Here is a 143134-nt window from a genome sequence, read left to right as displayed (position 1 = left end):
TGCTTCACATCACACTTACAAAGGCTTCGCCAATTGAGGGAAGAGGTTGACTTAGAATCAGTTCATGTACCTTGTCAAGTTCCTTCCGCTCAATTGAGTTTGACTATGTTATGTTAGTTTGTTTATCTTTCTGAGTTAAAAAAATGTTTTAGCTTGTTCATTAAAGCTTGAACTTTGATTTTATCAACTTCAACTAGAGATAAAGTTGTTCTTATAATTTAATTAAAACGTCAAACTAATAAATGAACCTTACAATATTTTTTTTACTTATAACATATTATAGATAAATTGAGAATATAAAAATGGCATGGCATCAATATAACAAACATAAATTCTATTATCAAGATATGTAAGCATTATATTCTTTATATATTTGAATAAAATGCTAAAGGAATTATATATTTGAACCTTAAATTTTCAAATAAATTAGTCTTCATATTTATTTATTTATATATATTTTAATTAAATGAACACAAATATCAATGTTAATCATGAAAATTCAATGACATATTATCAAAAGATGCACCTAAAGATTGATATTGAGTAAAGGGCATATCACACATTGGAATATATCAGAGTGCACGTCATTCCTAAAGCCACCATGTAGTTGTCTAAATACTTCTAAAATTTTTAAAAATATTTTGATAATTTTCTAATGGTCAAAATAGGAAGAGCACAAATTGATTTTAGGGAGCATGACTAAGATCATTTGACCTCTAAAAGGCTATTAAAGTATCTTGGTCAAAGCATCTTAATGGTCAGAATTGAAAAGTAAGGGCATGACTGAAGTACCATCAGTATAATGGTCAAAATTAAAAAGTAAGGGTATGAATGAACGAACTTGGACAGCACCATGGTAATGAACTTCTATTCTATTTGACCATTAGAAAGCCCATCGAGGTGAGTATGCTAAACCATTTTAATGGGCTTTTAAGGATCAAAATTAAAGGGTATAAATGTATTTTTGGGAGTACCATAAGCACAGCCATAGTCTTATATTACTATTTTGACCACTAGAAAGGATAAGGTGTCTTGATCAAAAGACCTTCTAGTGGTTAAAATTAAAATGTAAGGACATGATAGACAAAAACATCATGAATGTAATTATGGTGTCATATTTCCATTATGACCATTATGAGACCATTAAAATTAGCCAAAATCAAAATGTAAGGATATAAATGGACTTATAGGAACACAATGAATGCAAATATGATCTTATATTGCCATTTTGATTACTAGAAAACCATTAATATATATTCTTGTGCAGAAAGTCGTCAAGATGATTTGGTATTATCAAGGTGTTTCAAAACAGCTTAATGACCCTTGAAGTAGCCAAAATGATAATATGATACCATCGTTGCATTTATAATGGTCTAGAAATTCATTCACACAATTATGTTTTTTATTTAGACCACTAGAAAACCTTCTAGTTAATTAATGATTTTTTTTTAAAAAACATCTTGACGACCTTATCTGGTTAAAATGATGATATAAGACCACTATCACATTCATGTTCCTCTTAGGAGACTGTCATTGTCATTATTTTTGGATTTTGTGTCCAAAATGCTTTAGAAACCCTCTAGTGGTAAAAAATGACAAAAATAAGACCACCATTGGAGTCATGGTCTCATAAATTGATTCCCTTATTGATATTTCGACTACTCGAAGAATATCAAAATGTGTTTAGAAAAGTCTTGGGAGGAGTTTGGACATCTGCAGAGCTATTTTGAAAATAGGATGTGCCCTTTGGTAAATTTGGAACTATGTGTGTAGTTTAGTAATTATCAAACTTCAAGTACACCATTTGGCAAAATACCAAAAGTTCTATTTATTAATTGCCTAGTAGTGTCTAAGAAGCTTGACGATGTAACACAGACTTGATTTCTATGCTGTTCACAATTGAACTTGAGTAGATATCTTCGAAAGGAAGATCTTAAGTGATGAGATATCCGATCAACCAACAAAATAGGTGAAGGATTCACTTATTTCTAGAAAATTCTCAATGCCTTGTGGTTCTACAATGTTAGAACTTGTGGGCGGAGTCTTTGTTCTACCTCCACAATTGATGAAAAAGGGATGGCTCACCTCTTTTGCCCTTCCCTTATCGGAAAGGGGAGACATGAAAGCCTAGTGGAAGTAGTAGATTCTGGTTTTTGAGTAATAGATTGATGCCACTGGAGGAAAATAACAAATATTCTCTTCTTTGTTTGTTGGTGGAAATCAGCAGATATTTTAGCTTCTGCAGTGGAGAGTAGCAAGCAGGTGGGAAAGTGATGACTGCTTGAGACCTTGCTTCCCTGATATAGTACTGCAGTGAGTTACTATGGGCTGCAATAATGGGCTAATGTGGGCTATTGGTGGGTTTGGATGGGACATCAAACTTGAAGTTGGAGACTTAAGAGGATTTTAGCTTATTCGAGCATCCATGACAATTTTGACTAAGTACTTAATGTGGGACTAAACCTATTCAACATCTGATTAGCTGCTTAATAAATCTAACAGCAGCAGATATTTCAGAAGTTATCAAACTTAAAATTAAAGAGAATATCCCACTAATTCTTTTCATTCTTTCCATGTATCAAATCTTCAGATGCTTTCTGAAATGCGTGTCTTTACATCTTTGAACTTTCTCTGCTAAGATACTAATGCTATCAAATGCTTTCTGAAATGCATGCCCCTAAGTTATTAATGCTATCTTATATATATATACACACATATCTATTTGGATGCGACAGCTGCTGGAGCTGGATTGACAGGAAGCAAAATGGCAAGAAGAATTGGGGGTATTGAAGAATTTGAATTTAAGAATGTTGGAGAAAATCATAATCAGGGCGTAAGTTGCTCTACCTTTTACAGTTTTTAACTTTTTGCATATTGTAAAGAAAAAATCATAATATTTTATGATGCTTCATAATATTGAGCCCAAAAGACATCTCTACTATGTCTTGCTCAACAAATTGCAAATCCTATACAATGACATATTGAATAATAATCAGTCCCTTCTTATCAGCGCCTTGCAGTGGGAATATTCACCTCTGGTTTTGCTTTTGAAGAAGTAGATTTTATTAGGCCTTGGGAAGGGCTGCAAGATAATTTGGAGAGGTACATTGATACCCTTTACTCTTTAGAGTTGTATCTTCTAGAAATTTATTTATTTTTTTAAAGTGGCATTCTCTCCAGGACTACCTCACTTATTGCAGTTACTATTTGTCAACTTTCATTAACTGCAAGTCTTTCATTTCACTGCATATGTACCTCACCATGCACATAGTTTATTTTTCTTAATAATTGGTCAGTCCCTTAGTAGAACAACATAAACCACCATCCCCATGCTACTACTGCAATTTACTGCTGCATCTTAACCTCATTACAATGGTGACTTTAAGATAAATAAATTATTTTACAGCATGAACTTCAGGCCTGCAGATGCAAAGTACTGCACATCAATTTACATTACATGGCTATCCAACATAGGCTTGGTAGTTAATAAGACAACCTCCAGGATGAACTAATTTCAGCATCTAGTTGAATTTTAATGAGATTTCATTTTGTATTCTGATTTGTGAAAAAAGTGTAAAATTGATGCTCATTTTCTACTTTGTCTTGATAGTGTATTACATAATAAAGTTTGTCTATGATTCCCATTTTTGTTATTTGGTGGATTCATTGTCATCGTCAATTTATAACCAAAAATTGTAACTTAATGTCATTTATTGACGTTGAAGTCGATATTAAGAGCTGTACATTCAGAATTATCCATCAATCTTGTTTTCTTTAACTCAAAATGAGATTTCATGACCAAGAGAAAAATTGATGAGGGTGTGCTAAATCTTGATTGCTTACTTTTGGATTTTTGGAAGTTTGACTATTAGAAAAGTTTATATGGTCATTTGATTTTGTTGGTGCAAACAGATCAGGTGATCAAAGCATGTTTTGATGTATGACAAAGAGTTTAAAATTAACTATTGTGTAATCTAATACGAGTGTCAAGTGTGCAGGTGTAAGAAAACTTGATGGGTACAAGCAATGGGAAAGACCAACAAGAGTTGGCAAGGGAAAAAACTAAATGGGTCAAGTGGACCATACTTTTGGCAGACCAGGTGGAGTACAAATAGAGGTAGACTGGGCATTTGACAAGAACAGAAAGTCCTAGTAGGATAGGGGAGACCACATTCTAGTAAGCAGGAAGTTTCGGTAGGTTAAGAAAGACCGGATACTAAGTAGGTAAGAAGTCTCGGTAGGTCAAACATGATTGGATACTTGACATAGGAAAGAAGTCTAGAAAAAGACCTTCTGATAGAGAAGGCTATGAGGGAGTATCTTTTAATCTCGGGACGAGGGTAGTCTCTTGGAACCTATGCGGTTAACTTGACCAAGAAACTAATAAGAGTTTTAAAGTTAAAGTAAAAAAGCAGTTGACTAGAATCAACTGAGCTTGAATAGTTGCTCCATCGGATTTGGCTTCTCAAGCCATAATCAAGATTGATCAACATTATCATTATTTAATTACTATTCACTGCTATTTTATTTACTTCAAATATTCTATATTTACTTGTTAATATTTCAAAAAATAGAATATTGGTCGACCAAACTGCAGGACTTAGTTGACCATAGTGAAAGTCTGTTCAGTTTAGTTCTCTAGAAGAAATCAAGTAAACTTATTGAGAGTTGGTCGATCAGATAGTGATATGTGATCGACCAGAAGTCAAAGTTAGTACAGACCAATCAAAGAATAGAAGACGCACTGATTTGGTCGATCACATGAACAATACTATTTGTCCACATGCTCGGTCAGCAAATGATATGGCATAGAGGCATAGTTAGTGATAAGGATCACAACTCAAAGTTTATCCGAGTTGGTCAACTACATGAACAATATTGGTTGACTGAGTGCCCATTCAACAGCTAACGAAGCAAGTAGATAAAATTTGGCCAAAGAAGTCTATCTAGGTTGGTCGAGCAGAATCTACAAGGCGGTTGACTATATTATATAGCTGACAACTAAACCAAATGAAGTGACATATGTGGCAGCTGATATAGTTGACTAGAACATAGAATGTGATCGACAGATGGGTTGGTCGACCAGAATGATAAAGTTCATCGACAGGGTCAAGACAATTGTTGTTGCCGCGATAATGACTACGATTAAATATCTCGGTTTGGTCAACCAGGATGGCCAAGTTGGTCGACCAGAGCATGTCAAACTAAGACTATAAATAGAGACCTTTGCTGCATATGTGAGATATCCAAGAAACTAAGAATTATAACAATCACTCTGAAAAAGCTTGCATTCCAATGCAACATTCAGACAACTCGGGATTATTCTTTTTTGTCTTATTACTTGCTTGATGCTTTTGTTTTTCAAAAAGAAGAAAGCATGGTGGGATGTTGACGAAAAGTGACAGTCTGTAGTGTCGTTCCATTACAACCCTCGGGGCATCAAGAGATGCATACTTCTAAATTGAGTTTACATCAAGTGTGAATCTCAGTAACTCCCCATAGGAGGCATGCCAAAAGGTGGCATGGGTGGCATTCCCATGCCGGGAATGCCACCCATTGGCGGGACTGGTGGAGGTCCAAAACCCCCTCCCATAGGACCTCCCATGCCAGGTGGAGCTGGTAATGCAAGGGGCAGCAACTGGGCGTACATATTCTGCAGAGAATCAAACCTAGTTAAAATCAAGACTTGCAAGACATAAACCAGGAAAAACTAGGAAAACATTGGGTACCTGTTGTGCAACCAAATCTTTTTCTTCCTTTTCTTTCGTTTTCTCCTCATTTTGTGATTCAATTTTACACTTTACAAGCTCATCAACTTTACTAGTGTACTCACGAATAAACTGTGAATAGAACACATGACATGATTACACTTATTTGAAGGGATAATTTCCAAAACATAGTGAAGTGAAATATATTAAAAACTTGGAAGGTCAAAACAGATCACCTGCAGTAAGTATGGGAAAGCAAAATCAATCATATTGTTGATCCAGGCAAGTTCAAGGGCAACATCAGGACGGATCAAATCATAACAGATGAAGAGACAAGCAGCAAAGCATTCTTTCTTTCCCTGTAATACAAAACCAAGCCATGCATAAGCTACAACTTCTAAAGAATAAATGCAAATGACCTCATATGTTTTATTCCCTACTAGATATGAAGATACAGACTATTCAGTAGCTGCACGAGTAAAATCACTAGACTTAATATACCCAGAAGAAACCATAAACCAAATTTTGCTGTAAAAATACACCACTAAAGCAGCTTTTGTGGTCACTGGTCATACTTGATACATCATAGAACAATGAGAAAAAAAGGGCATTTATGAAATTTTGTTCAAGTATAACTGTATTTAGTAATGTTGACTACCTTGCAACACTCATTCTGAGTACGAGGAACTGCAATTTGTTAAGTTGAAATTGTATTTCCTATAAAGTAAAAAACTAGCATCACAAGGTTGGGTATGGCACTTCCAATAACCAAGATGTGCACATATCACCAACATTGGACAATATATTAGCTACTCAAGATGTGGAAATAGTTAATTCAAACTGCTAAATCAAGTGTTATGAAACCAATCTAACTAATGAAGAAATAGAATATAGAAAAACTTCAAAAGAAAATCCATCTTTTTAATGGTAACTTCACGGATCAAATAATCATGACTAGTTTTTGATATACTAATAAAAAATTATTTTAGAAATGAAGCATTCTTTCAGAGCCTTTTTGCTTGAAATGATCTATTTTACCTGTTCAATGAAATAAACAAGCAATTCTTCTGAAACTTCATGATCACCAGACTGAGAACAAGTCTCCATTGCATCTTTGTAAAGTTTGTCTTTCTTGGACAATGCGATGGATTGCTTCCACCTTCCAGCTTTCTTATAGATATAAGCAGCAATTCTTCGCATCTCAAGAAGCTCATGTTTTTCAATCTAGATTTGGAAAAGACAATTTTAAGGAGAACATCCATGGTTATAGAATGTTGACAACAACAATTTACCCTTTGTGCAAGGCCAATCTGATCAAAATTGTCATGCAAGTCAACTGATTCACGTAATCTGTCATAGTCTTCCTCCTCGACGTAAATTCCATTTAAGGCCTCATTAACAGCAGACACATTGTTACTTTGAACAGCTATCATATATGGCTTGACAAGATGCAAGTGACCAGCCTGAAGTAATAAAGTATTAGAGAAACAACTCCTGCCTAACCTTATTTAAACTAAAATGTTTTTCTAAACAAACAGCCTGATTTAAAGTTGTTTGCAAAAACCAAACAGTCTGATTTAAAAGAAAAGAAGTGCACCCACAAAAAATTAGGAAAAAATTGCACCTTTCGCATGATATCTACAACCCGAGTGTGGTCCACACGGAGTGCCAGCACATGCAAAACATCATTAATAAGGTCAGGATGTTCTTGCAAGTAGAAATGTACAGCCTTGTAATAGAGCTCAACATTTGCAACTTTAACAATAACATCTTTGAACTGCATGTGATCCCATGCATCTGGAGAATGATTCATAATAGTTGTGGCTGCATTGTCGAATTCGTCATATTGTATATACAAATAGGTTAGCTCTTTCCAGTGCTGTTGCTCATCACAAGCACGGATAAGCTTGGGAATATTCAAACGGGTTGAGAAAAGTTTAATGTGCTCCATAAGTTTCTCTGGTCTATATCTAGCATACAAGACTCCCAATTCTGTAAATATGCCCATGTGTGCACGTTCCAGACCAAGTCCACTCTCCATAAGGGAAATTAATTCATTGAAACAACCTCTGTTCTGATAATATTCACTGACCTCTTCCAGGTCATCAACCTAAAAAGTACACCAGCAAATAAAGTGAGCTACCACTTAGAATACAGTAACATCTCAATAGCCTAGGAAATGTAGTAGAGGGGAGTGGTGATAAAGGAAAGACTACCTGGATAATTATATTTAGACCGCATATTTGTGCCAAGCGGAACTCCTCAGCGTCAACACAAGCAAAACAAACTTCCTTCCAGGTCTTTGAGCTATTCGCTTTGCGAGCAGCATCAACAGCACCCTGGAACTGTTTCAGCTTAACAAGTGTGCAAGCCAATTTGGCCCAGTTGGAAATAAAAGCAAAAATTATCTTAGCAGCTTCATAAAGAGCATCATCGAACAATCTGTCTCCGACGGTTTGAAGGTTAGCAACATTTGGCATTAGAATGAACTCCTCAATGTCACCTAGCCTATCAATCTTAGCATAAGCGAATATAAGCTCACCATCCACTTTTGGTTCTCTAAGCTTCTGCCTAACCATCAGCAAGTACTTCACAAGATCATGATAAACATTGGCACCTTCAGCAGCCCGAATGACATCATGGAATTGGGTTTCATCGTCAGCACGAATGAAAGACTCAATAGCATCACTTACTAAGCCTTCCCGTAATTGAGCTTTGGCAACCTGGCTCCATACAGCATCTTCCTCAACACGGAAAGCAAACTCTACAGCTCTCTCTATGCTTTGGATGTTGTCCAAAAGGACATTGACAGCCTGAACATTTAGGTTGAATTTCTTGAAGATGGCAAAGGCCTCCTCATATAGTTGTGCTTCAACAGCTACCTCACCAACTGCAGGGCCATCAAAATTATCTAATCTGTTAATGTAATCCATGACCCTAGGTGGATCTGCTTTGATAGCTGTTAAAATCAGCAGGTTCTGCAAATTGAAGTTTCCACTAAAGGCAGAATTCTGTAGCACAATTTTCTCAAGTAGTTCAATAAGTTCGTGTGGAAGATCAGCAGTCATGAAAGCTTTAACAGCTGCAGAGACTTGCTCGGGGCTCTTGCTCTCAGGCAATGCAGTAGAAACAACTTGATCAATAAGCTGTCTTCTATATTCATTTTCAGGCTGAAGAACGTTCTCCCACAGGTCAGCATCCATCCTTTCAACTACATATCTGTCACCAAAGAATATAGTGAATCATAACCATAAAGAGAGCTAACAAGGTAATTTTTAAACAAACACCAAATCCTACCTGGCTTGAAGCTTGAACAATGAATTTTTGTTAGTGACATTTATTAGTTCATCATCACATTGACCTCGTCTGTATGCAACAACAGCAAGAGTAGGATCCCGTTTCTCACAATATTTGCCAACAACACGTGAATCATAGTAGGGGTTAGTGGTAAGAAAATGCTCTGGGTTGTTGTTGCTGTCTATAATAATTTTTCCCAGAGCATTATGCACGTGCACATCTTGGCTCCCCTCACTTACAAGATGTTCCAGAAATTGTGTGAGCAATCGCAAACGGTTCCTGCTTTCCATTTGATGATGAGTAGAATTCAATTTGCAAAAAGAGTATTTCTCAGGGCATATAATGTATAAATCGCATACCTCTTCTCACACTCAGCTACAAGAGGCTCAACTGGAAGAAGAGACCGAACAGAAAGAATCAAACCTTTGATGAAATCTTCAGGACATTCATCATCCAGCAGCTGCCCCACGACCATGGGGGCATTTCCTGGGTTTACCTATGAATATTGTGAAAGAATAAATGATAAATGACCTTATTAATAAATGTCTAGACCTGTAATAACTGCAGCTAGATGATCAATGCAAATTATAACACAAGAATGCAGCTTAAAGGAATATCTTACTTTCTGAACATAACCTTCAATATAACGAAGCATGTTGTTTGTGTATAAATAATGAGTCAAATCAGGCACAAAACCAAAACGATCGCAGACATTGATCAAAGGCCTTGCATCTGGAAGTTTGGCTTCCATCAGAAAATTCTTTGTTTTCTCAGGGTCATAGAAGTTGGATTCTCTTGTCACACGTTCGACCTCTTTTAACTGTCCAGTTTTTGCCGCTGACTCAATATATTTGAAGTGTATATCTGGATCTTCACTATTCAAATAAAAATAATTTAAAAACTCAGCTTTTCCTTTCATGTTCACAAAATACAATCCCTTAACACTTCTCATCTCAAGAAGTACCTGGAGCTCAAATAAGATCCCAAGAAAAAGTAAAGGCCTTCATATGACTTAAATTGCTCGAATAGTTTTATGCAGGCATCAACACCTAACTGCTCTGAATATTCCTTAGCAGCCTGCAAAAATGAAGGATGTTATGAAACTAGAAAAACAACAACATAAACATCTACTGAATACAAGAGGGCACCTGCACAATTATCTGAAGGTTCCCTCTCAAATTAACAAGTAAAAGGTCTTTCATGCACTCTAGAGCCCACTCCTTTGACAGTGTTCCAAAGAACTCAACAAGTGCCTGTAGTGAGATAATTATTGACTTAATATTTCAAACATATATGTCGCTAGCAAATAAAATTATGTAAGCAAAAGAACCTGTGGCTCAATGGCATGAGTATTAACAATGACACGTTTTATATCAGGTAACTCAGAGTAGTGCTGCAGCCAAAAATACATTTGATTACTAATTTATAACTCGGAAAATTAGCCAACAAATATAATCTCTGTAATTAATTTAACCTGAAGGGCTCGGATATATAAGCCAGCTTTTTCACAAAGTTGAGCAATTCGAGGACGATCATAATGACTAAACATTCCATTGGCCAATATAGCATCCGCAACATTTGGATATGTCACCAAATTAATCTCTAAAACCTGCAATAGTCTAGACATCAGTAAAAATGATTTTAAAATAATACTACACATTTTTGAACTTTAGTGTTACCTTGGTTTGAAGAAAAGCATGCTCAGGTAAATTTGGCTTCAAGACGTCTAAAAGGAAAGCTGTTGCCTCACGGATCAGATTTCTCTAATAGAAGCAAAACAACCGTCTGAGCAAATTAATGGATTCTAAAAGGGAAAATTAACCAACAAAGTTTGACTATTATATCCTGCTAGATCTCTGATATCTTAATAAATAACTTATAAAATTTTTGCAGAAAACCATAATTAGAAAGAGAAGCATATGAACCTGGAGAAAAAGATCTGTGATTGTGTTGTAATCAACTGGACAACCTCCCTCCATTTGAGACATCATGAGGGCAAAATTGACAGCTCCCTGAAAGAAAATTGGGTTGAATAATTAAATATGGTGACAGGAGATAATAGAAAATTAGAAATGTTATGGTCAAACTATAACAAACATAGAAGTTTACTAGTAGCTCAGACACCAGTTGGGAAGAGTTCACTATAGGAGATAGGATGGGAGAAATACAGCCAGGGGCCGTGGAGGGAGGTGCAATTCAGCCAAAACAATTTGGAGCTCACTTAAAGCAAGCGGAGGGTTAGGATTGGTCAAACTGCTTGGAGTTCGATCAATATGAATTTTGTTGAGGCGAGTAGCGCGCTGGAGATGAATGGTGCCGAATTGGTCCTAGATATAAGGGTTGAGATAAAGTTGGGCTATAGACCGAAGCAAAATGGTTTTTGAGGTTGAGTGGGTTGAGGTGGAGATGTTGTAAGTGGGTTAGACTGAAATGGAGATTGCATGTCCAAAGTGATGGGAAGTCATCTGCCTACAGCTTTGTTGAGCACTATAACAGGTCATGACAGGACACATGCCATTTTCTCAAGATAGGTTCAGTGAATGCATGCAGATTAGCCTTATTCTCACTGTTGTCCATCTTCATCTACATATATCACCCATCCAAACCTCTAGGATTGATGGCTGTGTTTTCCACATCAAGAAAATATTATACAAATTACTACAGCAATATTCTGAATTATTATGACACAATAGAGCCATCTATACAATTTATTTACAAAGTCGCATTTGAACAAGCTCTTACCTGAGGATCTGTCCTGAGAATTGTCTGGAGGAGGAAAAGATAATCTGGTGTGTAACCAACCTGCAATTGGTGACAATATTAGTTAAGTCGAACTATTACCTGGAATCAAACCAAGGTTTTATTTATATAAAGCAAGGGGTACAAGAATGAAATCAATTCCTGATTAATATGAACCAGAAAAAATAATAAAAAATAATCCTCTAGTCTAACAGATATCTTTTAGGATAATTTGCAAGAGCAAAATTTTACCTGCTTCGAATAAATAAGAATCTTATCGAATTCCCGCCGTTCAGCAAAAGCAGCAACAACTTTTGGTGTGACCCTTGCTTTTATATAAATTTTCAGTGCAAGATCGTTATCCACAGTCTACAGCAAACCATCATTACTATTCAAACAACATGAATACATCTGTGTATATTGCTACAAAATTGCATCACATTTTTGCAGTAATTGCCACTCCTTGTAATGCCTCTATAAATAATAACAATTACCTTGACAAGATCCCCAAGTTCTTCACTACACTCAAGCTTGTCTTCAGCCAACCAATTCTCCAATAGGTTCTTTTTGTTCTGGTTGACAACGAGACGAGATAACTCCAAAGATTCAAAGGCATTAAGCTTTCCTCTTGTTAACAATGTCCCAAAATACTGCAACAATGGTGGTGTCTGCCCAGGTTGGACTGGAACGCTCTGCCAAGCATATAGAAACGCCAGTATTATTGCCAAACTAAAAGGCACATGACAAATATATTGACAAGAGGAAAATATTTGTTTTTTCCACAGAAAAGTACCCAAACATTAACTAACATATGAATTCAAGAGCATTCTTCAACTATAAAACATCCACTGATTACTTTAAAAAAATCCAATAACAGAAGCCAATAAAAAGTGTGACCTGAAACTTCGCAACGGTCTCAGGAGTTCGAAGAATTCCTTGTGGAGATTCTGCAGCAAGTTCAGCAGCCTCCTTATATTTTGTCTGAGAAAAAAGTTCTTGAAACCTCTGTACAACCTGGAAACACAACCGTATATAATTATAGAAACTTATCACAGTGCTTGGAGTGAATGCATGCTAAAAGAAAACACTGTGGTGATAAAAACAGAAGGTAGCCATCAATCATCATTACAGTTATCTCCAATTGTAGACAAGAACAAATACAAGGAGAAAATATTCCTAATAATCATATACCTGCAATACATGAGAATTGAAAAGTCAAATCTTTTTATAAATTCAAGTAATAACAAAAACACCAAACAGCTTGGCATTCCACAGAAGTTCTAAATGCAACATCTGTGAGAACAGTTTATAGGAAAAAATTCACCTCGTGCTTAATGATAGAAGAAACATTAACCCTACATATATTCTGAGCAAAGTAGATAGAATCATGTGATTCCCAATTCATATTATACAATATGATTTATACAATTCTTACGTACGAATCAAAAAAAAAAAAAAACCATGATGATTCAGTTAGAATATTATTTTATACTATTCTAAAAATAAGAATGAAAATCATTAAAAGTTAGCTATAACCAACTAAAAATAAATCCAACCCATTAAAAATTAAATTAACTCAAATATGCTAGAAAAAAATAAAATTTATTATAAAATAACAATGAATATACGATAGAGCTATAATGGCCAATCAGAGTAAAATGTCAAAGTTAACCATGACATGAAGAATCCTTATCAAGTGAGACATAGAGTTGGCAATAGCCAATTTGAATGTGAACAAAAATACTTAAGAAAAAGTAAAACATTAAGCTTCACTAGTCTATATTGAAAAAAAATAGAATGTTAAAATCGCTTTTTAACAAAAAAGAAATAAAAATTTTGCATAAGTATTGAGCAAATTCACTCAACATGAATCATAACAATCCTAATATTTCTCATTTAAAAAAAAAACCTTAGACAGCTAACATGACCTAAATCCATATATTTCTTTCCTCTAGCTTTTAGCAATCCACTTAAATACCTTTCTACTTATCTCTCATACTAACGCATAGAACTTACAAAATGTTTTAAACTGTACCTATAACTTTCTTGGTACCCATTTTATTTTTTTTAAAGTTTTCCTTGTTTATATAATTTTAGCTATTTTAACTCCATCAATCAAACGTCTTTTTTATTTTTTTAAATAGACTTCAGTGGATGATGGTGATGATGAGTCTTGAGTGGAGTCGGTACTCGGTACTTCAAGTTTTCTGATAAAGTCAAAACTTGACCTAAAGCATAATTACCTAGCAAAATTCCCAAATCCTGATTTAACCTTAATAAAAGAAGATTGAATTTAGGGTTGAATCAGGTTTCCAAGATTTTTTCTAAAATTTATCAGTTATACCTATTGAAATCAAATTAATGTTCTGCTCAGACATACATCAATGCAATATTCCTAATAAATTTTGGAAAAAAAAAAATATTACAGTACAAAAGCTGCAATGCAGGATTGCCATTATCACATGTAATCATAGTGATGGTAATCTGTACTCTGTTATTTGTTAATGCACAAATGCTGTTCAAGATTCTTTGATTTCAAGATTTCAGTGCAACCAGTAAACCAAAGTCCATCAGAAGTTCTTTGGTTTATATGAAATTACTATGTTTATGGATGTGTTTCAACTTTTTTGTAGTAGCACAAAGGCAATTAAAAAAATATCTAAAGGAAACATGAAGAATAATGATAGCACATCCATGATGAATTTAAGAAATTGATTATTTAAAAAAGTTGGTAATTCATGGATGCCACAAGACAACTAAGATAAAGCAAGATAAAAAGGATGCCCAGTATTTATACAAAAGAGGTTCAGTATTGATATAAATTTAACAGTCTAATCAGGACTAAGCAAAATTCATGAAAGTGAAATGGGCAAGAAATATATATTGGTGTGTTTGCAGTAATTGCAAATCATAAATATATAAACAAGTACAGAACTAAAAATTTGAGATTACCAAATTCTCTGCCCCAGGAAGGTTTCCGCGTTTTGCAAGGTTAACAGCAAGCTCCAGATTGTTTAACTAATAAGTAAAGAGTCATAATGTTAATAATAATATATCAAAATTTAAAAAATAAATCAAAGAAAATGCAGATAGGTTGACATACTTGGCCACTGATAAATGGAATAATAGTTGCTTCATTTACAGTCGCCTGGAGAACCTGGCCCTTCCTATTTATTGCATAAAAACCACCAATACTTGCAGCCTCTGAGGTGAGGAATATAGGATCTGGGCTGATTCGATTTCTGTAAACTGCCGATGCAGTTTCTAGATCATAAACAAACAACAAACCAAGCTTTGTAATAACATATATCAAGCTGTATTTTTGAGAGATCTGCAAAAAATGTACAACAATTTGAAACACTGAGATACAAAAAAATAAAAACAGAAACAATAACAAAACAGAAAAGAAACACTTAATTAGAGTTGTAAGATATTGGAGATTGCTTCATCCTCACCTGCATTGCTACTGGAAAATCATCTGCAAAATCTGGTGGGAAGAACAGATCTGCTTGTTTCTTGGTAAATCCTGGCTTTCCTGATAGAGATTATATTTCACAAGGAAGAAGAATCAAAACAAAAGCTGGTAAAAATTCCAAATGAAAATGTGTCATCATTCAGATATGTTATTTGAGTTAGTTTCTTGGTTTTCTAAAGACAAAGTTTGACCAATAATTATTCTACTGTTTCTGTTTCTCTTAACGGCTTCCCATAGCAAAAAAATCATTCATCATTGTATTTGTAGAGATTTCTTAAATATTAAGCTCCAAAACAAAACAATTAGATGATTTTTAACCACATAAGCATAACAAAAAAAGACAATATCTTAAAATAATGGTCTCTGAATTCCAAATTAAAAAATCAAAATAGAGATATTTTTCTACTTGTACTGTATGCTATAAGTTCTTCATGCAAATGATATATTACTATTTAACAATGTTTTTAATGAAAATGATTTTCAATCCAATTAGTCAGGGAAAATATTTAGAAAGATGTCCTCTTCAATATGTAACACTCTTGCCAAAATCTCAAACTATAGAAACTAATCTCAACGATTATAGATAATCAAGGTACCTTGTTGGGCTCCAAGTTCTATGACGTGTAACTTTGAAGTAATTTGTCCAGCATTACTAGTCTTTGAGGCAAATGAAATAAGAATGGAGGGATTCTCATTCCCAACCACCTACAGCAAAAAAAAAATCACAAAGTCAAGAACAGATTAAAAAAATGAAATAAATGAATATTATCAGGGACCAGTGAGAAGATCATGGAGAAACTGAAAAGTAGAAAAATACCTTAAATGTGGTAAATGATGCAGCATGTGCTTCAAGTGCTTGACTACGCTGCTGATCTACTGAATAGAGCTGCATATTTCCTTTCACCAGCTGTGGTTTCTGCAACCAACATTAATTCATTACATAAAGAAAGTGCATTACTGAATCCAAATTATTTCTGCAAACAGTAAAAGCATTAATTTACTGCACATTAATGAAGAACAACAAAAAAGTTGAAAAGGGCAAACAAAGAGTAAATATACAGGATTTCAGAATAAAACAAAGAATGGTGGCAATGCTCTCTGATCGATTATTTTTCATCATCCTTGAAGAAAGCAAGTGTTTCCAAAATTTAATGAATAGAGCATAAAAACAGATGTAATATCAGGCTACTTGTTTCTATTCAAAAAGAAAAGGTTGAATAACATAAGAGCAACTTGTATTTTTTTTATTATATCCTACCCCATCTTTACTAGGTTTTCCTTTTGAACCCTATTTGTAGTTGTCCTGCAATAGGTGGATGCTGTACAGATATGAGATCATTATATTTTCTACTCAATTGTAAGAAGTGAATTAAAGATCTTACCCATCATAGAGTGGACCATGAAGTTATCAATTATATTACTCTTTCTTCTTTTCCTTCTCTCCATTTTCTCCGGTCATTATTTTTTTATCATCTATTCTCTCCTCTCTATGTTATATAACACTTTCTTCAACGGGACCCCATGAAGAAGGAGAATCCCTATCATAACTGCACAATCTGTAATATCATATTTTGCCTTTAAGTTAAAAGTACCATCCAGTTTCTGTGAAGACCAAATAATCAATTGAAACTTTAGTAATTACCAGTGCACCCCCACCTGTAATATAAAAGTTCATATTATCTCCCATACTTTAAATTCTTATTCAAAATGCCTCTATAGTTCTACTATTGCCATTTTACACCCCCTACACACTTCTATTTGTTGTCAAAATGCCCTCTATAAATTCATTATTATTGTTTTACCTTCCACACTTTCATAGGTGCTGTTGAACCCCCTATTCATATGGTCATTTCTTCATACAACAAAGAGGTTGAGTGAGTGTCTATGTAGACATAAAATGACGGCAGTGAATTGTAGAGATATTTCTGCAACTCTTATGAAAGTGTGGGAGTAAACCAACAGGGAAAAAAACTATAGTGTGCATTTTAAAAAAATAAAGTACAGGGGTAAAATGAAATTTTCTCTAATTGTAAATACCATGCTTTTAAAATAATAATGATAATAGTTATATAGGTCAACATGCTATCCCATGTATGCCCGCTTATAATCCTTCAAAATTAACAAAGCAAATTCACACACACATGCAGCCGCTTACACACTCATACAAGCACTATAAGCATTAATCACCATAAACTACCAACAAGCTTACAAAGTAAAATCACCAAAAAAAATTTCCAACAAGCTTACAAATTAAGAAGTTTCACAAACCACATAAGCATCAGAACAATCAAAAGGAAGAATACCTCTGGAGCACCAGGAGCAATTCCAATAAGAACTAGCCATTTCTCTGAGGGATCACATTTATAGTTAATTATCTGATTGTTTGTTAAATTAGCTGCCCGATCAAACATCTTAACAGGCTCTGATTCACCTGCAATGCACTCATGGTGATAGCTCAAAAATCACCTTCAGGAACTACAATGCAACCCTTAGGTTAACATAAGAAACAAATTAAGTAATCAACAGTTAACCTTCTATTGACCAATGATACACAGAAGTTTGTGTAATGAGACCTAACATCTTTGGGCTGATCCACTTCCAAAAAGCAACCTGAAAAGTTTTTCAAATTAGTAAAGTATTAGCATTGAACACCAGAAACAGAAGAATCAAAAGCCAGATTAAAAAAACTTCAAATTCATTAAATGTTTACCTGTTCAGGCATCTGATGAGATTTGATCTTAGTCTTTGCCTCAATGTTGAACACCTGCAAGTGATCCTGAGTGGTTCCAGGGATTTGTGCTGCAAGTTAAACAGATTACATGTTATCAGTCCACAGCCAGAAAAAACACTTGCGGGAGCAGTCTAATGAATGTTTGGCAAACTTAGGAGAAGAACCATGTGACCTCTATGTTTGAACAAATTAAAACATTAGAAAGCTCATTTTCCAAAGATCTAACTTAACAATGTTCATATTAGGAAATAAACAAGGAAAAATTAAAAAGAAACTTATTTGTATATAATGATGCCAACCCAGAAGAAAAATTTTCACAAGATATATAGCTAGTTAAGGAATATATATTTAACACTTTACACATCCAGCGTCTGTATATGAAAATAGCAGAGTCATTGGAAATAGAAATACATTCTTAAATTATTAAACGCCATATTCAAAGCATTTTATGAAGGTTACATAGATTGAAAACTGCTACTGAGCACCATCAGGATAACATTATTTCTTTTATGCTGGAATGCTAATTTCTTACTACTGTATCTAAATCACTAGGGTCATTTTACTTCCACAAGATATGAGATATGATATAGAGGCACTCTTTAAAGGAAAAAAAATGCCACAAATCCTGAATAAGTTTAGAAAGAGATAGAAAGCTTGTTCATAAGTTGAGGTTCACACAGCCTACTGTTAGTTTCTAATTTCAACCTTGGGGAGTTAACTGCGGTATTCAATCAAGGCCCGATCAAAAAGCTATGAAAATTAGCTGATCTAACAAGGGTTGAGCGATAGCAGATTTTCCTGTCAAAAGTTGCCATATTTTGCCTTGGTAACCAAGCAGATTTAAATGTCTTATTTAGACAACCTGTTCAGATTGTACATGAGAAAACAGCATTTTAATTAACTCAAATAAGCTGAAACTTCAACTAGATCAACGGAAATTAGGAACGGAAACCACTGAAACTCTCATTTAGTGAGAACCAAAGGAAAAAGTAGATCATTTCCAACAGCTTAGAGCAGAGTCTAAAATTTTCCTTGTTATTCAATTGTTTACTTAATGAAGTAATTAAAATGGCTTGGAGTACAGATAACAGATCCAATGAGTAAGTCAATACTAAACTAGTTTACAGATTCTCTAAAGTGATCAAATTGATAGACCTAAAAGTACATAAGAAGAAATCACTCATAAACGATTTGTCAACATAAATACCTTTAAGAGCGAGAATTCTGCTGTTGGGATTCATCAAAGCACTGTCTGCAGTGATCGGTCTCCTCAAAGGCTGCATAGGCATGTTCATGTCAACAATAACGACGCTATTCTGCGGTGACGTTTCCCTGACGCATATGTACTTGTCCGATTCCATTGTGACATGCGTGAACGTGATGAACTGAGGATTGATCCCAATGCTCGGAAGCTGAAGAGCACCATAAACTTAAGAACTCGAAATATAAGAATTACAAAATGCATAGAAATTCCAACAGATCAATATCTAGTCTTATTGGATCCGGAAGTGTCTAAGTTATACTCCACGAATTCGCCAGAATCATTGACCTAACTTCTCAGATCAGCGCCACAGCGGCGAATAAGAGAAGACTCACCGTCAAGACCTCCTGCATCACGATTGGCGCGTTGGCCGCAGCCATGGAGGCTGGATTTGAGCTTGGTTAGGTCGGCCGGCCGGTGGAGACAGAGAATGGATCTGAAGGAGCGCACTTAGATCTGGCCGAGCGGAAACCTATAAGCGAGAGAGAGAGAGAGGAGGAAGAAATGGAGTGGGAAAAATGGAACATGGGAGTAGCAAAATGATTCACCGATTTTTTTAATAAAGAATACTAATAATAATAAAAAGATGCCTGAGCTATTTTTTAAAAAAACCCCTTGAATTTTTTCTATGTTTTTGCCCTTGTAATTTATATAGTACATTTTACATAGTTTATAAAAGAAAAAGAAAAAAAAAAACCTTATGAATAACTTTTTATAATTTAAATATCCAAATTTTATCGGAAGTAATCTCAAAGATAGACCGTCTTCCTTTTTTTTAATTCATCTATGGGATAAATTAAGATCACAATCTAAATACATTTAGAGGTTAATTTTTAAAATATTTATTCTTAGTAAAATTTTATATTCTTACTAGGAGTAATTTATTAGCGTTTAAATTATACGGATGTCAGTACAGTATATTGGGTAAATTCTTTTCCTAAACAATATGAATGCTAGAATAATATGAACTCGTATATTAGAAAATAAAACAAGTAAGATGTAGTTATGTCCACATTTATAGTAGAAAATAAATATAAAAAGAAGATTATGAATTTGATTACAATGAAAAAATCATCATCTTTTAATTTGTGTCGTTTAAAAATTTGAGAATCTTGTGAAAAAAGAGAGAGAGCAAATGGATGGCCTTCTAAAGGAGTTAGGTTGACGATATCATAATCTCTTTATCGATGCGGAGCAAAGAGATTTGTCAGAATATCTAGTCCACTAGAAATCATATGCTATATATATGGCATAATCCGTTATCAGGTCATTAATGATAACGGTTCAAGTTAATGGATTCTACATATGTAAATCCTCCACGTCTAATAACTCAAACCTTTATATTGGTTAGATCACTTAACGAGTTTGATTTTCTTAATGACACATATCTGTATTGTTATGGGCGATTGTGGGTATGGATCGACGGAGCTGATCGAGCAGCTTGGCACCCGATCCGACTCTCATGTCAATCCATATCTATCGACACTAAGTTTGGCCCGAGTTAGTCCTCGATTCAGGACCCTTGTTACTCGGGAGCCGAGTCTCTCTTCATCTGAAAGCGGTTTGGATAGGGAACGTGGAGTCTACTCCTAGGTGTCTGAGGCACAACCCCAAGCCGAATCCTCCCGCGAGCCGAATCCTTATTCAAGTCGCACAACGGGTCGAATCTTCCCTCGAGCCCAGTCCCTCCCGCGAGTCGAATCCTTATTTGAATCGCACGACGAGCCGAATCCTCCCTCGAGTCGTGTCCCTCCCTCGGTCGAATCCTCCCTTGAGCCGAATCCTTATGTGAGTCTCATCCGGGTGTCAGCCCGAACGTTAGCAGTCGACTCGGCGCCCTTGCTCGCATCCGGCTCACACCGAATAGTCATCACGGCGCCCGACTCCATCGCTCTCATCATTTCTTCTGACAGTCTCATACTCTGTAATTATGATCGTTGCCCTGACACCCACATGCGAAATGACCTTATGAACGCAGGTCAGCGATGGGACTTACAATCTAATTATTCCATATCTTCCTGACAATGTAATAACTAATGATGAGACACATTCCTTAATTAGGACATGACATTACGCCCCTCTCCTGTATATAATACGGCCACTCCCCTCTGCCCTTTGGTACACGCGCACACGCGATAATCACTTTTTCTTCTCTTCTTCTTCTTCCGTTGATTTGGCCGGCTCGCTGACTTAAGCTTCGGAGTGGTCGCCAGGGCACCCTTGGCCTTCCCTCTCATGCTTGCTTTGTTTGCAGGACCCAGCGATTCAGCCCCTTCAATCCTGTTCCTTGCTGGTGAGGAGACCCAGTCGGTGATATGTCCCGGAGCGTTCTCAACCGAACATATATGTCACAAATAACATATAAGCCCACCAAACGGGATAAAATCTTACAATCTTTCATTTGAGCTATATGTAATTTGTATATGACATACGATTAAATTTTAATTGACGTCAACAATAATGTCAAACTTTATGAGTATAAATATCCTTAAAATAATCTGGTCCATTAACTTCATTGGTGTATAATTAAAAAGGTCATAATTATTAGAATATGACTGTAACAAACATAAATAATCATAATATCAATGTAATTAATGATATAAATCAAAATATGGATGTGTAATATAGAAATTATATGAAATCTATACATATCAATTTCCAATTTATCCTCCTGATACTTTAAAAGAGTCTTAATCATATGTACAATCACTTTATGTTAAACTGCAGTAATAAATTATGATATAATCCTCATGATTTCAAAAGAAATCTCATATATATTTACAAGCACCATATGTTAAATAATAATAATAAATTTATTTCTAAGTGTCAAAAACAAATAAAATACCCATGAATATTTTAAACTTAAGTACATATAATATAATAAAATATTTATGTTTATCAACAAATATAGAGCATCAAAGATAAATACAAACTCCCACTAAACGAGTACTTCCTCCAATTGAATAACTCTCATATTCATGATATACGCATGAAGGCATCAAGCCCTTTGCTCTACAGTGCTAGCACTGGTCAGGGTGTAGGGCAATCGTGTCTCAATACATAGTTCAAATCTATGCAATCTAATAAATAACATATTCTTTCTAATATGCAAGTTTGATCCAGTTAGGGATATTACTCATGCTAGCAGTTATAGATTGCATTGAAAAATGAAAAGAAAAATATACTATAAGTTCACGATCAAAACCAAGAACATTCAAAGAAATGTAAGAAATTATGCAATAAAAGAAAAACATGCATATGAATCGACTCTTGATGAGATATCAAATACAATACTATATTTTAATCTTTTGATTAAAATATAATTTGTTAGTGGTACTCTCTATTATAGTTCAAATCTTAATTGGTTACACAATATGTAAGAAATTATGCACATAATTGACATTTTACATGAGTTATTTACAAGTTCATAGCTCATAGCAACTTTAATGATTTCCAAGTGATCCTAAATGGAAACTCAAGCAGTGGAGAGATAGACAACCAGACCATCAACACCTAACACGACTGTGTTGGGTACTCATATATAGAGCTTGATAGAGCATGACCGCGATGGGCAGCACGATTGTGGCTGGCCAAAACCCTAACCCATATCTAGCATAGAAATAACGAAATTGATGAAACCCCAACTTGATTACTATAACATCGAGTTTTCCAACGAACAAAAATTATTTTGCGTTAGGAAAATCGAATCTAGTATAGAAACAATGAAATCAATGAAAATCTCAACTTTGTTGCTATCTAAGCAAAATTTTCAATGAACAAAAATTATTTTGCGCTAGGAAAATCAAATCTAACATAGAAACAATGAAATGGGTGAAAAATCTCAATATTGCTATAGAAAATGATAAAATAACTATGACTCTGATACTATTTATTGGGTAATTTATTTTCCTAAATCACATGAATTCTAGAACAATACGAACTCATATATTGAAAAACAAAATAAGTAAGATCTAGCTACGTATGTTCATATCTATAGTAGAAAATAAATACAACAAGGAGACGATGAACTTAATTGTAACGGAAAAGGCATCATCTTTGTGTGCCATCCACGAATCTGAGAATCTTGTGGAAGAAAAGAGAGAGCAAGGGCATGATCTTCTGGAGGAGTTAAGTTGACGGCGTTGTAATCTCTTCATCGTCTGGGAGCAAAGATATCTATCACAATATCTAATCCAATGGAGATCATGCCCTATATATGACATAATCCGATATTAATCCATGATAATGATTCAGATTCTATACATATAAATCCTCCATATCAATTAAACCACTTAATATATTTAATTTTCTTAATAGCACATATCAACATATCATAAATAACATATAAGTTCACTCAACCCAAGATAAAACCCAACACAGTAAACAAAGTTATATTCAATAAATTAAATTTAAATGTTTGAGTGAATTATAAATAAATTAAAATTTTATTTTTATTTTTATTTTATCAAATGTTTTATATTACTTTACTATATATTATAAGGTAACGAAGTGCTTACAACTATGATATTTTGAGTGTGAGGAATATATTTTTTAAGATCCAAGATAAGTTCAAAAGAGATACATCATATTGAGGTCTGAATAAAATATTCTCTGTTGTTAAGATCACAGGACGCTTAATTTTAATTATTATAAAAGAGGTATTTTTATACTTTCTGTTTTAATTTATCAAAAAGTGAATCATTTAGTTGGGATTGTTAATGATAATACATGTGAATTTCACTTTATATGCTTATCGTTTAATTATTATGAAAGAGGTATTTTTATACTTTCTATTTTAATTTATCAAAAAGTGAATCATTTAGTTGGGATTGTTAATGATAATACATGTGAATTTCATTTTATATGTTTATCGTTCATCGAAAATTTAATAGTTTATTACTATGAACCGACCGTCAAAATGGGTGCAAAATTCTAAATTTTAAAAAATGAATAAACAACAAATGTCTTTTCAATTATATGGAAAAAAAAATACAATTTTCTGAATGAAAATAGCTTTGAAAATAGCTATCACTTCTAATCTGATTTCGCCTGATTATTATAGACGATGTTTCCTAATAAATCTAAACTCCAATATATCCATGCCATTTGAGTCTTGATTTTTTTTTTTTTTAATTCGGATATTTGGACTTTGAACTCAATTAATCTGGAAGCAATCGCCTTTCTTAGTTTGTCAACAGATAAATTTGGAAGCGTGAGTAACTCCTCGCCCAAAACAATCAACTATGATTATAAATGAGTTAAATCGAATCAAATTTTATAATATTCAAACTTATTTAATAAAATAATCGAGCTAAGTTAAATCATGTCAAGTCTTAAATGAATCAAACTATTAAAATAATTATTCAAATTTGACTTAATTTTTTTTATGAGCTTGAAATTATATTAAGTTTGGTTTGAGCCTAATTAGTTAGATGTTATCGAATTTTCAATTCAATTTTATTTTATTTGATTGTTTAAAATTTTTACATTTAAAATTTATTTAGTTGGTTATTGAGCTTGATAATATAAAATTTATTTTAAAATTTTCTTGATAAAAATTTTATTGATGCACATGATTTATAAATATTATTCAGTAATATTATTTATAAATATTATTCATAAATATTAATGAATTGAACACTTGTATATTTAAATTTATTTATTTAATTAAATATAATAGATTATTCAAATTTATTTATTAATATATATTAAATAAATATAAATAAATTTTTATTAAAATAAATATTATTTAGTTAGACTTATCTACAACTCTACGACTAACCTCTAATTTTTATTCCAACGGAGGAAAATACGCCGTTGGGAGTAAAACCGTGGGTGGTTTCAACCGTGAGTGGTTGGTAGCGAACGTCAGTAAAAGAAGTCTAATCCGTTATCAGCCTAAAACGGCATGTCACGGCGATATATCATGTCATGGCGATATATCGACAAGAGTTATATAGTGGTTAGCGCATGGTATCAGCTGCACCAGGGCCGGCGACTGCGGCGTCGATCGGTGACAGCGATCGGACTCGAAAGGCGACGCGATGGCGGAGGAGGTCATAGAGCGCCGGGCGTACGCCCGTATTGGCCTCTTGGGGAACCCCAGCGATGTCTACTTCGGCCGCACCATTTCCTTATCCATTGCCAACTTCTCCGCCACCGTCCGCCTCGAGCCCTCCGAAGATCTCGTTATCCGCCCTCATCCTTTCCACGACCTTGTATCTTTCTCTTCCATTCAGCATCTGGTACGATCCTTTCTCCCCCCTTTCTCTCCTAATCGACTCAAATTTCACGGTTTGATGAAATGCTGAGTTTCCATGTGCTGTTCAGTGGGGAGAAAGACTGCTGACTGTTCTGGGAATTCCTCTCTTATTCTGCCCAAATAATCTACGGACTTTAAGTAAATTTGTTGCTGGAGAGTTCTGGATTAATGCAATCGCTTTCTTGAATTTTATGTACCTTTTTAAATTCTATAAAAAAAATCCTACCGTTTTGTAAAGCGTACGGTCTTCATCTTTTGGAACGATGGCGCCCTTTTGTGATATTGTTGTACAAATTCTTGAAGAATTTTCTTTTTATACTCCTTGATCTTAACGCACTTTGTAAGTGAGAACATTTTCTATGTTGTCTTCACAATGTAAGAAATATGCATCATGGGATTGAGTAATTTTGGGTTTCTTCAACCAGAACCTTGTTTACGCATGCATCTAAATTTATTATTATCATGAATAGCGGTCAAACCCCCTTTGCAGGTGAATCGTTTGCAAAGTGAAGGCTACTACGGCGGGGTGAGATTGCTCATGGCTACTTGCAAAATTTTCTACAACTACTGCTCTGATCAAAATATTAAGCTAAAAGAAGGAAATTTCACTCTGTCTTATGATACCAATATCCCCCGTCAGGTCTGTATTTTTTTTTTGTCAGCCATGCATAACGGAATTCTAGGTCTTTCAAAATATTTGGATTCCTAGTGTTCTTTTTCTTGCAGCTTATATATGAATACACTACTCTTGTCCTTTTATCTTGTTTTGAACAAAAAGGGAAGTTAAAAATCTAGTATCTTAGTCAAAATTTGTTTGGGTTTGTTTAAAAATTCCTATGAATTCTTAGGACTAGTGAACTCTATGATATTATACCAATAACAAACTATTCCAAACATAAGAACTGAAATTCAAATTCTCACTTGTTTGCTTTCATCCAAATGAATTCAATATGGAATTTAAATTCTTTTCCAACAGGACTTGGTTCCAAACATGATTATGTTTGGGTATTTTCTTGCTTTATTCTTCCATTTTGTAGATAAACAGGATTTAGTAACATACTTGTTGGCTCCCTATTTTCTCTTCCTAAGCATGCCTTTTTCTCTTCCTATTTTCTAGGTGACATGGTAACATACTTGTTGGCTCCCTTTGCAGAAAGTGTGGGCATTGTATATTTTCTGTCCACATGTTCAGTTTTTCATAAATCTGATCCAAAAAAGTGTGTCCATGATCTTTGCATTAGTTTAAACCTACGAAATCTGAAATTAATGTGGTTTCCTAATTTGAAACTAACAAATACTGGCAGTAGTGCATTGTTAAATTAAAGGAAATCTCATGCTTTGTTGTCTTTTCAGACTGGGCTTTCAGGTTCAAGTGCAATTACTACTGTTGTTAAATTAAAGGAAATCTCATTCTTTGTTGTCTTTTCAGACTGGGCTTTCGGGTTCAAGTGCAATTGTTTGTGCTGCCTTCAATTGTCTCCTTGACTTCTACAAAGTTAGACATCTTGTTAAAGTAGAAATCCGGCCTGACTTAATTCTCAATGCTGAGAAGGAACTTGGCATAGTTGCTGGTCTTCAAGATCGGGTTGCACAGGTCTATGGAGGTCTTGTCTACATGGTACTGCATATATAGGAGCTTTTTTGTGTAATCATCATTAATAAAAATGCATATTATTTATTATTTATTAATAATATTCATGCATGTTTTTTCTCTACATTTTTTGGCATTTTGGATGCCACATGAGCATGTTTTTGGACGCCGCTAATTTTCTTTGCATATCTTTAATCATCGAACTTAATTGGCTAATTGGCAGGACTTCAGCAAGGAACATATGGACAAACTTGGGCATGGTCTATACTCTCCCATGGATATCAGTCTTCTTCCTCCCCTCTATCTCATATATGCTGAGAATCCAAGTGACTCTGGGAAGGTTGGTCTTTCTAATTAAACATGCTTCATACATTACTATAAGCTGGTCTTTTATTTTTATTTATGCAAAGAAAATTTGGATGAAAAGAAAGGAAAAAATTACTAAGGTTCACATCTGATTTGTCCCATAAATCCAATTGAAAATTTATAATTACTCATTCCTATGCAAGTGCAATTTGCAACCTGTTCAATTAAGCTAGTGCATATAGTTGATTTTTCCCAATTTCATTCAAAGAGAAGACATGATGAATAAGACTGGAAGAAGACTTAGAGGAACCAAAGGCTCACCTTGTGATGTGTTTGCTAGAGAGGAGCAATCGATCAGAACATAAAAATTATATATAAAGTTTCTTATGCTACTAGCAACAAGTAAAAGGTGACATGGACAACATAGAAAGAGCTTCAACTATAGATATTAGAAAATCAAAAAGTTTGAGATGCCCGAACACTCTGCAAAGTGTCCTTAAAGCACTGTCAGATCTTAAGCTACTCAAATTTAAATTAACTTCTTGTAGTCCTGGAATGACAAGGGATGAAAGTCAACACGGAAAATTGAGTAACTCAAGCAATATGAAGTATGATAATAAGGTAAACACCAAAAATAAATAACTACTAACTACAAGAACTAGCCACGTTCTGAACTGATTTTTACACGCCTTTTATTTAAAAAAAATGAATTTAACAGTTAAATTTGTTTACCATGTTATATTAGATTTTCCTTTCACTAATTTCACAAGCATTGATATTATGGTCATTGTATGTAGTTTGCATGGGAATCTTTTTTCTTTGCAGGGGGGGTTTGTTTATTATTCTCGTTTACTATGGATGTTATGCATTCATTTCTCTTCCAGTGTCACTCATAAGCTTATCAACAAACAGTTTAATTTTTCAAGGTTTTATTAACGTTGTGAAAGCCAATTTAACTTCGCTCATACTGAAGTTGCCATTTGTTGAAGAAATAATGCCATAATATTCAGTTTGATTGCTAAAATGTTACAGTATATAAAAGTGATTATACTTCAACAACATATATAGGTGCACAATTCTGTTCGGCAAAGGTGGCTAGCTGGTGATCCGTACATAAGATCCTCAATGGAAGAAGTAGCAAACCTTGCCTTAGAGGGTCACAGAGTTCTACTTGAAAAGAATTACACTGAGCTTGTGTCCTTAATAAACCACAACTTTGATCTTCGGAGGTATGCAATGTTTTAAGAACTTGTTTTGCTAGTGGCTCATTTTTCCTTTTTTTTTAAAATCAATTCTTGCTCTGCAGTTTTTTCGGATTTGTAAATTACGTACACAGAATATGAATCAAATGAACATAAAATCTAATTACTCAAAAGTGAAGGGTGAAAACCTGCAAAAGCCTATTTAAATCAAATGCACTACTGCAATTAAAAATAATAATAATGAATATTGCATTTGACCATGTCTCGCCTCTCCTTTTTTATTGTTCTTTGTAACAGGCAAATGTTCGGAGACGATGCACTCGGTTCTCTCAACATTAAGATGATTGAGGTGGCTAGGAGCGTTGGGGCAGCTTGTAAGTTTACAGGCAGTGGAGGAGCTGCTGTTGCTTTCTGTCCTGAAGGGCCTGCTCAAGCTCAAATTCTCGAGGCCGCCTGCAACAAAGCTGGTTTTACAATTGAAAAGGTAATAGTCGTCCCTTCTGTTCTCGGTGAGGAAGATTTGAAAACAGTATCAGTGGTAGAGACATAGAGCTTCAATCTTATAGATTTTTATCATACCTTATTTGCTTTAGGAGGTTGTATAGAGTCAAAAAATTTGATTACCCTTCAGATGTTGCATAGGCTAGCTTTCGGTGGAATCATTTGTGTCCATGCGAATTAGCTTCGCTGATAACTTAATTTTCTTTCATAAAGGTAGAGGCATGTTGCCTTGGGTATTTGGTTAGTTTCCTGTGTAGTGTACTACATTTATCTTCCAGTTTCAAGTTATAAAAATGTTCTATTATCTTCATCGAGCTTGATCTTCATAGTGTAAAACAAACAATATACCCAGATTAATCAAACAAAACTAGGATGATACACCAGCTTTAAAGTCTTTCAGACATAGCATGTGTCTTGGTGTCCTTTTTACTAGTACAATGTGCAGTCAGAAATCAGAGAAATAAATTTAGACAAAAGCAGCTTGCACTCCCAAATGATGTCTTAACTAAGTAGAATACTTCCTACTCTATAGAGATACAGACATCTAAGAAAGGATAAATGTGACATAAAATCTTAAACATTACAAAGATTTGAGCATAGATAGATATACCATTAGACTAATAATATATAAGCTTATAGAGTTCCACCACGTCTCCATAGAAGATTTTTATTGCTCTTATACAATCTTCATAAAAGCTTTGGATGTGCTTCCTTTCCCTGCCTAAAATAAGTTCTTTAAAGTCTTTCATAAAACTATATCATGGTTAAATGATGGCTAACCTCATTAAAGTTTCCCACCGACCACCAGGATAAATCGGGAAGCGCATACGACGGCCAATCTAGATGCCCAGCATCCTTTGATTGTGTTTCCCATTTGGAAGAAAATTTCTGCAAATACGCCGTAGCTGAGGATCGAACCGCGGGTCCCTAGGTCACAACTCGGATGTTTGCACCATTGTCCCGGGGACTCTTTAAAGTCGTTCATAAAACTATATCATGGTTAAATGATGGCCAACCTCATTAAAGTTTAGCTACATCATCAGGACACCACTTCTATCAGAGACAAAAGATGAATAGGCAATCGAGATGGTTGTGAGGTAACATTTATGGATTGCATGTTGATCTTGAAAGTTAACGATTCCTGAGATAAACCGATTAATTTCAAATCAAAACTTGGAAAGATAACTCTCGAATCGTGAAAAATCTTACCCTGCCAAGGTCATTAGATTCCGGACAGTAATATTATATTACTCAATAAATCGGAATCCATAACCTTTTAATTTCAAATAAAGTTATCATTGATAACATTAAATAGATAATCAAAGTTATCTAAGATAACCCTTATTAGTCTCAAATACCCCGTAAGATTAATTTTGGATTAATTTATGCTAACATTATTAGTTACTCCCAGAAAGAAGTTGCAGTTTTTTCTGGCAACTTCAATTAGTATAAATCCCATGAGGTTTTCCATTAGTATTAATAGATGCTCTTGCCCAAATTTTTTATGCACTTTTTTTTTACTTGGATTGAATTAAAAGGAAAGAAAAAAATATATACTAATTTCTATTGTTTACTTAAAATGAAGTACTTAATTCCATTTGATTTTAATATTTTCATGCCATCTCAAATCAGTTGAAGAAATTTAAGTTTAGAGACAACAAACACAATACTGCTTCCTTATTCCAACCCTCCTTCCAATGAAACAAGCACACAAGACGGTAAGAAATCCACTCCGACTCAAACAGAGACAGAATCGACGGTCTTCGTCGCCTCGGGTCCGAGAGGTTCCTTGAGAACTTCCGAAATCGGCAGTGCCAGGCTCCCCTTTTCCGATGGCGACACGCCATGCTCGCCGATGATCGACTCCACGGTCTTCGTCTCCTCGGGTCCGAGAGGTTCCTTGAGAACTTCCGAAATCCGCAGTGCCAGGCTCCTCTTTGCCGCCGGCGACACGCCATGCTCGCCGATGATCGACTCCAAGATCGCCTCGCTCAGAGCCTTGTTCTCGATCACCGCGCGCTCCGCCTCGCCGAACGCAATCTGAACCACCACCGCGTGCGCGCTCGTAAGAGGATGAAGGGGAGAATCAAACAGAGTTCGGTTCGCGTTTACTTACAGCGAGAGAGCCGGAGGATGCGTGGGTGAAGACGATGGAAGAGCCGGGAGGGAAAGTCTCGGGCTTGAACACCTCCTTGAACTTGCCGACGGCCGCCGTCTCCGCGTCGGTTAGGATTCCGGCCGCTTGCCACTGGGCGAGGCAGTTCTCCCCCACCTTGTCCGAGTACTGCTGCCCGGTGAGCGGCTTCAGCATCGTGATCCTCGTGAACTTGTCGAACGCGCCGGCGAATATGTCCCGGAAGAAATCAGGGGAGGCGGCGAGCTCGTCGGCGGATCTTCCCGTCCACCGGGCGGCGAGCGCCTTCACCGCCTCCTCGTCGAGGTAGATGCCGATGGCGGTGAAGGTGACGAAGGTGCCGGCGATCTCCAGTCCCCGCACTCCGGCGCCGGCTAGGAAGAAGGCCTTTGAGGAACCGGGCAGCGTGGCCAGGGAGGGGAAGTCCACGCCCTCGACCTGGAGCTTAGGTAGCGAAGTCGCCACTTGGATCAGCTTCTCCATCGCTAGCAATCTTCCAGATGATAAACCGGGCGTCGGGGAGGCGCAAATAAATAGAAAACATTCGGTGCGTGTTTACTTAGAGGGAAAAAAAACAAGGAAAAGGATTATTTTTTTACCCTCCATCTTTTGATCTCATTATCATCCTATCTATATCTCCTGCCTAAATTCTAAATTGAAAAATATTATAATAATTATAAAACTATAATTATTACATAGTTTGTAACAATTATAAAATTATAATTGTTATTGATTGGGATCGTCTCAAGATTAATCATCATACAGTTGACTTCTATTGATAGAGTGGCTCGAAATCCACATACAATGGAGCTAACGGGAGGTCCTACAAAGCTGCAAAGGAAGAATGAGGGTTAGAATGAAGGTCAGGGGATCTCTGACTCAGCTACTCTGACGCTCAAGTCAGTTCGTCAGTCAGAGATGAGGAAGAAGAACAGGCGATGAGAAAGAAATAAAATGCGGAGAGTGGTGTGTGCATATGCGTAAATGAATTCCTTTTAATAGGATGGAGGAGTCACATCTGGTATCTCATCGTTGTGCATGCTACAGGAAGACCATGTATTAATAATGCGTTAGACCACTTGTTGTTTTGCGTACTGTGTCATCCCACGTATTGTTCCAATCGACATGTCATTCAGGTGGCTGTCAAGCGAGCCGAGTGAGGGATGTCGTGTTGGCGTCGAGCTAACTTGGTGAGAGTATTGAGTTGGTGAGGCTAAGTCGACTAGGGAGTTGACCTTCATCTCGAAGACTGAGAAGTCAGTCGAGCATGGAGTCATTTGGACATAGAGTCAGTCGGCCATGGATTCAATTGGGCTTGGAGTTAGTTTGGCATGGAGTCAGTCAGGCATGGAGCCAGTCAGGTGATAGCTCCCACTTCCTTCGTCCGACGTGTTACTTCCACTTAGACTGGACCTTGACTTTCTTGATCGGGGTAGATCGGTCCATAACAGTTACAATATTTTTTTAAAGACAATTATAAATCTCTGAATAAGCTTTGATTTGATATATTATGCGTTGTGTAGTTTAATCTAAATAAAAAATTATGACTTTTCAAAATTTAGAATTTAACATTTACATTGTAGCAGATACAAAACCATAGCTACTATAACTATATAACAGCTACATAATCGTAGCTACTATAATTGTGTGAACAGTTCAATTATAACAGCTACGAAATCGTAACTGCTATAATGTGAATGTTTAATCAAACTTGGGTTGGGTTGAATCAAGGGACGCACAATATATCAAATTGAAATTCATTTACAATCTACAGCTAGTTACGGGGTGAAATTCATAATAGTCCGATTTCAGACTCAAAAAATATCGTTTAAATCTATTTTAGAAGCTTCGAATAATTTTAGTCTTAAATTTTTTTCTTTTATATTGTAGCAACTACAAAATCGTAGCTCCTATAACTTTGTAGCAGTTACGATTTTGTAACTGCTCTAATGCGTCTGATTTAAGTGAAAAATAGGATAATAATGAGAACAATATTAAAAGATAATTGTGTTATTTTTTAGGGAATTTGACATCCTTATGATAAAAAATCAACATAGAACGTCTCTTTCACGATTCGGTAAAAAATAAAGTATCATTTTGAATTTTACCTTAATTGTTATGCTTTCATTTCTCATCCTTTCTTCCCACAAGCATGCAATCTTAATTTCTTTTCTTTTCAATCAAGTTATCAAATCTCACAAGAATTCATGATCTATTATTCATTCCATCATATATTTTTTTATCTATATATTTAAATTTACCTCCTTTGGTACCTATCAAAATCGGCTCTAAACGGTTGTTGAGGTGTATAAAGGGAAAAAAAGACATGCTCACAGTATTTGTATGGTTAATTCGTGTGCTGCCATTGGCTGCACTCTCTTGTGCTTTCCTCTACAGCCAAACTATTGCGTCATAAAAAAATTACATTATTCAGATTAATATAAGAAAAACTATATAAAATAATATTAACTATTTATTCATTAAAAATAAATTTGTAAGGTGCAAAATTAATTATACTTTAATTATCCAGCCAGTTAAAGTTACTCTAAATGGGCTAGCGCAGATGCAAATTCAGGGGTTAGTTGAGGAACGTGTGCCAAAAAGAGAAGGTCATTGAAGGAGTAGGTGGCTGACTAACAGCTGGGAGAGTAAAGTGGCTGACCAGATAGGTAGGTAGGATATGTGGTTGGAATGTGATCACTGTACAACAACCTGATCGAGATAAGTTAACTGGAGTTTAAAATAGACTAATTTATTAAAACAGATATTCAAAATTATTTATTTATTTTTTATTTTGAGTTTAATTTGAGGTTGACTTAAGTTTGATTCTTATACAAGGATGGTAATTGAATCAAATGTGCATAAACAAATTTGATATTAGACTTGATAAGAATTTATTTATATTTATTTAATACATATAAGATTAATTAATTAAATAAATTTAAATAATTTATTAAATTAAATGAATATGCTTGAATATATATCTGTTCAATTCAATAATATGTTATTAAGATTCATTAATAATGTTCGTGAATACGATTCGTTAAGCCTCGGGGCATAGTTAAGTTGGTTACGATGGAGCAAACTTGCAGAAGAGGGTAAGGGTTTGAATCTCGATAAAGCCAAGCAATACCCTCTTCCGTCGTGATCAATTGCACTTTTTCGATTTACCTCCTCATAGATGGTCGTGGGACCGACTTTGTGGGGTCGTTGATGTCGCAGATTCTACTTTTTACAGAAAAAATGAATACGATTCGTTAAGTGATGTTCGTGAATAATATTCATGAAAAATATTTGTCAATAAAACTTTCATCAACACCATGATAAATAAATAAATAAATTTTTAAAATAAATAAATAAGTTTATATTATTAAACTCGATAATAAATTAAATAAATTTAAAATATAAAAACTTTAAATAATTTTGAATTGAGAGCTCGATAATAATAGTCAAATTTAAATTAAAATTGTGCTCATAACAAATAAATCAAGTCAAATTTAAATAATTATTTCAATAATTTAATTCATTTTAGATTCAGTCGATTATTTTATTAAATAAATTTGAACATCATACAAAATTTAACTCATTTACTGCTCTATTTATTTAGATGATTTTAAATTTTTAATTTAAGTTTATTTGATTATTTAGTTTTTTTATATTTTTAAAACTTTTTGATTGACCAATAAATTTAATATTATAAACTTATTTTGTTAGTTCATAGAGAATCTATATTTATTTATGCATTTAATAAATTAAACGCATATGTGTTACATCTTTGGGTAATAGATATGCACCTATACTATACTGTCCCTAGGTATAGCTGAGTTAGTTATGACAGAACAGATTTATAAAAGAGGACAAGAGTTCGAATCTCGACAAAATTGAGCAATACTCTCTTCCGTTATGACCAATAGTTTCTCGATTTACCTCCTCACAGATGGTCATGAGACCGTTGGGGTGACGGATACCTTTTTACAGAAGATATGCACCTATAAATTAAACCTATAAATAGTAGTATCATTATTTATTATTATTATTAATTACTGATTTAATTATGTCCATATTACTATAAATTTTGAGTGTAAGTAAGATTTTAAAGCTGATTTTTTTTAGAAGAAGAGAGAGAAAGTAAAGGATGACTTAGGTGATTTAAATTTAAAAAAAAACAATTTTATAGGCATGAATGAATGAGGTGAAAATACACAAATTTGAGGGGTGTATGTGTATCTTTGATTTTAAAAATAGTTAATTGCTTTAATTATTTTAATTAAAGGAAAGCACACTAGCGAGGATTGTTCCGGATGCGCGTTTGTTCGATTCGGAGCAGCTGTTCGCTGTGTGTGCATGGCATCTAGGCTTCTCGATGGGAGATCACTGTGTCCCCTGTTTGGAGCTCTCAGCCGAGAGAAGGGTGAAGGAGTCTCTCCTATCACCATCAGCAAGAGGATGACAGCAAATCCTAATTTCCATTTTTTATAATTCAAAAATGTAATTCTTATTAAATATCAAATATTTTTTAAAGCACATATTCTCTGAGATAGATTAAGAGGGATATAAAATTTTCATGACACAATCAATAATTCACTTTATTTTTGTATAACAGAGGAGTGAAATTGCTACGCAATTGTAGACTTCGTGACTAATCAACACCATAACCAACATCTCATATTTTTCATCTCATTAAAAAAAATTATTATATAATTAAGATTCGATTTGTAAATATTTATAAAAATTATTGAGTATTTTACCACTACGTCATTACTCCGAGAGGCAAATCCTAATTTTCTAATTATGACGGATTCCACCTTAAGCATTATTATTTTGCAAAAAATATTTCTGAATAAATTTGTCTGATTTTAATCGTACTAATTCCTTATAACTTGAATAAGTTTTAAATAATAAAATTTTATTTACTTGATAAATTAATTTACAATGATCTATTCACAAAATGAATAGGTTTTCTTGTAATTAATTATTCTACTTATTAGTTAAAAAAATAAGTTTTATCAAACTTATTTATTTAAATGATCTCACACATATTAAACTATATAAATAATATCAATTGGCTGGGATTTTGATTATGTGATTGGTGTTTCAATGGGTGAGGCAGGTTAAGGGTGAGCATAGTAGTGCTGAGGTTGTTAGTGTATGGGTATGTTGGGGTTGAAGTGGGGGAAGTATTGGCAAATTGGCTGAAGTGAAGTTGATGTTCAAGGTAGTGAAGATCTTGCCACCTTGTGCTTGGTTGAGAACTATAATTATCCTCTCCATCGTGATCAACTGCAGCTTCTCGATTTACCTCCTCATAGCTGATCATGAGACTGACCATGTGGAGCCGTTGAAGTAAAGGATTCCACCTTTTGCTGAAATGGCCAACACTCTCAAGCTTGCGACTCACTGTCCACAACAATCATGCTGCTAGCCTGCTACTATAGTTTGCAATCAAAATTGTCAGCAACTTGTCGTTCCTACTTTCTATCACACGTTTTCCACTTCTTTGCTTTCTTGCAATCCTGAAGATAAGCTCATTGAATCTTTCTGGGCATCTTTGCTCAGATCAGGCCAATGTGTCTGCAAAACAGACCAGATCGCTCTCTTTTGTGACACACATGGCATGGCATTCAGATTGTGCAATGCCAGACCTTGAAGTGATCACACCAGCACCATGGGACCTACACATCATGCACATGGCTGATATCGATCTGGATCGTTCGAGTTGGAATGGTATCAACAAAAGGTCAATGATCTGCTCTTTTTCAAGAAATAGGTAATCTCACATTGATCAATTGAGAAGTTTCAAAAAGCAGAGATTCAGATAAATAATGTAGAAATGAGTTTGGGTCACTTAAAGATATATTAAAACAATAGAAATTAGGTTAGCATGAAGAAAGAATGGAATCAATTAAAATTTTATCAAATTAGATTGATATAGAAAATCAATTGATCAAACCAATTTTTTCATTGATTGCAATTTGACTTGTGGCAAACACACATAGGAGGGAGAGGTAGTCTCTATTGCTCACTTGAATCCAACTTAAATTGCTCAATCTTGTTGACTGCTCTACTATTGTTGCTTGCAATGTGCCACTAACTAGATCAAGCACCTCATCCATTTCACTTGCTTAATATTGATTGACTTGATCCACAGAGAATATTGTATCTCTCTCAATCTAAATATCTTCTCTATTCTAAAATACTTATAGGTAGGAGTGACCTGGGTTTTTTTTATTTTATTTTCCCTGTTATTTAACACTCTCCTTAGAGGATGATGCCAAATTACCTAGCATTTAACTTTGTCAGATAAAGAAAGTTTCACATGCAAAAGCAGACAGTCAATTAGTGTTTGGAGCTAACCTTTCTATGTCACCTATTCATTTTAGATCTATTATGCTCTTGAATTTTCTCTCATTCATTCTCTTGCTTAATTAGTATGGTTCATCACCTCTCCATCTTCTATGTCTCCCCTCTCCTCTAAACTTCTCATTTCCTTTTATCCAAAGAGTCTCTGGAACCACACTAGCACTAGGAGGAAATTGGGAAGTTCTGGTCATTGTTTTTGGTGAAAAACATTTTGCAGTGAACTGCTTAAAGTTGGGATTTGACATCCAATGTTAAGCTAAGACTTGTATGAATAATTTGCTTGATTTTTCTGAATTTTATTTTGTTACTCTCATGGATCAGGTGAGAATCCCCGAATGGGGTATCTTTAGTTTAGAATCTTTATTGGAGTTGGAGGAGTTGCAAGATAAGGAGTTGGAAAAGGCACAGGAGTTTGAGGACATTTTGTAAGAGTGATGGCATGAGCAGTGTTCCATGCGAAGTTGATCAAGCAGTTGTCAAAAATGAAACGAGATCCAATACTTCTGCCAATCAGCAAATCCAGCAGCAGATGATCATTCAAAACTCTAATTCTGAAGGTATTTTATTGCTATTTTCTTAAGCATTTGTATGCCATTTAGCCTTGAAGATCTCTTATTTATATTCTCTTAAGAATTTTTAATAGTTGAGGAAATCATTTGCCTGGCCCACTCAAATTGTGCAAGAGTTATGCTTTACTTTATTCACCTTTTGATTAGTTAATGTTCAGTTTCAATAGGATGCCCTTTCTTCTGAAGTGGATGATACACAATGATTTATCAATTTTAATACTTTATAAATTATCCTAATTTTCTTAATAACTTCAGAATTTAAATTTTTGTCTAGCTTATGGTTCTTTCATAAGACAAATAAACTTAGATTTACAGTTTTTCATCTTCCATCCTAAGACAATGAACTCATGAGGATAACTCTCAATACGAGAGAAAATAGCATATGTAGTTTCAACCTTTTTACTTTAATAATCATTTGATGTTCTTTTACTTCAAGATAGATATACAAAAATGATAAAAAATCCAGTTAGCTTCATTGACTATCCTTGAGATCTTCAGCTATAGGCCAAAATTTTCCACCGGCCACCAGGGTAAATCTGAAAGATTTCTGGAAGGTAGCAGATTGTGTCATATCATAGATGGATTTCTATGTTTGGGCTCTCTATTTGATAGGAAAAGTACATAGAACATTAACTATGCGACCATATACAAAATTTTGTTGCATCCCAAATAGTTGGAACCAACTGGGTATTGGCAAATGTCTTTATTACACTTGAGTCTTCCCAGTGCTTACAATACAAACATCAATCAAACATCGAAGCTTTAATGGATGTTCTAGGGTTCTATTCTACGTTACACTAAACTAAACACTAGTCCTCCTCGAGTTGCAGAGCTTCCAGCACCACTCTGCCATCCCCACTTCTCCATTTTGTGTCAGAGGTTGGTTAAGTTTGTCAGATTGGACATCACTCGCTCACGAGTCCAATTTCACCCATTCATAGCGGCCTGGCAGAGGCTGATCCTTCACGACATCGAAGTTGTACCTGACAAAAGATTACAGCAATTTTAGATGCCAATCATGTTTGAGATCACATATTCAATGACGAATGAATACGAGCATCACAAACTACAGCACACCTCGCAAGTACTTAGCTTGTTCATCAGTCTCGAGACAAAAGCAAAACATACTTACTTCTCTAAGAAACTTGTTTGTTGGAGTTCTTCTGGGCCTGCGAAAAGCGCTTCCATTTCGAGGGAAGATGGGATGTAATCAGTAGCTGAAACCTGTTGCTGCTTTTTTGCACAGCACTTGATTGTAGAACCAGGAGTTACTGCTTCTGAGTTACTTATCAGGCTGCAGGGTGTGGTTTCCCTGTCACTCCTGCGCCCAGATGACAACAAACATACAATTTTGTTCACCAGAACGAGCAAACATTTATAGCAGAACCATAAATTCAATGAAAAGAAGCTTTCGGTGAAACAGCAAAAGGTTTTTTTGACAGACCAGATCATCTGATAGTGCTATTAAGCTCCATTCATTTCGATGGAAAAAAACATGGATGTTTTGTCGGATCGTCGACAGATAGAATTAAATCCTCAGCAGAAGAAAAACGTGCAGGAAAGCAAGTTGATGAAGAATTAGAACAGAAATGAATTGCTGAAGTAATCTAAGACTCGAGTTAGGAATTAGAACAGAAGTAACCCAAATTGAAGCAAAATTGACGGATAAAAAAACAAACATGAATCTTTTGCGGGCTTGAGAACTCGGGGGGAAAAAATAGGGGCAAAGAATCCAGAGAATTACTAGAATTCAGAGAAATCTACCTGTTCCCGTCGAGCTCATAAGGATTTCCACCAAAAGAAGCTTCAAGCTGGATCGATATGCGAGTCGCTGGTACCACTGAACCCACAGAGCCGCCGACTATCCGGCGGCGAGGGCTATGGCTAGGGCCTGCTTTCGGAGTGGGCGTGTTCTTGTCGGCGGCTCTGGACCTAGCAGAGAGGCGAGCGCGAGTTGGCTTCTCGAGACGGCGGCTACGGAGCTGCAGGCAGCACGCGGCGTCCACCGGCGACGACATCTGGAGGCGCTCGAGGGCGAGGGTCCTGGCCCTGGTACGCGCTCCGAGGTAGGGTTGGTAGGAGGTGGCTTTCCCACCGCCATTAGCCTTCCGCGCGTACTTGGCAGTTCCCGAACCCTGCGACTTCGCCATAAAAATCCGATCTTTCACCATAAAACTTCACAAAGGAGAAGAAGAAGAAGAAGAAGAGAGAGAGAGAGAGAAAGGCGAGCTGTTGCAGGTGTAGAGGTGAGCGCTGTGGAAGGAAACGAAGCGGCGAAAACCAAACGGACGCCGAAAGTAGCCGCACGAATGGGTCTAAATAAAATAAAAACCAAAAAAAAAAAAAAACCAGACCACTTACAAACAAAAAGAAAGTAACCCGGTCAATTTTATAAGTAATTTTTTTATTTTATTTATTACTTTTTTAAAAATATATTTTTTATTACTAGGGTGATTGGGCCGACTTTGACCGACCTTAGTTTTAATATTTCATAGAAGATATAAAAATGTAATATGAAATCTCAATATAACACATAAAATATAGAGGTGGGATTCAGTTATATTAGAATTTCATATTACATTTTTATATAGTTTATTATTTTTTATATATAATTACTTTTTTAGCATTATTATTATGTGCAATAATTTAATTTCTTATTTTGTTGCTTTAGAATTATAAACTTTAATTTTAAACAAGAGAGGTAATCCTTATTACAATAGATTCTTGCTTTAGAAGATTAAATAGATCATCGCTCACCCATTAATTTATGGCCTAAATTTAATCAAATAAACAACAAAATTTGTAACATAAATAAAATACACAACATTATAAATAATTAATTGGGATTATAATTGAAAGCAGTGTGTAAATTAAAAGTCCCACATGGGCAAGTAACCTACCAGCTACGCCATTCAATTTGGTGGAGCCAGCTTGAAATTTGATTCGTCCCTTCGTTTCAGGCATTGATGATCGTCACGCTAACCGTCTGCCAGTCAACGACGTATCTAAATTGATTCGTATAATTAATTGCCAGCATTTTTTTTCTTTTCTTTTTAAAAAAAATGATCTTAATTTTGATTTTCTGGCACGAAGGCAATTTATTCTGGCCGTTAATAATTTTTCATCTTTATTTATTTCTGATCCTCGATCGTCCACGGTCAGACCTCTCCACTCTTTCCCTTCCCTTTCTTCTTCCTGCTCCTCCGGATGCCTTCTGGCGGACCTTGCAATCCCGCGTCGCAGGTGTGCGAGGGTAGAGAATCAGAGAGCTCGCAGCCTTTTTTCCTACCATCGGCCGTCCTTACCTAGCTACGCTTTTACACTGATGGAGAAGAGAGGCCCAAAGGGGGCGATTGCTCGGGGACAGCGGCAAAGTTTGTAGGCATGGTATTGTCTGATAGATCGTTGGTTAGGCATAACATTTAGTGCAAATTGTTCCGTCAGCGGCGGTTACAGGCCGCAGGGTACGGCGGCTGTAGTTGTTAGAAATGATCGGAGGTTGAGGTCGAAGAGATCTAGCGGCTTGGTGAAGATGCTTTCGCCAGGGTCAGCGCATTTGTGCGAGCGTTGGATCGAGAGAGTGTTCTCAAAATGCTTGTATATGTAATCTTTTTCGAGGACGTTCTCAAAGGGAATGTGCAGTTAAAATTCTATACGAGAGGAATGTTTTTAAACAGAGATATATGTTCCTAAAATAAATGTACTGTTGAATTCATATGTGATATTTTTGGAGATATTTTCAAATGGAGATGTTTTCAAAATGAGTATACTACTAAAGTTCTATGTGATCTTTCTAAGAATGTTGCCAAAATATGTATATGATAGAAGTCTTGTGCAGTTTTTTAAGAATGTTCTCAAAGTGAATGTACGATTTAAATTCAGTATAATTTTTTTCAAGAACGTTTCCAAACAAGAATATGTTCCCAAAGTGAGTGCACTGTTGAATTCCTATATGATATTTTTGGAGATATTTCTAAACAGAAATGTTTTCAAAGTGAATATACGACTGAAGTTCTATGTGATCTTTCTAAGGATGTTCACAGAGTGAGTATATGATTAAAATCATGTGTAATCTTTTCGGGGATGTTTTCAAAGTGAGTGCATGGCTGAAGTTCTGTGTACTTCTCGTTTGGTCGTGCGGTTGACGAGCGCAACACTATAAGATCGCCTAGCTGTGTGACTTATATCATCTACAAGACTGTCTAGTAGAGATGACAATTTCATTAGAATTCGATGGAGAATCCAATATCCGACCCAAATGGAGGAGAGTATGAAATAATTTGTTTGATCTGATTAAATAATTAGATAATCGGGTATAAAGATTTACAACAAAAAAAATAGCTTTTTGCGACGAAATTTGCGACGAAATTTGTAAAAAAATTCGTTGCAAAAAATTTTGCAACGAAATTTGCGACGAAAATATTTCGTTGCTATAAAATCGTCGCAGATATTCTGCGACGAAAAATTTGTGTTTGTCGCAAAAATCTGCGACGAAAAAGGCTATTCGTCGCAGAATTCGACGCCGCCAATTGGCGACGAACACAATTCGTCGCCAATTGGCGACGAAAAAGGCTATTCGTCGCCGTCGCCAATTGGCGACGAACACAAATTCGTCGCCAATTGGCGACGAAAATCGCTGTTCGTCGCCAATTGGCGACGAACTAATATTCGTTGCCAATTGGCGACGAATTTGTGTTCGTCGCCAATTGGCGACGAATTATTTCGTCGCCAATTGGCGACGAATCGGGTTCGTCGCCAATTGGCGACGAACACTAATCGTCGCCAATTGGCAACGAACAAAATTCGTCGCCAATTGGCGACGAATGACTGATTCATCGCCAATTGGCGACGAATTCTGCGACGAAAAGCTTTTTCGTTGGAAAAATCGATATACAGTAAGTTACGATATAATTGCAACGAACACTGTTTCGTCGCAAATTTCGTCGCCAATTGGCGACGAAATTGGTTTTCGTCGCAAAATTCGTTGCAAAATAAAAAAAAATTAACAGCAGCAGTTTGTTTTTCCCTGTTTCCTGTAATACATTAATATCGATCCAATCGGATCGATTTACAATACATTTAACCTGTAACAATTCACATAACAATCAAAACAAGTATATATATCAAATCCATACAATAAACATCATAAACAATACAAACTCATCCATACAATCGTATGCACAGAATTAACCTTGAAGATAATCATAAATGTTTGATTGAGCATCAAAGAAGGCTAAATCCAAATATGACAGAGGTGGTACTGAAAGAGATAATCAAATTATTGAACGTAGGAATAATTTACTCAGTCTCGGACAGTAAATGGGTAAGTCTGGTGCATGTTATTCTAAAAAAGGGTGGTATAATAGTGGTAAAGAATGAAGATGGTAAAATGATACCCACTAGAACTGCAATAGGGTGGAGGATGTGTATCGACTACAAGAAACTTAATAAGGAAATAAAAAAAGATCACTACCCCCTCCCTTTCATTGATCAGTTGCTTGAGGGATTGGCAGAGCACAAATACTTCTATTTCCTAGATGGGTTTTTAGGTTTTTTTCTAAATTTATATTCACCTAGAGGTAGAAAAAATGACATTCACTTGTCCCTCCAAATCTTTGCTACAGAAGAATGCCTTTTGGCCTATGTAATGCCCCAGCAACATTTCAGAGGTGTATGATGGCAATATTTTCATATTTTATTGAAAACATCATGGAAGTTTTTATGGATGATTTTTCGTGTATATGATTTTGATGCATGTTTATTTTGATGCATGTTTAGACAACCTCTCCAAGGTCCTACAAAGATGTGAATATGTTGATTTGGTTCTTAATTGGGAAAAGTGTCATTTTATGATAAATGATGGGATTGTATTGGGACACAGAATTTCAAGACAAGGAATAGAGGTTGATCGAGCTAAAGTATAAGTAATTGAAAAACTCCCTCATCCTATGAATGTAAAAGGGATAAGGAGTTTCCTAGGATATGCAGGATTCTACCGGCGTTTTATAAAAGACTTCTTAAAGATCTCCAAGCCATTGACTATTCTTCTAGTTAAAGATGTAGAATTTCACTTCGATCAGGCATGTTTAGAAGCTTTTTGCACTATTAAGAAGACCCTAGTAACTGCACCTATAATGCAAGCACTAGATTGGAAATTTCCATTTGAAGTTATGTGTGATGCTAGTGACTATGTTGTAGGGGCAGTCTTGGGACATAGGAAGAACAGAGTGTTGCATACGATCTACTATGCTAGCAAGACACTGGATGAAGCACAAATTAACTATACGACTACAGAGAAGGAGCTCTTAGCTGTAGTCTTTGCATTTGATAAATTCAAGTCTTACCTAGTGGGATCAAAGGTAATTGTGTATACTGATCATGCAGCAATCCGATATTTGTAAAGCAAAAAGGATGCCAAACCGAGGTTAATCAGATGGATGTTATTACTTCAAGAATTTAATGTGGAAATCCGAGATAAAAAAGGAGCTAAAAATGTTGTTGTAGATCATTTGTCTAGACTACATTCAGGGAGAGACGATGTGACTAAAGACCCTATGGCCATTAATGATAACTTTCCAGACAAGCACCTTATGGCAGTCATACGCGCAAAGGCACCTTGGTATGCAGACATAGCTAATTTCTTAGCATGCAATATTCTACCACCGCACATCTCCTATCAGCAAAAGAAGAAATTTCTTGCAGACGTAAGATATTATATTTGGGATGACCCTTATCTCTATAAGAAATGTGGTGATACAGTGATTTGTAGATGTGTACTCGAAGAAGAGATCGAATTTGCTACATCACTGTCATTCATCACCATATGGGGGACATCATAGAGGATAGAAGACGACGACAAACATTGTAAGCAGGATTCTTTTGGCCAAACATATTCAAGGATGCTAAACAATTCGCTACTCAATATGACAGTTGCCAAAGGATAGGTAATATTTTCAAACGCCATGAAATGCCTTAGAACTCCATTCTAGAAGTTAAACTTTTTGATGTCTAGGGGATAGACTTTATGGGACCCTTTCCATCATCATGTGGGAATACTTACATCCTTGTAGCAGTGGATTATGTATCTAAATGGGTTGAAGCTATCGCTTCTCCTAAATGTCATGGTGCTACATTTATCAGGATGTTCAAGAAGAATATATTTCCCAGGTTTGGAATCCCTAAAGTAGTAATCAGCGATGAGAGATCGCATTTTATAGAAAAATAGTTCGAGAAAGTATTGGTCAAATATGGAGTAAGACACAAAGTGGCAACACCCTATCATCCACAAACAAACGAACAGGTGAAAGTTTCAAACAGAGAGATAAAATAATTTTTGGAAATAACTGTATCCCTGTTAAGGAAGGATTGAGCACTAAAGCTTGACGACGCACTTTGGGCTTACCAAATGGCCTATAAAACTCCCATTGGAATCACCCCATTTTTTTGTGTATGGAAAAGCTTGTCATTTGCCAGTTGAATTGGAACATAGAGCATATTGGGCAATACAACGTCTAAATCTGGATCTATAAGCGGCAGGAGAGAAAAGAAAATTTCAAATTGGGGAATTAGAAGAAATAAGAATGGACGCATATGAGCAAGCAAAGTTATATAAGGAAAGAACAAAGAAATGACATGACAAGCACATTGTATAAAGAGAATTCAAGGAATATGATATGGTTTTATTATTCAATTCAAGGCTCAAACGCTTTTCCAGGGAAACTAAAATCAAGATGGTTTAGGCCTTATAAAATTTTTAAAGTCTACCCCAACGGAGCTGTAGATATATGAGACGAGGAATCTGGTATAAACAAAGTAAATGGACAGAGACTAAAGAGATATTTCCTTGGGGTGCCTTTTCAGGAGAAGGAGGATTACCTTCTAATTAAGTCGCGTCCACTAGATTCATGCGAAAAGGGGTCAAGCTAAAGACCTTAAATAAGCGCCTCTTGGATTTTAAGTTTCTCTTATTCTTTGTTTTCAATTGATTTTGTCAAATAGAAATAAATACTTCAATTTTATTTTTTAGGAAATTTTGGAAATTCACTTCAAATAAAGTCAGGTTGTACCTATAACAGACTGTGACAAATTGGCACGGTCGTGTCTTTTCTCCAGAAGAATGACTTTGGCAAGCCATGCCAATGAGACACGGGCGTGCCACGCCCACCGAGTAACTTTCACAGGTCGTGCCTAATAGGCACGGTCGTGTCAAATTTCACCAGAGAAGCGACTTTTCGTGCCTTATAGGCAGATCGTGCCTCGCTAAGGGTATAAAAGGCACACGGTCATGCCCTAGTTTCTCACGCGGTTCACCCTAGCACACGACCGTGCCCCTCTTCGACCCCATCCAATTTTTCTCCCTTCTTGCTATTCCTTTCCCTCTTCTTCCCTCTCATTCACAAAGGCTCACCTAAGCTCTTTTTGCAGTTGAGAAATGCTGAAAAAGCTAGGGAAGAGGAAGGAATCAAAGAAAGAAACATCAATCAAAGGAGGAGAGACTTCATGCAAAGGTATGGAATTGCAATATGGTATCATTTTTGACAAGCCAGAACATAAACAAAGATTTGATGCTTTAGTTTGTCGAAAAATCTCATGTACTAAATATATAGATTGTCATACCTTGAAAGTGCTTGGTTTAGATGATGATATTAATTTGTTATTAGAAAGAATAGGATGGAAAACTTTCATGAAAATGAATTACCCCACATACCCAAGATTAGTATTCGGAATTCCTTAGAACTCTTGCGATTGAAAGTAAAAGTGGGGATGGGAAAAATGTGCTTTAGGTTGCTTAATGAAAACTACACATGGACTTTTAATAATTTTAATGCTACATTTGATTTACCATGTGGTGGTACTCGGGAAATACCTAGCACTTTTTATCCACAACATATATGGGATGAATTATGAGGTATAGGCATGTTCCATCCTTCCTCATCTAGAACTTCTAGTATAGCTAATCCCGTGTTTAGATATATTCTCTTACAAATGAAACACACTATATTTGGAAGAGGAGAAAATAATAAAATAGTGTGTCGGGATGAACTTCTCTGTTTATAGGCTATGTTAGAAGAGTACAACATCGATACTGGATATCATTTCTTGAATCATTTGATAAACATGTCACGCCCACATTACTCGAGCCCTATTATTCTAGGCGAATTGATTACTGGAGTGGCATTGATGCTAGGATTGGATCTAGAAGGGGTTGAAATGGAAAAAGGGAATCCTAGAATTGATATTGCTTGTTGTGTAGCGACGAAATTAATTCGAAAGGGATGATAATGGCTATAGTCTGCTCCTAAATGACCAACATCCTATAAAACTACCCAATACTCGGTTGACAAACATTTTAGACAGAAAAAATTGAGCAATGATGAATACCATTGAATCCTCAATGCCAACAAGTGTCACTCATGTATCCAAAACCTTCACAAAAAGGTCCTCTTCAAATGTATTTGATTTTACATCTTTCCATTCGATCCTTGACACCTTACATACCGATCACGAGGCTATTAAAAATCTTCGTCCCAAAATTCGTTGCAAATTAGCAACGAATAGAATTCGTCCCAAAAGTTCGTCGCAAATTCAGTGTATTTTTGTAGTGTTCTTCTCTGGTAGCTTATAGATATTTATTTATTTATTAAATTATATATATTTTTGATATGATATTAATTCTAATATAATTTTGTTGAATGATGATAGTTTGATAAAATGAAGAAAATTAACTCTAATATAATTATTTTTCCCGGGTAGCCTATGATGATACCCATCCTCTAATGGGTATGAGAGTGAGGATGAATATCTATCTTTGAATAGATACTAGGATGAGGATGAAAATTGAATACTCGATGGGAATGAAAATGAATATAATAAACGAGGATGAGGATGGAGGATGTGACTATGACCCAAATCGAATCCATTGTCATCCCTACTATTTATAAGTATTAGTTGCGTGGCTAATGCGTTAAAGTTATCATCTACAGAACTGCTCGAGTGCCCAATTGTGTGATTGGTGCATACAAGATTGTAATCATCTATAGAACAGTTCAAGCACCCAACTATGTGGTTGATGCATACAAGATTATCGTCATCTATAGAAATGCTTGGGCGTCTAACTGTGTGGCTAATGAATGCAAGGTTGTTTTCATCTATAGAGCTGCTTGAGCGCTCAACCATGTAGTTGGTACATGCAAAGCTATCATCATCTAAAGAATTGTTCGAGTGCGTAGGTTAGTGCGTGCAAGCTTATAATTGTAAGACTGTCCTAGCACACTCAACAGATTATCCGTTTGGTCGATTGAGAATGTTGACTACCTTTGTAAGATGCATATAGTACCTTGGGTGTTCAATTTGTACTCAATCAATGTTCAACCACTTATCCATTTGACCTTAGTGCTCGACCACTCCGTCACTACACCTAAGTGCTTGGCTAGGATCGAGCCGTAGACCTCTCGGACAGGATATGTAGCCTCGAATGCTCATGAGTATTATCGGACGGGAGACCTGGGGTACATCATCTAGCATAAATATAATTTATTTTGACTATTACATAAACAAAGTTAGAATCAATATTGCTTCTAAGTATATGCATCTAATTATTTATTAAAATTTTATATAAAATTGCGAAACACTTTAACATTCCCTTACAAATTATTACAAGCCGTAATTAAATTAAAGAATAATGATATTACATTGATAGAGAACGGCTATCCTGAGCACCCGATTCCTACGCACCCGTGCGCACCGACCGCCGACCTCCACGCGCTTCCGCCGGCCATTCATCGCCGTCCGACCACCGACGACCGCCGGACCGGATCCGTTGGAATCGCGACTCGCCGGCGCACATTCCGGCATCGGATTCCGGCCGGATTGGGCCGGAATCCGGCCGGAATTCCGGCCGAAACCAGGGCAACAGTGCCTGGCACCACTGTCGGCCGGAATCCGACCGGATTCCGGCCGAATCGGGGCCGGAGACCGGCCGCGGTCGACGCGCCCGGCGCCGGCGCATCGACCGGGGCCGGAGTCCGGCCCCGGGCCGGAATTCACCGCCAGACACTGGCGGGCGATTTCGGCCGGAATCCGACCGGATTCCGGCCGAATCGGGGCCGGACTCCGGCCCCGGTCGATGCGCCGGCGCCGAGCGCGTCGACCGCGGCCGGTCTCCGGCCCCGATTCGGCCGGAATCCGATCCGGCCGAAATCACCGCCAGACACTGGCGGGCGATTTCGGCCGGAATCCGGCCGGATTCCGACCAAATCGGGGCCGGAATCCGGCACCCGCCGGACCGCCGGCGAGTTGCGGTTCCAACGGGTCCGGTCCGGCGGCCATCGGTGGTCGGACGGCGATGAACGGGCGGCGGGAAGCGGCGAAGGTCTGAGGAGAAATACTGTGCAAATCGCGATTTTTTAACGGCTCCGGTTTATCGCGCGATGAAATGGACGGTGGAGATGCAGGTGCGCACAGGTGCTTAGGAAACGGGTGCTCAGGATAGCATTTCTATACATTGATATATATATCTTCGATTACTTATTTGTAGTAAGTCAATGTACGTATCACTCCTCGTTGACCCACCCAAATTTCTCCAAGAAGGGGTTGACCAAGGTCTGCGGAGGGTAGCGGTGAATGCAGTCCTCCCAGACGCCGCCGCCACCGTCGAGGTCCCGCAGCACCTCCCACACGCAGCTGTTGCACTTGAACCCCGCCCCGAAGCTTATCATCAGCACTCGCTCCTTCTTCCTCAGCCTCTTCTTCGCCTCCATGTACCCTAGCACGTACCACAGGCTGCTCGCCGACGTGTTCCCCCACCGGTGCAGCGTCATCCTCGCCGGCTCCACGTCGTGCTTGGTCAGCCCCAGACCCCTCCCCACTGCATCGATCACCGCCGCCCCGCCCGTGTGCAGGCAGAAGTGCTCCACCCCCGTCTTGAAGTTCACCATCCTCTCGTGGTTTCCCGGTTCCTTCGAGTTCGTCGCCGCCGCCTTCAGCAGCCGGTGCCGGATCACCCGGACAGCGTGCAGCGCCAGCTCGCCGATCGGTAGCACCTTGGGCGCCAGCCTCTGCATGTTCTCGGTGAAGGCCAGCACCGCCGCCTTGGGAAGGTTCTTGCCGAGATGGAATCCGACGCGGCCGACGTCGTCCTCCTTCTGGATGGCGCAGTCGTAGGCCTCGTCGTCGGCCCCGATGTGCGTCCGCACCAAGCAGTTCAACCTCATCTTCGCCCGGCGGCTCAAGCTCGCGTCGTTGGTGAGCATGAACGAGCACCCCCCGGAGCGGAACAGGCAGTTGCCGAGCATCATCGACCGGTCGCTGCCCGAGTACCAGTTCGGCGCAATCGACTCCGACGTGAAAACCACCGCCAGCATCCCCTTCCGCGACCTGAACACGTTGCTGACGAGGTCGACGGCGACGGGGCTGGCGCTGCAGCCCATCCCAGCGAGGTTAAAGCTCTTGACGTCGTCGCGCATCCCGTAGCGGTTGATGATCCTCGCCGCGAGGGAGGGGGCCGGCGCGAACATGGAGACGTTGACGACGAGGAGGTCGACGCGGGACGGCGGGACTCCGGTGCGCCGGAAGAGCTGATCCAGGGTGGCGAAGGCGCAGTCGTCGACCTCCTCGTGGCAGTCCGCCAGGCTGGGCCGCTCCTCGCGCCGGCCCACGATGATGCTGCGGGGGCCGTACGTCTCCTCGCTGATGCCGGAGTTGACGACGATCTTGAGCAGGAACTTGTAGTCGGGCAGCCTCAGCCGCGGGTTGCGCATGATCACCTCGCGGCACCGGTCCGTGGGCAGCTTGCGGTCGTCGGACGGCTTGTAGCAGACGTAGTCGAGCAGGTAGCACCGCCGGCACAACCACCGGTCCACCGCCAGCCGGACAAGCGAGAGTAAGCAGCAAAGGAGGAGAAGCGCGGAGACGACGGAAAGCAGCTCCATGAATATCGATCGTTGCAATCTTGCATGCCTCCGGAGTTATTTATCTACTTCGATCTCCAGCTCGATCGATCGATAAATCCCCAGAGCGTTAATGCATCCGCGTCATATCCAATTCCCCAACTAATTTCTCGCGATCATAAACGACGAACACCACACAAACTGGCCGATATTCAGATCATTGCATGCATACGAACTACTTGTTCGGCCAACAAACAGCTCATTAACCACTTGGTCGCGCGATCTCTACGCTCAGTCAGATCCTGAAAATCCAGAACAAAAATAATTAAGCACGTGTGTTCTCGTGTTCTCTTACTACAAATTCACGCAAAGTCAAACATATACGGCAAGTTTGCTGAACTGTTAGGGAATTAATGCACTGAATTAATTAATTAATAGCGAAATGCCAGCATTATTTTTGACCTTCTTTAATTTGTTTTAAAATAATCTGAAAATAATTCCCTTTTATTTATTTCGTCGGATTCATTATCAGCAGAAGCAGGAAATCGGATAAAGGAAAACGACCTGCCTGCTCTGAAAGTGGATTGGATCGTAAATTATCAGTTGACTTTTGGACGGACATAACTTAGACAATTGGATTCGTTATTATTGTGACGGAAATCTCTTATCTCCGCATGTCATACGATATAGAGTTTGATTTATCCTTAAGATTAAAAAAATAATTTAAAATATTTTTTAAATGGGCTGTTTCATTCAGAATAAGAAAAATATTAAATATTTCTTAAACGGACTATTTTATATAGAGAATAAGAAAAATATTTTAAAATATTTCTTAAATGGATATTAATAACTCTATAAAAGTTGACCCATATCCACGGACACAATATGCACACATCAAATCATAATTTTCTAAGTCCTTAAACTCCTTCCTCATTTAAAATTTTAATTTGAACGTCGGAATGGTTTATCAGGATTCATCCCGACATCATTTTAACTCTCCTTTTTAGTGTTTTTTAGGGGTCTCTTCATCTCTCCAGACGACTATCTTCAAGAAGCGTGCACATCAGCAGTTTGTAAACCAATGACTTAACCATTCCCACATTGTATTGTCCGGAATATATATGTAATTAGTATTTAGGGGAAATTATATTTTAGTTTTTTGATTTGGAAGTAAAATTCAATTAAAATATCCTCTATAATTTAGTTTTAATTTATTGAAAAATTGAAAACTTTTTTCAGAGAGAGAGATTCAAGCAAAAAAAAATAATATTTTTTTCTTCATATTTTAATTTAAGAAACTGAAACAATTACTTCCATTGAATAGAGTTGTATCTTTTTTAAATAGTAGCAGATAAATATATGTGCTAATTTAATTAACGTTTTTAAAAATAATTCAAAATTTGATTTTCAAAACATTAAACTCTCTAGATAGCTTGATAGGGTTAAATCGACTACTTTTATTTTTAAATTTAGGACCTTATTTTATTTATTTTTAATTATTGCGTCGATTAATTTCATAAAATGATAAGTAAAGTTCTTTTACAAACATCTATTTAATTTTATAGTATTTATAAAAATAAATACAAACAAACTTAATTTCCTAGTTTCAATCTAACAAGTTATATATGCTGAAGGACCAAACAATAATTATATCCCGAGTAAATAAAACCAATATTAGATAAAAAATATAATCACGAGAAATAATCTTTTCTTTTTGATAAAAAAGAAACATATAATCTTGAAATAAAAAATATTCTCGTTTTATTTTTGGCCTGAGTGGTCCTGGAACAGAAGGATTTACATCTACTTGAATAATAAATATAAGATGATCACAAGGTCAACATTTGACTTTAGAAGTGCCGTGGGGCACTAAAATACTATTTGCAATAATTTAGGTTGACTTTTCTTTTATCAACGAGAAACACCTTTTTGCCACTTATGGCCACCATTGATGGTACCTTCCCAATGCCCCCTGAGTGTTACCGTAGTGTTCTTTTTCTTTGATAATTTAAATATTCAATTTTTACTTACGCACCTAATAGTTAACATTTAAAATTTTCTGTTAGTACCCAATGGTATTTTAAGCTATTATCAAATAAATTTAAATTAAATAGTTGTTATATTTGATATGTGTCTATAAATATATAGAGACTTAGGAGAATATACATACCTTAGTAGAAGATGTAATCGAACGAGAAAAATGATACGAAAAAAAAGTTGATGGGCTCGGTGCATCCGAGATACGAGGAGCTGCATAAGAGTATTCCGGTGGAACGAGAAGGACATACAAGAGTGAGCCAGAAAGACTTGGTGCATCCGAGAGACGAGAAGTCAAAAGGAAATCTACACAAGGTGACCGATATAAATGACGGAGACGAACTCAGAAAATGGCCAACTCAAGATTGACCATTCCAAACACTTAGAACGGTTCCAGTCACCCAGAGTCCAGGTGCCTCAATTAGTTTCAAGTGCCCGGAAGCTCAATCCAAGTCAACGAGCCATTTGTCGAAGCGGTGCCCATGTCAGGAGATTCCAGATGCTTGGGATGCAAGGAGCTATTACAAGAGCGTTGCCAGAGTGGATGTGGTTTCGATGAGTCCAGACACCTAAAAGGCTTCTAGATGTCCGGAAATGCCATATTAGCACAACAGTCAAATCGAGATGAAGGCTATAAATAGACTAAAGCTCGAAGTTGTAAAACACATCCGATTTTATTGTCTTCTGTTCTTTATAATTTTGCTCAACTATTGTAAGAGATTTCTCTGCCTCCGGATCATTTCCGAAGAAGATCTTAGTGGAATTGTTCATAATCTTGGACTAGTAACCTCCTAGTTGTAAACTAAGTAAATTTTGTCTCTTACTTTTATGTTGTGTTTAGTTTTTAATTAATGTATGTGCCCTTGCTAAATTAGTTAGTAAGAGAAATAACTAATCCGAGACCCCACACGGTCGGCCCCACGACCATCTATGAGGAGGTAAATCGAGAAAGTGCAGTTGGTTACGACGCAGGAGAGTATTGCCTGGCTTCGCCAGGATTCGAACCCTTGTCCTCTTCTGCAAGTCTGCTGCGTCGTAACCAACTCACCTATGCCTCGGGGGCTACCTGTATGTCTCCCACTTAAACCTTTGATGGATCCTCAACTTAGTTCACATATTTATATCCCTCAATTCAAACGATCTAAATTTATAATAGTGAATTCATCAAGACCAAGATACTTTACCAAGCTTCTACTATCTTTTAGCTCTTAGCAAGACAAGTAAGGTGTTCCCTTCTCCTCCAAACTATATAATCACTTAAAAGAATTAGTCGACTTCTCTTCCATTTAGTTTTGATCTAGACGTTAAGCAATTAGACAAGGTAGAGCCTTTGGCTACATCATGGGCCTTGTAATCTATGAAAGATCTGCACATTTTCAAAGGACGTACTTAAAGTTTCAGAAGTCCCAAAAGGCACATTGAAATTTCAGATTTTTCAAAAAGCTCACCGAATTCTTTTTTACTCCTCTAACAACTATTAACTCTTTCATCCATGCAATATTCTCCCTTTTCTTTTTTAAACTCATTTATATGCAACATTCTCTCTTTTCTTTCCTCTCTCCTTTACCTGTAATATTTTCTCTCATTTCTTTCTCTTAGAGTAACTTTAATTGACATAAATAATTCAGAGAGATCGAAATAAATAATGGACAACGCTATTGAACTCCTTGTAACCTTAGAAACCTATCGAACTTGAAATAAGTCTAATCAGACATATTTAGGTTGATCAATAGATTTTGATCGAAATCCACTAATATACCTGGTTATTTGAATTTCTACAAACTTACAACCATTGGGAAGGAGTGAGTCTGCATAACACACATATGATGTCATACCTTGGTTTTGATCAAGGAACAACGTGAACTTGATATCGAGAAATCAACATTACTACGGACCTGGTCTGATCCGAGATCAGGCCCCATGTGGGCCTGGTCTGATCCGAGATCAAGTCTAATGTGAGCCTAATCTCTCGGAGACCAAGATTATGTTCTAGATAAAAGTTAGCATAATATTGGAGCATCTCCGGAGATACTAAAATAAGCAATGCATGGAGAACATTGTTGAACTTCTTGCAATCTAAAAAATTCACATGATCTGAAATTATATTGGTCAAATTGGATCTATCTAGATTGATCAGTAGATTTTGACTGAAATCCACTAATGAACTTAGACTATGAACATGGTCTTGGTCTCTAGGAGATCAGAACCACGTTAGGCCTAATCTGGGATCATACCAAGGCCATGTTGGGCTTGATCTAGTAGGTCCATGGTGTCCCCGGGCCAATGGTGCAACGGTAGGACATCCGGGTTGTAACTCAGGGACCCGCGGTTCGATCCCCAGTTACGGCGTATTTGCAGGAATTTTCCTCCAAATGGGGAACGCAATCAAAGGATGTTGGGCATCTGGATTGGCCGCCGTATGCGCTTCCCGATTTACCCTGGTGGTCGGTGGGAAACTTCCGTGGGACCGGGCCGACCACCCCCAGAAATGTGTCTACTGGGATTATCATGTTTTTTTTTAGTAGGTCCATGGTGGTGCTGATCTCTCGACACCAAGCCCATATTGTTCCTTGATCAGAACTAAGATTTAACATCATATGTACTTTGTTCTCGCTCAATCCTTCTTAGTGGTTGTAAGTTTGTAGAAATCTAAATAACCTAAGTCTATTAATGGGTTTCGATCAAAATCTACTGATCGACCTAGATATGTCCAATTGGACTCATTTCAGATCATGTGAGTTTCTGAGGTTGCAAGGAGTTAAACAATGCCCTTCATTAGTTATTTCGGGCTTTCCAAATATACTCCAATATTATGCTAACTTTCAGCTAGAACGTGATCTTGGTCTTCGGGAGATCAACCCCACGTTAGACTTGATATAGGATCAGACCAAACCCATGGTAGTGTTGATCTCCTAACACCAGGCCCACGTTGTTCGTTGCTCAGAATCAAAGTTTGACATCATATGTACATTCTCCTCACTTAACTCTTTCTAGTAGTGGTAAGTTTTTAGAAATCCAAATAACATAGGTTCATAAGTGAATTTCGATCAAAACTTATTGATCGACCTAGACATGTTCGATTGGACTCATTTTAGATCCTGTGATTTTCTGAGGCTGTAATGAATTTAACGGTGTCCTCCATTGCTTATTTCGACCTCTTCGAAGGTGCTCCAAGAGATAAGACTCACGTTGAGCCTAATTTGGGATCAGACCAGGCCTATGGTAGTGCTGATCTTCCGATACCAGATCCACATTTTAGAGGATTATTTATTAAAGTTTAAATTAAAATTTAATTTAATTTAAGAGAAAATAGAAGGCAAAAGAGAGAGAAAAGAGAAAATTTTAATTTAATCTAAGAGGAAAGTTTAATGAGCTTGTTGGAATGTTTAAAACTCGCTAAGTTGTTATCTTGCATAATTAGATAAATCTTATAGCGAGTGATAATAATAATTATATATATATATATATATATATATATTCCTATATATATATATATATATAATTATTAGAATCATAAAAAAAAGATTCTATTTTAAAAATACTCTTATACTAATATAATTATAACTTTAAATGAAATTATTTTTTAAATTTAATTTGATCAAAAATCTTATATATATAGAGTATGCTTTTATAAAAAAATTTTACCTACTTAGTCAAAACGGTTTAATCTAGATCAAAATAACTTCATTAAGGTTAAAATCATTGTAAAAAGATTAAAATTATTTTAAATATATACTACAAAGCTTCGTAGTTGATATAATATTTTTATGATAATTTTGAATAAATTTATGTAATTTTGATTGAGTTTTGACTGACTACACTAATAATATTATTTTTTAATGAAAAATACGATGCACGCTTTTAACTTTTTAAAATAATTAAGGAATGCCTTTCGAACTGTTCAAATAATTATGGGTGCTTTCTTTTTGATATTTTAATAAATAACTGTTAATTATTAATTAGGGGTACTTTTACTGAAGTTTTGATTAATTAGATATTCAGCATGATGCTTTAGGATAAGAAATGACTAGTCCCTTATATATAGTTGAGTTGATTACAATGGAGCAGACTTGTAAAAAAGGAAAAATTTCGAATCTTGATGAAGCTGAGCAATACTCTCCTCTGTCGTGACTAACTGCAGTTTCTCGATTTACCTACTCACAAATGATCATGGGATCCACTATGTGGAACTATTAGGATGACGAATTTTATTTTTTACAGAAAAAAGGATAAGAAATGATTAATATTTCTAATTATATATGCTAATGATTTAATTTGTAATTTTTATATGAAATTTGTACATTTTTTTGCATAAAATGGAATCCGTCATTCCAACCGTTCTTAAAAAATTTGTACATCTCAAACTTTAATTGTAAGTAAATATGATTCCAAGTGTTTATCCTTTTATAATATATTAGATACTTATTACTTAATTTTAATATTAAAACTATATGTATACATTAATTAAATAATGTTGCAAATGAAGTTCTTCCTATATAATTGATTAATTAGTATTTTTTTAATAATTCATATTTCTAATTCTTACTTATCTGACTAATTAATGACTCTTAATTATTAATTGTAACTAAACTAAACTAAACCTCGTAAAATTATAGCGATCGCTTTTGAATGCTCCTCATAAAAATAGCCGTGCGAAGCGGAGCGGAACCGATCTTCCATCTCCTCTCTCTCTCTCCAAGCTTTCCGGATCTGTTCTCCCGCTTCCCTTTTCCATTCCCTTCTTCGCAGGTCTCTTCCGCTTTTGCCTTCGGCTCGGCGACCTCGGCGGATCCCTAGTAAGTGCTCCTTTCACCGGCTTCCGCTTTCTCACCGGAATCTCGCCGTTTCTTCGACGAATTCGAATCCAGATTTGATAAATGCCTTCTGATTATTGCAGATCGTATTTGCTTCGATCTGGAATCTTGACGCCCCGTCGCTCGAGTAGTTTGCTGATTACTGGTTGATATGGCATGGAAAATAGAAAAAAATAGTGACGGATTGTAGTTAGGTCACTCGCTCTGATGGATGGAGCTTATCTTGGAGTTTTGATATGTTTGATTAGGGTACTTGGGAGTTCTACTTCTAGATAATATAAAGGTACCTGCTGGATCGCTGTCCATGATGATGAGGGGACGAGACGGATCCCAGAAGAAACATTTGCTCCCGTCATTGTGTGTTGCGCTTCTCTTTTTTGTTTTTCTAGTTCTGTACTATGGGTCTTATCTAAGCAACCGGGGACGTCATGCTAACTCTGCTTCAGAGTATGGTAGTAAAATTTCTAGATCCATTGGTTGGATTAGTGAAGATAATGCAGAATTAGGCAAATCAGAAGACCAGATTTTCACTCGGAATGATGGGGAGGAAATTGTCATTCCTAAAAGTTTTCCTGTGAGTGTAATTTCATCTGAATGCTAACTTCCTGATCGTCGATCACTGTATGGGTGTTATTTGTTTTGTCTTTTCTTCTAAAGGTTTGCGATGATCGTCATTCAGAGCTCATTCCATGCTTGGACAGAAATTTTATTTACCAGTCACGACTTAAGCTTGATTTGTCTTTGATGGAGCATTACGAGAGACATTGCCCTCAATCTGAAAGGCGATTCAACTGCTTGATCCCCCCGCCATCTGAATATAAGGTTAAATAATGGATTGCGTCCTGTAAAGACGCTATTGAATTTCTTCTATATCTCTTTGCATAGTTGTGTTGTCTAAACTTGTCTTATGTTTCTAAGTTGGGGTTTGCCAATTTTTCATGTTAGGTTCCGATAAAGTGGCCAAGGAGCCGAGATGAAGTTTGGAAAGCAAATATTCCGCACACACACCTCGCACATGAGAAGTCAGACCAGAACTGGATGGTAGTCAAGGGCGAAAAGATTGCTTTCCCTGGAGGTGGCACACATTTTCATTATGGAGCTGATAAATATATTGCACACCTTGCAAATGTATGTTTACTCTAACATGAAATCATATCTTGAGTTAGTTTTATTGCTCTTCTTGTTTATGAAATGTTTACAAAGTGTAGTTACCCTTCTTACTATTTCATTCAACTGGTATCTGTAATGATTTAATAAAAAATATATTTTCTTGTTTGGATCAACAGATACTTAACTTCAAGAATAACATTATAAACAATGAGGGCAGGATCCGAACGGTTTTAGATGTTGGTTGTGGAGTTGCAAGCTTTGGTGGATATCTTTTATCATCTGATATTTTAACAATGTCTCTAGCACCTAATGATGTTCACGAAAATCAGATCCAATTTGCTCTGGAAAGGGGGATCCCTGCTTACCTTGGTGTGTTGGGAACAAAAAGACTTCCTTATCCTAGCAGATCTTTTGAGTTTGCTCATTGTTCCCGGTGCCGAATTGATTGGCTTCAAAGAGATGGGATCCTTCTCCTTGAGTTAGATAGGGTGCTTAGACCCGGAGGCTATTTCTTTTACTCATCTCCTGAAGCATATGCTCAAGATGAAGAGGATCTGAGGATATGGAGGCAGATGAGTGCATTAGTTTCACGCATGTGTTGGAAAATTGCTGCTAAAAAAAACCAAACTGTTATATGGGTTAAACCCTTGACAAATGATTGCTATTTAAAGAGAGAGCCAGGAATTCTACCACCACTATGCAGATCTGACAATGATCCTGATGCAGTTTGGGGTGTCTCAATGGAGGCCTGTATCACCCCTTATACTGAACGTGAGTGCTCTTCTCTCATGATGATTACTTATATTGCTTCCTAAAAAGTTTTTCCTGAAAACTTTTTATGTCATTTGCATTAAGATTTTCGAAACGTGTGCTAATTTCTAGTCTTTAAGTTGATCAAAATGTTGTGAGATCAATCTTTGGCATATTCATAATTTGTTGTGAGATCAATCTTTGACATATTCATAATTTTTTGTAGCATGTAATCCATGAACATCAGGGATTAGATTACCTTGTTGATTGTAGTCAATTCCTGTTTTCTAAAATATAGGCTGTGTTGAAGCTTGTTGAGGGTTTCAACTCTTTGTATAGCATACTGTTTATTTCTCATAACAAAAGTACAAGTGGTTTATGATGAAATATAAAATTAGATGAATAATGTATAGCTAATAATTTGGATAAAAGTATTTTGAATCATACTAAAATTAGTTCTATCAATCAATGAAAGTTGATCCTCAATAGAGAAATTAGCACACTTTAAAATTTTGAGCCACTCCAATTACAAGGCCAAAATCCTACCATTCCGCTTGTAGACCGGATAACACGAAGGGATCAGAAGTACCATGCACTTTTGTCCCTATCTTGCTAAGTTTCATCTGAGATAGGAGCTTTGGTTCCAAAGGGAGGCTAGAGAAGGAAACTTTGCTTGTGAAACCATAGGAGATCGGGGCAACTAAAAGAGCGACAACAATGATAATTTGTGCATCAATGGTAGCAACCTAAGTACGTTGCATTATGTGGTTAAATGGAAATGGGTGTCAACTTGTCTGCACATGAGAGGAGGTTGTGGGTACCAACTGATTGTCGCACGAAAAGGAGCTATATGATTGTGTTACAATTTGTGCAGATGAGGAAATTGTGTGGGTTGTAACGAAAGTAGTGAAATGTAGATTACTAAATTGGTTTATAATTCAGTTTTTCTTTAATAAAAAATTATTAATTTTTAAACATCATTCTAATTTAGCAGATTAAGATTAATATTAGATTAGCAATTCTATTTTAATAGCTATATATTAATTCTATAATTAACTTAGCATTTATATTAAATTAGAAGGTTAATTATAGTTATATTTGATTGACATCAATTTGTATTAGTATCAATGTTTTATTAAATTTTAAAAGGATAACATAGCCTAGGTAGATAGCATAACCGTTTTTTAAAAGGATAGTCTAATAGGGATCACTAAGCAATTAGATAAAGCAGTCTCTTGCCTAATACACCTAGACGACTGCCTTTTAAAACAATGATATATAACCAATTATCTTAAAAGGCTTGATACATCATTAAGTGATAGCTTCAAATTTGATTCTAATACCGACACCTTTCGAGGCTTAAACATATTGATGATATCTAACTAATGTACCTAGCAGTAACTGCTTGGCACCAAAAGAAAATTATAATAAACTGTCTGCATCACCATATATGATATTTTTTGTGGTACCTTGGGGAAAAATATATATAGTTGCTTCCTTCCATCATCAGATTGGTGCATTTGAAAATTACTGAGTAATCTAATATGAAGTAAAACCATGTTCAGCTACATTTATATTATATGGCATCTCAGAATGATAATTTGGAAATTGCTCCTAAAACAAAATATAAATACTGTAAAACTACAACATTGTTAAAATTCAATCATCTATATGAGTAAAAAAGGAAAGCTATTCCAAACCTCTTATCTTCATCTTTGTTCTAAAGTTGTCTAACCAGATCAGAACTTGGTGAAATAGTTACTGTTGATGGGGGTATCAAAATTTTGCTGTATGGTATCCATTCTAAGATACTTACTGAAATAATTGCTGAACTATTACTAGTTTACCGGGTTAGATTCTTATTCTGAACTGGTCATGAAGTCTAAAGAAGTACATGTTCTCAAAATTGGTTTCAATTCTGTGTACAAATGCCAATTAGTCTTATTATTTCTATTTTTCTATAAAAGAATATACTCAGTCACTAGTTCATACTGATGAATTTTCATCCTTCTGCAGAAATTGAAAGAGATGGTGGAAGTGGATTGTCCCCTTGGCCATCCCGTCTAACAACCCCTCCTCCACGCCTTTCTGACTTTGGTGTGTCGAGAGAAATGTTTGAGAAGGACATGGTAAATAATATTATGCATCGTCTGCAATAGTAAAATATTTTGTTTGTAATCTGATCTGCCTTTTAAGTGCACTTGCATTACTAAGTAGAACCTTGAGAATGATCCTTCAGATTAGGTTTTGATGATACACATTCACAGGAAACTTGGCGACAGAGAGTTGAAAGTTATTGGAGTCTTTTAGGTACACATATTCAGGCAAACACACTGAGGAACGTGATGGATATGAAGGCTAACATGGGATCCTTCGCTGCCGCTCTCAAAGATGAACCTGTTTGGGTAATGAATGTTGTACCAGAAGATGGACCTAACACCCTCAAGATTATATATGACAGAGGACTAATAGGCACCATTCATGACTGGTAATCTTATACTCCTTACGAGAAGCATGATCATTGAACGTGTGGTACTTACTATCTAACAATTAGCAAATACTGTTGACTTGTTGCATACTGTTTCCTCACCTATCTCCTGTTTATCAAGTTACTCAAAAATCATGGGCGCATATATATTTATAGAATTATCCATATTTTACTCAATTTCATTTACATCATGATCCATTGAGTGAATTTCCTTTCTTGCTGGAATAGGTTTGCAATGATAAATCTTTGATATATACATTTTCAATTAGTGTTCTTCAAGGTAGTGAAATTTCCACAGCCAATTTCCCTTGCTTTTCTGATTGTAGCTAACTTCGATAGTCTCTTTTCAATTTTCCCCTGATGGGCTCAGTGCTTTGCAGGTGTGAGGCCTTCTCTACGTATCCACGAACTTACGATCTCCTACATGCTTGGGCCATCTTCTCTGACATTGAGAAGAAAGGTTGCAGCGCTCAGGACCTTCTGCTCGAGATGGATCGCATCCTGAGGCCCACTGGTTTCGTGATTGTTAGAGATCGCCAACCAATCATTCAATTTATCCAAAAGCATCTAACAGCACTGCATTGGGAACAAGTGGCCGCTGCTGATGCTGAACCAAACTTGGATTCAGGGGAAGCTGCCGAGAAGGTCCTTGTCATACAGAAAAAGCTGTGGCTTATAGATGATGATGAAACCGCAAAGGATGAAACAGCATAAGAAGCCCGTGTAAGTGCATATATTATCCTTTGCGAGGTCAATTATAAATTGCATCGACACATTATTTTTAATTTTTTTGTTCCTCCTATAGATTCTCGTTTACTATTTTTGGCTGTTGCAACTTTAGTATCGAGTGGCTAAAGCCTAAAGCAGATAAAATGTTCTTCAGAAAATAGAAAATTTTACTATTGTTTCTGTTGGACCTATATATTCTTGGTAGTTATAATTCCATGTGGTGTATATATTGATTTATGGGTTTTTATAATAATAAATGCAGTGGAGTACTATAGTAGTACTGTAGATTGAAATGATGATTTAACAAACCCTACAGGACTCTGGTGTTAGAAGCAAGCCTCTCTCCACATGGAAATAATAATGTACAACTCCACTCCAGCCCAGGCACGCATGCAGGGGAGTCCCAACAAACAAGAAACCTACACGCCAAGGCAAGGTCATGGCCTCGAACAAGAACAATCCAAAGGAATCCCAAGATTCAGTCTTAAACTGCCCGACAGACAAAAGAGCAACTAGCTTTTGATCCAACCACATATCGGATCTCTTATCTTCATGAAGAACCATGCAGCTATTCTCCCATAAAAGACAGGGAGGCAGGCATGCATGCATGCAGTGGGAGAAGAGAGAGAAGAAGGGGTTTAAGTTAAGAGAAATGGGAGTGGGTTCGAGATTATAATAAACCTAGCGCAGAGGAGTGCGAGCATTGGTTTTTGGTGCACAAGTTTTTAATAGTGTTGGAAGGAGGAAGAAAGGGAAGGAATGATGAGGAGAGAAGAAGAAGAAGAAGCAGAGTAATCAGTGGAAGGGATGGGAGAGAGCATGCTTGGTCTGGCGAGGGGGAGTTGGTGGTATGGGAGAATGGAGAGCGTGTGTTGAATAATTTTACAATTTGTTTCCTCCGCATGTAGCAAAAGGATGCCCAGGAGAGCAGAGCAGAGGTGCTTTTAATTTAATGCATCGAGCTGTTCACCACCACCATGGAACAACTCCAACCATGTCTTCATTTTCTCTCTGATCTTTTAGTTCGTACCGAGAACTGAATGCTTCATTTGTCAACTGGACATGTGAGCTGCTGAGATGACATGATGTGGTTGTGGAATGGCGGATAAGGCAGCCACCACCTTGAAGGAAGTGGAGGAGAACAATGTGATTTCAATGTGGCATGTTCGCAAGACAAGTACAAATGGAGAAGCAAACAATCATAACTGGTCCACTGAAAACGAGCGATGAAGAACACAACAATCGGTCCGATTTCAGTAAAGATGAACAATTAATCACATCACGTATTAATCTCCAGATAAATTCCTGCAAAAGCTCTGTTCTCCGCCAAATTTTACCCTAGCTAGCTCTCCTTGCTTTCTGCAACTTTCTTGGGGGAGCATGATTAGCAACTCTTTGTCCTTGTCCAGCATAATGGAGTCCTACTAGACCTCACTACTCCCCTCATGGTAGCTTTTGGCGGTGACGAGCAGGGTCCAGAAGCCGTCCAAGCATAGCAGATAGAGTCGCCATGGAGGAGGGCAATGGGAATCAGTGCGTGAGGCTGCCAGGGGACACGTGGGCCTCCCTTGTTCGATCGCACCCTCACAATAATTTCACTCCGTCTCGTGTTTTGTGTGTCTGCGTGTGTCTGTGTGGGTCAGAGAGACAGCGTTGTGGGTGTTGTGTGTGTGTGCAGAGTTCTTGCCTTTTATAGCAGGCCCGGAGAGAGTGCGAGATAAAGGCGCTCGTTTGTGGGTGTTAGTGCTCAGCCAATAAGCAGCACAAGGGAGAGAGGAGGAGGAGGCAGCATGCAGGGGAGCCTGGAGAGCTATAGCCTGTGCCAAGTCGCAAACGCCGCAAGAAGAGAAGCCATGGAGGGAGAGAAAGCTGCGCGGCCTTCCAAATTTAGAAGGATTTGCGTCTTCTGCGGCAGCAGCCAGGGCAAGAAGAGAAGCTACCAGGACTCCGCCGTCGAGCTCGGCCAGGAACTGGTATATACATATCTCCTCCATTAACCTTCTCATTCCACTGGTTGCAGGGATTCAAACTGCTCTGCTTCACTGTTTCAGGTGTCGAGGAACATTGATTTGGTCTATGGTGGTGGAAGCGTAGGCTTGATGGGCTTGGTTTCCCAAGCTGTTCATGATGGCGGAAGGCATGTAATGGGGTGAGCTAGCTACCTACCTTTCACTGTCCATGGTTAACTCTAACAGTATTCCTCATTCAAGCAACTCATTTTGCTATCTATATCTACGAGCAGGGTCATACCCAAGACTCTCATGCCTCGGGAGGTATGTTTCTGATACAGACACAAATTTCTTCTCTTATTTTTGAATGCGTTTAAGAACCTTTTCCTGCAGATAACTGGCGAGACTGTAGGAGAAGTGAAGGCAGTGGCAGGCATGCATCAAAGGAAGGCAGAAATGGCCAGACATTCTGATGCCTTTATTGCATTGCCAGGTTACTGTACAACCTTGCGTGCTGTGCTGCATTCCATTCCTTTCGTTTCGTCTCCTTTCCTTTGTCGTTACCATTTTGTTTGCAGAATATTTGTCTGTTCCTCGAGGACCATCTTTAATCATTGCAGGCTCTTTGAGATGATGGTTAAGTCTTTGTGCAGGGGGGTATGGCACACTCGAAGAGCTGCTTGAAGTTATAGCATGGGCTCAACTAGGAATTCATGACAAACCAGTAAAACTCTTGCACTGGAGATTTCTTTCTCTCTTTTTTTTTGTTTTGTTTTGTTTTTGTTTTTTTGTATCTGAACTATGATTTTGTAGGTTGGATTGCTGAATGTCGATGGATACTACAACTCCCTGCTATGTTTCATAGACAAAGCAGTGGAAGAAGGTTTCATCAGCCCGAACGCCCGCCATATCATTGTTTCTGCTCCAACAGCAAAAGAATTGATGAAAAAACTGGAGGTAATTAAGATGGTTTATTCAAAAAAGCTTCTTCAATTCTGAATACTTTTTGTGTCGATCGAGCAGGAGTACTTCCCTCGACACGAGAGAGTTGCTTCTAAGATGAACTGGGAGGTGGAGCAGCTCGGCTACTCGGAGTTCGAGATGTCGAGATAGACCGGGAGGAGGAGGAGGAGCTGGCCATGGTCGATCAGGTAGGAGGAGGGTATCAGGCAAGGAAATGCAGCAGCAGCAACATTTTGGAAAACAAGGAGATGAGAGATCGAACTTTTTGGGATTCTTTCTTTTTGTAAAGTGTTTGTATGACAAAAAGGCCTGAGTATATAAAGCTTTACTTTCTTCTTCTTCTTCTTCTTCTCCTCTTCTTCCATGGATGTGTGAAGAAGGAGATGCATATGGAACTAACTTTTGAAGAACTGTATTTCCTCGTGCCTAGATTTTGGTGTGAATTATTGTTCTTTTTTCTCTTCTTTTTTTTTTTTTTGCTTTGAAAGAATATTGCAATCTGTTTTTGGCTTAGATATTATGATCACACCTTGAGTTGTGCCATGGAGTCGAATATATTAGAGTGAAAATTACTGATAAAAAATTACAAAAATATATTATGAGCACACCTTGAGTTGCTTAGATATTATGATCAAACATTGAGTTAATCCCATAAAAATTTATAATAGATTATCAAGTTAAATCGAAAAGGGCTCGCAATGATCCATTCAAATGGTCAATATTCTTAGATCTGTCATTCCACTGAAAAGAAAATTGTCCATAAGATGAGAATATTATCCAGTTCAATAAGTCTGTTTTGTTGCAACTAACTCACTCATGTCTTGAAGGCGACTTTAATTTCTTTTTGTTTGCCTATTGAATAGGTGTTCATGTTATTATTATTTTTAAACCTATAATTTCAGGAGTTGTTGTATTGTTCATAAATAAATCTCTAGCAACTCGTTCCTAATGGATTGAAGTTTGTCAATTGCCTTTGGACATAGCTGAGTTGATTACGACGGAGCAGACTTACAGAAGAATATAAGGTTCGAATTTTGACGAAGCTGAGCAATATTCTTCTCCATCATAATCAATTGCAATTTCTCGATTTACCTCCTCAGAGATGGTCTGAAAGCTCGACCGTATGGAGCCGCTAGGGTGATAAATTTCATCTTTTACAGAAAAAATTTGTCAATTAAATTTCAGATTCTGAATTTAAATACTTAACAAAATGGTGAAGTATCCAGCAACAGGACAATTAAGTTGAAATTAAGGAGGCTAATTCTATTTCCAATCCCAAAGGCCCAAAATGTTAATCAATCTCATCCATGGGTGTTCACGGCCTCCCAGACCAAGTTCTTGGGCACCGGTTGGGCTTTGTCACGGGCCTGCAGCGCCGCCTTCCTCAGCGTCGCGATGGTCCTGACGTTCGCCTCCCAGAAGGAGAAAACATCGTAGGGCAGGCCGTGCTTGAGGCAGAGCTCCTTGACGAACGGCGCCACCCGCCGGAGTTGCCCGCGCGGGAGCCGTGGGAACAGGTGGTGCTCCACCTGGAACTGCAGGCCTCCGTGGAACCAGTCCATCCACGGGGCGCACGAGATGTCCAGCGTCCCCATCGTCTGCTTCTGGAACCAGTCGTTGGCCCGCGGTGGTCCGATGTAGACGCTGGAGGAGAAGTGGTTGAGGCAGAACTGTACGTGCTGGATCCCCGTCACCGCGAAGCTCACCAGCACGAACAGGCCGCGCTCCCACCAGCTCGGCAGGCACGACACCAGCAAAGGGAACCAGATCCAGAACACTCCCACACCCAAAATCTGCAGCCCGATTCGATCAAGATGTCAATTTTCAATCGATATCGAATAGGCAGTGAAGAGAATTCATTCACCTCGAGGAATCGCCCAGGCACGCGCTTATTGGAACAGAGAAGCAGCAGAGATTGGGCGAAGAGGTTGATGCGGGCGACGCACATGACCGGGTAGAAGGTCCAGTGCTGGTAGCTGACGAGCGCCCGCGACAGCGCGTCGAAGGTCATCTTGCGCTCGTAGAAGGCGGAGGTGAGGCTGCGGAAGATCTCGGAGGAGACGGCGATGAACGGGATGTGCTGCAAGTCCGGATCGAAGTCGAGGCTGTTGCACGCCAAGTGGTGCGCATTGTGGTTGCGCTTCCACCACGCGATGCTGATCCCCGCTAGGCAGTTCCCGGTCAGCACCTGGATCGCCCTGGTCGATCGCGCGCTCCTCGTCACTCTGTAGTGCCCCGAGTCGTGCCCTAGAAACCCCGATTGAATCCAGAGGACGCCCAGCACGGCCGCGCACCCGAGGTGGATCCACACGCTGGGCGAGCGGAGGACGCCGTATAGAACCGCCGCGAACATGAGCACCATCGCGGAGAGCACGATGGAGGTGCCATATCCCTTCTTGTCGAAGAGGCCGAGACGGGAGAACTCGGCGACGAGGCGGCGGTAGTCCTTGGAGACCTCGGACACGCGGTAGTCGGAGAGATGACCGACGAGGGGGAGGGAGGGGTTGTTGGCGAGGAGGGCCCAGACAGAGCCGGGGTGGTAGGCGACGAAGGCGTCGGTGACGTCCTGGCCGGCGACGGTGAGGATCGGGAGTTCGCCGCCGGGGTGGATGGCGGCCCAAGCGGTGGCGTCGTAGACCTTGCCCTGGATGGAGATCCACATATCGGTGGGCTTGTTGTGGGCGCGGAGCTCCTCCGACGAGACGAACCGCCGCGGCTTCTCCTCTCCTTCCATCCGCTCTCCTTGCATCCTTCCGATCGAGGTCGGACGGGGAGAGGATCGGTCGATGGGAGGAGAGGAGAAGGGTCGCTGGATATCGAAATGGAAGGAAGGAAATGCGCGGGGTTTGATCTATCGATCTCTGCTGCGTCGTGCGTCTGGTTAAGAGGGAGTGCAATCGGTTTAAATACAGGGAGATGCAATCTTCAATATGCGGACGTCCTGTTTGTTGCCATTAATGTCGTGCTCGACGTAAATACGCGTAACTGTTGGCGAGTTTTCTGCGGGTGCAAGTATTTTCTTGGTCTCTACTATCTAGCGTTCGTTGATTTTATACTAAAAATAGTAAAATAGACGAGGGATTTCAATTTTTTTGGTTTTAATTAGAAAAACATTTACTTTAAACTAAATTTAAAAAATTGTCTAAAATGGTGATTATTATGATTAATTTAATTAATGATTAAATTGATTAAATTTTTCTTACTTTTAAATTAAGAAAAATTTCTAGAATTTCCATCTCCATCTTCTAGTATTTAATTTTAAATTAACTATACAATTAAAAATAAGCGAGATTGCTATCCTGCGTGACAAACTTGTGCGCGACTCTCTGACCCACCGCCGCTGCCCTCTCTCCCGCTGCCCCATCTGGCCACCACCGACCGTTGCCCTGGGCACGATCGACGCGTCGCTCGCCGGCGCTCCTTTTGACGATGGATTCTGACCGGATAGTGATCGAAATCCGACGAATTTACTTGGAAACGCGACTCCTGCCGCTCACTGCCATTGCCGGCCAAATCACGATCCGAAATTTGACCGCGATTTGGCCGGAATCCGGCGTCCCAATATTGCCGCTCAAATCGTGATCGGATTCCGACCAAATCACGGTCGAAGACCAACCGAGGAAGGACTGGCGTTGTATGCCGGTCCTTCCTCGTCCGGTCTTCAAGCACGATTTGGCCAGAATCCGATCGCAATTTGGCTGACAGTGGTGGTAAGCGGGCACGGGTCGCGTTTCTAAGCAAATTCGTCAGATTCCGACCACTATCCGACTGGAATCCACCGTCGGAAGGAACGCCGACGAGCGGTGCTTCAATCGCGCCCGAAGCGACGACCGGTGCTCGAGGCGGCAACTGGCGGTGGCTGGACGACGCGTCGAGGGCGACGACAATGGCAGTGGGTCGGAGGTGTTGCGTACGGGTCGCGTGTGATAAATCGTGCGGCATAGCATTTCTCTACAAATAAGTACTCTAATTTTGATTAATTTTATAATAATTCACTTAAATTTAATTATCAAATTCATGTTAAATTTTATTATGATTCATTTTAATAAGCGTTTTTTGTTACACAATTTCAAATTCCAACCGTTGGAGCTGCCTGTTTGATCTGTAGCTGTCTGCTTGTAATGAAAGCCAATTTTAAATCGAGTAAAGGGAAACTAGCCGTTGGAGAACGTAGATACTCTCTTTATATTCGTACGGGAACGCCCCACCGAATCAACACGCAAACACTCTTCGACGCTCTGTGCACGACGATCGCCCTCCGCCTCCATCGGTTGCTTTCTCTCCCCCTCTCAGTCTGTTGGATCGACGACGGAAGAAGGAGAAGAGGAAGAGATCGCCAAATTCTTCGCTCTCTGAAACGAAAAGATCGATTTTTGTTATTCTTTTTCTTGGATTTTGATTCGTTGTCTAATTGCCTTTTCAGCTGGTTGCAGGGTTCTTAGGGTTTCTTCTTCCTCGGTTTTGATATATATATACATATATTTTTCATTTTTTTCTTTGTTCTTCGATTGCTCTTTTGTTTTTCTTGGATTCACTAATACTATGGATGCAGGAAGTTTTTCGTTGTCGTCTTCTATTTCTACAGGGAAAGTTCGATCACCGTCTCGTCCACCTCTCCAAGATGTTCCTTCCAGACCGTTCTTGCCTTCCATGCGTACATGCTCGACTCGGAATCCATCTTCTAGGAACAACGTAAGTCCTGCTTGGGGTTGGATCGTCGAGCTCGTTTAGGTTTCTTCCTAGTGTCCGGATTTGATTTCTTTCGCATTGGCACACTCTGCTTATAAATGTGTTTTTTATTCTTGCATTAAATTTATTGTCTTTTCAAGATCAGGACAAGAACCATCTTTTCCCTGTTGCTATTTCTGTTAGATATTTGAATTCTGTCCTGTAAGTTGTAAAATTTAGAAGCATTATTTGAAACTGTGTTCTTCAATCTTTCCTTTTTTACAGGGCGACAGATTCATACCCAACAGATCAGCGATGGACATGGATATGGCATACTACCTGCTAACAGAGACGAAGAAAGAGAAGGGGAATGGGTTCCCAGCTTCCCCATCCAAAGAGGCATACAGGAAATTGCTTGCCGAGAATTTTCTTAATAACAGGACAAGAATTCTTGCTTTTAACAGCAAACCACCAGCACCATCTCAGCCTTCGTTTCAAGAAGCGGATGCTGTTTCTACTCGCAGTGTCAAGCCTGGGAAGCAACGTAGACACATTCCCCAAGTATGTCCTAGCTTATTCATGTGCTATTCTTTGTTCTTCTGGTTTTCTTCCTTCTTATTCACAATTGGATTCATTTCTCTCAGTCAGCAGAGAGAACTCTTGACGCGCCAGATATCGTGGATGACTACTACCTGAATCTGCTAGATTGGGGAAGCAGTAACGTGCTCTCTATAGCCCTCGGGAACACTGTGTACCTGTGGGATGCTTCGAATGGGGCTACTTCAGAGCTTGTGACTTTGGACGAAGACTCCGGCCCTGTCACCAGCGTTAGCTGGGCTCCTGACGGGCGACATCTTGCTGTTGGATTGAATTCCTCAGACATTCAACTGTGGGACTCAACCTCAAATCGCCTGGTCAGTGTTTCCATGGAGCCTCAACCAAAAATTTCTTTTTCTGTGCTTTTGTTCTCTTTCTTGATGAATAGAATCAAAGATTAGTTTTTTTTTTGGTAGGAAATTAGCAGTTTGTCTAATGTCTGACAAAAACTATTGTATTTCTATAGCTGAGGACTCTGAAAGGGGTGCATGGAACGACAACAGGAGGAATGGATGGAACAACAGGAGGAGCAAGAGTGGGATCTCTGGCATGGAACAATAATATTCTGACTTCAGGAGGAATGGACGGCAAGATAATCAACAATGATGTGAGAATAAGAAACCATGTCGTACAAACATATCGCGGCCACCAACAGGAGGTGTGCGGGTTGAAGTGGTCCGGATCAGGGCAGCAATTAGCAAGCGGCGGCAACGACAATCTTCTGCACGTATGGGACATTTCCATGGCGTCTTCGAATCCATCGCCGGGGCAAAACCAGTGGCTTCATAGATTCAATGATCACATGGCCGCAGTGAAAGCCCTCGCATGGTGCCCATTTCAAAGCAATTTGCTCGCGTCCGGTGGCGGTGGAATGGACAGGAGCATCAAGTTCTGGAACACTCACACCGGTGCCTGTCTGAACTCGATCGATACCGGGTCTCAAGTCTGCGCTCTCCTCTGGAACAAGAACGAGCGCGAACTTCTCAGCTCTCACGGATTCACTCAGAATCAACTCACCTTGTGGAAGTATCCTTCCATGGTCAAAATTGCCGAGCTCACTGGTCATACTTCGCGAGTCTTGTTCATGGCTCAGGTAACGTTGGAATTTGATGATTTGTTCATGCCTAATTTGTTTTCTCCTTGGTTTTCTAATCGTTCTTCGCAATTAAAATACAGAGTCCGGATGGGTGTACTGTTGCGTCTGCAGCTGGAGATGAAACTCTTAGATTTTGGAATGTATTTGGATCGCCTGAAGCGCCGTCAAAGCCCGCCGCCAAGTCCACTGGACCATTTGGCGGTTTCAATCACATACGTTGAATGGTGATGGAAAATGAACTTCCAATTAAGAGATGATGAATTGTTGTTTGCAGAAGCTGTGAATCTCTTTTACAAACAAAAAATGGTGTAGAAAAATGAATCTCCATGGATTTGTAAAATCTCTTTTACAAACCGGAAAATGGTGTAAACAAACTAGTGAAAAGCCCGTGGATCATTTAAATTTCTGAAGAAAATAAATATACTAAAAATTCCTGAGCCCGCATTCACCGTGATTTAAACTCCTGTCCAAGTTCGTATGAATCCTGTTTCTCCCACGTCAAAATTGTCATGCAACGTCATCGGATCTTTCCTTTTATAACCACTTTATTTTGGTGGACAAAATGATTCCTCCTCTGCTTTAACTTTTCCAGTCTCCCCATCAAAGAAAAACTTTAATTGTAAGTTTAATCCTCCGAATTCCATGGATTCTTCTTCTTCCTCCATCATCCATCAGCTGTGGTGGATGAAATTCTTTGTATGAATTAAAACTATATAAATTACGTTATTTCTCTGTTTCTTTTTTAAATCGTTACTACTACCATAAGAACCATCGATCGGCAACCTGCTCGCAGAAGCTTTATGGGATCCTTAGTCACCGTCGTCGCTACTGATCATTAATTACAGCAAAGTAAAATTTAGACAGCAGAAGCAGCACATGAAGAAGGAACGACTGACGACCGTGGCGGTGGCTGCCTGCCGGTCACGCCCCCGGCGCCGCGTCCTTCACCCGGCCCTTCAGGTACCCGCCGTACTCGCGCGCGTAGTCCTTGACGTGGCTCGCCGTGTCGGCGATCCTGCTGCGCGCGTAGTCCACCCGGTCGGACCCCACCGGGTGCCTCCCGATCGCGTACCGGTACACCCACGTGGCGCCCGCCACCGCGGCCACTCCGAAGCCGCACGCCGACAGCACCACCGCCGTCGCCCCGAACACGAGCGCGGCCGCCGGCACCCAGACCGGGCTGGTGAGCAGCAGGACGGGGCCGAGGAAGACGAGGGCGAGCGCGGCTCCGGTGAAAGTGATACCGGCCAAGGCGAGGAGGATGCCGCCGGATACCACGAGGGTGAGCAGGCCGACGAGCTGGGTGGAGTTGGGCGCGTGCTGACGGATCAGGTGGAGGAGGTCCTGCCACGGCCCGCCGGAGGCGGCGTCGTCACTGGGCCAGTGCCGCTGGGGGCGAGCAGACGCTGGGCTGGGGGCCGCCTGCCTCTCCGCCATGGTAGAAGATGAGTGATCGAGGGAGGGAGGTGGGTGAGAGCCCTAGTTATAAGGGGTAAGGAGGGAGGTGTCTTGACACGTGTGGAGAGTCTCCGATCATCGATGCAGAGATCGGCATGCAGAGGGACACGTGTGGCAGAGGGAAGGGGTTCCTCCTCCTGGTGCTTCTCGCTTGGAGTTCATCGATCCTCATAAAGCTTTATGATTATTATTATTATTTTGATATATTTTTTTTCTTTTATTGCGAATCCGAATCAGTCATGTTTATTTAAGTGGAAATGGTTTGTGGGGTCCATGCCAATTGATATAATATCTATAATCGTCAATTTGGATTAGACTCATCAGACCCAGTCAAGTAATTTAAACGGATTGGATTAAAATTTTATCAACCCATTTTAAGATGAGTTTAGATGGATTGGCCCGTCTAGGCCCGCGAACCCGCGTGGGTTGGCCCACGACGGACTTTGATTGGTTCGCGGGTTGAGAAAGTTTATTTATTTATTTTAAATTTTAAAATTAAAGTAGAAAAATCAATGAATTAGTAAAGTAAGTTTGATCCATTTAAATTACAATTCAAACTTAAAAATTTCAACTTAATCTATTTAAATTATAATTAAAATTTAAAAATTTTAAAAATTTTTATTTTTTAATAGATCCGCTGATTGGCCCGCCTAACCCGTGATCCGTTTTGAATTGGATTGGATTTGAGATTTTAAACCCGCTCAATTGGTTGGTTGGTCCGCTCTACCCCACCATATGATGGATCCGTTATGGATTGGCAGTTGGCCTGTTGGACGGCTCTAGTAATATCTTACATTTATTTTATTTAATTTTTCATCAGGTCACGTGATATCATTGCAGGCTGCGTGACAAGGCGGTTCATCTCGGACCAAATCGGTCGAATCGAGCGGGCGAGCCAAAAACTCAAAAAAAGAAAGAAAGAAAGAAGTCCTTTCGATTTCTTTCCTCTCCGTTGCTTCCCGCTTCCTCTCCACCTTCGATCACTTCGAGACTAGGGTTTGCTGGCAGCGCGAGTACGGGAGAGGATTCATGGGCGTTTTTCGTTTCTAGGGTTTTATTCCGATCCCTTGGTCGTGGCGGTGCTGTTGGGGGGGTTTTTTCCCGTTTTGCCACCATGAGTGCGGTCAATATAACGAATGTTACGGTGCTGGACAATCCCACAGCGTTCCTCAGACCGTTCCAGTTCGAGATCTCGTACGAGTGCTTGGTTTCTCTGGAAGATGGTATGGTTTTGTTTCTTTTCCTTGGCTGATGATGGAACTCCTTGATGAAAAAAAAGTTCCTTTTGTTTTTCTTTAAAAAATGTACTTCCCTTTGTGTTTCCGCTGCGTGTTCATAGTGAACTTCACTTTGTTCTTGAATTTGAAATGAATCGTATCTCCGTCTGTTTGGTATTTTTCTTATACTTATTCTGTGATAAAAGTAAAAGGGAATTAGGGTTTTGAGAAGAGCTTTTGGTGGAACACAGTAAGGCTATTTCTACTGAAATGGGAGACCTGTGGATGTGAAATATAGAAGTGGAGTAAAATGAAAGGGAGAAAAAGCTACTCAATCAGAATGAGTTGAGGCAGCTTGTTTGCATGTATATCTCTTTTTTTTTTCCTGGAGTGACATAAAAAGGCAGCGTATGGATGTACTATATACACTGTGTGATAATTTGGCATATCTACCGTTGCTGAAACGATTGGGAACTAATGACGTTGTGCTGGAGGAACAAAAAACACCCAACATAAGCAACTAAAAATGTACATTGGACATCTCAAGGATTATCTAATCTACTACTTTGTAAAGGAGAGTAAATTGAATCATGACATCATGCTTTACATGGATGTGTGCTGACTATAGGATACTGAAAATGCCTCCTTGTGAATAGTATGTGTATGTACCGTAAAAATCCCTTTTTGTAATTATAATCTTTAGATTGCTTCACATTCATAAGCTAAGTGCATATCCTGTCATAAATTGTATGTTCTGGAAAACATTTACATATGAAGTTGAGATCCTGTATGGCTGGTAAAATCCCTCTTTCCTGGACAAAGTTTTCAGATTCTTCCTATTCATATATTTACCCTAGCTCATTATCGTAAATAATGCAGCATATACAACATTTTGCATATAAAACTCACAAATATAAATACAAGGGCTTATGTTCACCTCTGTGTAAATCTTCGAGGTGAAAAATTCTCAAGCACTAACCACCAAACTGAATAATAAAAATTATCTCATCATTTATAACTGTAATGAATAATCTCATAAAAGGGTGGCAAATGCAGAAGTCTGCTGTCAATGCATTCATTATGAGTGAGTTGATATTCAACATGGTCTTCCTTCTAAGAACGGATATACTTTTGGTAAATCAAACCTCACTTATTCAGGCTGCTGAGGATCCTGACTATATGTCTTTACACTGAAATTTTGTTGTGGATTGAGTTGGAAAAGTAACATACTAATTGTTGACAATGATTGAGGTTGTATTATAACGTATGCAGAATCTTACTGGTTATGACCACAAAAGTTGGTCTTAAATGGTTAGATCAAAAATCAAATACAAGAAAAATGCAAATTTGTCTGCTGTCAATGCATTCATTATGAGTGAGTTGATATTCAACATGGTCTTCCTTCTAAGAACGGATATACTTTTGGTAAATCAAACCTCACTTATTCAGGCTGCTGAGGATCCTGACTATATGTCTTTACACTGAAATTTTGTTGTGGATTGAGTTGGAAAAGTAACATACTAATTGTTGACAATGATTGAGGTTGTATTATAACGTATGCAGAATCTTACTGGTTATGACCACAAAAGTTGGTCTTAAATGGTTAGATCAAAAATCAAATACAAGAAAAATGCAAATTTGTGTGCTTTCCTTCATCACAAGCATCTACAATTTATCAGTGCTTCCATATATTAATTCATTCACTTAACATTTCATTTAATCTAGAAGAGAATCTATTGTCCTAAATAAATGGATTAGTTTTAGTAAGTCTCAATATCTTAGTTTTATTGCTTAACTTTATGTGTTGAATATATCATTTAACTGTTAATTAATTTGCATGCGACTAGACTGAAATCTGAGCTGTATCTCTTTACTTCTTCCTTTTACACATAACAATTGAAAACCACACCTAACGCTACCCATTTGAACTATGGGTGACTGAGGCCAGAGTTTATCTTAGGAAAGCAAACTGCTTTGCTTAATCCTGATAAATCTTGAATGATAACCAGATGCAGATATAATCATTTCAATAAACCCTTGCTGAAATGAGAAATGATTACAACATCAGAGCACTCATTTTAGGTTCACAAAATGAGTACAAGTTAAACTGCTACATACTAGTTGTAATAGATCATAGGTTTATCAATTTAAAGTGAATTATTGGATTCTGAAGTGAATTAATTGATTAATCAATTTAATCTGAAATATCTATAGTTGTATACACCTCGTAGTCTCATACCCATATGTTTTATAGATAAATAGAGATAGAGAGAGACAGATCAAGAGAAAGATTGTTCATGGTAAGAAAAGTCATTTGTCTTTTCGTCCTTGTCATCTGCTGCACAATATTACTGTGGGTTTGAATCTATTCAAACAAGTATGCATCTTCTGCTTTATATTCATGTGAGAGATAGATCAACATTTGTTAACTGTTGCAGAAGACAGTTAGCAACTGATGATAATTAGGGATTTTGTGTGTGAGTTAGACACATGGCCCTCTCTATAGAGTAATGCTTCTCTCTATAAATTATAAACTAGACCACAAATAAACTATATAGATAATAAAATAAAATATCTTCTAAAAGATCTGATTAATTTTTGAAGACAACTTTCTGGGAAGACATTATCCTCATTAAAAAAATGAAATCCCTAATCATATGTACACTAATCTCACCAATACACATGCTTTAAAAAAATATCCTCAATGCGAAGGAAAAAAACACCTAGAGCTATGTCTTACTGTTCAAGACTCCTGATCAAATTGAGGAAACATATTAGATGTTCTTGACCTGTTAAAAACTATAATTTACTCAAGGATTTTGTAAATAAATTAATAAGTTGATTGAACCTATCTTTGGTACCAGATTGAAGGACTTGAGAAATGATCTTTTTTACTTATTAAATTTATCAGGTTCTAGGTACATTACATGTGCTAATATCCTCACTACACAAATTCAACCCATATTGACTTGCAGTTGTAGTGATTTAATAAAAAAAATCTTAATCCTCATCAAATGCATTTTACTTGCATATCTAATGTTGAAGCTTATAGATCTTAACCAGACTCAAATGTTTTCTGTTTACTTACTTTGCATTCTGTTTATTTACTTTGCATCCGATATTGTTGTGCCATCACGGTGCACATCTAGTGTTGAAGCTTATAGATCTAAACCAGACTCAAATATTTTCTGTTTATTTACTTTGCATCATCTATGCTTGTGCCATAACAGAGATATTATACTTGATATTATACTTCACGACTAAAACATGTTATAGAATAGCTTGATTGATATCGCTACACATATTCATGGTTGTTGCATAGGGGAGGTTGAATCCCTGGTGATGTCACTGGGGTTGTAGTGAAGGTACATTGTTTCAAGGTTGGAAAGGCAGTGTCCTTGCTGGGAGTGAGGGTTGTATGAATTTTCAACCTGAATCTAATTTTTTAATCCTTCACCTGAATCTAAATTTTTTAATCCTTCTATGGTCCTTGTGTTACTGAGGAGTAAATTATAGCAAGTTTTAAAAGATGCCTAACTAGGTGCTTGTTTGAGGTGATCCAAGTGGGAGACTATCACTTGGCCTTGATATCTGGTGGCAATATTGTTGGAACCTTCATTAGTTCAGTAGAGTAAACTACAATTGAAAGGGGTGAAACAGAAACAGTTGGAGATCTCCAGTATGTTCATGAATTATGGCTGCAGTCTCTCTTAGGGTTGTTTCTCTTGTTTCCTTTCAACTTCTTGAACTTTTTGACAGAAAAAATTGTCCTGTGAAATGATGCTTTCCAATGTGTGAATATTCCCATCCTAAATGCTAATAGCATGATGACACTGTCAAGTATAGCTATACTGCTTTTGGCTAGCAGTACTTCTAGGGATGGCATAGAAATTATTATGGTTTACAATACATACATAGATTGGCTAATATCTGAATCTTATATTTGGAGCTTGATACTGCTAAGACAATATACTCCACCTCCTTTGCAGATGCCTCAACAATAAATGTAAACATGGTTGTGAAAAACTAGGATCTAAATACTTTTTCCCCATCAACAGAATATTATTCACATGCTGTTAAATTCTACATTGAGCTTAGCTGTTGACTGGATAATAAAAAATTAATTATTGTCGTAATTGAATTGTCATTCAATAATTTGTAAACTTTAATGCCAATAATGGATTTGGAGTTGAACACTATGACATTGAAGAATTTGTTCCTTTGCTCATGTTTACAAGGATTTTCTCTCTAATTGGTGATCATTTTGCCCTAATGAAGTGAATATCAGTTGCTCCGTTACTATTACTTTGAAGTGTGAACTTAATATTAGATATGCTACAAGTGGGAGACATTTCATAAATTTTTACTTGATTGTTAATTCATAGTATTACTGCTGATATCTTCTATCATTTTTTCCTTTTAGATTTGGAGTGGAAACTTATATATGTCGGATCAGCCGAAGATGAGACTTATGACCAACTCCTTGAAAGTGTGCTTGTTGGTCCTATCAATATTGGGAATTATCGCTTCATTTTCCAGGTAATTTAAATTGAATATGATCTTAAATCTCAAATGGCACTTCACATGATTTCAGAGATTGACATGCTCATTTTTTTTAAAACTCCAGGCTGATCCCCCTGATCCAACCAAGATCCGTGAAGAAGACATAATTGGTGTTACCGTGTTATTGTTAACTTGCTCTTATGTGGGGCAGGAGTTCATCAGAGTAGGCTACTATGTGAACAATGACTATGATGATGAGCAACTTCGAGAAGAACAACCTCAACGGATTTTGATCGACAGAGTTCAGAGAAATATTTTGGCCGACAAACCGCGTGTGACGAAATTCCCTATTAACTTTCACCCAGATCCAAATGAAAATGGAGGGCAGCAACAACAGCCAACTCCCTCACCTGAAAACCAGGCCGAAGATGATCCGCGGTCTGTCCAAACCCCTGGACAACATGCCAAGGGCTAGATGATGCATTTATTTGTTTGTTTTTTGGTCATGTAGAATTTTGAACTGCTCTGGTTCATCCAGCTCAAATATGATTCAGTTTTTTCTTGCAATTACTACGTGACACTCAATAGATGATGATTTGGCCATTAAATGGTCCAAGTCTTGTTATGTGTTTGATGATTTGTAGAACTGGATTAGGCTTTGTGGTCAGAGGCTTAGAGCTATATTTTCATTGTTAAGACCAATTCATGAATGAAAGAAATTTCTTGGTCTGTGCCACCTTGTCTTAGAATTCATAGGGTGAAAAAAGAATGGCCCAATTTCACTTATAAATTTAGAGTTTAGATTAAAAAATTTCGATAATTTTTTTTTTGCATATGAATAAATTTTATTACTTCAGAGATGCTCATTTAATATAAAATTTAAATTGATTTAAACCTTCCTACTTTATACAAACTATCCAAATTTATTCTAAAAGTAAAAATAAGAGATATTTGAGGGAATATAAGCCACCAAATGTTCCTCAAGGGTTGCATTTTTAACAAAAGATTATGAAATTCTTGTAAAAAAGATGTAAAGATGATAATCTTGTCAGTGAGATTTAGGCTGCAGCTGCATGGCTTCCAGATCAAATTTGATGATGAATTCACAATTAATCTATATAATTTAACTATTTGAAATAGTTATTCTAGTAGTCACTGTACATTACACATTTTTTTTGTAATTGGTATATAACGATTTTAAATTTTACATAGGATACATTATGATTGAGAGTTTAAAACATTTATAACACCGTTTGTCAAGATTCATCTGCGCTCTGATTTATCCTCTTGGTCTATAAAAATTTTCCACTGAACTCAAATTGTTCATATCCAGAATTAATTGGATAAAAAAATTGAATGTTATATATATATATATATAATTTATCTATACACTCATCCATGAGCATACCGTAAGCACCTAATATTAATTTTTTTAGAATTTAATATTTATCCTAAAAAAATAAAAATTAATAAAAAAGAATAATAGATATTCACGGACAAATGTGTAAGATAATATTTTACTATATATATATATATAGAGAGAGAGAGAGTGGTTACCCTATATCCATTCATGAACATCTGACGTTAATATTTTTTTAAGATTTAAAATTTAATATTTATATTTAAAAAATGAAAATGGAAGAAAAGAATAACATTACATGTCATATATAATAGGATTATATATATATATATATATATACATATATAGTGAGGCGTGGGGATTATTTTTGAAAAATTTTTTAAAATGATTGTACAATAATATTCTAGTGTTAAAACATATAAAAAGCAAGAGATATTTTTTATTAGCAACGGATAGTGATATTTATATGTGAAAATAATCTTTTTTATTTTTCCGATGTGTCGAAAAACTAAAAACTAATGTATCTGACTGAGATTTATCATTTTTTTTATATGTGAAAATAAAAATTAATGTATATCTTATCTATCATTAAAAAAAAAAGGCTCATGACTTCTGACTTGATTTTTACAAAATAAAATAGTATTAAACACACATTTTGAAGTGAAAATCTGCAACATGCACAAACTGACTCCCATTTGATATAAGCTTAGATATTACATAATCCATTGGCATATAATTTATTTCAAACTGCCCAAGAATTAAATCATGAACATCCTCACCAGTGAAAGAATTTGCAAAAGCCATCAGAACTTCAAGTTTATCTATAATTCTTTGCTATGCATTTTCTTCACATTTGTTTGAATGAAAATTGGAATCCAAATCCAATAGAACAACCTGTACATTCTTTTGATCGAGCAGTTAAAGGTAGAATGGAGGGAATGGGGTTTGATCTCGCATTACTGCAACAACAAATTAGGATCCAACATCTTTCAACAATGTTCCCAATGTATTTGATAATTAGTAAACAACAGAAGAACTCAACATGAAGTAGTATTCAAAACATAAGGTCAGCTTAAGCCACAACAAAACAAAAGGAGACAATTTAGTAGCAATTTAATAGTAATTCAACATAAAGTCATCATACCTTGATTTCCACGAGCTCAGCACATGCCAAGTGGTATGTATAGATGTTAATAGAAGACGTAAATCGAATCAAAAACAACAAAAAAAAAAAAAAGAAAAATTGTTGTTCTTCTATAAAACTAGGTCAAGAGCAAGTGACAAAAGGAAAGGATTATATAGCAAAAAAGTTTCAACTATAGGGCAGAAACTATTTGCCTGAATCAGTTTTACTGCATGATTTGGAAGACCACATTAGTCTTCCGTGAACACCTCCATTTTCCTGGTTTGAGATTTATACATGAGAGCAATATCAGAAGAAGTGCTGCAATCTTCGGGCGTCTTGTCTGGTCGAGATCGGATGTACCTTGGCAATCTTACTGAGATGCCTCGTGAAGGATGAACTAAACCAACAGCAGCATGATGAACTGGTGATATTGTGAGGTCTGGGATGGTTAGATTAAACAACCAATCAATCCTTGAGATCGACGTGCGATTTCCATTGAATTAAATTTAGATGACAGTGGAATACCAACATACCTGCACCTCTTATTTCCCAAACAAGTTCTGGACGAAACCATAGATCAGGTGTCTCATTTGTTTGGTAGTAAGATGGCTTCCTGGGCGATAACTTCTCACCAGAAAGAAATTCTTTCATCTGCAATTTCACCAATAGACCGATAACCAGATAACATCCTTAACCATGAATAATAAGTAACCAAATCAAATATGTATAAGTTGAAACATTTCATCAAGTCATGCAAGTCCCAACTATTTGAAGACGGCTACATAAAACTTATCTTTGTTAAGCTCACAAAGTCAGAACTAATTCTAGTAAAATAAAATCACAGAACACAGTCAATGCACCAAACATATATTCTTCATTTATTAAAGTTTCTACCTTTCATAAGTCATAGCATGGTGAAGGTAACAGAAGAAAAATATAAATCTTTGGGACCAAAAATACTGTCAACTTAATCTAGAAGTTTGTATGTAGATTCTTAATTTGGAATACTTTTCATGGATACAATCGAACAATTTAAGAGAGATAATGATGCAGCATGAAAAATAGCACCGCAAAAAATTTAAACAATTCAACTCACCAAAGGAAAAAGTATATTAATAAGCTAATAGATAATCTCTCTTAAAACAGTGTAAGAATAACACAATCTTCTAATACCTTTTGTAGTGTTGAAATAAGATAGTTGTCTAAAATATCTAATTTTTTTTTTTTAAAAATTCTAATCTATCACTAAAAGCTATAACAACCCTTTAACAACTCTAAGAAATTGAAAAACATATATATTTTTCAAACTAAGATTTCAAAATTGATCCCTAATACTCAAAGCAAGTTGTCATCCCTTTTCTTCAATTATAGTCTCCAAACATAATTTGAAATTAGGGATGACAGGGGTCTACCGCACTAATTGAACCATGCCCAATTAAATAATAAGGTACTCGACCGCTAAATCCCTACATAAAATTTTGAAATTGAAACCTGTACCCACCACCCATTTAATTAAACCGATACCTATCGAGTATCCAAACCCTCTGTGAGTTGGGTGCATAGGATTAGATATTAAATAATATAAACACATAATTAAATCAAGTAGCAAAGCAACTACTAATGCTATCAATAACTTCCAATAAAATTATCAAAAAAACAAGAATATAATTTTGACAAGACAAATATTACTTATAATAATAATTTAAGCATCAACCTTATTATCTATAACTCAACTAAATAATAATTATATACATATATATATATATATATATATATATATAGGCACTCAACTAAATAATTATTAATCGGCTTAACAATTATATATATATATATATATATATATATATAACACAACTAAATAATTATTATATACATAAACTAAATTATTAGTAATCGGCTTAATGATCTAAATACATTTAGCAAAATTTCAAAATAATCAATATGCTTAATCTGCTATGCATGAACGTATGAGCTGGGCATGAAACCAAACAAAAAAAGAGTACCTCTAAATAAAATGAATCTGAAAAACCAGACATGACGCGACAGACACTTTGAAATTCTTCAGTATCTGGATTGTAGCATGCCACAAGGAAAGGACTATACCTGAACGATGGAATCCACAAATATGAAAGAACCTTGTGAAATGTCGAATGCCATGGATTTCATAAAAAATGATAGCAAAACAAAAAACTCAAAATCTGTACCATCCAGCTTTTCTTCCATTTCCATGCCAAGCACCAATAAGAACAAGATCAAGACTGTCACCTATTCCTTCAACATAATCACGCTTTACCTAAAAGAAAGAAAACTAAAGGAAATTAGTAAAATGATTGTCTGTATAGAACAGTTAGAAACTAGGATACCTTCAGCCATGCCTCACAACGTTTTGACGCAGAATACCCAAAATCATCTAGAGTCTTCACCATAATTCCTTCACAAGAGGAATTCCGTGCTTCTTCAAAGAATAAATTCACTCTATCTAAGGTGATTTGATTATTGGTGAATGCTTGATCTGCTTCCACCTATTCAATAGCAGTTATAATTCATAAATCAAGGTGTTACCAATGTTGTAGTATCCATACTGCTTTGCTACAAGTGCTTCCCACCTTAATCAGCAAAGAAGAGGTGCATGACAAATCCCTCTTTTAAAAAAACACAGTACAAAATCTATGACATATCTACTGATATAAGCAACGATAGAAACATAGAAGGATTTCAAAGTATGAAATAGTTGAGGAGAAAAGAAGGATAAAGTAGGATATTTACAGTTATTTCCTTGGCAAACTCCAAGTAACCTGCCTTTTCCATATGAAATAGATCTTTTATATCTGCCAATTAAAACAGAGGAATTAGAGTGCATGACATGAATTAACATTTTTCTTGGGTCACGGACATAGCAGATATGAGCAATAAGCACAGTCTAGAATAAACATACACTTTCTCCTTTTACGAAGTGGGAGATCCAAAAGCCTGTAACAAAATTAGTCAATCGCTTGATTGTAAACAATTAGATTCCAACAGTCAAAATCATTGGCTTAATTAGTCAAAGAAAATTTGTAGAACTGATTTTAAGAGCTATTGAATGGGTCAGACCAGAATAAATATATCAGGTACATGTTTGTTTCAAGTGGTATATAAATCTTAAAGTTATTTTTCTTGGTTTGTTTCAGGGGTATAAATTGCTATACTGCTTGAATGTTTCAGCAAACTTACACCTCATAAGAGTTCTTGTACTGAACTAAAACTTCAAAGCATGCTCCACATTGTTTGCCTCTTATGTACAGATTGTATTTCAACCTAGCTATTGAAGGAATCACAAACTAGAAAGATTTTAGCAAGTTTCTAATTTTGAAAGTTTATAGGGACATACCGTTCTCCGTTGCAGAGCATGATATCAAATATGAAGACACAAATATTAACCTGTAAAACATTGCCTTCGTATAAGCTAGGAAATAATGTCACCCAAAAATTATCAACAAAACATGTGATAAATCATCAATTTATCTAGAATGCCTAACTTATGATTGCAAGTTGAACCATGTAAAAGTAACATCTTGGATGTATTTTTTTTAACATATTAGTTGATGGATAAAATTATATTATTATTCAATTAAACAGGAACAATTACCCGATATATATTGAATGAAAAGGATACCCATGTCATATTAGGCTGTGATATTAGGGCTGAACAGGATCCTCATGAGCTAGCTATGTACTTGATTCAGCAAGAGCTTGTATGTTTGTTTAATAGTATAAAATATATGAAAAGATCAAGCTTTGAATGTTAATGAGCTTAGCTCATTAATGGTCATGAACAAAACTCAAAAACAATTTATGAAGAAACTTATTTATTAGCTTATCTAAATCTCAATTATAATTTTATTTATTTATTATTCAAACTGACCCCACCTAGTGGGATAAGACTTGATTGTTGTTGTATTTATTTGTTATTCAAATACATAAAAGAAATATAATACTCTATAAATTTTTTATAATTTTAAATTATCTATAATACGTTACAATTGAGACAATGATATATATTTAATTTACTAAATCAATATTTTAATTAAATTATAAGGACAATAGTATCTCTAGTTGAGCTCAATAAAAATTCTTGGGAAACTTTTTCTTCAAATTTTAGGGCACCGATGGGTCTTTTCATGATGTTGTTTATTCATTATTGTAAAGTTTATGTTGTACTTAGTTTATCTAGATTATGTAACAACCTGGACATAAAGAGTAACTAAACTCCAACTTGAAAGAGAGTGCTACAGTATTTGGTTAGTTGGAATTTATGCAGTGAATTTAGTCCCATGTTAGTAATTTCTTTCCATGGTTGCTTATATAAATAGAAGTTCTTATTATTTGATGAAGCAGTGAAATAAGCAAAATATTGTATAATGCCACATCTTAAGATGGCATCCCCTTAATGTGATTGGCATTCATGGAACCATGATTTATATGTTTGAAATATTTTACATTTTGAGTGATGAAAAGAACACCATCTTATTGAAATATACATCCTTACCATCTTATTAAAATATAGATCTTTCCCTTTCTCAACAAATTTGTATCATTTTAAGAAATTTTTTCCTTATTCCAAATGTTAAGCACCTTTTATTTTGTTTTTTCTTTAAAAAAATTCTATTCCTTTTGATCCCAAGAATCTAATATGGTTGTATGCTTAAGTTTCCTGACCAACTAGTACTGAGGTAACAATTCTAGTTGAGCTCAACGGCCTCCAGCTTAGGAATATTTATTTGAATCCTTATCCCTAGAAAAGGCACTTTAATACCTTCTAGAATTTGGAAAAGTGAAATATTATATTGCCTTGCCATGAGAAAACCATGGCATTGGTTTATATAGATTCATGTAAAATCTAAATCTAGACATGCAAATGTATGACAAAACCCAATATATATACCCTATTAACCTAATGGTTTTAACTATTTTATTACTTAATAACAATAAACATATCAATCCAACATTACCAATACATAAATTCCGATTGCTATGTTTATAAAATGTAGAGGATGATCATATAAATCAACAGGCGTATGATAAAAGTTTGCTGTGCATCACAAAGAGACATGTATACCTAAATACATAAGCTACTTTTCTGCCAACTAGAATTTAAGGAACTTAGTGAGTTGTTTTTTCTTGAACTCTGCTAGCATATTTTCTACAGACCTCAGGTCTGATTTGTGGTGCCCCAATTCCCTCAAGATCTCTGTTTCCCAAGGCTCTTTTTTACAGCCCAACACAAACGTGGTTAGGCTACATCATGCCAGTTATTTTGCCCCATATTTCCACTTGATAATATGTGTTGACACCATGTTTCTACATGATATTATGGTGTGTTTGACACCTTGACATTCACAAGTAACAAGGAGATTATGCATAGGCATACATCCATCACTAAGCAGACTCAAAATCTCAAAGGAAAACAATGAAAAGTAGACAGACTTTGATTTTTTCTGTTGAAATTGATGAATCCTTATTTCCTCTTTCCCTTGAAGATAGCTCTTGAAAAGACAAAAGTTTACTGCCATTCTTTCTGTCCACAGCAACAACCTAGTGCAAAGAATCTATATCTAAGAGCAAGTATAATAATGAAAATATTATTTCTCACTAAAATATGGCTTGATAGAGAAAACTACCTCTGAATCTAATATAAAAGTAGAAGCTTCAGGTTTACAGGAATCTTTGATAATGTTCACTAAATCTGGGAATCTAGATGTTGTTTCCTTCATTTGTCGTGAAAAAATTCGTATAGAACCATCAGCTAATCTATGAATTTGAGCCCTTTGACCATCATATCTGAAATTAATGATTAAACAATATTAAAATTATTTCATTGGCTAGGGAGATCAAGGAAAATGGAATAAGATACTTAAAAGCATTCTTCTCAAATGTAAGCATTGGATACCAATCTCTCAAACAAACAGACAAGGCTTTGTCTCAACATCCAAGCTTCACTGAAGCTATCTACGAGGAATAAATACATGATACTAGAAGATATTTTAATAGATAAAGAAATAATACGGGGCATGCAACAAAGCTGCTGAATAGCAAATAATCAGGAATCAGACAATTTGTGTGTTTTAAAGTGCAAAGGTCCCGCATTAGATTGAAATCTTTAAGACAAAATCTTTTGTAAGATTGAAATCATGGAAATTAGTTATTGAGGATCAAACTATATAAAGGATTTATGGTACCTAAAATCTCCATTTCAAACCTTTTCGAACATTGAATCAAATAAAACCATACTGCCTAAAACAGGTCCCATTGATAAACCTAAAGAAGAAATGCTGTAAGCTCTCTGATACCAAGAATCCCATCTTCCAACCTCTTCCAATTTACCTTGCCAACTGAAACTAAACCAACCTGCATGCACAAGTCAGCTTTGTCTCTTTGGGTAAACCAAAGCCAATAGTTCCATCCTGGATTAATATCGACGACTTAAAACCAATAAGATATCACCATAAAAAACATAAAGCAACTTATTAGCAGATTCAAATAGGAGTGAGGCAAAACTGTTAAATGAGCCACCAGAACTTCATACGCTCACTTGCTTCCTAATAGTAAAAGGTCTGAACATCCAACGCTTAATTTCTCAATCTCTTGACATAAAAATATTTAAAAAGTGTGCCTCCATAACAAACAATTGCTCAATCATTTTAAGGCTTTATCTTATGCTTAGATTATTAAAAAGACAATTAAATCACCATTTGTTATATATTTTCATGAACCCTCTTCACAATTATTTCAGAAAAGCTTTTTAAACTTGTTTAAGAAAATAGAGCATCAAAATGAACACATGAAAACATACTTGTATTCACAGGTGAAAGCTCTACCCTGAAACAATTTCATCACTTGTATGACACCATTGGTAATTCTGTCAAATACCAAATTACCATGGACATGAATAACACAAAAATAATAGGTATGCAAATAAGAAACAAATATACCTGGCAAGCATTGGCAGAATAGGTGTGCCCGGAATCATTTCAATTGAATGAGCAGAAAATTCTAAGCCTTTGCTCAAAAGAGAAGGAATAAGCACATCCTGTACACAGGAAAGAGTGGAAGAGATAAATGAACAATCTAGGGTCCATAATTGCTTATGTCTGTACAAACAACTTAGATATCTGACATTTCTGTATACAAAAGATATTTGTCAATTTCAACTCAAACAAAACAAAGACAACCTAACAGACGGCAACACAAACCTAAGATTGGAAAGACACATGTTAATAGAAAATAATGATGATCAATTTCTCCATATGAAGGGCTATTTACTAAGTTGGTGTAACACATCCTGCTTCTAAGTCATACTAATTGAATATGAAAACACAAGTTTTTTGTCATTATGTAGAATACTCTAGCTTTTACTGTAAATTCCTACTGTAGCAGATAAAGAGAAAAACTGATATTTATTTCTAGAAAACTGGCAAAGTAAGTTTCCCATATTGCAATTTTATCTGAGAGAATCATTTTATGAATCGCTAGAGAAACTAACACACTGCAGCTGAAATGAATTACCAAATTTGGAAGAACATTGAATGCCTCCACAACTGCTGCAGAAACATTCTGACAAAAGATGACAATATTGAAAACTATCAGTAACATGTATCATACAAGTTTCAAAGTTTATCTAAAAATAACAAAACATCATAAATCAATTTGTAAAGGAAAAAAAATGCAGTTATACAATTGGCACAGACCTATTCTCATATTGAACAAAAAGTCTAAATAATCACAAAAGCAAAGAGAATTAAGGAAGCCTTTTCAGATTCAATGGAATTGAAGCACTTATTACACACATATTTGTATTTGATCAGGTTCTTTTCAATGGGTTGCTTTTACTTTCACATGAACATAGGAACAAAACAAACCAAGGAAGGCTTCTAAGAGCCACGACATGAGGTTTCTAGATAAGCTATTACTATAATGATGAAGTAAATAAAAAAAATTACATGCTGGACCAAAAAAAGAAAAAAACATGGTATTCTGTCCACACCTCCCCCCCCCCCCCCCCCCCCCCCCCCCCCCCTAAAACCTTATATGTGACACGGAGCCACCGGCAATCAACAGTGCTTCCATCCCCTTCCAGCAGCCTGTAACCTCTTACCTCTCCTGTACTTCCTCCTCTGACAAACAGCTCTTTGTCTTCCCGATCCTTCTTCTCCTATCTCCTGCATCTTGCTCACCGTGCACCACTTGAGAACTGGACCATGAGCCACATGATCATGCTGTCAGCGAATGGCAGAGCTTATCTCCCCTCCAGCAGCTTTTCGTTGTTAACATTAAGAGGATACCCCTATTCACTCGTGTACAGTTTCTTTTATTGACTCTTTTTTGGATAATTGAATTTTTTTATCCTTGCCTGGTTAGTTGTTGCAGAATGTTTACTCTTTTGCTAGATTTTACATGAAATTTATCTTTCTCTTGTATATCCTCTTGCAATGTGGTTATGGTTAAGAGTGTTTTGATTATGATTGTGGTTGAGATGAATCCAACTGTCAATCAACCAGTTTAAATGACCAGTATTTATGACTTTAGATGATGAAAGATTACAGGCTTCTAGTAATGAGACTTTAACAAGACATTATGTTATAAGTTCAGATTTTTTGTACTTTATGAATCATTTCAATGAAATTTAATGTAATTGACAATGTTTCAATTATATTCTAATCTTTGGACGTAAATAGATCAAGTGAGAGGAGATTGGAGGGGTGGAGCTAGTAAAAACCATGTTGACACAGTCTGATCAGTGCTAAGTGTCAGCACAGCCCAGCACAGTGACCATTCTTGATTGATATCATTAAACATTAAACAAAAACCAATATTGTCATGAAAATAGATGTATTTCAGAGGCCTGCAAACTTACTAGGATGCAGAAAATCAAACCTGAAGCTGCAATTTAGTGACATCAGAAATTCCAACAGACCCTAGAGGGGGTAGACTATTCAACACCACTGCTTGTGCTAGTGCTGGCAAGATGGTTTTCATCATTGCACCAATACGCAAATTCCGAACCTTTACAAGCAACCATAAGCAAAAATTGTCAAGCAAGAAAAACAGAGAACAAGTTTAATTTTTAAAGCATACATGATGTAAAATGCTTGTGGTTTTGCATAGTGATTAGATGCTAACTAAAATCTGGATGGTTTGAGAACAAACTGATGAGAGCAGCTTGGAGAGCAAGGACAAAAAACCATGTCCATGCCAGAGTTTTGTTGGTTTCCTTCAATATGAATAACATCAATCCTATCCAGGTCATGTTTTTAAAGAACTTGTTAATTGTTATCTCATTGCCAGGATAAAAAGATAACGCAAGTGCACAACATTAAAGCAATGGAAATGTACAAAATCTTCACAGATAGATTTGTCTCTTGTAAAATTCAGAACTTTCACCATAACTGGAAAGCCTTTTTGAAGGAGGGGAAACAAATGAGGAAAGGAGAAGATAAGGATTTATAGGAGCTTCAATTCACAGTACAAATAAGTGCCTGATCATCCAGACTCCACAGTTGCTGACCCACATCATTAACTAAGGAACAGGGAAGTAAAGAGAAAAAACAACATAATATATAAGCAAACAGCGCAGAGATAGTCAAGAGGTGAAAAAACAGGAGCAATGACTCAGGAACAGGGATAGTGTTTCAACCAGGTATTCTGATAATTCCACAATAATATTCTCAAGTGGTGATGTCAAATTCGTTCAAGTATGATAGGTTCTGTCAAATAAGGGAAATTTAGTAGAGAATGAACATCTTGGATCTAGAATTTTAATATGGATTGGATGGAGAATTACTAGTGTATCTGACAGATAATTCAAATGCAATAATTTATTTTGTAAAATGAGGTATTGAATGGATAAATTAAACTGTGAAATTTTGTTATTTCTTTATCATCAAAGGGATGTTACTATTGTGGGTAATGGAATTTCCACAATGATGGCAAAACCTTCTGGTATAATCTGAGATGGAAATGGATTACAGTGGCCAGCTTGATTTTTTTTGGCAAGAATCAATGACTGAATAAATCTAATATTTTGATGATATCTTTTTCTGTGCGCCATAGGATTAATGTGTCATGTTCATGTACTCATATGCAATAGCATCAAAAACAAAGATCAACACTCTCTTTGAAATGGCTTGATTACTCTGAAGATTAGAAGCCACAGAACCCAGAAAATGAAGTCTTACCAAGGTTCTGACAAGAAATTTCATTTCCATTTCCCTACAGGAACGCATCAGATTCACAATGAGATTTTTCTTGCGAAGGGCACTCCCACTTCCTGTGATCATACTACATAAAGAAAAGGATGACATAAAAGTGCAAGTTGGTATAGCATTGCTGTAGGAATGACAAACTCAATAAACGTGGGAAAAAGCATACTAAATAAAGGTAAGCGTTCAAACATCAGAAAAAGATGAGGTTTCTAGTTTCAGCAGAAATTGTAACCTTGAAGTAGAAGACCAATTTGAAAAGAGTGATGGAAATCCAATAGACTGGCCAATTTTTACCCAAAATTTTGCAAGGCCTTATCAGAAAAGGTCACAGCTTCAGAGTAAAATTAGCCAAAAAGGTTAACATGTGCTAGTATTTGCAATGTTTGTGATAAGTGTTGGATACATGTTCATATAGATATTATTGGAAGATAGATTTTGGGATATGAGCTGGTTGATTAGGGTAGCACTTCAGTTAGTAAGAATTGCCAAAATTGGCAATGCAAATGTTGAATGGATTTAAGATGGACTAAGATAACAAGGATAATAAAATTATTTTCCAATTTTAAGATGGAGGACTGGGGTAGTAAGAACCATAGAATTCTTTTCGATTCCATCGAGATGGAAGCAATGATGCATTGCTGATAGAAGCAAAAAAAAGTTTTCCAATCTTCTCTTTGTCTTATCCTATATTAAAAAGGAACAGCAAGATATCAAGTAAAATCTGCCTAGAATTGAAGAAATTGATCCATTGTTCTCAAAATTAGATCACTACACAAACTTCAAAAGTAAGGCTGACAGCCAAAGGAGTTCAATATTGATTCCAAGCACCAATCTTGCAATCTAAAGCATTTTTTGCACACTAAAAGTAGTATAGTTCTACTTCTCTTCTTCACAAACTTAGTCATAATCATATGCCAATATTAACTGTTCTGGTACTTCCGATTCATATTTATAATTATTACCTGTTGACAATACTAAATTTATAAATGTACATACAAAAGCAGTTTTATGGAAGAGAGAAATGCTTGGCACGTAAACATTTACATAAAAAAAAACTAAATATAGAGTATAGACATCAAAAGAATTAGGCCTTGGCAACCAACAACTTTGTTACTCTAAAAGACATGATGAACAAATAAAATTGGCATTCTTGAGCTTAAGAGTCATACCTGATCTCTCTAAGAATACAGAAAAAATGGTGAATTAAAATGGGACTAGGAGGAGCAAGTAAAGGCTGGGTTTGTCGGATTTCTTGTGCAACATCACCTTAAATTATTCCATCAATCAGAAAAACAGCTGAAAGGTGATAATTACCAAGCAACAATGATGATTCTTACCAAGATCACCTAATTTATTGTACATTTCCTTGATTTTTGATCTGGTTGTCCCACAAGCCTCTTCCAATGCCGTTACTACTAAACTTCCACCGACATTCAGTTCCTATGTTCATAACTTCAAAAATGTGTTACCTGTTAAAAAAAATCTACAAAAACACAACAAAAAATTGAAACTTACAGGTGCATTGTTAATGTAATGCGATCAAAGCATATACTAGGACACAAATGCTTGGTGACATATGGCTAAGAAGCATGCAGGCCAATAGAAAGAAGAATGAATGCCAAAATTGGCCGAGTTGGACAGAAATAGGCAAAGGCATGTGATCTTTCCCAATCAATTGTCGTTCATCTAACAAACATCAATGGAGAAGTTTAAAACATTAATGAATAATGATTTAAAGAAATTACCTAGAAAATGAGACTCTAGTAGCAAATAGATGTGATCAGTTCAAATTTAGTCAAATTACGTTGAATTTTAGGAACCCAATCAATCTAGTTGACTCTTCATCAACCTTAGCTTGAATTCCACCAAATGCACATGAGAACGGGGGAGAGTATATGTTAACTTAATTTCCAACACAACGTCGTCATCATTTGGTCATGTTTTAACTTTGATCATTCCCCATACATCCAATTCAAATGTCAACGGAATCATAATTGAATATTAAAAAGTAACATAATTTTGGAAAATATATATTAAAATCAATATTATTTAATATTTGACAAATAACAAAAAATATAATCCATAGTTATTTAAGACGTGAGGCACCCAAAACGCATAGGTGCTGTGGGACTTGAGGCGCACGGCACAAGGTGAGGCGCACGTCTTACGGAAGAAAGGCGCTCTGGGTATAAATTTTTACAATTCAAACATATATAGGGAATTTCTACCAAAATATTTCACTAACAAAACTATAGTCCATAAAATATTAAACAATAATGTAAATATAAAATTCACTAGCAAATAAATACGTTATGTGCATAATTCAAATTTAAAAAAAAAACTTCAAATATCTAAATCATCAAAATCTTCATCATCTTCCTTAATCATATCATTATCTTCATCACCACCACCAGAAGTTTCAGATTTGTATAGCTGAATCTTTATCAGTTTCCTCAAGACCGATTTCTTTCTCCTCTCACAAGGCACACGCTTAAGGTGCACAGGAGCAAGAGGCTCGCTTGGCTGTGCCTTGGCACAACCAAGCAAGTGCCTTTAATAAGTATGATATAATCCAATAAATAATGAGGACCATATTTATATGACATAGTTTATTAAGTTGTCTGTTATTTATTTTCATCAAATGTTCTTTCATACTTTTAAAACATGATTTTGTCAATAGTAACAATAATATAATATAATGAAATTATGATAGCATATATATATATAATGTGTTATTAATGATATATTTAATGAGACACAATATACATCATTTTTATGTCTGAATTCTCCCAATTTCATGTATTATTTGATATATGTTATATGATATTCTCATGTATGAACTAATTTTATTTTTCACTTTACAATTTTTTTTCTCAAGCATATCAATTTCACAATTTTGTTGATTCAACATTCAAGTGATATTTAGACTTTTAGCACTAGCAAACAAATTATTATGTCACATTGTCATTCACAAGTTAAAAATCTCAAGCTTCATACATCTTTTGCACTAGTGTTGAACGCCAAAACAATGCTTACTCAAAAGTAATATTAATATTATCACTTGGCATATCTATCTGAAGTGAAGTGGCACTTAAAACATCTAACTCATATGATCATTCCCCTTTATTTCTTTCCCAAAAAAAATAAAAGCACAGGAAAAGTATGATGGAATCTGTAAGAAGTCTATCACTCAAGCAAAAGTAAACCAATCTTGATTCTTTGACCATATGAGGCCACAACATTTTTTCAGTTTGTTAATCCAACCAGCCAATGGAGAAGGCAAGCCTTTAGTTTTCCTTGTATAACTTCATAAGTTCGCGAACAAGATACTTCATATTCTTGGTTAATAATAATTTTATCATCATTCCCATACAAAAAAAAACAACTTGAGCTAGCATATCATTTAACTTACAATAAGATATGTGAAATTAGTCTTGTTGAAGCTAAGTACCACACTCATTGATTCTGCATGGACAAGTGTGGTGGTCCATTATATAAATATAAATCAATCTCCTCAACATGAAAACAAAGAAGCATGAGGTATCAAAAATTAAATTCATCCCTCTAAGTTGTTATGAGCAAAAGGGAATGCGTTCAAGGTAGGAGCATGTCCGCTCATTGGTCCCACATGAACAAATATAGTGATCCGCTACATAAATACAAATATACCTTGTTCACTTTCTAAAATAGCTCGAGTTTTTGGGATAAATGGTTAGTCAATTAATTTTACCAAATCTCAATATAAAAATGATAAGCAAAAGCTGTTTATCTAGTTGCAAGATATATATCATGTATTATGCAATGAAGATAACCACTTAATAGGAAAAACATGGATCCAACTATTGTCAATGGTTCTGACATGTACAACCTAGGATTGTACTTTGTAAACACAATGATCAACAATAATAACGGGCAAACCAAAGGCTAACGCTTGGCACAAAGACATTAATTAGTTCTCACAATGAGAAGCTATAATAGGCAGCACTACAACGTTAAAGAGTTTTTTACATGCACTCAAAGTTCATTGAGAGAGCAACCATAAGCTTCCACATAGGTTGACAAGTTGAAAACTTCTAGAAGAATTAGAGAGAAAATCAGTCATGCCACCTTAAATATCCTCAATAAGCCAAGCACAAACTCAACTAAGCTACATTCACATTGGAAAAGCTCAAGCTTGACATGACCATAACACCTGCCTTGAGCAATGCAAGTCCACCTTAGGCAAGCCATCTTTGTGCCCCAAAAGCCACCTCGAGCAGCCACCTTGGGCAATTCAAGCCCACCTTAGACAAGTAATCCTTGTTCCCAAAAGCCATATCTGCTTCAGTCGAAGTATATCCCACCTCGGTTAAGCTTCATAGCTTTATAAGACATCTCAACCAAACTGCAATCATCCTAGTTGAGTTGCTTATGCCCCCATTTGATCTCAACTAGACTCAACTTGGACTCATCTAACTATGTGCCCATATTGTGGTCCTCACCTAATTAATAACTTTGGTACACTACTTTCAATTTGTTATGGTCTGACCATATCAACAACCAATTTTTTTTCTGTGCCCCAGTGAGACTTACGGAATTTCACCAGCTCCGATGAAGCACACACGAAATGTAGCTGATCATCTGCTTCATTCCTAAAATGGGATGTCAGTCGGGCAAGGATCCAGTCCTCTCTGATCAGGGCTTCACTTGGTCTCGCACGTACGACCTCACCCCAGGCCCTGTCTCCCATCCAATCCGCAAGCTGAGTTTCCTCGCCATCTTCTCCACTAGGCAAACTGACTGGTCTGACCTCTTCAGCTTTGGGCAGCCGCAGTCGGTGACGAAGGCATAAGTTTCCGATGCGAATGGAAGAGAGCTCGGGCTTCGGAACCGTCCTCTCGAAGCTATGCTCCCCGGGCCCTGCCCTTGACCTGAAGACTGTACACTGTCCTATAATTTCTCAAATGCCCTTAAAATGTTCTAAGATCATCAACCAGAAAAGTAGCATTGTTACAACTACTAAAGGGGAAAAAAAAGTCCGCTCAAAATTTTTCTGAACAGAAAATGTTGTTTCAAGTTATCGAAAACATTTAGATCCTAACAACAAACTCACCATATTTTCATGGTCAGAAGCAATTCTATTTGTGCACAGATAAAGAGCAGGCAGAACATCAGCAGGAGACAGGGTAAGCAAGCTGCAAGAAAATTGGCAATACCACCATTTGCTCATAATTCAGACCAAGACTGGCTTGGAGTAAAATATCATGAAAGCCAACATAAGAAAGAAGAAGAACATCTCAGACAAACCTTCTGAACATATTGCAAAGCATAGTTGTGGTCTTTATCTTTCCTTTTTCTTGTTCCACTAAGTGAAAAGTTCGTGCTAGGTGCAAGTAGGGAGAAGGTTCTCCAGCTTTCCAGCATGCTGTAATAAATTGTCCTAGTTGTCATTTAGTTCTTAAGTGAATAACACAATGCAAAGATGGCTCCTAACTGATTGGAATACGAATACGAACCATACTCAATAGGGCAATATTTATCAATTGGTAATGATACATTAGTTGCAGTTTTGTCTTCTTTCAAATTTCCCTTTAAGTACAATGTTGGTAAGCCTATTCTGTCTGAAGATGAATTGTACAGCTTTTCTCTATTCTTATCTAAATGAATAATTGGGGCATCACCTGCAGGGAGTAAATTCCCCTCAGTTTTCAAAACATTATCTGTGATTGAATTCTCATCATCCTCCAAAACATTATGGAAAGCACTGTAATACATGTCCACTGCTACATCAATATTTCCTTTAGCCTTCTCCATCAATGTTGCAGCAGACTTCCGTGGTATTCCATCATTTATGACCTGAAGAAATTTATCCAAATCTTCTTTACAGATTTTTATAGCAGCCGGATTCTCATCTATTGAACTACTTATTTGTTGACTAGAAGTATTCACATTGGTAAAACTGGAAGATGCGTCTGCTGAAGCTTTTTTGAAAAAATTAGTGATAATAGATTGCTTTCCACCACTTTTATCCAAAGTCGGGCAACCTTTCACCTTCTTTTTTTTCTTGTTTTTTCCACCATCTGAACTCCTCTTTTTTTTGAGTGGTGAATTTGCCGTATTTTTCAAACTTTGTTCAACTGATTGCTTCACTGGGCTCAGGAAATTCTTCATACCAAATTCAGGAATCTCTCCAGGAGATTTAAGAGGAAGTGAGAGATCAAGATTAGTCACAATCTTTTCACAAGGGCTAACTATAGAATTGTTAGTGGCATTTGCTTGTTTATAGAACTCTGTTTCGTGTTCGAAAAATTCAGTAACTGCAGCAATGATATCTCCATTAAACTTTTTGAGCAATTCTAATGATTGGTTCTGTGTTACCCAAGATGGCAAGCAATCTTGAAGGTCCTTAAGTGTGCCTTCCATGTCCTCAACATTTAGCCTGCTGAAATTTTGCAAGTCAGGTTGCGGTGGAATATTTTCTGAATCCACTTCACCATGCAGGTTAAGATCAACAGCTATGTCATTCCCAGACATTAAATCAGCAGAGTCTGACTTCCTGTGTAAAGCCAACAGAAAATCGTGCTTGTTTGCCATCTCATCAACCAGTCCTCTGAAATGCTTCTTCATAGCTAAAGCATGCTTGCTATCCGGAGTCTCAATATCCACTCCAACAGTTGGTACAACTCGCTTTGGCCTCAAGAACTTTACATATTCTCTCAACTCATCATAGTTTGAATGCTCACTGTACGGAACCAGATGAATCTCAAGTGAACCCTTAACTCTCACTGCAAATCCATCTTTCTTCGTTTCATACATCCACCCTGTTGAAACGAAACCCACTACTTTAGAGTATCCTCTCTCCAGCATAATCTCCTCCATCTTTCCAAAATTAGGCTTGAAGTAAGGCCAAGTCTCACCCAATACGTTCCATCCAATAACGTGAATATTGCTGACTGCAGTATCCTGAGTAAAAGCACCAGAATCGACAAGGCCCAGAACAGATAAAATCTGCATTTTTCGGCTATCCACTTGCAGCAGGCAACCGCATTGACGAGAAATCTCAAGCAAAATCTTCTCTTTGCCAATTACATAGGTTGCGATCAGAAAAAGAACCGATTCCCCCGTTTCCTTATTTTGCTCTTTAATTCTTTTGATAGTGCTCACGATGTATTCGACCGAATCCTCTTGCGATGGGAAGACGAACTTGGGGTTGCAATATGTCGTGTCCAAGAAAACAGCATCCGCTCCAACGAACTCACACAAAATAGGATCCAGTTTCATCGATTCATGAAAACGAAAGTCGCCAGTGTGAATATACCTTTCCGCTCGCCTCCCTTCGGACCCACGTGACCTAAAAAGGAACTGGACGGCACCGGGGCAGTGGTTGGCGTCTATGGCAGCAACCTCCCATTCGTCGATCTCCAAGACTTCACCCAAAGCGAGTGAAACGACGAAGAAAGGAGGGACCTTGAGTATCTCGACAAGGAGACGAGCGGTGATCGCCGAGCAAAAGATGACTCCTTTGCACCAAGCGCTGCTGAGGCCGGCGTAATGATCTGCGTGGAAGTGGGAAAGAAAGTAGGAGACGGAGAAGTCTCCGGCTGAGCGGAAACCGTCGATCACGAAGCGCGTCCTCGGAATAATCTTGGAATGGGGGAAGTCGGAGGGCGCCGAGGGGAGAGGAGAGCCGGCGGACAGGAGACGGAAAGCAAGGGGAGACAAGGAGGGATTAGAAGGAAGAGAGGCGGAGAAGGAGCGGTACGAGGAGAGGAAAAGGGAAGAGGAGGATGAGCCGGAAGGGGAAGGAGGGCCGGTCATAGGGTCATTTCAGGGTTCGAGAAGCTAACAAGAATGCTCTGCAAATTTGCCAAAAGAGGCACACACAGACACAGTTATAAATGGCTTTACTCATGTCATTTTTTTATTAAAAAATAAAATAAAATAAGGAAAATTCAACATCGACTCAATTAATTAATTTATAAATTAAGTAAATAAAAATTTCTCACTGCCCGTAAATATTGTAAGTCCACCAGAAGAATGTGTAGGTTAAATTTAGTTGACTACGATGAAATAATTTTGTAGATTTATATACAATATAAAGATATAATAAAGGACATACATATTATACTAGAGTAATACTACGCTGCACGACAACTCCGTGCGCGACCCATGCGTGACTCCCCGACCCACCGCCGCTGCCGCTGTCGCTGCCCTCACCGCGTCGTCCGACCACCGCCTTGGCCGCGATCGACGTGCCGCTCGTCAGCGCTCCGTCCGACGTCAGATTCCGACCGGATAGTAGTCAGAATCTGACGAAATTCGACCGAAAATAGGGTCCACAGTGGCAACACCGTTTCCGACCGCGATTTGATCGAAAACGACGCGGCCACTATGGGTGTCGATCGGGCTGGATTCCAACCGAATCGCGACCCATGGTGGTCACGCAGTGGGAGGGGCGGCTGTTTCCGATCAAATTCGTCGGATTCCGACCATTATCCGGCCGAAAATCCGACGCCGACTAAAGCACCGACGAGTGGCGCGTTGATCGTGGTCGAGGCGGCGGGCGGCGATGGTCGGATGGCATGGTGAGGGCGGCGACAACGGTGGTGGATCGCGGATGTCGCGGACGAGGAGTCGCGCAGCATAGCAACTCCGTATTATACTATATCTTAAGTGCATCAATTTTACATTTTAAGCACTAGTAGTTTAGCAGATGTAGAGGGGAAAAAACAAAGGAGGTAGTCGATTGGGATGACTAAGATTGTCGCGAGAAGCATAAACACCATTGCAACGACTAAATGTAAAAATTATTCTCTTGAAAATCGGACAAATTAACTAACTACTTCCGTGCGTGATTCTGTCGAAAAGAGTGATCCAATATGTAGTTCAAAAATGACAAAATTAGGCTTCCTCATGATCACTTCCAGGAGACTCCGGAGGCCCCTTTAGTTGAGTTGGAATTCATCTGAAGTTGAGAACAGTGAAAGATCAAGGTATATCAGACTGTCAAACTTCACGATGAAGGGCAGACAAGTTAAAGGGAGAACAAAGAAAAAAAAACACACATGCTAAGGAAACAGCGTATCATAAAAAGAAATCTAAGGCAACGTACTAAACAAGCTGGAGCAAACGTAGCAAGCTCTAATGTTGCTCATTCAGATTGTACTCCAATATGACTTGCATAATATAATCGATTTCCAAGACTTGCACCCACAAAACCCAACTAAAAGGAAATAATTTGAGATAGTCCTAATTTCCACAGGGTACAGATAGAGGTGGCAAAAAAAAAAAATCGATGTATTCCCCAAACTAAAAATCTAAACCACCCAAAAAAATGAAGGGTTTTTTATGTTTTCAATCAGGGATTGAGTATTCAAAATTTTATATTGTGAGTTTGGATCAAGTTTTCAGATTTTAATACAAAACCTGAAACAAACTGACCCAAATCAATCTTACCTAATTTATATCATATATACCATATTAACTAAACTATGTTTCACATAGTTCTTGATTTGTCTTTGTCATCCACCCTTGTCTTTATCATCTTCCCCCATCTCAGCTGTTCCTGTTCCTTCTGACACCATGCCTAACATCCCTTCCAGCATCTATTTTATGTTCCACAATTCACGAAATCATTGTTTGCATTCAACCCACATATGTTATCTCTTCTTCCACATTGGCAACACAAATCTAGTCAGCATCACTTCCATGTCCAGAATCTATAATAAATATAGTCATTTAGAATGGTCAGGATCTGTAGATTGAAGCATGAAAATAAATATTGTAGTACTTGCTTTCTAATCTACAATTCATAGTATAGTAGAATTTAGGTGGATGGCTGATCTTACATTTAATTACATGCTTCTTGTAAAATTCATATAATTACAGGTTCCTTGTATAGTAGAATTCAGGTGGACAGCTGATCTTACATTAAATTACATATACAATTTTTATATTTTTATTGCTTGAGCTGTATGGTGTGTTTTCCTATGAATTACATTTTCTATTTTTATTCTGTGAATCTGTAATCAAGCTAGTATAAAAAACCTGAACTCTCCAACCAAAACCCAAATTGAATCAAACTGAAAATTTTGGATTCAATTAAAAGAAATCCAGTATGAAACCATTTTAATAACCTGAACTAAACTGAGCTGGGCCAATTTTTTGTAAAAAAATAATTCAACCCAACTGACCCAGCCCACCCTAAATTATTGTGGTTATTTAACTTTATAAAATATAGGAACCTCTGATCTTGTCCATGCAACCAACGTGTAAACCGCCTAAAAATTGCATAGTACCTGTTGGAGAGAAAGAAGATGATGATCTTTATAGAGAGGAAGAGAATGTAGGAGAACTTAATAACACTTGTTTCTTAATCTTCTTTAGTAACTCTTCATGACTAAATACTAAGAATATGTGCTAGATGCTAAGAATATGCGCTAGATGCTAAGAATATGCTCTAATGAAGGAATACTATTCATTCACAGAAATGTTCGGTCAAGATTGATTTAGATATTACTGAGATTATATATCAACAACTAAACACCAACTTATAATTTTCAACTAAATTTTATATGCAAAACTAATCATGTAGGAATAAGCTACTTCTTTGCAAACGACTGTGAAGGGATCAGTAAAACATTTTACATGTAAAGAATCTTACATGAAACATCAGTATAGGAAAAAGAAACTTGGGCATGAGGATGGCAACATGTAAGATACTCACAAAGTTTTAGCTACTTGAATCCAAACCTGTCATCATATCTGATACCCATACCCATCTAACAATCACCATGGTTATCTATTTCTCTACACAAATCTGTCCCATAATGTTAAGATAGATAATTACCCTCAACAACCTGTAATTTAGTTGGTATAATGGATCTAAGCCCTACAAATTCTTTTAATGTATCCTGTGTGCATGTACCTGCACGTTACTTCTTCAATTGAACATGAGAAGATCCCGACTCAAGCTAGCTGCGGATGGCATGGATATGCAGGTAGACGTCTTCTTCGATTAGAGCCCAAATATGTGTCAACATCTTGAGAGTTTGCTAGGGTTTACGAATATCAGCCCAACCCACAGAAATAGCCAATAACTGAAAATTTTACACTAACAAAGAGATGTCTCGTGACAATAGGAGAAAAAAAGGGAAAATGAACAAATTGCTATAAATCAAAACTGTAGAAAGGAAACAAATAGCAAACATACAAATTAAAACTACTCAATATTGTAATTCAATGTTTAATGAGCATAAAATAGACATCATTAAAATTGCTCAATATTGTAATTCAAAATAGATAGAATAAGTACCTGAACAAGGATCCAGACAAAAAGAAGCATATCCACATTCTTCTCAGCCTCCAATTCTTTTTTCATGTCAATGCTTAGCATGTATTGATACCATCCTTACAATCCATGGTTAGATTATTGAATGTCTCCACACTATTCTTTGCTCTATAGAGCACCTCCGTGTCCACTGCCACCCTCATATACCCATCAAACGCCACCGGGAGCCCATTATTTAGCGCCATGGTCTCATTGTACCACTCGCTTGTGTTGCCCCACATCTCCTTGTAATCGTCAAGCAAATGCACCTTGTAGTGAGATCTTAGTTTATCAAAATAATTGTAGAATGGCTCATTAGTGGCAATGTATAGATTCCTCCGTTTCCCGATCACCATAGTTAGCTTCTTCACTAAGGCTTCTGGAGATGTGTCTGCATCGAGATTGGGCCACAGCTCCTTGTTCATCGCCTTGTCTCCTCGGACCACATGTACGGCATCATAGTCCCAATCCATCTTCCCTGCAATCTCGGACACAATGTTCATCAGCCGCTTGGATTTCCAAATGGCTTGCCATGGCCTCTGAATGAATTTAGCTGACCGGCCCTCGCACACGCGGTACCAGTAGTTTTCAGGCTCTGGCCCATCGAACTGCCTCCAGATAATGGTGCTCTTGTCCTCCTTGAGCTGCATCGGAGTGACCTTAGATGTTGGCACCTTGCGGAGGGTGATCTTGCTGGAAGCACGCTCCCATCGGCGCCAGTCTCTCAAGAACTTGCTCTCCTCCACCAACGATATAGACTTCTTAAGATGCTCGAAATCGAAATAGTACCTGAAATCCTTGCCCTCCTCATCCCGGCCACTGGGATTGTAAGTGGCAGCCAGGCAGATGTTTAGATCCATCACGAACGTCCGGTTCAAATACTGGGCTTCTCCGAGGGCGCAGAGAAAACTCCAAAGATACTGATTCATTCCTTTGCAGTAATCCCCGCCTCGAGTGTAGTAGATGTATTTTCTTCTCCGGAAATCCGATCCGAGCTCTGGGATCGTGTCGTTGATATCAGCATCACGGATCTGCGCAGGAGGGGCACGCGACGACGGGGACCAGCGCCGCGGCGAGGACTTGGGGGCAGCGTTGACGCCGGAGCGGAACTTGCCCGCGGAAACGACCTCGTAACTGCAGTTCTCAGCGGAGGCGAGACGGAAACGGCGATAATCCCTGTAGCGCCGCCAAGACTTCTCGTGGCGGTTGCGGAATCTCCAGGCGGCGTCGCATTCTCCGGGGGTGGATCCGGTGACGGGCGCGTCGTAGCTGAGGAGCACGATGGACCGGCCAAAGATCCGAGCGTTGAAGCGGCGGATCGCGTCGAGAGCGCGGGGGTCGGAGCAATTGATAGGGGAATCGGAGTCGCAGACGGAGGTGGAGGCCACCGTGGCTGGAGGTGGGATGGCGATGTCGGAGGAGGAGTTGTCGACGGCGACGGCGAAGGTGAGATCCTCGCCGGTGCGGAGGACGGAGTCGTCGGTGCGGAAGGTGGCGTTGAGGAGGACGGCGTCAAGTGACTTGGCGATGAGGGCTTTGGGGGAATCGAGCCAGGGGTCGGGGGGCTGGTAGGTGATGGCGACTATGGTGAAGACGAGGACGGCGAGGACGAAGGAAGCGAAGCACACGTTAACGACGACTTTGACGGCCTTCTGGCTCAGAGGAGCCTCCTTCTCCACCGGGTCTCCGGCAGTGGCTCCGCTTCTGTTGGAATTCTTCATCAGAAACTTCTGGAAGACGATGAAGCAGAGAAGGAAACAGAGGCCTGTGGACTGTGGAGTGGTTTTAGGGGGAGAGCCCTTAGCCAACGCGGTCCCGTGCTATGCAGATTACAATTTACAGCCGTTTCTTTCATAAGATAATTTCTTATTCACAAAATGATAAATCCAGTTAATCCCATTGACTATCTCTGGAATGACCGACCGAAAAATACACGCATACACGCATTGGTCAGAAAGTGCACGCAGGGTCACGCGGCTGCCAGGAAGTGCACGTCCAGACACCCAACATCCTTTTGATCCCCATTTGAAGAAAAATTTTGATCCCCATTTGAAAAAAAAAAATTTGCAAATAAGTGGATCGAACCGCATATACATGGGTGACAATCTGAATGTCTTACTGTGGCATCATTGTCCCGGGGACAAATAATATTCTTATTCACGAATATTATTGGCTGAATTTAAATATGAAGAAAATTAATTTCATTCATGAGCCAACGATTGACTTGTAATCTTTACTCAATTATATTACTGCAGTTATACTTATTTAAACTTAAACATTAGTTTTATTACTTATTTAAACTTGCAAATTTGTTTAAATATTTAATATTTAAATTAAAAAATATGTTAATTTTATTGGGTCCCATTCAGATCTCCACTTGTGGTTGTGGGTAGCTTTCTCATATCACGCTTGCAGAGATAATATTTCTTTTTCTCATTGAAAAGTACCAATTCTTCACCAAAATACGGGACATAACTGAATTAATTATGACGCAACAGAATTACACAAGAAGATAAGAATTTAAATCCTGACAAAACTAGACAATACCCTCATACGTCGTGACCAATTATAATTTCTCGATTTACCTCCTCTCAGATGATCGTGAGATCGACCATATGAGACCGTTAAGATGGTAGATTTTATTTTTTTTTTCAGAAGAAAAGAAAATAAAGTCAAATTTAAATTGCTCGACAACCAAAATATTATTTTTATCACTTGCAATATTTTCTCAGAAGAAGATAAGTGAATTAAAAATGCACCAATTGCAGAAGAGGCAAATCAAGAAACCTGATACACAAAGACAAAGCCCAAGTACCCCTGATACGGTTTACAAACAATGCAGCAGGTTTATTTAAGTAAGATTCAGGTTGGAAGAAATCTCAATACATTATTATGTCGAGCAAACAGATTGGTCGATTCCATCGTACTGACTGTTGAAGATTTCTATACAATAAACTCTGAAAATTAATAGTCGTAGGTCTTAAAGATACATCTAATTAAAATGATATCGAACCGACAACAGTTCCCTCCAGATTTAAACTGCAGACTTCAAAATCAGAACAAGGGGATAGGCATCTTATCGAAATGTTGTAGCCATAGAAGTACCCTTATCCATCAATATACCACAAAAGAATTTAGGAACTTTGATATCAAACCGCCATAGACCTGCAAGAATCGGTCATCACAAATTATTAAAGCAATAACAAGATGGAATAAGAGCAAAAGTAATCTGAACGAAAGTGCTAGCAGTATCTGGAAAAGGATGATTGCGGATGAACTGATATTCTTAGAAGATTAAGATGGTCTAAAGAGTTGATAATCTGTAGAACGCAATTAAACTTAGTTTCAATCTTGTGGATACAGTAGTTTATTGCAGCTGCACCTACAGGTGCAGTCAGTGGAATCAACTAACTAATGCCCAGAAAGAACTCTCATTTTGAACATTCAACTCCAGAAACATTGGATTTCAAAAGATAATAATAATAATCAGATCTGGGATTGGATCAGCTCAGTGCAGAGCACATTGGTTTCTGGCCAACATTTCAGATTGAACCAAATTTCACAGACTAGATTGAAACACTAAACTCAAGGAAATCAACCAAGACATAGGTCAAAACTTACGGCCACGCTACTGACAAAAAGGGACCACCATCTTTTGAGCAGAGTCAACCAAACGACACCATTGGCCTAAAACATCCTTTCCACACATTAAAAAACTATAGCTTAAAATCGCATTCAGATCTCAGGCTTTGCCTAATAAACAGAAAGATATAATCTTAAAGAATATTTTAAAAATGATAACTGAACAAAAAAAATGACAATACCGCATCAGACAGGAGTAAGATAGTACAAATTTTTATTGAGATTTTTGATGCCATACGGGTTTTATGCTGGGGAAAAAAGGACTCAACAAAGTCATACTGAATACAAATAAAAAAGCTTGTGTGGTAGACATAAACACCAAGTTCTTAAAAGGTGCACATGAAGTGGCATGCATTTGGATCATGAACTAGGGGTATTTTTTACATTGCAAAATCAGATGATGAAACAGAAATAAAGATGTGACATTAAATCAGAACACTGTTGTTAATTGCTAAATGATGTGGATTGTAGTTCATAGCTGTGTGGGTAAACAAAAATTACTCAAACCCAATAATTTGGTTTAGACTGGAGTAGACAACACAGAATTTTAAAAATAGAAACAATCCATGACTAGCATATAAAAGATAACAAGAGTTGGTCAAAATGACCAAGTGAGCCCCTTTAGAGATAAAACAGGAAGGAGCATTGGATCGTTTAGCTTCAAATAAAATAGAAGATTTAAACAATAATGTCAGTCAAAATTCATTACAATTAAACATTTATTTTACTGAAACTAAAGACCCATGCTTATGCACATTAAATGGCTTATTCTTGAATTCACCATTAACATTTTCTAAATAAATTAATGCATACACTTAGAGCAAATTCGAGTTTGCACTAAAGGAAGAAGACAAAATTGCAACTCCCTAGGTAATAGAATTGATTTATGGTGGAAAGATGTACATGAATCCCATTAGGGGAAATGGTTATATGGATCTTAATGTCATTGAGGTTATTGCAACTATATACATTTAGAAATAATGTCACATGTGCATTTATCTTTTACTTGTATTAAGTAATCTTTAACATCCTCTATTGGCACCATTTATCCTGATTGTTACTGTTAAAGTAATATAATGTCTTTGAATATGTTGATAACGGTGCACGAAGCTCCCACAAATGCGGGATTTTGGAGAAGGATCGGACCACATTGGGTTTACTGTATGCAACCTTATCCTGCATTTGAATATATTGATAACATTATAACTAATTTTCTCATTTTATCATCTCTTTGGACAAGATCTAATGCTTGCAAATGAAGACACTATTTAATCCCTCTGTTCTAATACAACCTAAATACCCATCTTATTCTCATCTTAAATGTTTTGGCCCTGACAACTGACATGAGAGATGGAATATATGCTAACATGTTGACATAAATGGTTAGAAGGTGATGAGCCTACTAAATGGGAAATCTACAAGACAGATAAATAATATCATGTCATTGTCAAAGTCTGAAAAAATTACAAAAATTGAAGGAAAAAAACTTAAATAATTTCCAAGAGGAACTATTACCACATTCCATGGAAGGATAATCTTGCAACAACATTCACAAATAAGTTATAGTAGTAAAGCAAGATGCCATACAATAGTGAAAAGTCTGTAAAAAAAATGTTAAATTTTATAGGTTATATAGCAAGCATGACAGAGATGTATGGTTGGTTCACTTCCACTGCATGGAGGCACTTCAGCACCCCATTCGTTGAGTCCAATTGATACAAGAGGGGATCGAAGTAGGACAAAATCCATGGATTGAAAACCAAACACTTCTGTCTGAAATTGATAGAGACACTGTAGTAGTGAAAAGACCAAAAGCACCCTCTTGTTAACATTGTATTTTCTACACTCAGCTCACCCTCTCATCGCATCATCATTCCCACCCTCTCCCTCTCCAATCTTCATCCTTCTTCCCCCTCTCCGACTCTGAGGTCGCCCACATTACTACACTATTGATTGATGTAAATCTTTGCTGTAGCCCTTTCCTTTTGTGACCTCAAGTGCAGTTCTAAGGTGGGCACAAAAGCAACATAGGCCCTAGGGAAGCTTCATCTGGTGAACACCTTACTCTTTCCAGCTTCATAAAGAGCATGGAGCAGTAGAGGCCATCAGAGGTCTGCTAGAGCAAGAGGCAGAAGCGAACTTGGAGATCTAGCGGTGGGCTTTTGAAATCTCACTTGATGGTAATTTGGTCATTTTGATTTTTTTTTCTTCCCAGAATTGTTTCCTTCCTCTTCAAAGGTGGGTACCAAGTAAATAACTGTTGATCTAGAAAGTACAATGATTATGTCCAATATGTGTAAAGAAGCAAAAAAAAATTGATGGAGAGCTGTGCTTCTTATGCACTATTGAATCCACCATAAACAACACAATAAATGATGAATTACATAACAAAATCCAGGGAAAATGAATTCCTTATTTGGTTTTGATCTGAAGCAAAAGCTGAAATAGTGGAATAAAAAATGTGAACAAAGAATTCAGTGATTATGTGAGTGATGAAAAAAAGACGTGACAAATATTCTGCCAAAGGATACATCTATCAGGTCAACACTCGACATGTATTAATAAATAACAAGTTAGTTTCTGGTTATGACTCAGTTTGGACAAGGTAACTTATGTTAGAAAGCAGAATTTTTTAGATGGCGTGTTTAACTTAATTAACAGGAGTAACTACGGAATTGTGGATACCAAATATGCCATATAGCTCAAATATCAACCCCTTGTTCAAACTACGAACACTTAAACATGGATCATATACACACACACACAGTAACAACACATAAATAATGAATACATATTTCGACAAAATATAAAATAATGATGGTTGAAGTTCATAAAAGACAAATCCACATGCAATCAATCAGCAGTCTTCTCTTTAAACCTTGAGACACCCAAAACAACATGCACAGTTAATTAGCAGTCTCAGCGCTAAACCATGATGGCATTATCAGTACAAGGGCCAAGGCAACTTGATCTAATACCACACAAAACCAAGAAATGTATTAAGTAACCAAAATGTAGTAGCAATATGCTAAATTTTAACCACGATTGCTAGTTTTCTAGACATAGATAGCCTTCTCATAAAATGAATCACCCAAAACAGCATGCATAGAGCAGACTCTCCAAGAAACCATGATGGAAATATCAGTTCAAAGCCCATGGAAAATTGATCTAGTATCACACAAAACCTAAGAGTTATCAAAAAGTAATCACAACCTAATAGCTGCCAAATTCAAATCAAAATTGCCAGTTTTCTAGAAGCATAATTAATCTCAAATTACTAGTTCAAATTCATCCACGACTTGATAGTTCAAATTCATCCAAACTAGTTATTGAGGGAAGGTGGAGGCATTGATGATGGTCAGGTTGTGGAGCAGATCTCATAGGAAGCAAGGAGAAGCTGGTTGCATAACTGGTGCTAGTGGTATGCCTCTTGGATGAAAGGTGGTTTATGTCAATTACAATGGAGGAGAGAAAGAGACAGTGTGGGACACAAATGAGAGAGAAGGGAGGAAAGAATAGCTCTTTTGAAATCCTAATCCTAAAAAGGAGGCTATGATACCAAGTACAATTTGGGGAAAGAGAATGTTGGATTGTATTAATAGGATTACATTGGGAATATATCAAACAAGACATGAACTTAAATTATCGATGTGAGATTAAACCCTAAGACCAATAAACTTATTAATCTAATACTCATAAACATATATGTGGTGTCATATCTCAGTATTATCTTCAACATTCAACTTAGCATTTGTATCTCTACTATATTAAATTTTTTTGTGTGTAGTTTCCTTACTCTCCAACTAGAATTCACATAAGTAGATACCTAAAATTAGACCGACTAACAAAAAGAAAAAAATACTAAGAAAGAAATTAGAGTAGATAATCTAACAAATGCAAAATCTAATGTTGCAAAGTTAAATGAACTATTGTTGCAAGAATTGCAAAGCTAGTAGTGTAACTACCTTGAGTTAGTGGCATCAAGCTGTTGCCTGAAACTTTTGAAGCATGTCACAATGTGGAGTCTGGTAGGACAGGCCCCATTGTCGTCTCTGTAATTCAACACGGCAGTTCTGTGAAATAATCGCCACATAGTCTCTCTCTACCCGTTCTTCTAAAACAGTACGTTTTTGACTCTGATAAGGATATTCTTCTTCAAAATTCACAGATTTGACAAAGTACTTCACCCCCCTAGATGTCTCGAGCTTATGCTCATATGGATAATTTCGGTTAAGTGTGTAAATGGGCTCATTTGATGGCAGGAAGTTCAGCAGGAGCAAAAGAAGGATAGGCAAAATTTGTATTAACATCCGAAGGTTAGGATTGAAAGAACCGTGCGCCTCATTAGCGCTTGGCCTACCCATACCACCAGTCCTAAATTGGAAAGTGCCAAAAGGAGTGACGACTGGAGGCCCTCCCCCGTAGAAGAAATTCCTAAAGATCTCATCAGCATCGAAGTCATCATCATAGAAACCATTAAACCCATGACTCCTACGGTGTGCAGCAGGCCGTGCTAATGCAGGCTCATCTGAACCAGACAGATCATACCTTTTCCTACTCTCTTCGTTGCTAAGGCACTGGAAGGCCCTAGAGACTGCCTTGAAGGCTTCTTCCGCACCAGGCGCCTGATTCTTGTCGGGATGGACCTTCAACGACAGCTTCCGGTAGGCTTTCTTAACGTCTTCCACCGTGCAACCCCTTTCAAGCCCCAGTATCTGATAGTAATCCTTCTGCTTTTTGACCTGCCGGATAATCGTAACTTGCTCCTCTGTGTACTCTCGGGATGAACCAGACCCATCGGAGCAATTCTTAGCTTTAGACGAAGCAGTCGTGGCACGAGCACGAACCGAAGCACCAACGGAGGGTCCGTCAGGCTGAGGGGCGGCGTTCGACGATTCAGCAGAATCATCGGGACCTCCAGACTTTCCACCATCGGGTGCTTCTGCGGCCGACAGAAGGCCCTCGATCGGCAGCGTGGGGTCAAGGCGGCGAGCTTTGGACAGGAATTTGACGGCACGCGCTCGATCTCCTGCCTCCAAGGCATCCCTCCCGATCCGGAGGCACTTGAGAGCCTCATCTTTGTTCCCTTCCATCGCCAGATTCGATCAGCTATTGAACCTTCAAAGAGATCGAGAATAAGACAAAATTGAGATGGAACATCGCACGCAACAGATCTACCTTTACATACAGTTGGGATCGAGAAGGCCTTCCGCTCCCGGGAACGGGAGGACTCGAGCGGCAGAGATCCGCCTGAATCACCGGAAAGGGGGAAAAGGAAAAGACCGAACGGGGAAGGGCGAAGGAAGGAGACGACTGGGTGGGGAGCGATGCACGCGATACGACGAAACCCTGCACCGATTCAACGCGAGCTTCACCAGAGAATTTCTCAAAAAACATAAAAAAAACAAAAATTTAATTTTTCCAAGGAAAAATTTATTATTAATTCTCTAGGAAAATTTGTGTTTTACCACCATAATATTATTCTCTTGCCAAAGTGCCCCTCGTAGTTTCTTAAATATCCATTTTGCCTCATTAACTCATATTTTTCATCTCCAATATAAAATTTCTGACTCCGTCTCTACACTAGCGAGTTCAATCAAGAGGGGTATGTCGATAGAGAAAAAGAGCATCTAGATGAAGAGAAAGATGGACACGACAACATCACCACATGTGATCGAACTTTGTTTTAGTTCTCTATGTGGCTCTCCCTCGGGTCGAAAAAGAGAAACATTGTTCATTGTCATGGTAAAAGGGATTCTCAAGTTTGATTATATAAACTTTTAGAAAGTTTTGCGCCTATAAAGTTCGATGATGTCATTCTATGAAAAAGCATTTACCTTGTTCAAAGGTCTCTTTAGGAATTCGAGTTTTACTCTTCCATATTTGTCTAATGGACGAATCAAAAGAAAGTCGTCCACCTCCAAATTAATTGATTATATAAAAATTTGAATATCTAGATTATCAAATATAAATAATTTTTTTTAATAATCTAGATATGAACAATCCGACCTTAATAAATAAATTCAGAAAGCACAAATCACTTATGATCTAATGGCCTAACGTCATTAGTAGTTTGAGCACTACGGACGTTTAAAAAAAGAAAAAGCTATTTGTCATAATAGAATTCCCGTCACAAATGTTGTGACGGGAATCTGCACCGTTGGATTTTAAAATTAAGATTAAATCCTGATCGTAGATTGAATAGATGATTGTGATTGAATGAGTGATTGTGATTGAACGGTCATTCCCATCACAAATTTGTGATGGGAATATGTTGTGACAAGTAGCATCACTCTTAAAAAAATATCCTACATAAGAATCGAACTCTCATTACATGATTATTCTGTATTTTCGTTTGCTATCGCATCATAACCCAAGGCGACCGGGCCATAATGAAAAATAAAAGAAAATTTTTTACTATGAGCGTTACTAAACGAATAAATTAGGCGGATAATGAAACATGCTGGTACAGAGAGCCCAACAGCCCATGTCAACCCCATGCGAGAGCAGTCAGTCCAAGGACCATTCTCACGGCCATAAGAATAAAAAAAAAGAGTACTTGATGTCTTAGCAGCACCTCCAACTTTTCTAATATCACCTTCAATTATCATAGAAAATTTTCAACGATCATCAAAATAAATCATAATTGAATAGACATCTTATCGAAAGCAACCATTGTAAATTACAACCTACATAAAAATTATAATTGGAGGAGCTCTCCGACTGATGTCATCACAAGGTATGGTTTGCATTTGGCTTAGATCATTCCTGAACATGCCTTATCAGCACTTATACCGTTGATTGCTCATACGACTTAAAAAATTGAGCTTTAATTAGGAGGCCCAGCTGAAGGCACAGCCGCCTCTCTAACCTCCACCAGTCCCCCCTCTAGCAGTCCGCTACTCGGAGTGCTACTTCCGCCGCCTCACTTGACTTCACTGCCTTCCTCACTCACTTCGATAAATCTAGATGTGTTGTTGATGTCGAAATCCATCACTGCAGCCCCCTTTCTACCGACCTGACCTTAGCGGCATCCTTGAAGCCCGCCCTCGAGAAGGTAGCTACATCCATCGCAGACCTCATCGCTGAGAATTCCTACTTCTCGTCATCCTACGAGGTTCTCTCCTCCTTGAAGGCGATCTCCCTTCTGAAAGAGACCTTGGATGTCGTCAACTTCGAGCTTTTGCCCAGGAAAAAGTTCTCTTTCAAAAACAAAACTTCCAATAAAAATTCTATTTGTCTGGTTAGAGAGAAATCTAGGAAGAAAAAGCTCCATCTTCGCAAAAATTAGATCTTGCACCCGAAGGCTCGATCTTGATCAAACACTTCAGACAACTCTGAACTTTGTTACTTTATATCTAATTATTTGATAAAAAAATTTATCATCAAATATCTATTCATATGAAATAATTATTTAAATTTAAAATAAAATAATTATTCATTAATCTATTTCAAAACTAACTTTATTTATTTATTTCATATTCCTTCCTGTAACATAATCAATTATTTTAATAATTTAATTAGATCAACTAAATAATAAATTGGTTCGATCGGTACTCGTATAGATGTGGTCAATTAATCTAATTATATTGAACGTTTCAAACTATTTTAAAAATATTTTTATTAAAAAATTATTTTATTTATAGTTTTTTTATTAATAAACTAAATGTATTTTTTTAATTTTCTTTTTTAGAAAATAGAAAACAGTATCTTATACCAAACGTATATTTTATTTTTTTAAAAACTAAATCAGAAAATAGAAAAACAAAAATAAAAAATAAAAAATAAAAGACGGCGCTAGGATGTTAAAGCTTGAAGGTGTTGCAGGTCCTCCTGTTCTATTCAACTCTGATCCGGATGAGGAGATGTGCTTGGATGAAGAAGATGATGGTGCTAGAGATTGTCTGCAGGAGAAGAAGTAGGTCTCGAGAGAGATCAGGCTTTTCCCCAGTCATAAACCATGTTTTGCTTCTCTATTTTGTGGTGCAATTGGAGTTCTGCTTTCGCCGGCGGACGCCGCGAGGAAGAGGGAAGACGACCGGGACTTCTTAGGGTTTTGCAGCTTCTTGCTTCTCTGACTGAGCGAGCAATGAATATCGGGTGGCGGTGCTCCCTCAGCGTAGGGTTTTCTTCCTCCCTGCGGCCGACGCGCGCTCGGGGGAAGAAGTTCCCGAGAGAGATCGGGCTTGCTGTCGGCCGGAGAGCGCGACGTCCTTGGGTGCAAGAGACTACAGCGTCCTTCGGTTCCGACACCTCTCTCGGTCGAACGAGTCGAGCGGAGCTGGGACGAGTCGGGAACAACAAAGAAGCAGGAGAGGAGAAGGCACAATCGGGGATGGCGGCTATCAGCCGCGTGGCACCGGATGCGCGATGGAGCCTCCTGGCCGAAGCAAATCGATGACATCGTGATTTAGGGTTTTTCTCCTCCTTGTGTTCTCTTTCTCTCCTACACAATCCGGTGCGTCGCGAGCAGAGAAGAAGAGGAAATAAAAGAGAAAGGCTTGCGCTGCGCTCATGGGAGAGAGGAAGGGTTTGCACGCGCGCGGCGGAGGAACAAGAGGAAAAAAAAAGGAGAAACCCTAGAAATTTAACTTGGTTTTGATACCATGTAAAATAACATAAGAAATCTTATTTCATTATAAGAAACAAGACCCTATTTATATACCAATTTAGGGACCTATTCTATAAATATATGTATATATATTTATTTATTTATAGACTAATATCCCTAAATATTCTAACAGTATTGATAGAAGGATAGTTTTATCTCGTGAAAGATTATATTGTCTCCTCAATTACAAATATGGAGTTTTTAGGATCAGTGTTGATAAAATTTGTTCAATATTTTTTGTTTTTCCTTTAAAAGTAATAGCTGTTAGATTGTCGGAAACATAGAATGTTAAATTTTCTTTTCAATCTTCAGTAGAGTTGTAGAAGTATTTATGTTCTCAGATCCTTGTTGGTTTTATGTTGAAACTTGATTTATCTTTTTTCTGTATTTTGCTACATTGTCTACTAACTATCCACAGGGATTTGTGATTTGAACACTTAGTTGCTTCTATTAAGACTATCAAATTAAGGGACTATTAGGACTAGTTATGTATATGTTGCTGATAGTACAAGGTAACAAATCTGATATTTATCAGTTTGCACTTTTTATAGTTGGGAAGGCATTTGCTGCTGCTACATCTATAGTATTTGGTGGTGCTACAGTCCTGTTTGTTTATGTAGCTTATAAGCTGGAGTTGCACACTGTAAGTTGCCATACAGATTTTTAGTTAACTGCTCCATTTTGAAATATTTTTTAGTGCTTAAGTAATTTCTACTAGTCAACCATTACATGTGCTTCCCGATTGCTATTTCAATCATACTTGGGATGAATGTTATATTTCTCATCATATTTTGTGCAAAATTATCTTAGTTTTCTTAACATTTTTGATATGCAGTTTTTCTTCAGAGGAGGATAGATAGTATGAGATTATGATTTGACTAATGGCCTGTTTACCTTGGACGGATCAGGGAAAGCATGGATTGCATGAGACTTGAGACAACTTTCCTCCATTTAGTTGATGCAAAATTAAGGAAAAGAGGGATTCAAAATCTATCTATAGATCAACTTTAACCATTTTTTCTTCGACCTGAAATTGTGCAACATTTCTTTTCTTTCCTTCCAAGCAAAACTCTCTGGCATCTGCTGCAAGCCAACATTGAGCTCACGAGCTTGTGGCAAGCTCGCAGCTGTCTGGCGGCTTAATCATGAATTCACTACAGCAGACGAGCCATGAGATCATGGCCTATCCATCCTCTAGGGTAAAGAGAATATAAGAGAATGAGAATGATGAAACTTCAAGTAGCTGAAACAACATTTCATATAGATAAATACAATGAATAAAAATAATGAACATGAAAAGTAGAACTGAACTACTTTTATTCTAACTTTTTTCCCAAGAAAAACATCTTCAAATGGATAAATTATAATTATATTTTTTGGTCATTTTTATTTATTTATTTCATTGGCACCAAGAAGTTTGCCATGTAATATTCAGATTTAAAAGTTGGGCCCTTGATAGAACATATTATTGTTATGATACTTAATACAAAGTGAGATGCAATGAATCTCACTTTAATAAGAGGAAAAATTGTTATTTAAGTAAAAATCAAAATAATGCCTCATTTTTACATAATCATCAATGAAACACCCTTTTTTTTTATTTATCATCGAAAGGGTGCCCCATTCAATGTTACTTTACTATATTGTCCTTCTAAACTCACTACAATTTTGCAAAAACGCCTAAACAAATTAGGTGGACCATCCAATAGGTATTATATGTGCGCCCAAGAAAACTTGGTCAAAATTGCTATATGATTTGTAGTTTCTTAAAATAAAAAATATATATTTCATTAAAAAAAATAGAAAGCAACGTGATATATTTTAGTAGAAAATTTTAAAAAATATTACATAAATTATAAATTAAAGAATTTAAATTTATTAGAAATATAATTTTTATAAAAAGTTATAAATTTAAAAATTATCAAAAATAAATAGCTATATGTTCATTTTCTTTCAAATTTTAAAATTGAATATATAGATGCACTCGATAAGATCTTTGGAGTCCATTTATGTTTTCAAAATGAAAATGACTCAAAATGGCATTAGCAGTTTTGGCCAAAATTGGTACATAGTTATTTTTAATCCATATAGTAGTTTTGATTTGAATTGCTACATGTCAATTTTTTTTTTTTGTATAAAGCTTGAATTTGAATATATAGATCCACTTTAGAAGGCTATCGGAGTGCATCAATCTTTCAAAGTGATTACACAACTTAAAAATTACCTTGTAGAAGTTATGGTCCAAAACTACTATATGATCATTTTTTGCTTAAATTTTGAATTTAAATATATAGATGTATTGTAAGAGGTCATTGAAGTACATTCATGATTTTCAAAATGTAGCAATTTTGGCCAAAATTGTTGCATAGTAATTTTCTACGCAAAATTTAAATCCGAATATATAAATGTACTTTATAATTTACTTACCTTGCCTTTGGCAAGGGCTGTTTCCAGGTTTGAACCGGACTCGACCCGAACCCATGGACTGAACTCTCAAGCGTATCACGTGATATTGGTGAAACACCACTAGAGGCGTCGCGCGGGCCCGACGACGCCACCCGAGGCATCGCGTGGGCTCGGCGACGCCATCGGAGGCGTCGCGCGGACCTGACGACGCCTCCGCGTGCGGGCTACGCATGCCCCCAGCTGCAATTCACGATTTTTGTTTTTTTAACTTAGGGTTTAATGAAATTTTAATAATCAATTCCTAGTTATAGTTTGAAATAATTTAAATAGGACTTTATTAAAACCCATAAAATTATCTTATTATTTTTTAAAAATATTTTTTTATTTTTAAATATTTAGATTAAATTTTTTATTTTAGTTAATCTATTTTATATTTTAAAAATACTGAAACTATACTGGCACGGTACGATACGGTACTGAAATTGTATCGTTTCGGTCCGAGACCAAAACCTCGACACAGTTCTATATTTTAAACCTTGCTCGGAACTATAATCGGGTTAACAAGTTTGAACCGTAACCAACCCATCTCTAGATGGGGTTGGTAAAGGTACGAGCCCAAAGTAAACCGTTGACTTGGTAGTTAATCGTCGGTTTATAACCGTTTCATAAGTATTTTTTTAAAAAAATCTTATTTTTTAACTAGTTTAGGTTTTTTCAATGAGAACGTCTCCTTTAATAATATAACATTTTAATATTTCAATGGTGTGATTTAATATAAATTAATCTATTTATTTTAAATTTTTTAATGTGGATTATTCCACCTTTTATCGAAGTTAATTTTTCAATCTATCTAATTTGATTTTTTTTAATGTGGGACTATCTCACCTTTAACTCATTGAATTTATTAATTTTATTTAACTCGCTTAATAGATCACTCGCACCTCTTGATTTTATCGAGGGATATAATTTGTTCAAAAATAAAATTATATATATATAGTGAAAATTATCATCGAACATATAATTTTTTTATAGGAATTAGTGAACTACATGGGCTTTAATTCCCTTATACTCTAAGAGAATATATAGACAACTTAAATAAATTTAAGTATTTTTTATTTTTTCACGTTTATAAATTAAAAAATAATTTAAAAATAAAATATAAATAATAATCATTAACCGTCGTGAATTGTGAACTGAATCGTAATCGGTGGCTTTGAACTGTTGTAATGAACTGCCTTTGAAGGTTAAGGGTCGATATTTTTTGAACTCTCGAATTAGCAGTTCTAAACTGTGGTCGAATCTACTTTAGAAGACCATTAGAGTTCAACCATGCCTTAAAAATGTCTAAATAATTTAAAAATAATAATTTTGACTATCTATCTGAAGGGGAGCCTTGGTGCAACAATAAAGTTGTTGTCGTATGACTTGGAGATCATAGATTCGAGTCGCGAAAACAACCTCTTGCAATGTAGAGTAAGGCTGTATACAATAGACTCAATGCCGTGGGATTCCGTAGCGTGGCACTAGCGGGAGTTTCGTGCACTGGGTTGCCCTTTATTTTGACTATCTATCTAATAGTTTTGACCAAAACTATTACATAATCAAAGCTGGTAGCTCTATATAACATTTTTTTGTTATGGCTAAGTCATTTGGTTATTTTAAGAGCATGGTCGGACTTCAATGGATTCATTCATGTTCAAATTTTTTAACAAAAAATGACCATGTAAAATTTGGATCAAAACTCCAACATGACTATTTTCATAATTTTTTAAATTTATAAAAAATTTAAAATTTTTATTATTTGTACTAATTTTAAATTTGTAATTCATGTAAGATTAAATATATTTTTAAAAAATTTACAATTAATGCAATAATGTTGACCAAAGCTGTATGAGTTTGTATAGGTGCACGTGTATTGGTTGAATGACCAATTTGTCCGGTGAAGGTGCAAAAGACTTTGAAGGACAAATTTGACATAAACATCAGCTGAGCATCCTTTTGATGATAAATAAAGGAGCACTCCTTTAATGATCTGTAAAAAAGAGTACTTCAATAATTTTGTAAAAAAGAGGTGCTGTTTCTATTTTTGCCCTTCTTATTCCTCTTCCACAGATCTTCTACCACAGTACCCTGATGAAGTTTTATTATTATTTAACTAGTTCTCAAGTTCAATTAGTTAATCATGGGAGATGTCACAGTTAAGTTTACGATCTAATTGGCATGCTCGAATTAAGTATAACAGCAGCATGTTGAATCAGTAAACTCAGAATGAGAGAAATTATGCATATTAGTCATGGGATTTTTGGTAGTTTGGTTGATTTAGCTAACTGAACTTGTTATCTAGGATTTTTAGTCAATTCACTTCTGATTCTTCAAATTTTTGTTAGTTTTCACAACATCATATCATATATATATATATATATATTGAAAATTTTATATATACACTTCATAAAGTATTTCTGGTAGCATTAGTCTTTGTTCAGCTTCATGTTAACTTTTACTGCATATTCACAAGAACAAAATATTATAAGGTGTATTCTCCTTTCAGACCGATGATATAAGGATAAAAGTAAGAGAGTTGGTCCAGCCTGGTGCTGAAACATTAATGGAGCAAATGGGTCCATTTCGCGATTGGGTATGTTGATAAGGTTACTTTTCTAAATATTCCTTCTTTTAATGGATAATAAAATGATACCATTTTTCTGTGATTCAGAATTTGTAGTTTTCTGATATCCTGAAAAATCCTAAAGCTTGTAATTTGTTAAATTTGCCAGTGAAAAATGTGTTTCTTGTATTGCAATTCTCATTTCTGCTTGAAACAATACTAACTAATTTCCTCGAACCTTTGGTTGGTTTTATACCACATTAAGGGAACCAAGCATAAAACCAACTTGAACAAGTTTTTGTTTGGTTAAGTTATTAAGATTAGCCTTTTTGCGTGTTTAAATTTGTTTTTAATTGCTTTCTTTGAATTTTTTAATTTTAATATATTTTGCCCTTATTAATTTTTCTCTCACATTTCTTTCCTTTCGCACTTAGGTTTTCCCTTTTACCCATATACTTATTCATCTTTAGACTTACTATATGGTAAGTTGGTACAGATTGATTTTTAAGGAAAGAGAACTATAATGTCTTTTGTCATATATTGTTAGTTTAGCATAGCCACAGAAAAACCATTCTTGTTTGATGGACTACATGCCAAACATAATGATTTATATTTGAATTGATTTGGAGATAGAGCCATAGTATTGATAAAGTGCAATATTAAAAGTTGTACATGCTTGTGTCATGACAGAGTGATAATTTTAATGAACTTATAAATTTTTTATTTTGTATTCATTTATGCATGGTCCTGTGTCATGTTGATATCCACAGTGATACTTGTGCTTACTCTTAGTTTCATTAATTTAATAGTTGTTCAAAATTTTAAATAATATTTTTGTGTGAATATTTATGTTGTGTATCCAGTTTTTTTTGTTAAAATTAATATTCTTCTTATCTTGTGATTTTTTATGAATAAGATAATATTTTCTTATGTTAATTTTAATGTTATAAATTGTGAATATTAGTGTATTTATTTATTGTGAGTACTTATCTTTGTTTTTAATGATGCATAAGTAAACAAATGTGAAATGACACAAAAATAACTCTCTTATGATCCAACTTAAAGACACATATTAACTAGTCCTATGTTGACTAGGGTACTATTTCATTACTGGTGGTTATGTTGTAATATGATCGGATGTGATACTGGGGTTACACCTCTAAAGTGGCATTTGCTAGTGGATAACGGATGATTCCAAGTGTTTAAAAGTCCCTTAAGGAATTTATTGTACAATGGAGGAATATATGCCAAATTTAAGTATAAATAACAACAACATTAAGATTTTAGTAGACGAGCCTCTGACGAATTTGCATATGATGAACTTGAATGTTGGGGTGAAGATATCTCAAATGACCAAGAATTTCTATTGTATTCTTTGTGCTACTTGAGTTGAATATGAATACGAGCGACATATGCAATATAGTGGTGATATAGTTGGTGCTAGCGGTTGCACTAATATTGAGAAGTGCAAATCTGTGTTACCTCACCGTGAGCATAGTGAGGTATTGGTTGTTTTCTCCCTTCTATAGAATGAAAACGTATAGTTGATATTGTTGATATTGATCCAATGACATTCCCAAACGAAGCTAGCAAATAGATTAGGATTGATGGTGCCCACACAAGGGAGAAGAAGAAATCGATCGACCAAAATATTGCTAATGTTTTTTATTTTAATTGAATTCTATTTTTTGAGGTTGAAAAAGAATATATCCCTTATTGAAAGATGAGGTATATTTATATACAAGACTAGAAACCCATCTTAGGAAACTAAACCCATTCTATAAAACTATCTATAATTATGAAATTAATAAAGCTAATTAATAACTAATATAATTAATAAATATATATTGCATATATATATATATATAATATAGCTAATATGGTATCATATATACAGTTAATACTCCCTCTCAAATTGGAGCATAGATATTAATCATGCCCAACTTGTTACAAAGATAATCAATTCGAATTTCATTTAAAGCTTTTATAAAGATGCCCCTAGTAGTTCACTGGTCTTCACATATCTTGTAGAAATCAAGTTTTGTTGAATCTTCTCACGAACTAAATGACAATTAATTTCAATGTACTTAGTTCGCTCATGAAATATAAGATTCGATGCAATATGAAAAGCAGCTTGATTATCACACCACAATTTTGCTGGTACTAAAGCCTTAAGTCCTACTTGAGTCAATAGTTGATACATCATTTTGCTTTATCTTCCACACAGACTATGTTATAGGCCTATATTTTGACTCTGCACTGGATCGTGACACAACATTTTGCTTTTTACTCTTCCATGAGATTAAATTTCCTTCAACAAAGATACAATAACATGAAGTAAATCTTCTATCCATTTTGGAACTTGCTCAATCTACATTTGAAAAACATTCAATGTGTCCATGATTTGCATATATGATACCTTGTTCGAATGTCCCTTTTAAGTAACACAAAATTTGCTCTATCGTTGTCTAATGATGAATTGTTAGTGATGACATAAATTGACTGACAATACTAATCGGTTATGCAATATCTGGACGAGTTACAGTAAGGTAATTCAATTTCCCAATCAATCTTCGATATCTCTTAAGATGTTCGAATAGTTCCCCATCTCCTGTGAGGCGCATGCTCTTTTTCAAATACAGAATAGTTAGATTTGTTTTTCATCATACCAAAATTTTCAACAACCTGATTAAATTTTTCAAACCAAGCACGAGGACTTTGTTTCAAACCATACAAGGACTTTCGAAGATGATAAATTCGCCCTGACTCCTCCTGAGCAACAAAACTAGGAGGTTGCTCTATATACACTTGTTCTTGAAAATCTATATGAAGAAAAGCATTCTTGATATCAACTTGATGTAAAGGACAATGATGAGCAACTATTGAAATAAACAATCGAACAGATATCAATTTTGCAACAGGAGAAAAAGTGTTAGAATAGTCTACATCATAGGTCTGAGCAAATCCCTTTGAGACCAGACTGGTTTTTAACTTGGCAACTGACCCATCCGGGTTGACTTTAATTGTGAATACCCATTTGCATCTAAGACCCATTTCCTTGAAGGTAAATCAACCAAGTCCCAAGTGTGATTGTCATTCAAAGCATTAATCTCTATTATTGCATTAAACCAACCATGATGAGATGGTTTCACCGACTGTTTTAGGAATAGAAAAGAGTCAAGTGAAGTAATAAAGGAACCGTTATAAGAAACAAAAGAATTAGAATAGGTATGCTGTCGTTTACCTTTGCGTAATGCAATAGGGAGATCATCGCTCGGGACTGGATCAGCTGACGAAGGAGGAGATGCAGGACCTGAATCAAGAGGTTAACGCTTAGAGTAGACTTGAATAATAAGAGGCTTGACATGATCCGGTTCCAAGATGAGTGTTGAGGATTTAACAGAATATACCAATAAATCATCATCCTCCCTCTAACGAGTTGGAATAGATGAGGACTAGAAATAAGGTGTCTTCCATGAAGGTAACGTCAAGCGAAACAAGATATTTATTATTACTGGGACAATAACATCTATATCCTTTCTAAAGACGAGAGTAATCAAGGAAGACACTTTAAAGACTTGATCTAATTTAGTGAGATGCGGATGAACATCCTGAACAAAATAGGTGTTATCAAATATCCTAGGGTTAACTGGAAACGACTTATTGGGAAAAAGCATTTTGAAAGGGGTCTCACTATGAAGAATAGAGGATGACATGTGGTTAACTAGAAAACATGCTGCAGAAATTACATTAACCGAAAATACTTTGGGAACATTCATTTGAAATAAAAGAACTCGTGTCGTTTCAAGAAGATATCTGTTCGTATGCTCTGTCATACTATTTTGGGATGAAGTATCAATATAAGAGGTTTCATGAAGCATGCCATTTTATCTCATATAAGATTAAAATAAATCGAACGTATATTCTTTAGCATTATCACTTCGCAAGGTACGGATGAATACATCGAACTGAGTTTTAATTTCAGCGCAAAATGTACAAAATAGAGAAAATAATTCAGAATGACTTTTCATTAAATATAACTAAGTTATACGAGAATAATCATTCACAAAAGTAACAAAATACCTAAATTTAGATTTAGACAAAATAGGCCGAGGACCCCAAAGGAATAGTAGCACATTTATTTACTCTAGGACTTGAACTAAGATGATGATGTTTTGCAAACTGACATGACTCACAATCTAACGAAGATACTTTACTATATTATGGACAAAGCTTCTTGAGCAAAGGAGAGATAGATGATCCAATCTATAATGAGTCTCGTAAGGAGAAGTGACACTCGAGTAAATAAACGATTTTGGGAGCAATGTGTCAAGAATATAGAGGCCTCCAGACTCATGTCATTTATCAATAATCTTCTTCGTCAAAAGATCCTAAAATAAATAATGATCAGGAAAAAATGAGATACAACAGTTAAAATTACGAGTTAGTTGACTGACAGAGAGCAAATTAAAGGATAAATTAGGTAAATGTAAAACAGAAGATAGAGGAAGCAAAGGGGTAGTATTGATAGCGTCAGACCCACGAATATAAGATGGTTACCCATCAACTAAAGTAATGGTAGAAGTGTTAGTTTTGAATCGAAAGGTAGAAAAGAGACTATAATTACTTGTTATATAATCCGTGGCACCAGAATTAATGACTCATTTGGAGGATGAGAAAATATGACATGCATTGTGTTTACCTGAATCAACAATAGCAGTGACAGAGGAAAATGAAGACTTGAGTGATTTCGGATATTCTGATAACTTGGCAAATTCATCTGTAAAGATAAGAACTAATTTATCAAATGCATCATTGGTGGATGCAATATGAGCTAAGTGTTTTTGCTGATTTTTGTACTGAAACTTTCTATATTCAAACTTTGTTTGACTTGGCTTACGACAGTAGTTGCATACAATATCACCAGAATTCGACATTCTAGTTTAAAAGTCCTGTGAGTCTCCTCCTTTGTTTCCACTGTGATTAGTTGATCTTTTAGGTACATAATTTATATTGCAACTTACCAAAGCACCACTAGGCGGAACGGATGTAGTGCTTTTTGTACGGAGAATGCGGCTAAATACATTTTGTAAAGAGGAAACCTCAAAATCAGAGAGAACTTGTGACTTAGTAGACTCAAAATCAGGAGATAGGCCAGCGAGGAAGCTCATGATAGTTATCTGCTCTTGTTGACATTGTTGAAGCTTCACATTAGGATTAAAGGGTAGCAGTATATTAAGCTTCTCATATGTCTTTTGAACGCCATGAAATAATTGATTAAAGGTTTATTTTGTTTACATAGTTAATAAAATTTAAAAATAATCAAAAGATAATTATTATTGGTTCTATCTATTTAAAGATAATTATAATTAGTTCATATAATTTATTAGTTTTGAAGTTTAATTTATATCAATAATTTATTAATGTTTATATGATTAGTCAAATTAATTTGGGATAACATTCAGACTTTAGAAAATGCTTGGAATACAGATGTTGCTAATATTCATTCTATACTATCTTTGGTAGTGGGGGTTAATTTTGGGAAAGCAAAACGTTAATGTCTGTTGCTGTAGTATGACCTAAGATTGGTATAGAACAATCACAACAAATGGAAAAGTTTGCCAACCACTTGACCTATTTTTGGACCTTAAACAGGGAAGTTGGTTGAATTAGGCCCGGTTGAAAAGAGTTCAGCCAAATTAGAATTAGAATGCTTTAGTTTGACCATAGGGATGAGGGTTCACAAAGGCAGACTTGAATTGACCAAACTAAAATCAGTTTGGTCAAGGTGGGGGAGCCATTGGTCAAGTTCACATTGATCCTGGGTTGGTCTCAAGAGAAGTTTTTAATGTTAATTCAATTGAAGAAGGTTCAAGAGGCTATGGGTCCATAGATGGTTGATTAGGTTTGGTGGGTATAAATGAGGGTGGCTTGGTAATGGTTCAAGGTTAGGATGGATGTGCAACAAGTTGTTGCTAAATATCACCTTGAATCATTGAGGCTATTATTGCAGATCGTGAATGAATCATATGATGTTACTTCTAGCCCCCTTTTATAGGCTTCAGACTAGGTGCCCACCCAATGAAAAACTGCACATGGTTAAGTCATCTACTTCGATCTAAACTGAACAACTAACTTGATCAGACATGTCTCCTTTTCTTAGTGCAGCATATGCAGAGATTAAACCACATTCATTCTTTTAGTTTCCAGATCATGGATGAGTTAGCATCTCAGTGGTTCAAGGGATAGTTCAAAAAGTTACCTCTAGTTTGGGCTATTTCAATGTATGTAGTACATTTTTCGCCATTCCAGTTAAGTTTTGATTAGCTAATTAAATTTGTCGCTTATTCAGACTAGTTTAATATTTTCCAACAGCACCCATTAGCAACCTGCACTTAGCACTTTTTTTTCCTTTTTCTTTTTGCATAAATTGTTTCCTAATTTATCCTAGTCATCTTATGCCTGATTGTGAGCACTTCAAGTCAACTGACATGCATTGCTTGTCCATTGAACCTGAATCCTTACTGGATTCAAACTCCCTAAACCCTTTGCTTTATTGCCTCTGCTCCTCTTTTAGACCTCTACTTCCACCAAAATGAATCTACCTTGACCTAGATGGTCCTAATCTAGATCTTTCGTTCTAAGGTGCTCTCGTCCGATAGGACCACAACCAATTGTGTGCAATAACATTCCTCATCAAGAACCCTAACATTGAAGTAGGGAATTCAATTGGGATTATTTTACCCCAAGTCTTCAATCATAACTGAGGCCAAGCTAGAGAGGATCAGTGCCAGATTGCATTTCAAGGTTAGATCTACACTATACTTTCTTCAAGACTGACAAAGCTTATGTCTGCCACCCAATTGCATTACTATTTTTCTAGAATTTGTAGATGTTGGCTCCGATTCCCTTTTCATCCCCTCCTAATCCACTTGTAGGTATTGAGGTGAATAATATCGAGTGTCTTTTGCTAGGGTTCAAAGACTCCATGTTTGATGGAGAAGTTTGTAATATAGATGTTGCTAATATCCATGCCATGCTAACAATAGTGGTGATTATTAATTATAGGAAAATCTAAGAGTTAGAGGTATATTGAACTTTTCACAATCTGTTATATATGATCTAAAGATCATGAGTCTTTTTCGTTTTTTGGATTCTTGGAGGAAGTTTTTAGTAGGCTAACTATTGTTGATTGAACTTCAGGCCATCAAGCACAAAATTATGTTGGTAGGAGATGGTTAATTAATCTGCGAAACCGTCTATTAAATAGAAAAAATAATAGGGGAGGGGTAAGAGTGGGAAGGGGGAAAATATGGTTGTATACTGTGCCTCCTGAACAAGACAGAGATAAAAGGACAGAAGAAGAGCCTGCTGAGGGACTCTTTTCTCTGCATCTTTGGTCTGTCCAAAATGGGCAGATGCTGAGTCTAAAAGAATGATGATTCAAAATTTTCGAAAGCATTACTGTTCTTCCCATTCCTTCAGTCAAGTAAACACCAATATGGGTTTTTCTTCTTCACGCTTCTCTCCACTCCATATTTCCCCTCTACTTACAACTCACTCTATTGATGTAAAGAAAAGCCTCAGTGCTAAAAAAATGAGTAATGAAGATATCAAATATAGTTTCATTTGACATAATTACAATCTTTCTAAACAAAATTAGTGCGACCTTAAATTAGATTCAATGACAAAATTAGATTTTTTTTTTTAAATTCTAAACAATTGTGCATATGATTCATGGTTTACTAAGATCCAAACGGTGACAGACATCTAGTTCCTTTCTGAATTTATCAGAATTGAACTAATGGCTCAATTTATTTTTCTATTAATGTTCCATCTCTTTAGTCAAGCTTTAATGCTAATCATTCGTGGGAAGTTCTGTTCCAAAATTCGGTACACTGTGACTAAGCATGGCGATGCATTCTCATTTGTTCTTAGCATGTATGGAGAGTGTAGCTATATAATAGTAGGGTATACTAGATGTTTAGTCTTGATTAGTATTTTTAGTTTTAATTAGATATTTGTAATGCTGCCATATTAATATTCCTAATGTATATATTATAGCATTTACTCTTAGTGCTTAATTACATGGGTAATATAACAGTTATTTTTCATGAGATATCAATGGGAGACTAAATATCGTAAAATTGCCATACCTCAAGCTCTCTGACTTTGCTGCTGAATTAGTTCTTAATGGAAATTCCAGGTGGCTAACACGTCAAGAAAATGGCATCATGAATCCGATGGCGGTGCGAAGGAGAAGAGTATTGTTAAAGAGCTATCGAAGACATTTAGAGCACGAACACCCAACTGATGTATGACTCTTGGCTGCTTTTTGTATATCTTACCGGGCAACTTATTTTGGTAGCCCTTAAATAGTGTCGTGTGAGGTATTTTACACTAATAAACTCGGAATAAGAATTTGTGTAATGTGGTTTAGAACACTTGGGTTTGGCGTTTCATTGTTGTTTGTGATTTCAATTATGAATTCTTATTGAAAAATTTGATCTTGTTCAAAAACTTCAACTCTTACACCTACAACTGCAACACCAGATTTGGTGTTGACAATGAAATAAAATGAGAATGGATACATGCTCTATATGACTCCTTCAATTTGGGTAATTCAATTTAATATAGAATGATTTAAGGAATGATTGATTCAACAACTTTATGGAATGAAATATTTTACCTTTATTTAATATAATATTATCAATAAAAATAATAATCAAATCTTATTATATTAAGTGATATCGGTTATATAGATGTTAATTGAATTCTATTCTTTACTATATCATCATTTATACAATAATTATTAAGTCTTATCTCATTAGTAGAGTTAGTTACTATATTATGATTTATATTTAAATAAATTTTATTTTATTTTATTATTATTAATTAAATTTTTTTCTTCATTTGATATACACATTAGTTATAATTTCATATTGCCTAATTGAAGTATTTATTAGTCCTCTGAATACATATCCGTACTATTTTAAATGCGTCTCGTGGAGTTCCCCCTCAATATATGTAATTTTATTTTTTCTATAATATTTTCATTTCTTATTTTGTCCATCATTGTATATTCATATATCCACTTTAATATTCTCATCTTTTGCTCATGTACTTGAGTTATAGTTCAATATTTAGCTTCATATAATATAATAGGTCTAATCGTCATTTTATAAAATCTTCCTTTTAAGTCTTAGAGTTACTTTATGATCATAAAGAATATTTGATGTTCTCTTTCATTTCAATCATTCCATTTGTATTTTATATAAAATATCTCTTTCAATCTCGTCATCGTTTTACAAAAATAATTTTAAATACTTAAAACTTTTAACTTGTCATCTCCTATTTTAATAATTATCTAATCACGTCTAATATTATTAAATTTATTTTTTTATATTTTATTTTTACTTTACTAAATTTAAAATCTTTCACTTCTAACATTTCTTGTCAAAATTTGAGTTTAGCATTTAATCTTTTACATATCTCATCTATCAAAATAATATCATCTGTAAATAATATGAGCCTCAGTATCGTATTTTGGATGTATCCAATGAGTTCGTTCATGATTAGTGTAAAAAGATAGAGACTTAGAGTTAACTTTATATAAACCTATCTTTATGGAAAATATTTCGGATAATTCATATGAAGTCTTCACTCTTGTCGTTACATCTTAATACATATTCTTAATTAGTTCAATATACGCAATGCTAACACATCTCTTTTCTAGAATTTTTCATACAATTTAACTTGGGATTTTATCATAAGATTTTTCTATATCGATGAATATCATATGTAAGTCTTGCTTATATTTTCAATACTTTTCAATTAGTTACTTAAAAAGATGTATAGCTTTTATTGTCGACCTTCTAAGTATAAATTCAAATTGATATTTGATTACCGTGGTCTCTTTTTTAATTTTTTACTCTTTCTTAAAATTTTATTGTATGACTTATTAGTTTAATACTTTTATAATTTACTTAATTTTATATGTCTCTTTTATTCTCATATAAGAAAACTAGAATACTTACCTTTTACTAATTAGAATTTTTTTAATTTTTAATATTAGGTTAAATAACTTTGTAAGTTATTTAATATCTTATTTCCTTAGGCACTTCCATATCTCTATCGAAATATCATCCGGTCTAATTATTTTTTTCAATTTGCATTCCATTTAAAACTTATTCTACTTCTAAAGTTTTAAATTCTATGATAAAAATTTAAATTTCTATACTCATTTAATCTACTTAAATTAGCTAAGTTAAGTTGGTCACCTAAATCTTTATTAAAAAGTTGATAAAAATACCTCTTTCATAGTTTTTTAATTTCTTTGTCATTTACTAGTACCCTATTGCATTTATCTGTAATACATTTTATTTGAATAACATCTCTTGTTTTCCTCTCTTTTCTTTAGATATTCTATAAATAATTTTTTTTTCTTTTGTATTCAATTTTTGATATAAGCGTTCAACAATTTTATTCTTAATTTCATTCACTGCTTTCTTGATTTTGGTTACTGTATATTTTTTAAATTTTTTTCATTCTCGCAAGTATATAATATCTTATAGGTTATTCATTTTTTCTTCACTTTCTCCTATACTGTCTAATTCCACTATCAAGATTTTTTTGCTTATGGTGCATACCCCTTTGACTCATCAAGTGCATTCTTAACTATTATTTTCAACTTTGATATCATCTTATTTTATGTCATATTCGAATCGTCATATATTTCTCCTAATATTATACTTCTACACTCTCCAATTAAATATATTTTATTTCCCATCCACCACTTAATTTTATGAGTTGTATATATATATTTTTGTATTGATATTATATTTAAGACTATATTCAATACTACTAACTTATATTGGGTAGTGAAGTTTTCTCCAACGATAACTTTGTAATTTTTATAAATTTTTCTATCCTTCTTCTTAATTATAAGAAAATTAGTTTTTATGATTTATTATTCTCACTTTAGAATATGATCAAGTGTTCTTTTCTTTTTTAAAAAAAGTATTAGTTAGTATATGATTATATGTTATCGCAATCTTATATATTTTTCCCTTCTTCAATTCTTATTCTAAACTCATAATCCTCATACACCCTATCATATTTTTTATTTTTTACTCCTACATGCCCATTTAGATAACCTATTAAAATCATTTCGATTGACGGAATATTTTATAATACCTTATTTAAGTTGTTCCAAAATCTAGATTTGGTGTGTTTATCTAATCCTACTTGAGGTACATATATGCTGCTATCACTATCTTGAGAGCTATAATTATATCTCCTTTTTAAGTATTTATATTACTTTATTTTTTAATGAATTATCGACAATAATATCTGCTCTATTTTTTATTTTATTTCTTCCTATGTACCATAATTTAAAACTTGAATTTTCTATCATCTTTGTCTTCTCTCCTACTCATTTCGTCTCTATACACACAAAATATTATTTTTTTCTTAATCATCATTTTTACTACCTCCATTAATTTTTACTAGTGAGTGTTCTTAGATTTCATGTTCTAAATTTTAGACAATTAATTTTTTTATAATATTTATTATTATCCAATCTATGGTGTGAGGCTTCTTGAATATTTAATATTACATTTAATTTCTCATGAAAATGTAACAGTCCTTGTCAAGATGTTAAGTGGACCTTACAATAAATTTCTTTTGAAGAACACCTTAACATTAACATAATAGTTTGATGAATCTATTCATTAAAATTTACCTGAAGGTAACCTAATGCACAACTCTCATCCTTTTTCATTCGTACTTGGGATCAACATTGACGGGTTTGATATAATACTATCAAGCAATATTAAATCTAAACTCTACATTGATTAGTCAAGCGAACTAATTGAGTTAGGTTAGCTAATTATGGGAAAAAAAGCTAGGCAAGTCGAAAAGATGATAGATTGAGACAAATCGACTGAATTAGATTAGGTCACGTATACTATAAAGGAAAATATTAAATGAATTGGGCATAGCCATCGACTAAATTGGTTAGAGGGACTAATTAACTAGAGGGGTTTGGATGTATTGTGTAGATCAAAGGGGAGTTGAACAAATTGAGTGAGGCTTTTAGGCCAAACTCAATGGGTTAAGCTAATTGGGCAATTTATAAGGATCAAGTTTACTAGATTGGTCGAGCAATTCAGCATAATAATATGGTCCAAACATACAAGTTGGACCATAATAGTCGAGCCAGCGAGTCAAATGAAGTAAGTGGATTGAATGAAATGAACATATCAATCAAGCTTGACAAGTCATGGAGGTTGGACACATCAAGTGTGTTGAAATACATTTGTTGAACAAATTAAACAAATATATAAACTAAACAAACTAGATAGGTCGAATAGAAAAATAACAATGCAACTTGAATGAATGAGTTAAACTAATAGGGTGAGTTTAATAGACTAGATCAATTGATGGATCAAACAAGTTAGCCTAATTGGAGATCCAAATAGAAGATCAAATTAATAGAAAAAAACAAAGCATTTGGAATAATCTAATGGATAGGCAAGCATAGTAGAATATAAATTAAGGTCAAATAGACTAGGTGGCTTGATTGGATTAGACGCATTGGAAGTGCTAGTGTAGGTTTGTGAACCATGTTGGTTAGAATGGACGAGCAAATTGGATGAACTAGCTAGTGAGATAGATGTATTACGATTGTTCCACTTGTCATATTATTGCATTGAAGAAATTGAACAAAATCATTCTATTTCGTTTCCTTCTCGTTCCCTCTTATCAAATATATCTTAAGAGTTTTATGGAGCTACATTCGTGTGTTCTAGATGATCTAGTGGGTCATTCTTTTGAATAGTGACTTGATCATGAATCAACAATAGCAGTCACCCCCCTTCCCTGGGTGACGGTATAGCGGTTAAGGCCCTTCGACGGATCCCAAGAATCTCATATTTGAGACTCAGCTGCGGTGCACTACAAGGGTAATTTCCCTCCAATGGATAGCTGACCAAAAAAAAAAGAGCTCTTGGATAGACCATCATGAGCGTTTCCCGATTTACCTTGATGGTCAGTGAAATTTTTCATGGGATTAGGTCAGTTATCTTAGGATTAGTCAGTTTAAGCTAGATATCTAGTGTCAACTAAAAAAAATAAATAACAATGGTGCAAATTGGAGTATTAGGGTTCGAAATTCCACCCAGAAAGTATTTCCATCTATAGTGGATTTCAAGTCATGAACGTTCGATGTTGTGGGCTAAATGTGAGTGCTTCCTACAATCATGATAGCAGGTGGAAAATTGATTGAGTCGATTACCTCCAAGATTAATCGGTTTGAAGAATTGAATACCTAGATTATTTTTTAAAAAAACATGATTGAGCAATGTTCATTTTGAGTTGTTGAAGTTGCATCGCAATTACACAATAATGTTATTCTCCCTTCAACTTATTAATAGACTATGATGATGGAGTAGTTTGTGCTCCTCTTGATCTACTTATTCACCAAGTATCTAGATGTAGTGTCTACGAGTAACTTAAGTGAATTATGTTAGTGCAATGATGCTCCTAAGTAGTTTGGAAAGATTGTTGAGACGGTCAAATTCGACCATGTTACCTTGAGGATGTTTTAATATATTTGACAAAAAAAATTATAGTTAGATTTATTTGTGGTACTGATATATGTGCATTGCGTTTGTGAGGACTTGGAAGGCTTCATATGGAGTGACTCAACAGAGTTAAGTTGGCTTAGCTCAATGGCTCAGAGGCTCTATATGAGCTGAACTTCAAGGTAATTAGATAAGAATTCTGAGAGACTAAAAGATTCTAGTAAGGTGGACTTTAAGATGAGGAGCCTAGAGTTGGTGAATATTTTGAGGCAAGATCTTTGGGCATGTGAAGACATGGAGGCAAAGCCTTTATGCAAGAGGTTGAAGACTTGAAATATGGAGATTGGACATGTGAAGACCTAGAGCATGGAGTCTTTAAGTAGCATCATCATGGATGATATGGAAATGAAGACCTAGAAGATTGTGAACAATGAGAGACATGTATGAAAATGTAGCATGGGATTTGGGGTTTACACTTTGGATAACATCATCAAAGAATGATATGGGTAAAATTGGATAGGAGCTACCTAGTAAGTTTGTACAGAATTCTCGACCAAGGGACAAGAAGTTCCTAGTTGTAGTTTGCGATCAAACTTAATCATAGAGCTTTATGTTGGTTTGTGAAGGAATAAATTGATTGAAGTTGGGATCTTTAAGTTGATTGAGTTGACTAAAGGTTATTTCGATAGCTTAGAGTATTTAGTCGATTGCTATAAAATCTTTGTTCAGAAATAGAACGATCTTTTTTGGGTTTGAGTCAATTGAATAGGGTTTAGTCAATTAATGGATTGGTCCAGTAAGCAAAACTTTTGGTTGTCTTGTAAAAACTAGCTTGATGATTTCAATCGATTGAATTGATGTTGGTCAACTAAAGTTATTTGAAAACTAGTCGTAACATTGGGTGTGTTTTCTTTTGATAACTATGAACAAATGTACTATTGATATTCCAACAACTAAATGACCAAGCAAAACACTATCCAAGGATTTATAGAGGTTTTTTCTACAAGTTTTTAGTTAATCTTCTCTCTTGTCTTATTGTTATATTTTATATAGAGAAGATACATCGTTTCTCCATATTGGAAAGAAGAATTTCTTTAATAAATTTTGAGAGTGATCCATCTAACGAATCAATAAGTCATGGAGGACTTATGCTCTATTTATTCTGAAATATGGATGGGGGAAAGGATGGGTTGCATGAGAGTTGAGACGAGTTCTATTGTTTACTTAAGTAAAAATGATCCATAGACATATTCTAAAGTCATTGGCAGAGCAACATTTAGTCATTTTCTCATCCACTTGAAATCAGGCAGAACAAGTTTCCATCCTTCCTCTCCAACATAACAACTATTGACGAACTTCAAGAACCACCGGGGGAAACTCAGTCACAAGTCATTTCAATGGCTTGGCTGCAAATCACTATGGTAGCAACCGCGAGCTCTAGCATGGCCACAAATTGTAGTCATGACTTGCTAGGCCCGCTAGCTCAAGTCTAGCCGTGAGTCACAATTGTTGGTCGATCCGTGTTCTTTTTCTTCCTTTTTGTTTCATTTTTTCCTTTTTTTTTTCCCTTTTCCCCAATGTTTTTCCCCACCCAAAATCTTTTTTCCCTTCTTCATCCGCTATTCTTGAGTCACAAGTGTGTAGGTGTAAGTTCCTTGGCATTGATTGTAGGTGCAATAGGAGAAGTCAAAGAAGGTCAAGGACACGATATTTGATAACTGAGAATCCAAGTCAAGTCAAGTGGAAACCCAAATACTTCCATGGATGGGAGCCTCTGTGAGGGAGATATGAGCTTGAAGGAAGAAGACAAAGAAGATAGAGTTTGAAGGAGTCATGCCAGAGGAAGTAGTATAGAGGATAGAAAATTTCATTCTTCACCTTCCCATGGTATGAACAAAAGTTTTCCCATGTAGAATTATATCATACAGTCCCTAAAACAATGTTAATCTTGCCGTATCACAAGTTCTCTGTACATAGCAAGTGAATTTTGTGTGATTCATCTTTCACTCTAGAAACCGTTATCTATAATTGAATTGCTTATAATCTTTTGCTTTGTATTCAGTATTATAGTTATCTGAATTGTTCATTTAGAAACTACAAATAGAACTCTTCTGAAGTTGGTGTAAGACATCAGAGCAAAGCCACATTCATGCCTTTTAATTGTTGTTCATCTGTTATTCATATCACATAACAATCAGCTAAAGTGACCAGTTACATTTGGATTGTGGTTAATGGCTGTTTAAAGATGTTTTCTACTTGTTCTCTTTGCAGATTGTCATTGTAGAGATGTTTTGGTACCTCCCTGGGTGTTTCTGGAGCAACTTAAATGACTATTTTCTTCCAGTTGGCTATTGTTCCTCTAAATGTGCTTATTCTAATTCTTCATGTTTCGATTGGTTGCAGATAATGATGATCGATCGAGCTAGAGAGATCTCCTCGCGCTCTATTGAATCAAAATTGTATCAAAAGGTACGGTAGAAGTTTATTCATTTTATGAGTTTCATATATAGATCTAGATCCATAGTGCTAAAATTTTGTCTTCTTCCACTGGCATTGTAGTAGCACATGTTAGGGTTAGGGTTTTAGTTGGCCATCAGATGGTTTGTCTTCTCTAGTGTGTGATGAGGTAGATAGATTAATTATTAGTAAGGGACTAGAAATACCTAACTTCTTCTGCAAAAGATGAAATCTACTATCCTAGCGACTTTACACGGTCAATCCCACGACCATCTTTGAGGAGTTAAATTGAGAAGTTGTAATTGATCACACTACAAAAAAAATAGCATTCTGCGACGAAATTTGCGACGAATTTTGCCAAAAAATTCGTCGCAAAAAGATTTCCAACGAAATTTACGGCGAATAATTTTCGTTGCTATAAAATCGTCGCCAAAAATCTGCATCGAAAAATCCACATTTGTCGCAAAAATTTGCGACGAAAATAAAATTTCGTTGCCAAATTCGTCGCCAATTGGCGACGAATTTATTTCCGTCGCCAATTGGCGACGAATACATTTCGTCGCCAATTGGCGACGAATTCAAAATTCGTCGCCAATTGGCGACGAATCCAAAAATTCGTCGCCAATTGGCGACGAAAATGGATTCATCGCCAATTGGCGACGAAAATAAATTCGTCGCCAATCAGCGACGAATTGTTGGATTCGTCGCCAATTGGCGACGAATTTGGCAACGAATCTAAAATTCGTTGCAAATTTCGATAAATAGTAAACTGACGATATATTTGTGACGAACTAGTTTTCGTTGCTAATTTCGTCGCCCATTGGCGACGAATCCTATATTCGTCGCAGATTTCGTTGCAAAAAAAAAAAAAATTCAATGCAATATTTATTTTGGTGATTATCCTGTATATACAAACAATATCGATCCAATCGGATCGATTCATAAATACATGTAACCTGTAATAAACAAGCATATCAAATCCAATACAAATAAAGCAATAACATCCATTCATTTCATCCAAATATCCATAACATACATGAATCCATAACATCCAAATCATCCATATCCATAACATCCAAATATTCATAACATCTACAATCCATAAAACTCATAATACAATCCAGCAAATAACTACATTAGACATGTATGTACATGTCTATAAGTCTAACCAAGTCACATCATCATAATACAGGAAAGAAGCTACAAAGTACTGGTACAAACAAATCAGAAGATATATAAAGACAAGATAGAAGAGATCATCGTGGTCCGCCGGAAACTCTGCTTGATTCTTCGTCACTATCTTGTCTTCGCCTGCATAGAAAAATAAGATAAAGAGAAAGTATCATTCTTAAAATTAAAACTAATACTAAAACATATAAATTAAATATGTAAAGACTAACCTTTTTTTTTGATTTGTTTATCAAAACCTGTTTAACAAAAAACAAACAGTATTATTAACAATATATAAATTATTAACTTGCAGCTGTAATAAAATGCATATTAAATAAATAAAATAATGCTTAAAAAAATGCATACACAAAAAAACTCATGAAGGATCACCACCTATCGTACCAAAGAACTTGAATGATTGTCTTGATGTGGTATGAAAAGCAAACATGTGAAGCTCAAATTCAAGGAGAAAAATCATACGGATCCGTCATTGCTAATACACTCTTCCAATGATGGAAATAGGAATAAAAAAACTAAGTGTGTTGAAGAGAAGATCATTTCTTGCTAGACCTGTACTTTTCCCAAGAATGGAATCAAATCTTAAGAGAGTTATGGAATATAAGATCCTTATGCTTTAAAGAGTTACCCAATGGATTTAAGTTTTGGTCTTCATGGACTTTTAAATTTTTGTGATATATATACACTATAAAGCATTTAAATAAATATCTAGCTGATACAAGTAATTTCAATATAAGTCAACACTCACGCAAAGACCTGCTATATGAAAGGCTGATGATAAAAATCTCAAAATTGCCATTAAGTTAGACAAGGATAACTGTAATGATCCATGCCAAAATTACAACACTTCAGCTTATATGCTTCTCAAATAATAGTTTCTGTATGCAGAATTTATCACATTCCAACCTAATCTTAGACGTTAGGTTGTCCCAGAGAAATTATATGTAAATCTAATAGCTAGTCTTTACTTGAACTCTGTCTCAACATAGCAAATGAGGACTATCCTAATTGAACATGTTGCAATTGTTCTTGAGTTTCTAGCCTTCTTTTAGTAGAATAGATAATTCTCAATGTTAATCCACCAAATTCTAATGGGCTTCTCAAACACAACAGGAATTTGAAAGAGTAGAATAATTAAAATTTCACAACAGCACACCAGATCATTGTCTTCTTAAGTTATCTACGGTTTTGTCGAGCTAAAGGCGATTCTAGAACCAATTATTCAAAAGCAAAACAATAGAAAGTCACACCATATCGATCTCACCCAATATAGAAAAATAACAGGATACTAAGCACTTTCAATTATAAACAACCCCAACCAATCATGAACAAAACATACACGCACCGAATTCTAGTTTTCAGGTGAAGAAAAAAAAGGAAAAATATGCGGAAGAGAAACGGAAACGTGAGGAGCCTTCTCCACCAACTCTTGAACATAGTTCTCACCGAAGCGCCGGCCAAGGGCGGCCAGCGACGGCTGACGGCGGCCAAGGACAGGCCAGCGACGGCCGACGGCGGCCATCTCTTTCCACCGGCGCCGGCGCCGAAAAACACAGAAAAATAATAGGAAAAAGGAAGGAGCAACCTTACGGAGGAATCTGGCGCCGAGGGAGAGAGATCTGGCGACCAGGGAGAGAGATCCGGCGAGAGATCGGTGAGAGAGAGATCCGGCGGCGAGGGAGAGAGATCCGGCGGTGAGAGAGAGAGATCCGGCGAGAGAGAGAGAGATCCGCCGGCGAGGGAGAGAAATCCGGCGAGAGATCGGCGAGGGTTGTTCGCGTGCGAGAAGAAAAGAGGAGACGACAGCTAGGGTTTTACTTAAGTTTTTTTGCGACGAATCACTTTCGTCCCCAATTTCGTCGCCAATTTGGCGACGAACAAGGTATTCGTCGCCGATTTGGCGACGAAACAAGATTTCGTCGCCAAGTTTTGTCAAAATTATGGGCAAGGAGCGGGAATCGGGGAAATTTGGGGACGAAACTCGGTTTCGTTGCAAATTTCGTCGTAAAATTTGGCGACGAATTCTATCGTTCGTCGTAAAATTTCATCCCTATAAACTAATTTTTAAATAAATTATAATTTGGCGACGAACAGCGAGTTTCGTCGCCAATTTGGCGACGGAATTCGGTCGCAAGATTTCATCCCTATAAACTAATTTTTTAAATTATAATTTAGCGACCGAATCGGAGTTCGGTCGCTAATTTAGCGACCGACTGGAATTCGGTCGCTAATTTTTGCGACGAATTCTAGATTCGTCCCTAAATTTGTCCCAAAATTGGGACGAATTCTGGATTCGTCCCAAAATTAGAGACGAATCTAGAATTCGTCCCTAATTTTGGGACGAATCCAAAATTTCGCGACGATTCGTCCCTAATTTTGGGACGAATCTGCATTCGTCCCTAATTTTGGGACGAAAATCCTGTTTGTCGCCAAAATTGGCGACGAATTTGGTTGTTCGTCTCCAAATTGGCGATGAACAATAAATTTTCGTCGCCAAATTGGCGACGAAAATCCGGTTCGTCGCCAAATTGGCGACGAACAATGAAATTCGTCGCCAAAATTGGCGACGAACAGGATTTTCGTCGCCAAATTGGCGACGAACAGGATTTTTCGTCGCCAAATTGGCGACGAACAATCATATTCGTCGCCGATTTGGCGACGAACAAGATTTTCATCGCCAATTTGGCGACGAAAATCTGGTTCGTCGCCAAATTGCGACTAATTTAGCGACGATTAATTTTTTGCAACGAACTCAGCAACGAATTGATTGAGTTGCTAAATTAGCGACTAATATTGGATTCGTCGTAAAATTTGTTGCAGATTAGCAACGAAATATGGATTTGTCCCAAATTTCGTTGCTAATTGGCGACGAAATTTTTTCGTCCCAAAAGTTCGTCGCAAAATACCTGTTTTTTTTAGTCACAACAAAAAAGGATATTATTTCAACTTCGTTGAGATTCAAATTTTTGCTCTCTTCTATAAATCTGCTCCGTCGGAATCAACTTAATTATGTCCTCGGATTTAAAAATTTCTAAACGTGTCAAAACAAGAGAAGATCTAGAATATAATTATTGGGGAATCCAGCAAGGTCTGGTCAGTCTGTCTGCTGCCTGCCGCGCTAGCTGTTTCCCCATGGACCGACATGTGCCTAATGTTGAGTGAGTCATCTCAAAAAGGCAAAAGAGATGGCATATTAAGCCAATGGAGTGGGACGTACGTGGTAGAAAAAGACAGATAGATACCTTGAGTGAGTGGTCTAAATGGTGTGACCACGTGCATGGAATATGATTGCCTCGTGAGATGCTCCCTCGCAGGCGGTTAGGAGTAATTAAATATTTATAATTTAAATTTTAATTATAGTATTTGTTTTTATAGATGATGTTAATTTGATCCCCTTTATATTAACCTAAGTCGGGACGGATCAATCCATTAAAAATCTATCGAATGATAAGATGGGACAGGCCGATTCATTAATTTGACGGATTGATAAATTAGTTGGTGGGTTGAGAAATTTTCAATCTAATTCAAGACGACGGATTACGGATTAAGTGGATCAATTTATAATCTGTCAAAAATAAAAAAATATTAAAAATATTAAATTTAAACTACAATTTGAATTGATTAAATTGAAAATTTTAAATTTGAATTGTGGTTTAGACAAATCAAGTCGGTTAGTCCATTAATTTTTTTATTTTAAATTTTTAAAAAAATAGATTTTTCAATCTATGGTCAACTCAAGTTCGTCACAAGTTGATCCATTCGGTCACGCGTCTAGATTGATCAATCTATTTGAATCGATCTTAAAATGAATTGATAAAATTTCAATCCAATCCATCTAAATTATTTGATGGAGTGGATCAATATAACGAGTCCAACTCAAATTGACAATTATAATCTCAGTAGCCCCTTAAAATTGATTCTATAGGTATGGATGAAGGTAAATTCAAGTACATAGATAGGTAGCGACGTAGCGTATGGTGAAATTATAAATTTCCATGAGATTCGATCCTTGACTTTATATTAGAAATGTCATGTTTCCACCAAACAAGAGATGCTATGATAAATGATAAATGACAGGTCGTGAGTTATCACAAGATTCGATCCCTGATTGTTATATCAAAAATATCATGTGCTTATGTCAATATATGCCCTGAGAGCTAATTTGATCCGGTTTAAGATCAAGAAATGAAATGACTCAATAAAGTAATTATGATTGAGTAATTTTGATCAGTTAGATATAAGGCGAGTCAGCTTTAACTAGATCGATTATCTTCCATCAAGTCAGATTTTTAATAGATCGACTTCTTTCGGGTTGATTTTTAGAACATTGGGTAGAGCTTCCTTCAAGTCGGGTTTCCTCCAAGTCGATGTTTAACCGATTGATTTTCTTCAGATTGGTTTTTAGAATATTGAGTAGCAAGAAAGTCCTCATAAGAGTTTGAAAAAATTCAGGAAAGAAATTTGAAAGGGATCAAGAAGACCGTTTTAATAAAGGTTTTTTTGAACGTTCAAATCAGTCAGTAACTGTTGTGTTGTGATCCAAGGATCCGCGGTTCGATCTCCAGTTACGATGTATAGGAATTTTCTTTTAAATAGGGAACGCAATCAAAGGATGCTGACATATGGATTGGCCGTCATATGCACTTCCCGATTTATCCTAGTGGTCGGTGGGAAATTTTCGTAGGATCGGTGGTCGCACTTCCCGATTTATCCTAGTGGTCGGTGGAAAATTTTCGTAGGATCGGACCGATCACTCCCAGAGATTGAATCTATGAGATTGATTGAAATTTATTATTTTTTAATAACAGTATTATGGTAGAGTTAGAATTAGGACTATTTTGTATATAAAATATACGATGGAGCATTATTTTATTTTATTTTTTAAAATATCCTTCTAACTATTTACATTTCTTTTTTCCCTCTCTCCTACTTTCTTAATTAGAATAATTCAAAATCATAAATAATATTATTCATTTATAATTTAATGGAAGTTCAGATAATCAGCGGATTCAATCAGAAAATAATAAATTTTAAACTCAATTTAATTCATTTTTAATTGAATTCTCATCTAATCATCAATTTCAAAAAAATCATTTGAAATATGAGATATTTTAGTGTCAACTTTTATATTTAAAAATAATTTAAGAAACAAAAATCATCGTATAGACTACTCGCAAAAGCTTTTTAAACCTTTAGCATTCG

General features: G+C 36.5%; 14 protein-coding genes across 20 annotated transcripts; 5 read left to right on the top strand and 9 right to left on the bottom strand.

Annotated features, from left to right (window-relative positions):
- Positions 1–5406: 5406 nt before the first annotated feature.
- On the bottom strand, positions 5407–19701 carry LOC141828903 (clathrin heavy chain 1-like). Its single transcript, XM_074716290.1, has 30 exons — positions 19547–19701; positions 19158–19362; positions 17930–18018; positions 17751–17829; positions 17523–17650; positions 16037–16135; positions 15816–15924; positions 15200–15279; positions 14848–15075; positions 14697–14762; positions 12642–12758; positions 12239–12436; positions 11997–12113; positions 11748–11807; positions 10931–11017; positions 10685–10768; positions 10480–10614; positions 10336–10398; positions 10154–10258; positions 9970–10082; positions 9628–9880; positions 9365–9501; positions 9006–9284; positions 7925–8927; positions 7333–7818; positions 7001–7171; positions 6747–6932; positions 5945–6067; positions 5730–5840; positions 5407–5653 (listed from the first exon to the last, which is right to left on the bottom strand). Exons 1-30 carry the CDS (start codon positions 19589–19591, stop codon positions 5486–5488), a joined length of 5124 nt encoding a protein of 1707 aa, XP_074572391.1. The 5' UTR covers positions 19592–19701; the 3' UTR covers positions 5407–5485.
- A 5507-nt stretch (positions 19702–25208) lies between these two features.
- On the top strand, positions 25209–29383 carry LOC141829555 (glucuronokinase 1-like). The gene is made up of 6 exons (XM_074717057.1): positions 25209–25456; positions 25964–26113; positions 26903–27091; positions 27288–27404; positions 28439–28599; positions 28870–29383. Exons 1-6 carry the CDS (start codon positions 25256–25258, stop codon positions 29120–29122), a joined length of 1071 nt encoding a protein of 356 aa, XP_074573158.1. The 5' UTR covers positions 25209–25255; the 3' UTR covers positions 29123–29383.
- A 1295-nt stretch (positions 29384–30678) lies between these two features.
- Positions 30679–31695, bottom strand: LOC141829656 (chalcone--flavanone isomerase-like). The gene is made up of 2 exons (XM_074717180.1): positions 31190–31695; positions 30679–31113 (listed from the first exon to the last, which is right to left on the bottom strand). Exons 1-2 carry the CDS (start codon positions 31688–31690, stop codon positions 30811–30813), a joined length of 804 nt encoding a protein of 267 aa, XP_074573281.1. The 5' UTR covers positions 31691–31695; the 3' UTR covers positions 30679–30810.
- A 7109-nt stretch (positions 31696–38804) lies between these two features.
- LOC141830092 (cyclin-dependent kinase inhibitor 5-like) lies at positions 38805–40337 on the bottom strand. The gene is made up of 3 exons (XM_074717580.1): positions 39901–40337; positions 39269–39457; positions 38805–39119 (listed from the first exon to the last, which is right to left on the bottom strand). The coding sequence occupies exons 1-3, from the start codon at positions 40305–40307 to the stop codon at positions 39050–39052; spliced, it is 666 nt and encodes a 221-aa protein (XP_074573681.1). The 5' UTR covers positions 40308–40337; the 3' UTR covers positions 38805–39049.
- A 9351-nt stretch (positions 40338–49688) lies between these two features.
- On the bottom strand, positions 49689–51065 carry LOC141830048 (3-ketoacyl-CoA synthase 12-like). The gene has a single exon (XM_074717528.1). It carries the CDS (start codon positions 51063–51065, stop codon positions 49689–49691), a length of 1377 nt encoding a protein of 458 aa, XP_074573629.1.
- Positions 51066–58178: 7113 nt separating this feature from the next.
- LOC141829350 (putative methyltransferase PMT3) lies at positions 58179–62936 on the top strand. The gene is made up of 7 exons (XM_074716801.1): positions 58179–58448; positions 58532–58696; positions 58820–59002; positions 59161–59755; positions 61751–61863; positions 62002–62222; positions 62603–62936. The coding sequence occupies exons 1-7, from the start codon at positions 58179–58181 to the stop codon at positions 62934–62936; spliced, it is 1881 nt and encodes a 626-aa protein (XP_074572902.1).
- Positions 62937–64667: 1731 nt separating this feature from the next.
- Positions 64668–66306, top strand: LOC141828978 (cytokinin riboside 5'-monophosphate phosphoribohydrolase LOG3-like). Its single transcript, XM_074716373.1, has 7 exons — positions 64668–64924; positions 65003–65100; positions 65194–65224; positions 65294–65393; positions 65554–65624; positions 65714–65857; positions 65924–66306. The coding sequence occupies exons 1-7, from the start codon at positions 64742–64744 to the stop codon at positions 66011–66013; spliced, it is 717 nt and encodes a 238-aa protein (XP_074572474.1). The 5' UTR covers positions 64668–64741; the 3' UTR covers positions 66014–66306.
- An 858-nt stretch (positions 66307–67164) lies between these two features.
- LOC141828977 (delta(8)-fatty-acid desaturase 2-like) lies at positions 67165–68612 on the bottom strand. Its single transcript, XM_074716372.1, has 2 exons — positions 67728–68612; positions 67165–67656 (listed from the first exon to the last, which is right to left on the bottom strand). The coding sequence occupies exons 1-2, from the start codon at positions 68610–68612 to the stop codon at positions 67165–67167; spliced, it is 1377 nt and encodes a 458-aa protein (XP_074572473.1).
- Positions 68613–70405: 1793 nt separating this feature from the next.
- On the top strand, positions 70406–72445 carry LOC141829633 (cell division cycle 20.2, cofactor of APC complex-like). Of its 2 annotated transcripts, none has more exons than XM_074717152.1 (5): positions 70406–70555; positions 70817–71092; positions 71176–71445; positions 71595–72221; positions 72305–72445. In XM_074717152.1, exons 1-5 carry the CDS (start codon positions 70406–70408, stop codon positions 72443–72445), a joined length of 1464 nt encoding a protein of 487 aa, XP_074573253.1. The 2 variants fall into 2 exon arrangements, with proteins under 2 accessions (XP_074573253.1, XP_074573252.1); XM_074717151.1 differs by having other exon boundaries at positions 70406–70588.
- Positions 72446–73033: 588 nt separating this feature from the next.
- On the bottom strand, positions 73034–73662 carry LOC141830210 (oleosin-like). The gene has a single exon (XM_074717693.1). The coding sequence runs from the start codon at positions 73659–73661 to the stop codon at positions 73146–73148; it is 516 nt and encodes a 171-aa protein (XP_074573794.1). The 5' UTR covers position 73662; the 3' UTR covers positions 73034–73145.
- Positions 73663–74589: 927 nt separating this feature from the next.
- LOC141829956 (histone chaperone ASF1B-like) lies at positions 74590–80138 on the top strand. The gene is made up of 3 exons (XM_074717418.1): positions 74590–74905; positions 79323–79438; positions 79527–80138. Exons 1-3 carry the CDS (start codon positions 74797–74799, stop codon positions 79875–79877), a joined length of 576 nt encoding a protein of 191 aa, XP_074573519.1. The 5' UTR covers positions 74590–74796; the 3' UTR covers positions 79878–80138.
- A 1717-nt stretch (positions 80139–81855) lies between these two features.
- Positions 81856–99953, bottom strand: LOC141830174 (DNA ligase 6). Of its 2 annotated transcripts, XM_074717657.1 has the most exons (20): positions 97625–99953; positions 97416–97533; positions 97222–97303; positions 93467–93569; positions 93299–93395; positions 92103–92205; positions 90802–90930; positions 89434–89481; positions 88860–88957; positions 88721–88786; positions 87549–87708; positions 87355–87462; positions 85259–85308; positions 84824–84858; positions 84655–84716; positions 84252–84410; positions 84093–84181; positions 83892–83991; positions 82422–82539; positions 81856–82327 (listed from the first exon to the last, which is right to left on the bottom strand). In XM_074717657.1, the coding sequence occupies exons 1-20, from the start codon at positions 99924–99926 to the stop codon at positions 82137–82139; spliced, it is 4218 nt and encodes a 1405-aa protein (XP_074573758.1). In that variant the 5' UTR covers positions 99927–99953; the 3' UTR covers positions 81856–82136. The 2 variants fall into 2 exon arrangements, with proteins under 2 accessions (XP_074573758.1, XP_074573759.1); XM_074717658.1 differs by lacking the exons at positions 81856–82327; positions 82422–82539; positions 83892–83991; positions 84093–84181 and having other exon boundaries at positions 84408–84494; positions 97625–99926.
- A 1003-nt stretch (positions 99954–100956) lies between these two features.
- Positions 100957–105206, bottom strand: LOC141830175 (uncharacterized). 3 transcript variants are annotated; one of them, XM_074717659.1, is made up of 2 exons: positions 103423–105206; positions 100957–101073 (listed from the first exon to the last, which is right to left on the bottom strand). In XM_074717659.1, the coding sequence occupies exon 1, from the start codon at positions 105156–105158 to the stop codon at positions 103497–103499; it is 1662 nt and encodes a 553-aa protein (XP_074573760.1). In that variant the 5' UTR covers positions 105159–105206; the 3' UTR covers positions 100957–101073; positions 103423–103496. The 3 variants fall into 3 exon arrangements, with proteins under 3 accessions (XP_074573760.1, XP_074573761.1, XP_074573762.1); XM_074717660.1 differs by lacking the exon at positions 100957–101073 and adding an exon at positions 101310–101827; XM_074717661.1 differs by lacking the exon at positions 100957–101073 and adding an exon at positions 102716–103221.
- A 1098-nt stretch (positions 105207–106304) lies between these two features.
- On the bottom strand, positions 106305–112449 carry LOC141830176 (chaperone protein dnaJ 49-like). Of its 3 annotated transcripts, none has more exons than XM_074717663.1 (3): positions 112258–112449; positions 111045–112197; positions 106305–106602 (listed from the first exon to the last, which is right to left on the bottom strand). In XM_074717663.1, exon 2 carries the CDS (start codon positions 112170–112172, stop codon positions 111060–111062), a length of 1113 nt encoding a protein of 370 aa, XP_074573764.1. In that variant the 5' UTR covers positions 112173–112197; positions 112258–112449; the 3' UTR covers positions 106305–106602; positions 111045–111059. The 3 variants fall into 3 exon arrangements, with proteins under 3 accessions (XP_074573764.1, XP_074573765.1, XP_074573763.1); XM_074717664.1 differs by having other exon boundaries at positions 111045–112188; positions 112268–112449; XM_074717662.1 differs by having other exon boundaries at positions 112268–112448.
- Between the last annotated feature and the right edge of the window lie 30685 nt (positions 112450–143134).

Source organism: Curcuma longa, chromosome 5 (assembly GCF_044706935.1).
Source record: "Curcuma longa cultivar G26 ecotype Majalengka, Jawa Barat chromosome 5, ITB_CL_G26_1.1, whole genome shotgun sequence".
NCBI classification, from domain to species: Eukaryota; Viridiplantae; Streptophyta; class Magnoliopsida; order Zingiberales; family Zingiberaceae; genus Curcuma; species Curcuma longa.
The sequence above is the reverse complement of the archived record's forward strand: the minus strand, read 5'-3'. Positions and strand labels throughout refer to the sequence as shown.

Coding starts and splice junctions, on each gene's coding strand:
- LOC141828903 (XM_074716290.1), bottom strand. CDS start 19,591: ATGGCTGCGGCCAACGCGCCAATCGTGATGCAGGAGGTCTTGACG. Junction 19,363..19,546: donor TGATGCAGGAGGTCTTGACG/GTGAGTCTTCTC, acceptor GGTGCTCTTCAG/CTTCCGAGCATTGGGATCAA. Junction 10,399..10,479: donor TATATATCCGAGCCCTTCAG/GTTAAATTAATT, acceptor TTTTGGCTGCAG/CACTACTCTGAGTTACCTGA.
- LOC141829555 (XM_074717057.1), top strand. CDS start 25,256: ATGGCGGAGGAGGTCATAGAGCGCCGGGCGTACGCCCGTATTGGCCTC. Junction 26,114..26,902: donor ATACCAATATCCCCCGTCAG/GTCTGTATTTTT, acceptor TTGTCTTTTCAG/ACTGGGCTTTCGGGTTCAAG. Junction 27,092..27,287: donor ATGGAGGTCTTGTCTACATG/GTACTGCATATA, acceptor GCTAATTGGCAG/GACTTCAGCAAGGAACATAT.
- LOC141829656 (XM_074717180.1), bottom strand. CDS start 31,690: ATGGAGAAGCTGATCCAAGTGGCGACTTCGCTACCTAAGCTCCAGGTC. Junction 31,114..31,189: donor CATCCTCCGGCTCTCTCGCT/GTAAGTAAACGC, acceptor GTGGTGGTTCAG/ATTGCGTTCGGCGAGGCGGA.
- LOC141830092 (XM_074717580.1), bottom strand. CDS start 40,307: ATGGTGAAAGATCGGATTTTTATGGCGAAGTCGCAGGGTTCGGGAACT. Junction 39,458..39,900: donor TATGAGCTCGACGGGAACAG/GTAGATTTCTCT, acceptor ATCTGGGCGCAG/GAGTGACAGGGAAACCACAC. Junction 39,120..39,268: donor CAAACAAGTTTCTTAGAGAA/GTAAGTATGTTT, acceptor ATCTTTTGTCAG/GTACAACTTCGATGTCGTGA.
- LOC141830048 (XM_074717528.1), bottom strand. CDS start 51,065: ATGGAGCTGCTTTCCGTCGTCTCCGCGCTTCTCCTCCTTTGCTGCTTA.
- LOC141829350 (XM_074716801.1), top strand. CDS start 58,179: ATGATGATGAGGGGACGAGACGGATCCCAGAAGAAACATTTGCTCCCG. Junction 59,756..61,750: donor TATCACCCCTTATACTGAAC/GTGAGTGCTCTT, acceptor ATCCTTCTGCAG/AAATTGAAAGAGATGGTGGA. Junction 61,864..62,001: donor AAATGTTTGAGAAGGACATG/GTAAATAATATT, acceptor ACACATTCACAG/GAAACTTGGCGACAGAGAGT.
- LOC141828978 (XM_074716373.1), top strand. CDS start 64,742: ATGCAGGGGAGCCTGGAGAGCTATAGCCTGTGCCAAGTCGCAAACGCC. Junction 65,225..65,293: donor AGACTCTCATGCCTCGGGAG/GTATGTTTCTGA, acceptor CTTTTCCTGCAG/ATAACTGGCGAGACTGTAGG. Junction 65,394..65,553: donor TGCCTTTATTGCATTGCCAG/GTTACTGTACAA, acceptor GTCTTTGTGCAG/GGGGGTATGGCACACTCGAA.
- LOC141828977 (XM_074716372.1), bottom strand. CDS start 68,612: ATGCAAGGAGAGCGGATGGAAGGAGAGGAGAAGCCGCGGCGGTTCGTC. Junction 67,657..67,727: donor TGCCTGGGCGATTCCTCGAG/GTGAATGAATTC, acceptor ATCGGGCTGCAG/ATTTTGGGTGTGGGAGTGTT.
- LOC141829633 (XM_074717151.1), top strand. CDS start 70,406: ATGGATGCAGGAAGTTTTTCGTTGTCGTCTTCTATTTCTACAGGGAAA. Junction 71,446..71,594: donor ACTCAACCTCAAATCGCCTG/GTCAGTGTTTCC, acceptor GTATTTCTATAG/CTGAGGACTCTGAAAGGGGT. Junction 72,222..72,304: donor GAGTCTTGTTCATGGCTCAG/GTAACGTTGGAA, acceptor ATTAAAATACAG/AGTCCGGATGGGTGTACTGT.
- LOC141830210 (XM_074717693.1), bottom strand. CDS start 73,661: ATGGCGGAGAGGCAGGCGGCCCCCAGCCCAGCGTCTGCTCGCCCCCAG.
- LOC141829956 (XM_074717418.1), top strand. CDS start 74,797: ATGAGTGCGGTCAATATAACGAATGTTACGGTGCTGGACAATCCCACA. Junction 74,906..79,322: donor CTTGGTTTCTCTGGAAGATG/GTATGGTTTTGT, acceptor TTTTCCTTTTAG/ATTTGGAGTGGAAACTTATA. Junction 79,439..79,526: donor ATTATCGCTTCATTTTCCAG/GTAATTTAAATT, acceptor TTAAAACTCCAG/GCTGATCCCCCTGATCCAAC.
- LOC141830174 (XM_074717657.1), bottom strand. CDS start 99,926: ATGACCGGCCCTCCTTCCCCTTCCGGCTCATCCTCCTCTTCCCTTTTC. Junction 87,709..88,720: donor GCTTTCACCTGTGAATACAA/GTATGTTTTCAT, acceptor CATTAATTTCAG/ATATGATGGTCAAAGGGCTC. Junction 87,463..87,548: donor CTTTTATATTAGATTCAGAG/GTAGTTTTCTCT, acceptor TCTTTGCACTAG/GTTGTTGCTGTGGACAGAAA.
- LOC141830175 (XM_074717659.1), bottom strand. CDS start 105,158: ATGAAGAATTCCAACAGAAGCGGAGCCACTGCCGGAGACCCGGTGGAG.
- LOC141830176 (XM_074717663.1), bottom strand. CDS start 112,172: ATGGAAGGGAACAAAGATGAGGCTCTCAAGTGCCTCCGGATCGGGAGG.